Genomic DNA, 142,880 nt, shown 5'->3' with positions numbered 1-142,880 from the left:
TTTGATGGATCTACTGACTCCCTCAAGAAACATCTTAAAACATTCTTATTTGTTCAGGCTTTTCCCTGATTTTCTGGAACTCCTGTGTTTGTCTTATGCGTCTTGGCCTTTTAAAGCATGTATTTTAAATGTGTATTGTTTTCGATTTTTCAAGCGCTTTGTGACCCTGGTCAAGAAAGGCACTTTACAAGTAGCCTTTACTTACTATATATTTATTATAATATACTTGACATTCATTTATTATTGATTATAAGTTGTTTAAAACTGTTTTTTTGCTATTTTTAACTAACAATGGAGTCAAAGACAATTCTTGCTCATGTTTAGGTATCTTCAAACAGATTATACGTATGAATTATAAAATAAATGTGAATCATGTGAGTATCTGACTTAGTTAAGAAGGAAACTAAAATGCTTGCCAACAAAAGGTGAAGCATTATTTCTCTAAGAAAATGAAATAAAACCTGCACAATGGAAGCTGGATTTGTAAGAGTCGTTTCAATGGAGTAGGAGGTTTAACAATGTGCTGATAGAATTCATGAACATTTAATAGGATTAAGAGCATTGTTTTGTCAGCCTCTGTCAGGCCTCATCCTCCCTTTGGCACCACATATGCATTCCTCTTACTTAGTATTTGGTGGTCAAGTCATCAATATCTGGTAAAGTGCAAATTTAAAATCAACCTAAAAAAGTTGTCAACCTTTATTATGAGTCGTGATGTTCTGATGCAGCTTCATGAAGCAGTGTCTTTATTTTCAGAGTCCACTAGATGGCGTTCTTTCTACTATTTCCCTTTTTTTAACTGTTCTAATGAAACTTCACATCATTTTTAAAGTGATGGCGCCACCTACTGACCTCTAAACAACATGGCACTGCTTCATGAAGCTTCATCGATCCATCAGTAATTAATGGATAATTAGTAATTTATTATTATTGCAAATGTTTCAGCTTTTCAAATAAATGTTTTTATCAGATTTGAAGTCTATTATTATTGTGCGACTCTGTAACCACCAGTCAAATTGTCCTCCTTCAGCCTTAAAAAACTCTAAATATAAAACATTCCCTTCAAGGATGGTAGTGGATCCCACGGATAAGATGACTCCACGACAATATAATATTTAATAGACTTCTTCCATCTGCATGCTCTTTGGGGCCTCGACCCTGTTTTACATTCATGACCAGGCGCCTCCCGGCTCCGAGTCGCTCTCGCTTCTTTCATCAACTTTGCTTTCAGATGCAGCAGATGTGGCTCAAAGTGGCTGCAAAATGAACGTCACAAAGGCTTTAATCATCCCAGACAACAAACAATATCATGCCGGGACAGTTATATTAGGCAGTATAACAAGGAAAGCTATAAAATATTCAAGTAAAAGACTATGAATGTAACATTAGTGTAAGGCAGTCCAGGTTGTTCTTGCCTTAGAATGATTTTGATGAACATATCTTCTTTGACAAAATGTACATTTCTAATTGATTTAGCGAATCAGTTTTGAATTATTTAAACCCTGTGTTGTTTCTGTTTCAAATTTAGAGCCAATTGGGATCTTGTTCTTTTGGTCACTACCCAAAGTTAGTGATTAAGGATGAGAGTTATAAAAGAGCTAGGCACGTAAATGATGATGATCTCACTCTTCAATTCTCCCTCACTCGTGAGCAAGGCCTCAAGAAACCATTACATTCCCCACTTTTCTAACAGACGGACAAGGTAACAAATTTAGAGGAGCTGATTCTCAGTAAATCAGTTAATCCAGTTTACAGGGGTTTTTTTAAGTCTGTTCCTTATGCACATCTTTTAAATATGTCAATTTGCTTTTTTTCAGCTTCATTTAAAGTCGACTGGCACCTTGGAAATCCATAACCAAAATAAGGTTAACATTTAAATGAGACTACAAAAATTGAAGGGGCGGACATCTTTAAATCATCCGAGTCTGTCATATGGAAAATCAGGTTTCTAATCTCAAAAAGACATCCCTCTTCACTTATTTTAACTCATTCTATACAAACACAAAAAGTCTATTTGTCTATGACAAAAAGCAAAGAAACATTTTCTATAACAAATGAAATCATCAATTCACATGTATTAGTACTACGGTGAAGTGCTGATATGCTCTAATATAAATTAACAAAACATAATTAATTAATTTTAAAATTGGAAATCAGCATCTTATCTAATGCTAAGCATAGGAAATCAATCCTTCCCTTGAGTGAGCGCATTCTTCTTCTATTTGACAGCAAACAGATGTCATTTTGTCTCTGATCATTTGAAATTGATTTCTTCGCAGGGATGTTGTTACCGAATAAGAAGCGCTGGTCAATATTAGACGCTGATGCTTGGCCGAGCAGCAGGTCAGGGACCAAAAAATTGAGTGGGAGAAAAAAAATCCAACTGTTACTTAACGAGTTTTTTAAGTGTTCAAAGAGTAAATTGGAGATTTCACATGGATGTACATTCACTAAACACTAGACTTTCTGTTATATGAGTGCTTCTCCAGTTTGAGGTAGATGCAGATGGACAAAGCTGATTGGTGAAGAATGTGTTCGGCAATAATTCTCACTCTGTTTAACACTTGCGACTCACTGATGGGTCCAAATTGACTGTGTTGGGCCCATTAATCTTAATGTCCCGTGTCATTTCGGAGTGCGAAGAACTGCATTGATTAAGTTCCAACAATACTCTAGTTAGCACAGACGGATGGAAGGGCTGCCACTGAAAACTAATGGCATGTGTAGCAAAACAGTGGCGGTGATGACAGCCATCTTTAGTTCAAAATCAATGAAGTTTTATTTGTACATAGGTTTGATCACGTGATTCCAATCGCACCATATATCAGCTTTACTTTTGACTATATCAATGTTTAAAGGAAGATGTATTTAAAAACAAGATTACCTGCATTTACTTTAAACCAATTTGTGGCTATTTCTGAATCAACTGAAGCTCAAATGATCCTTCGAGTCTGCGAAATATTGCTCAATTTAGAACTACAACCTCAAGTCATAGTGATACCAGGGGTCTGTTTTACTGTTTAACAGATGGAACAAACAAACAAATATGCAGAACATTATGGTAAAACAGTCCATTTATAATTATTCTCGTCATTTTGAGTCTTTAAGTTAATTCATTTGGGAACAAGTAAAACATCAGTAAAGCAAAACTCCACTTAATGGAATAAGCGAAGCAGTTGTTTTCGGTGATCAGAATCAAAAAATCTTTATTGCCAGTGATGTCTGAACAGAAAATTTTATAAAAACAAAAACAGGAATTTATCGTTGTGAAGTGGAAAAAAGCAATCACCAAGGCTGCCGTTTGGGTTGATGGTAGAATATAGGGATCTCCAAAGGTGGTGAGATGGGAAATCAGTCGTCAAAGAAATTTTCATGAAAGACACAAACAAAGAAAATACTCAAACCTGAACTTAAACGTAAACCTGTAACTGTCCCAACGTTGTCAAATCAACAGTCAACGTTCCATTAATTTCTGTGAGTTTCTGGAGCAAGAGTTGGCGGTTATGCCGAAAAGCTGGACGACTTTTTAAAGTGGATACTCTCTCAGGTCAATGACATCTGCTTCCTTGATATCTGTAAAATGCCACATAATTGTTGGTGTTTTTATGTGTAGTTGTTGTAAAAGCCCATTCGTTGTATTTTTTATTAATTTTTTTTTTTTATCTCAGGAACTTAAAGTTTAAGTCAAAAGTAGAGCCACAAATCAACGACCACAAAATACTGCTTTTTAAAAACCAAACAAACCTTTAATACAACCTTAGAGGAATTCAGTGTTATAGTTATTGCTAAATCTGAGTATGATGTTGTCATTAACAACAAAAAGAACAAAATGTTCACCCTTATTCATTCCTAAAGTTGCCTTTGTGTGCACAACATATGTTTTTTTTCCTATTTTGTGTAAAAAATGGGTTAGCTCAAAGGACCAGCATAGCAAGGGAATTGATACATTTGTGTGAAAGGACATACTGACAGAGGGGAAATTCAAACGTGTCAAAGGTATACCACTGGAGTGATTGCATCTATTGACACAGGTATATCTTGGGAATTTGCAACATGAAAAGGGCAACTGTTCCTTCATTGGCTCATCTCAGGCAGCACATGAACAAGATGAAGGTAAAGGTCAAATAGAGAGCTCACAGTTCAAAGCACAGCACACATCAATGCACCGCAGCAGACTGTATGGACGTTTAAGATTTGTATTAATGTTAGGAAAACTCAGATATGAGTCAGATTTGTTTCTTTCTGTTGATATTTCTGTATAGTTCGTGCATATTTATTATGTAAAATACAGTGTATATATGATTGTTTTTACAGCAATTTTCAACTCTGAGTGCATGTCAGACGATCAAAGTCCTGAATATATCTCTAAGAGTGAAGGTTATTCATATATCGTGTTTCCTCCGATGTGGCTTTTCCTGTAACACATTTAAATAAAAAGCTAATCCTGTAAACAGGATGATAATATAGAAAGTAATAGGAATAGAAGCTAAGACTGAAACTATAAAAAAAAACTGAACAATGAAATACTAAATATACATTTATTTAAGTTAGAGTCAAGACAGTACATTAGGAAACGTTCAAATAAACAAAGAATTACATCATGTGACACTTTTGTGTTTGCCAAAACTAATGTCTATAACAAGTAGAGACACATTTGTTGTCTACAGTCTGGTGCAACAGTGGGACGCACACATGCAGCAGGAAAAAGTGCTTACGCTCCTCAACACATTGTGTTATCATTGCCTGAGGAGTCAACAGCAGACTTGTCTGCAATATAAAATATCAGGAACCTGACGGAATGTCATGCCTGCTGGTCAATGAAATTAGCTTTTGCCTTTTCTTTTTAACCACAGAAACAGGATTTAGAATCAAATTAATTCGACTTAATTAATGCCTTTAGCGTTTTCGACATTTTCTGTACGTCTGGAATCAAGCATGTCGTAGATATGCAGCAATTCTTTTCGGAAATTTGAAGATAACATACAGAGTTGTGTTCATTCCCAGATGAGTTAATGATGGTCTGGAATATTCACGGCGTGCAGATTAGTGCTCATCATGAGGCGGTCACATCCATTATAGGACACCAGGGCTGCAATCAGAAATCATTTAGCGTGACTATTAACCATCCCATTGACCTGTCCTTTCTGTTACAGAACAGTGGCCTGCATTAGCCTCCCTGCATCTGTAAACATTAACCTCTGCTGGTTTTATTACACATGCTAATCCAGTTAGCCCTCTGCCACCGACATCATTCCTGATTTACTTACTCTCCGTCTGTCTCCTTCTCTTCTGCATGCAGAACGGCGGTTTGGAACTCAGACAGTCATCATTTGATAGCCGCAGGGCTGAGCTTATCTGCTCTGGGGTCAACAGACAATATTTCTCTTCACTGTCTCCAATCTGTCCATCCATTTGTGCCGGTCGCTCTCAAACCCATCACTTACCCAAACCGATATATCAAAGTGAGGTTATCTTACCGGCGCTTCTCTTTTGGGGCCAAACTGTTACTTCTTAGTCATATTAAAAAAAGAGCAGGAGATTTTCATAGACAGACTGACGATGAAGAAGCTGAACTGGCACAGTGGAGATGTCCTTGTGTGGTTGACTGCACAATAGTGTCGGGAATTCTAAGCCAAGATGAGCGGCATGATAATGCTGGTGTCAATAAAACAATATATCATTGCAAAATATGACAATTTAGAGTGGAGTTTATCACAGACAGAGTTTAACTTAACCTGTGAGCGTATTCCTTTTTAAGACACAATTCCAGTAAATCAGGGAGGTGAAGGTGCCTTTTACATTATAATCCTAATCCTGTCTCTCAGAAACACATGTTGAAAATTGTCATACTGATTGTAACATGATTGTAAAACATCCATAGCTTTGCAAGCTAAAGTTCTACATAGCAAGGCACACTTTCCAGCCTAAATGTGATTAATGACAACAGACTTAAAAGTGCTCTGTCGCTAACATATTCATACCGAGGAACTGAAACCAAGTTTAAGTGGAAGTTGATGAAGCTTCATGAAGCAGTGTCTTTATTTTAAGAGTCCACTAGATGTCACTCTTTTCTGTATAATGTATTGCTTTAAAGGGCAACTAATGTGTTGATTTAAGTGTCTCTTAAAAAGATTTTGCACCTCTATTGTACTCATCAGTATGCTCCGGTTTGTACAAAACAGCTGGCTGAAGGAGGAGTGAAGCCATTATCAAGTCATAATGGACCTGCCCTTCTCTTAGCAGAGATTTCATTTTTCATTTTTATTGTCATGATGAGGGAATTACTGCATCTTGGAGATAAAGACATTAACGTTTGAAACATGTGAGTCAGGAGAGGTGGGTTTTCACATTAGATTTCATTGTCCTCGCTTGACGTTGGACCACGTACGGTGTCCATCAGAGGTGACGAGGTGGAGATAGTTGACAACTACTAGTACCTCGGTGTGTGGCTGGACAGTGAACTGGACTGGTCCTGCAACACAGACCATGTAAATAAGAAAGTTCAGAGTAGACTGTAGTGTCTGACGAGGCTCCAATCATTTAACATCTGCAGGAAACTCCTCTGCATGTTCTACCAGTCTGTGGTGGCCAGTGTCCTGTTCTTGCACTTTGTCATCCCTTGAACTTTGTTGTTGTTCTTGTTTTTATGAAACTTGCGGTACCGAAATGGAAACCCAATTTCCTGAAGAAGATCTCCAGAGGGATTAATAAAGTCAATCTATCTATCTTTCTATATTAGCTGCCCTTTAAACAGTTGTCCTCCTAAAACCTTACATCGTTAAAAATTGATGACACCACAAAATGAGCTCTTGAAAGTATGACACCGCTTCTTCAATGTTCACACCAAGAAATATGTCGAAAAATAATGGAGGTCTTGAAAATGTATATGTTGTGGCTTAAATAATTCACTCATATGCAAACAGCATTTCTATATACAGTAACAGGAAAAATATTATGCATACTCATCTGGATTATGTAACTATTTCAGTGGTTTTAATGTATTCAAAAAAAAATCTTTTTATTATAGAGTTGTTTTTTTAAAACATGGAATGACTAAAGTCATGACGATCAAAGCGATGAATGGACTGCCGGAAGAATATAGGGATGTAATGGATAGATGGAAAGATGGACATATGGACTGAAAGTAACAATAATTAAAAAAAAAAAAATCCAATTATAATGTTGTATTATGTATAATGTAAAGATGAATCCAGGAAAGATAAAACAAGCACCAATATAGAAAGCAAATAGTACCTTTGTCTATCAAGGACATCGCTTGTTTTTTATTCCCCAGGACCATAAAGACCACTAGACCATTAATCTCCTGCAAATCCCTTGCTAAAAATCTCTGTTGAAATCCACTTACAGATTTTTAAGTTATTTTATTATATCCTAAAGTTTACTTGGTGGAAGAAATTAACCCACCATGAAATGCAGCCACAAGTTTCCATAGAAAGATCAAAAGATGATGTGGAATCATCATCTTTTTTTTACTGAAATATCTGATCTGCTTTATTTAAAATAGAGCCAAGAAAAATAGTGTGAAAGTTGGGCGCCAAAACGGGAGAGTGGTTTACTCACTCTCTCGCTCATTTTGGCCTGACCCTATTTTCCACCCACTGTCTCTTTGCTGCGGAGGTTGAACTTCTCTGCCTTTGCTGAGTGGACTCTCACTCAGTGCGAGATAAAAATCGATGCTTTTCCGCAGACCTGTAATCATTAGCTTTGCTTCTGCTTTTCAGCCGGATGGAGCTGGAAGGACAAATCTTTCCGTCCATTTGTTTTTGTGCAATGGTTTGGCATGTTGATTGAACAGGACTGCTATAAACTCCATTAACAAGGACGCTGAAAAGCTACACTTACTCAGAGGGTGGTTTATAGACACAGAGGTTTTAGAGTCTTCCACTAGTTTACAAGGGTAATAACTACATTGACTATGATGGCTGCTGCTTATTTTTATGCCTGGATGTAAATAATTGAATAAATTAAAGGTGATATAAGATACTGCACCACTACGTGATTTAGTCAAAACTGGCACAAATCAAATTACACAATGAAGAGGACTTGAGAGACGATTTCCATCTGAAATCATACAAAATCCTTTGACTAAATGCAATGTAGTGGCAGGAAACACATGGTCCGCAGGCCTCACTCCCACACCATGCCGTTATTTTCAAAATTTGAATGCTCAAAACTAGCTAAACCTGGTGTTTACGCAGTTATAAAAGTGAATGATTTACAGAGCCTTATGTGTTAAAGAAAACTACTTTCAATCTTTTCGGTTTGTTTTTTGAAGCATTTATTGATTTGTCGACATAACAACTGGTGGCGGATGAATACCTCATTCCATCAGATAGCTTAGAAATTTTCAGTGCAATAAAGCTTTTTAGGTAGGTCAAATTAATAATTAATAAGACAGGAACATATTTTCCAGAATAAATAGCTCATACACAGTAGGTAAGTAAACATGACAATGTCACGCTGTAGAAATATTTAAATTTTAAATCTTTTTGTATCGGATATCATGCAGTGACGTTGAGCATCCTTTCTGCATCGATGTTTTGCTCAAACAGAACAATTTGAATTATTAGTTTATTGGTCTAAATTGAATGTTGTTATAACTTTTAAATTATAATAGACTGTGCAAATAAATCATGACAATATATGAGCCATACTAGTGTTTTATATATATTACATTTAATATTATTTTGAATGGCATATCTGAAAGAGAAGGGGGAAAAAAAACACTAATCTTAAAAGGAACCATAAAAAAGGGTGTGTAACTTGGGAGGTTTCTATAAACAAATGCACAAAAATTGAAAATGTTTGAATGAAAACAAAAAAAAGTAGTATTTAAAATGTGTTACAGAAAATATCTATTTTCCTATGGCGACGAAAAGTAGTGGATGATGGATGGATGTGAAAACATCTTTAAACAGAGAATACTTTATTATATATACAATTCCCAAAATGAAAAGTGACATAAGGACACAGCCCAAACATAGGGCCAAAGACATTAAGAATGATCTTCAGCTTGAAAAGAATGTTTGGAACAACCTACCAGCCAAGATCCTTCAAAGGTTCTAGTGTGTCTTAGAAATGTATGCTGTTTTCTGGAGAAAAAAAAAAGGCATGATTTAAGGTTGAAAATGTCTAAAAAAAATCCATATTCAACTGAATTCTCCATGTTAGATGTTGCTCAACTGTATCGTGGTCCATTCCTAGATGGTGAAACCCATCTATGACAATAACAATAAAAATCATTCTGATTCTTGTTGGTTCTTAAATAAAACACACAGGACTATTATCATTTAGACTTGTTTATATTGGAGTAAAATCTGTCAACTTTGTGAATGAAATATTGTTTTGTACTCTTAACTATGTCTTAAAGAAACTGATGTGATGGATAAACATATTTAAGAAAACCACCGGGAAGCACTGAAACAAACAAATATGGCCTCTAATCTACCTCTCTGTCGAGCTAAATAGTCTTTTAATGGCGTGACACGATGTTTTCCTCCTGTCGTACGAAACTCTGCTGCCTCTGTGTCGTGTTAAATTCAGTTCTCAGATTTTGTAAATGAACAGTTGCCACCTGTTATCAGGGTTTTTAAAGCTCTTGTGCCATTTTGTATCATCGCTGATGAAGCAGCGGTGCAGTTTTCTCCAGAGACAGCAGAATGTCATGTACAATACGAAGATGTGTATGTCATGACACTGTTAAACCAGCAGTTACATCGGCTGCTGTGTGCGAATCTGTAAGTCCTACAGTTGGTTGCCATGGAAGCAAAACGAGTCGGAGTCTAAAGGACAATCCAGATAAACGTTTGATACAGCGTTGAAAAGGAAAGAAAATCACATTGAGCCATCGGGCTATCTCGTTTTTATTGTACAGCTTCATTTCTTTGCGGTTTTGGTTTTCTAACAAACATGCTTATTGAGTAAATGAGCTGTTAAACTGTAGCAATAATGCACAAAAGCCACTATAGCATGTGGTTGAATGCATATCAAATTAATATATAAAAGGTACTATATAATAAATATTGCTGAGTCAAGCATTCTTACTAAAAGAATATAGGTGTTGTTTTTTGGATTTTGTTGCTTTGGGTCAAGTTGTTACAACAGCCTGGAACAAGCTGAGAATTTTATTTTATTCCCCATGTCCTAAAAATAAAGTGTGTATCACGGTGCAAAATGCATTAAAAAATTCAACTGTATATTTTGTAATAATCTAAATTTCCCTTCAGTTCTAATTTCAGTAGCAATGACTCTCAACCTTGTTGCCACGTGTTCATTATTACTTTCAATAAAGTGTTTTATGATAAGTAAAATTAGCCTGTGACTCTAAACATTTACTTTACATCCTGTTTACTTAAAAATGTATTTTAAAACAAGCCTGTAAAATCTGTCAGCATAAATTCCATTCATGACTATCTCAAATAATTCATACGAAAATGACTGGTACTTTTTATTAATATATACACAATTAATAAATAAAGTATTCGAAATATCAATAAAATTGATGTATATTTATTTTTATGATAGAAAATATTGGAAAAATACATAATTTCCCTGAATGTGTTTATCGGAGTTACAGAAATGTTTGCCAAGCCATTTTAGAAAATTGGTTTGAAAGCCTTTTGGATGATACATCTAATGGTTGGATTTGCTTTCCAGGAAAAAAAACTTCAAATTTTTGCGACCATGGCAAAGATAATTGACCTATTAACAGTTGAAACCGAATGAAGGGAATTTCATGATAATTATCTTCTGCTTCAGGGGAAACAAGAGGCTGATATTTTTGATACGCAAACATTTTGCTGTTTAGTTAAACCCATGTTGTGTTTAAGTTGTGTGTGAGTGTGAAACCCCATGCTCTAAATCAAACCTCATGTCAGATCTCTTCGGTCCTATGAAGCTTCTCTTTTTAAATTTAAAATCAGACAATTTCAAACAAATACACAGTAGGACGTGGACTTACAGGGGAGTAAAAAAAGGTGAAACAACTGATTAAAGAATTAAAGAAAAGAAGAAAATAATTTTCCACCTGCTTGCAGGGTCTCACTGATTCAGTTTGAGCTTTTTTAATTTGCAGTAACCGTGTACATCATGTGGGTGTTTATAATGAAAGATGAACTGAAAGAACTAAAAGAAAGAGTGGGTTGGCAGTCAAGAGAAGATGCTGTCAAATGTGTAACTCAAAGTTAATTAGGAGCCTTAAAAAACAAGGTTTTGAATTGATTTCTTCTAATTACAGAACAGAGACACACAATGATATAAAAGATGTCTCCAATGACATTATTTAGCCTTCTCGTCGTTTTCTCCATATCCTTCATCTGGAGTGAATGGCAGCGTTGAAGCAGGTGAACTGATAATACCAACTATGAATGGTAAATATAGGTAGTGTTGAAGAAAGAGCTGAGCCACAAACTTTGGTTAGTGACTGAAAGAATAAGATCCATGCTGATGGAAGTCTATATTTATAGAGAAGTAGAGCTAAGTAATTCAGACGCGCTTCAAAGTAAAACACCGTCAGATATAGAAATGCCAGACAAGTTGGCTCAGTGACCCTTTTCAGGATGTGTTCCATGTCCAACTGGGAGGAGTCATCGCAGTCCAAATATTTGCCCTCTGGGTAATCCTACCGCCACTTCAAGGGTCATTCCTTTTCTCAAAACGTCTGAAGTGAACACTGTAAAATACACCCCGGAGGACGGAAGGTTTGAGTTGTTCACTCCAGAGCTGTTTATCAACCATAATGCACTGCAGTGGTGAATAAAAAAACATATCCATGTAGTGGCAGTAATGGACCAACGTTGTCTGCTGTCTGTCCGTCATGAATATAAACAGATTTTTAAAAAATGAGGAAGCGTGTATCTGTGCTAATAATGCCAATTGGGCTACCTGTATATAGTTTTAAATATATATGTCATAATAGAAAAAAAAAACTTGAATTAAATATGATTCATATTTGAACCATGGAATATAGTGCTTCTCGAGCAACATGTTGCTGATCCATGATATTTTGGGCTCGGAGTGAACAAGAGTAGGTGCGTTTCTTTTATCTATTCCAACGCAGCCCATGTCTCCCTTTTTGCTTGTGAATGTCTCAGAGTTCTCCCAGAAGAGCTTTTACTGAAAAGAAGGAGTTCCTCTCAAATGCAGCTGAAAATGTTGGGTTTTTTTCTGCTTTCATGATTTCAGTTGCTTTTCACAAGCTTTTTTCTCAATTAGATTCGTCGGCACAAGCTCCTCAAGACCTCACCTTGGGCAAACGCTTCATTTCTGCCTAAAAGAATTTTTACAGAGACAAATTATGTGTCACATATTCAACGTGCAATTTTAATACAGCTTTTATTTAGCCCAAAAAATGTGTCTTGCTTGTATGATACGTTTTCATGGCCAATCATTCATGCTTCATTTAGTCGGGATTACTGAGAGAGTATCTCAAGTGAAGAGAACCGCGAGCTTAATGCTAATTGGAAACTTAGAAGGTCAATGGAAATAAAAACACTTGTGGCATTGTACAGTGTTGCACAAGCAGGGAAAGGTTAGCAGTTCATTTACAGAGAATCACGAAAACAGATTTACTTGAGAAAATATGGACACCAGAAATCCAAAGATCCTAATGCGTAATGCTTGAGATATTTAATATCCCCAAAATAATTTCCAATTAAATAAATATAAAACAAAGGAATTTGATTCACTGTTTTTTTAAGTTGTTCCTCATCATATTGTTAGGCGTCCATTCAGCTACATTGTCCAGAGAAGTTTCCAGGCTTGTCCCCAGAGAGGTTACTCTGCCTTATTCAGGCTGAGAATGAATGAATGAACGATTGGAGGTAGTTATTTTTATTCTTTCATCAACTAATCAATTCTCGCACACTTGGGATCCTCTCACAAAAGTCAAGAACCAAATAAGTGACAAAGGGTTACATTGATACTGTTATGTTTTCTCTTCATTTTGGTTTTATTTTGTTCCCTCACTTCCTGTTCTCTCCTTTCCCATTTTTCTGCGGTCAACTTACGGAACAAGGCTTGACCGTCAGCAATCAAGAAACCAACCACCTCAGTGTCCAGACTTGTCAGATCAACGATTATCCTGCGCTGGTTTGTAGTCGTCCTTCCTGTTCCCTTCTATGGATTACTCACTTTGGATTTCTTTTGTTTTTTTTCTCTTTGCCCCTGTGCCTAAGTGCTTTAGTTTATTGTTTGCTAGCGAGAGTTTTGACGACCATGATTTATTTTATGTGTCCAGGTTCCTTGTTGTTTCTTGTTTTATTCCCCGGTTCATTAGAAGCTTTGGTATTTAGACATTAAAGATCTGAGATCAGGGCTTCATTTACTAAGGGGTCGTACACACAAAAAAATGCACGGACCTACTTTTGCACGTCAAAGTCCATATGTATCATTAGGGAAAAGAGTGTGAAAAAAAGGTCGGAATTCCCGACACATTTGTAGGTCGCGTACGTCCTTATATACAGCTCAGATGCATGTCAGCCTCAATTACATTTTTCACAAACGTATAAATATGTTCTCATTCACCAAAAGGATGATCTGTATGTATTGTAAGACAACATCGATCGTTTTATACTGAATATTCTAATCCGCTATTTCACGCTATTCAGAAAAAATGTAAAGGAATTATGAGCTTGTTTTTATAAAACAACAAACAAAATCAAACAAACAAACAAAAACAAAAGTCTTCTCTACGAGAGTCATAGACGTTCTTGTGGAAAAACATCACGTCAGATTGGTCAAAGTGAAGCTGCAGAATGAAAGCAGCTAAAGTTTCCCTTATGTGATCACCTGATCGAAGCCATTTCTTGAAGAACACACTTGTATAAATACACCATCACATGATTTGTTAATTTGTAAACAAAATGCTTTTATTTTATATATGAAATAACAATTTGCGCATTCGTATGAAGCTCAGACGATCAGACCATCTTCTCATCATCATCACTACTCAGCGCTTTTAGTTACTGATTTAAATTTTTTTTCTTGTTAAACTCCATTTTAAGTTGTTAAAATAAGCCCCAGATCGTCTCTGTAAATAAAGTATTTGCATTAATAGCTGTATATGTAAAGTATAAACATTTACACTGGAGCTCGTCTGCACTAGTTGAAATTTAAGTATGTGATCCATGTCAGAAATGTTTAAATTAACAAATATAAACTGTTAATCAAGTTAAAATTCATGTTTTTATTGGTTTATTTGTTTTATAAGGAGGAGAGAAAAACCACGGATTCTGGGTTATTTAAATATGATTTAAATATGTAAATGAGGGTGTGGATAGGGACGAACAAGTCTGTGATTAATTCTACGTTGATTGGGATTTACAAATGAAACGTGCTTTTATTTGTGTGCACGCGCAGATTCATACATCTGAATATTTTTGTGCGTGCACCATTTTCTGGATTTGAGTGTTCGACGTTATTTAGCAGAAGTTCAACTTCCTTGTACCAGATTTTCTATGTTTAGTATTTATCTTATTGAATTGCTTGGATTTGTTATTTATTAAATTGTAGTTTATTCCTAATGTAAACGTAGTCCGCTGGTTAATCTCACTTGCACTTTCAAGATTCCAACTTGTACATATCGTTACTGGCAGAGTTTAACTCTCACTGAAAACTATTTTGGTCTTACCGGCAATGTGGACCACCATCAATCAACAGACGATGATAATATGTTTTTACTATTAAGAGATTAGCATCAACACTTTGTCTCTTTGGCTTTTCATTTGACTCATCTTGTAAAAAGCTTTGATGAGGTTGTTAAAAAAACAACTTGATTTTTACAATTGAAATGTGTATTTTAAATATTCGGTTGAATAATTCAGTTTATAAAGGAGACTGCGTGTGATATGAAATCTGGCTAATGGTCACAAATGGCTGCTAGACATGCCTGCTACTTACAATATTCATTTGCTAAGTTGGACATGTTTTATTATTGTTTTGTAGCCAAAATAAGTGAACACAAATAAAGGACTGTTTCAAATAAGCATCTTAACCGTTTCACTGAAATGTGAAATCCTATCTCCTGTAACATAAAGCGTCCTCAGATGCTTAACTTCATGTTCACTCCGCACACTATGTAAATGACTGCAGCGATCATCAGCCCTCCTCATGAGGCCGGCCAAGAGCAAGGCTGTCGGCTCGTGTGGTTGTTATGTCTTTGAATTCAAAATGCAGCTTTGTTTCTTCTATCTTTTCGAACCTGCAGAGCCAGTAGAGAAGATACAAGACCCAGAGACTATTGATTTTTACCAGACGTGAGAGGAGTTTATATAGAAGGCTTTTGAGTTTACTTTGTAAACAGAAAAAGAAAATTGTGGTCAAAACTACATCCTTAAAATAAGAAATGTTTGGACAGCCAAGCATCTCTGCACGTTTCAGTCATGACCTTCTTCTGGATTTTGATACAACGTAGCTCAAGTATATTTTATAAATTTGATTCTGCTCCAAAAAACGTAACATCTAGGAAGTATTTCTGGTTGCACCGATGGTGCTCAGTCTTATTTGACCCATTCTTTTTGTTGCTAGGTAACAATACTGTCTTCTGGTGAATTTATATAGTAACTTTGGGCAAAAGTAAGCAACTGAAGAGAAAAGGAAAAGAAAATTGTAAAAGTTCATTCAACAGAGATGCTCATTTGCATTCAGTATAATAAAATATTACTAAATGGTTTTAATTTCACGGCAAATAAACAACCATAAACTTATATTCAAACGTATATTACATTTTACTTGAAAGCTAGTGATACCATAGTGCCGTTTCAATTATATTAGGAAACACAGACTAGCATAAACCAGATATAAACCAGAAGAAACATTAGAAAAGACCAGTTATGACTTTAAAATGGCTCTTCTGGCAGATTAATTGGTAGTGATGGTCTGATGAAGCTTCATGAAGCAGCATCATGTTGTTAAGAGGTCAGTAGGTGGTGCCATCAGTTTAAAAAGGATGTGAAGTTTCATTAGAACAGTTGTTCAAAACAAAGGAAAATAGTGTAGAGACCACCATCTAGTAGGCTCTGAATATAATGACACTGCTTCATGAAGCTTCATCAATAAGAATTAGAACATTTATCAATGAATATATCAATGTTTTAGAAACATAATTGGTTTTACTTGACATTTGTGGATGTTTTGTTTTATTTTAAATCTGATTAGGAACATGAAATATACATTTTTCAGTCAAAATAAGGAGGATTTCTGTTTTGTTAGTGTTAGCTTTTTAAGAAAGAAAAAATTGATTTAGCCATTCATCGTAAAACATTACTGATAAATGTACAAGATACTAAGAGCAAGTACAAAATGTGAAAATGCACATCCTTTAGACAATATCATGGGACAACAAACACAAATGTGTATTACTGTTGTATACTGAACTCAAAAGTGTGAGGTTTGTTGGGGTTGCAGAGAGACTTGTACATCCAGAGTAAAATTAAACACTTTAATAATAAAAATTGAAACAAGAGCAGACGAGTCGCCGCAACAAAAGAAGAACACAAGACTCGTAAGGGAGTAGGTCTGACACACACAACAAAGTAACAATGAGAGTAGAGGAAAAAAACAATAGATCAGGAGCCTGTGCTCCTGGAACAGAGAGGCATGGGAAGAGAATACAGGTAGGTCTATTAAACAGATGCCTGCCAAGCAGGCTCATGGAAGTGACAGAACAGAAAAGTTAAAAATTGACTAATGGCAGGACAGCTTGGCAACAGTAGCTCAGGGAATTAAATATTAAGCACAAGAAAACACGAGGGAACAACAGAGAAAGAACTCAAGGAAGGAAGCCAATTCATCCGGTTTATCTAGCACGAAGCACTGGAACTTCAGGGTCTTTATCCAGGTGTCTTGGTTGGGTGATGGGTTCTATGAGTAAATGTAAATTTGTGTCATTATGAACGTTTACAGGGACAAACCAAGGAAGTACACAAACAAAATAAATACGAAATAATTACGAAACATGACCGACAAACAGATTTTAAATGAACTTTTAAAAAGATTCTGTTTGAACAAAAAGTCGGAATTTAAACACCATTTCTACACATAACTGTAATATTGTATCTGTAACACTAGCATACCTGTAATCCAGAATATTGGTCTTCATGTTTCAATTGAGATTCTGATTCATAGGTTCGCCTACAATGTGACCCTGGACCGTTCACCAGTCCATCACCAAGCACATAAAGACTTCAAACTCTGTATAAAAGTTTTTGTAACATTAACCGTCTGCTACTGAACCACTGTTTAAAGTTCATCTGTGGTCATGACGACCTTTGAAAATGATTCTCCTGAATACCGTGGACAAGAGATTAATTTCACTAGGTCTAAATTATGATCTTCTGATGAATCCAGACCAATTTTGTTTAGGCTATGATGACTATTCCTCCTTCACTTGCCAACCAGTCAAACAAGCCCTTATTGGGCAAATTTGGGAAAACTAATACTTGGGAATATAAAGAGAAGGGGAAAAAAATCACCCCCATACAACGTGTTGATAGTGAAATTAGTGTTTATCGCTTATGTTATCTAAATGTCAATGTGAATGATCTCCCTGGCTTCCAGAAATACACATTTGTTTTTGAGCCTTTGGTTTCACCTTGACCCTGAGATGACACAGGGGTTAAGATCCAAATTGTTATTTGAACCTGACTGTAAATAGTGTTTTGATGCTGTACAGGTTTATTTTTGTTTTATTGCTGGGTGTGTATGAGACTTAATTCGGCAGCCAACCCTTAAATAGACACTCATTGGATTGCGGCTTTATGGACTTAGTAAAGACAGACAACTGCTAACACACACAAGTCAATGTCAATCAACCAAGTGGAGTTCCATTTAAGCACAGGGAGAACATCAGCAGCACTAACCACCATTTATGCTATTTGGCCTGTAACGCTAAAAATCGTTTGACATCAAAACCTTCATCTCTATGAGTGGAAGTAAGAGTTTCCTTAACAACCGAGGAAATGAACATAAAACTATCAGGGACCTTAAAGTGGGTTTGATAAGATGGGGATTACTTAAAAGAGAGGCTGTTTTATCGTCACAGAGTTTGACCTCTAAATGCTCCTGACCGTCTGAAACAGAGCGAGAGATAAATCGCTTTGACGTATTGTCCAAATGTAACTTTGAAGCGCGCTGATTATCTATATCTATACTGAATCCATAGAAGCAAGGTGAGATGAGCGTACTTCTTCGGTGCTCTTATCTTGTCCATTCCACCTTCAGTACAATCCCCGGGCAAGGAGAATGTCCACTCTGCAGTTATGTGGGCAGATATGGCTGCAAAATTATTTTTATTGGCCCAGTAATGCGCTGGCATAATAAGTATAATCCACCCGCCTTGCCCAAGGGTCGACGTCTGGCAATATATCAGTGTCCCTCTGCTATATTGCTGATCTGTAATTGCTTTGCCGGTGGCTTAATTGTTGAGGTGTTCGTGGAGATCATTTGGAAATGATCCATCACTTAGAATTATAATAATGACTTTCCAATGGGCTGGTCTGATGCCGGCTCCCCTGGTCCCAACAGTGGGAGTTGAACCAGAATGCCGCTGATGAGCATGACGTTGATTTTAAGTCAGATTTGTTTGTGGGGGTTGTGAGTATTAGTCACCGCGGCGGTTTTAATCAAACCAGCACCATCTGCTTGATTTTCAACTTGTAACTGTAAAATTGTTTCTTTTTTTTTTTCCAAAAGTGACAACAACACAATTTGAAAGTTCTTTGTTAACAGAAGTAAGAGCTACAATTACATTTCCGCAGCGGCCGCGTTTCATATAATATAATGTTTAAAGAAGAAAAAATCAACATAAAGATCCTTAAAAATATTATTTTGATTGTCTTTAATATCACTCGAAAAAAAAAAAAAAAATTCTTTTTTTTTCCAAAATATAGATTTTTTAATTCTAAATAGTCTTAAAACAAAAACTATATAGCCATATTTAAAGACAAGTAATGACTAATAGAAAGAAAAAACTAAGTAGAAATTGTTGATTTTTGTCCTCATGAGGGCCACATAAACACATTTGAAGGGCCGCATTTGGCCTACCGGCAGCTCTTTGTCTCTGGGCTACACTGTTCATTTTATTAGTGATGGCCTGATGAAGCTTCATGAAGCAGTGTTATTATTTTCAGAGTCCACTAGATGGCGGTCTCTGCACTGGTTTCCTTTGTTTAAACAACTGTTCTAATGATAATTCCCATCGTTTATAAACTGATGCCGCCACCTACTGACCTCTAAACAACATGACACTATTTCATGAAGCTTCATCATCCCATCAGTACTTTTTATGTGTATATATATATATATATATATATATATATATATATATATATAATCAGATTGACATTACAATCAATTCTTCAAAAAATATATACAATATATATATATATGTCGGTCTCTATATATATATATATATATATATATATATATATATATATGTATCTGGTGTTTTCACACATAGTAAGTCTGGTTCTTAAGTTTTTAAAGTTTCTGCATCTCACTCCCAACTCACGTTACATCTGATTGCAGTGCAGTGTGGCACCATTTTTTTAAGAATTGATTGTAATGTCAATCAGAGGGAGTTGCACAGAGTTTGTGCCTTCTTTCTATCAGAAATTAAGTGCGGAAATCTATTTATATTAGGAAATAAGACAATTATTTATTTTTTTATTTTAATTTGTATTTATTTTACAAATTAAAACTTTAAGCAGTTATGTCCAATATAACGGTGAAACATAAACATTACTTCATAAAGGTTTTTGCTTCACTTGGTACATTACTGTGGATGAAAGAGAGCTGATTGGTTGATGAAGCTTCATGAAGCATTGTCCTTATATTCAGAGTCCACAAGATGTCATTGTCTACTTTATTGTAAATTGCTTTGAACAGCCATTGAATACCAATATAGCCTTTTTAACCTTATCAGCTGTACAAAATAGAAAACTGCTTCATGAACACATCAAGGTCCAGGGTCCCCAATTTTGTACAATTAAGTGAAATGATGACAAACCTTATCGCAATGTGAGTCAGCTATCATGGAATGTATCAATAAATTATACACGCCGCTACCAAATTTGGTGTGTGGTTGTACTGTCGAATCAATTCTGGAACCTCTGGAAGTTTTCAACAAATGTCAGTGGCTGAAAACTGACACTGTTAGTTTGAACAAACACTACACACAAAACTCATTTTAGAAATATATAGCTGTGGAAGAAAACTTGAATGACATATGTTGATGTACGTGATTGATAATCTATTATTATTTCAAAGTATTGACTCGTGGCAACAAACTGTAACACGCCTCAATTGTTTCAAAAGTCATGAATAAATGTTATGGCAATATTCTTTTGTCGATAAAATATTCCAACAATCTGTCAAATGCAGCCAAAAGGGCTCGGAACATATTTTAAACTTGTTACCTGCATCTTCAGCCCGGGTCACCCTAATGCACCACTTATCCGGGGACCACAAATATAGCTCTTTGTAATTTCCCAGTTTTAAATGTCACCATGTGGCTGAATATGCAGTAGATTTCCATTTACAGCAGCGTTTTGAAGGAATTGAAGGCACTTTGTGGGCAAAGGTTACAAGGTGTTATTTTGGAAAGGTGCCCATTATCATAATAAAGAGCACACAATTGCTGTAATCAACTAAGCCTGCTGTTGCCTCACCGCCTCCCCGGATGGAACGGGTAATTTGGGCGATTTGACTTGAACTCAACATGTCCTCCGAAGCCGATTGATGAGCCCGGAATGAAAAACTGCAGGGACTTCATAACATGACATTTAATGATGGATGGAATATCTAGGGGGGAATGCCATGAAAAGCTCGGAGGCACATGATAGTAGTGTCTGCTGTCATCGTGAAATATCGGTGGTTAGGCTGCAAATACGTCTCCCAAATCTTCTGTGTCACTCGGTTTACAATATGAAGCCTGCAGTTGAGTGGTGTCTGACTGCGTCTGTTTCATCGACTTCATTCATCCCGCGGAGAAAAACTGAGATAACAACTTTTGTGTAGCACGAGCAGGCTTTGTTTGGGATTCTGAGTATGGAATCATAACGTGTTCTTACCAATGCTATCTTTATTACTAGTAGAACTAACACAGATTCAAACATTTATAAATAATTATTGTCAGAATCAGAAACCTTTTATTGCCAGTGTTGTAAACACAAACACATACATTGTTGTGGTGGCTTTACCGAATATAAAAAGGAAATTATAAAATAGAATACAACGAGATTAATACAATAAAATAGAATACATTAAAATAAAAAAGGGACGGATAGAAGGAGTTCTTGGACAGTGATGTTCTGGTATCAGTCTCTGGTATCAATCTCAGTTTCCTGTTGCAGCAGAGTACCACACGGTGATGGAGCTCATGATAATGGACTCCACAATGGCAGTGTAAAGCTGTACCGGCATCGACTGTGGGAGGTGGAATTTCCTCAACTGAAGCAGGAAGTACATCTGCTTCTGGCCCTTCTTCATGATGAGTTCACTGATGTTCTTCTCCTACTTCAGATCTCTAGTGAAGATGGTGCCAAGCTGACAGTTAAACTCCACCATGTCAAGTGGAGTAGTTGACGATGAGAGGACTTTCAGAGAGTTCCAGACACCCGTCCAGGTCCTCGATCATCTCCACTGTCTTCTGAGCTGCAGGTTGTTCTCACTGCACCAGGTCACCAGTCGACCCACCTCTGATCCGTAGATGGACTCGTCTCTGTCTAATGAAGTCCGATTAGAGTGGTGTCGTCCATAAACTTGAGGAGTTTGACAGAGAGATGACTTGAGATGCAGCTGTTCATGTAGAGACAATTGGGAGATAGCAATTGGGAGAGAACACAGCCTTGAGGGGTTCCAGACCTGATGGTCCGAGAGTATGTGAGATATTTCCCCAGCTCGACTTGATTTGATGATCCATCTGTAATGTAATAAACTTAATGTTAAAGAACATGAACCACAATTGAGTATCTTCTTGCTGCTTGAATAAAAATAAACCAACTAAAAAAGACTTGTTCGAGATACTCATCTTCACTTAAATAGGAATAATTATAGATAATTTGAAATTCTCAAAAATAACAAACACAGGCAATTATTTTTGAAAGAAAAGTCAGCAGAGAATATTTTATGTGAGGCAGTCTCACTTTAATACTTCAGTTAAAAAACTTCTCAAACAAACCACTTTGGAAGTTTCAAATGGTTTGCATCCTCAAAGGATCAATTATATTAGATCATCTCACCAGACAAGTCAAACTGACTTTTTTATTTTTGTTAGACCTCATAAATGTGTGTGTGTGTGCATGTGTACGATCATATATTTACATAACTTTATGTCAAGACCATATTTCATAGAAACATCCTTGCCAGAAAAGAAAGAAAGAAGTGAAAAAATATCGTTAATGTTGGGGTTAATTTCTATGAGAAAAATCCATGAAAATAAAGTCATTTTATATTTAATGTGACTATTTCAGAACAAATACCTCATACTTTGTCTTGGTGTCCTTTTCTCATTTTCTTTTTTCTTTTTTCTCGTCTATTTGGAAGTATTTTATAACTTTTCAGTAGAATGGTTGAGTTGTATACCTCTGCGACGTTCTGGTCAAGCCTTCCGCTTCTTTGTTGGACACAACTGTCTCATTTCTCTCCCCAAAAAAACTGCAGCCATCACACTTGTGATTTATATCTCCGTGTGTGGTTTTCGCCGCTCTCCTCTCTCAGACGTTTCTGGCAGGCTGAAATTGCTTTATTATTCCCCCAGAGTCTGTCAAATCCCCCGCCAGCTACAAACTCATCACCCATCACTGGCTCTTTGTCTGAGAGGAAATAAAGTGTCGGGATTTCCTGGGTGACAGATTTGTGTAATCGTCAGTCGTCCAGACCAGGAGAACAACTCTGTGGACACAGGGGCAGAACAGAGGAGGATGGGAAGGGAAGAAAAGGGCGACGGACGCCGGACTATGGCGATCACTCGGCCTTTGAAAGAGAAAATTGAGTTTCTTTGAACAGCAGATTCTCAGGTAGTGATGCTCTAAGACCTTCCAGAAAGCCGGCCACAATCCAATATAACATTAGAGGGTGGATAAAAGGCCAGTCACCTTCACAGGAATGCTTCTCTCAGCTCTTTCCAATGAATTGGCTCGATTGTATGTTGCCTTAGATTCTCTGAACATTGTCGCCAAACTAATTGGAAAATTGATTACAAAGCCTGTTTCAATAGGTCATACTTTTTCCCAGTTTCTCTTGGATGTATTTTTACTCATAGCAACAATTGCTACTATTATAACTAATATGTTACTACACTTGTTTTTTATTGTTAGTTATTGTTAACTTCTGTTCCACATTTTGAAGTTGCTGTAAATTATAGTCACTCCTGATTCATGCACAACCAGATTCATTTATGCCCGAGTGATGTTAGCGTAATTTCACATCGCCATCCATGAACACGCCCTACTTTATGCACTTTGAATTAAAGTTAACATCACTGACTGACACTTTTATTAACTATGTCACATTTTACTCTTTATACCTCCTCTTTCCTGGCGTTTTTTCGCATTATTAATGTTGGAAGTCTTAACAAAATGTCTTCATCATGCATTTAGAAAAAAAACCTTTAATGACAATAAAGTGTTTTTGAATCTTAAATATTGATTCTACTTTTGCTCCTGTGTCAGATGCCATTGTTATTTGTGTAGCTGATGGCCATCTTGTATTTGTTTACCCTCTTGTTGTTGAGACTGAGCCTCAGAAACATGGGTGTTGTTTTGACAAAGACGTCTCTAGTACAACACTGCAGAAAACTGACCAAAAACGGTTTCTTACAACTAGGATATATTTCTAAACTCGATGCGGTTGTCTCTTCTCATTTGGACTATTGTAACAGTTTATGTCTGTGTCTGAAGAAGGAGCGCCTGGTCTGTTAAAGGCGCTGTACAAATAAAACGTACTTACTCAGAAGGGTGCATGTTATAGTGTTCTGCTGAAGTTGTTCTTTCAACAAGTTTCTCATAAATGTCTTGCATTATCCTTGATGTATTTACAATAAATATTCCTATTTATCTTAAGCCTGGATGCACATATTGAACCTATTGTGTCATTCAACAAAAAATATAGAAAATGTAGAACAAAATGAGTAACAGACATTACGAGACGCAGCTAAAGATAGATATTGTTGGATAGTTAGCAGCATGCCCTCCATTTAACCCTCTTGCATTACAAAACATTTCCACACATGATCTCTGTTAACCCTCAAATACATATTTTCATTGTTGAAGCAGCAATCTTATTTTTATTCCTTGGCTGTTAAAATAGAGATCTTACAACAAACCTAAAGAGCAACTATATCCATCTTTCCTCACAGCAGAGATACCATGTTGCCCACAGCTATGGAAAAATCCAAATGTGAAAGACCTCTGTTAAAGCATCACGCTTGGCTTGTAAGTGAATACACAATCCATCAAAAACAAACGTCAGTAAGAAAATCATAAGATTTGCATCAATTCCCTCCCAATGGCAATCATTATATTTAAGATATGAAATCAGCTTTGTGTATTTTAGAGAACCCATTTTCTCTGACGTCTCCTTCAGGGCCAGTGCAACCAACCTTACACTTTATATATAGAAACCACCGCTTCAATGTAAAACCTTGCAGCTTTGAAAGAGACAAAACACAAGAACACCCCCGGTGCTCAAAAGTGAAAAACAAGCTAAAAAAAAAAGCAAAATAACCCAAGGGATCAACACCTCCACATTGGAATATAAGACAAACTTGTCATATCACTGTGGAAGAAAAGGCAACATAAATGTTGTTTTACCCAGTTTTGATTAACTATACTGTATAACCAGTAGATGCTCGTCCAGAATGAACATGTTATAATATGTTCTTGGACCTTTTCACAATATTTCAAAGAATTGTCATTTAAATCCAGTCATTGGTTTTTGCATTATTTAAAACCAAAAAAAAGCATGAATAACAGGTTTTTTGTTACATGATTAGAACAATTTAAACATATCAGTAGTTACAGTGTAATAGAAGTGTAAGGAGGTGATGAAACTTCAGGTAAGCATGTGACCTGAATTCGCAGGCAGCTCAAGTAATGGATTCACAGGGAGATCGTATCGGAAATTGGAGCGTTATTAAGGTAGAAGTCATTGTTTGGCTCGTAGGCTAGAATCTTGTGTCAGGACTCATCAGATGGTTAAAGAATAAAGACTCAATACGCACCAGCTAAAACAATCTGGACATTGCAATTATCAATTAAAGGAAAGCTGTAAAATAAAGACCAAGACAGAAAAAATGTGTCCTCTGGAGCCCAGTTATTCGCTATTAAAGCATCTGCACTGAAACCTGCTTTTCTATTACACTTGGTATCTTTACCTCCACATATATTAAGTACTTCAGGTCAATCTATGATCCCATATAAAAAAACTTTATTCATTTTCCAGTGGTAAAATGTTTGTTGAGTAAATTCAAATCTACTACAGATATGTGCACCGCTGGTCGTGGTTACCATGACAACAGCAGGAACAAAGACGAGCGGAGGAAAGTTTGCTTATTCTGATAAAGATTGACGATATGGTGTATTTGCTACGGGGCAAAGGGATTTTGGGAACCCAACATAGAAAGAACACAACTAAAATGTCGGATGTGATGCGAGAAGCATCTGTTGAGTACAAAAGCGATCAAGGATTTTGATATTCAGCTCCAGTGCTGCTCTGTGATAGCTCATCTTTAATTCATGAATTACTGCTTCACATACACGAAAATAAAATGAAATCATTCAAAAAGACTCCATATATGTTTTGGACAAAATTGCTGTATGTTTACAACAGGATCTTTTAGAAATGCTGCAAAAAAAAGGAACAGTATTCTTCCGGTGGCGATAACTAAAGGAGCCCCTCAGGAGACTGTAGGTGGTTCTGACACAAACATTTCATAGCCTGTTTGTGTTCACACTGTTTCCTTGCGCCCGGCACATAACAACAACAACATGTTGTGTGGATCGTTTTCACAGAGGACGCAACAATTTCAGAGAAGCTGGCAACTTTACAGAGTTGAACCTTCACTTTCCTGAGGGTAAAAAGCCAAGATATTCATCATCCTCATCTCATCCGTGGGATTTTTAATAGTCACTCCAAAGAGGGAGTTGCGATAATATGCTCGACTCTTAAGTCGGATTTGTTCACAGTGGGAGTTGGTCTGTGCCAAGGTTGTGTCTTGTCACTGATCCGGTTCCTCGCTTTTGAGGATTTCAGAGAAGACTTGGGGTAATGTAGGGTGTTGGATTTGGTGGGATTAGAAGTCCATCAGTACTTAATGCAGATGAAGTCTTCCTGTTGGTTTGGACCTGGAGCTCTCACTGGAGAAGTTCCAGTGAAATGAGGTTCAGCCAAAGTTTTTGACAAGTAGCTAACGGAGATGTAGGAACAAGTGAATCGCTTCGCTGCAATTAAACTACAGTGAAAGTAATCACTTATTTTCAGCGATAAAGCTGCAATCAGATCAAATTTAAAATCCTGGGAAGATCTTCCTGGTTGTTGCAGCCGAGTGCCAGACAGACAACAAGAAAGTAAATTGACTCAGCTTAAGGCAGTTGTTAACCAGGATTACTGAGTACTATAAAAGAGTCTGAATATTTATTCTAAAGTATAATTAAGTAAACATTTCTGACAAGCAATACAAATAAATAAATCTGTCAGAAAAAGAAAACTATGGAAGCAGATTCCAAAAAAAATGTTTTTACAATTAAAATAAACACTTGACCAACAATATATATAAAAATAAAATGCAATAGAAAAAGGGAGAGGTTGTGTTCAAATTAAATTTAACAAAAAATGTATTAAGGTTTTTTTGTCAGAATGTCAAAAGTGGTGGATTAAGTGCTGGCATGGTTATTTTAAGTTTTAAAGTCAAGAAATGGTTCTCTTGACTTTAAAACTTTTCCCATTGATCTTCAGAGAATTGTTGTTTTTTTCCCAAAGAAACCTACTGAGCATCATTTCAAACTGAAGGCACAAGCACCAGACAACCATGATGAAAAACTCTGTGCCACATAATTGTCTTTTCACATTTACAACTGCAGTAAAGAAGGCCTTGTGCTGCGGGTGGGTTACACTCAGAGGTGGCGCAATTATATGTTCACACTCTTCTTAAAAGCAGCGTAAAGTTGTGATTCATGAATTTAATTAATCACTTAACAAATCAGCACTAAAGTTAGCAATCTGACCCACCCATCATTTACTGGTGATGGGCTGATGAAGCTTCATGAATCAGATGGCGGTCTCTGCACTATTTTCCTTTTTTTTTGAACAACTGTTTTAATGACGAATCACATTGTTTTTAAAGTAATGGCGCCACCTACTGAGCTCTAAACAACATGACACTGCTTCATGAAGCTTCATCAGCCCATCACTAGTTTGAATTAAATGTGAAAAATGATAATTGATTTTCTTTTAACATTTTTTAAATGAAAAGAGGAAGATATACTTATTACTTATAATATATAATTATAATTATACTTACAAGAGAAATCGTTAGTTAAATACACAAAAGTTCAAGATGGAAATAGTGTAAATAAAACTCATGACCTCATATGATTAACTATATATTTCCCATCTTGTCACTTCCAATTAAATATCTAAAACATTAAATAAATTAGTATCTTCAACTCAGATTCTTCGTACTTTGTTTTGTTTTTTAAATCACATCTACTGTCTCTAAACAAGACATCATGGAATGCCTCGCTACAGTCCTATAGAGCATCCCTTTATCTCTCACTGACACTTCTGTAACAGATCATTCTTGACCGTCTTTTCCACCAACTCCACCCTGCCTGCACTCTCCTCTTCACCTCCACATTTATGATTTAAAAGTTGTGCTTGTTTCAATGTAACAAAAATACTATGTATCCCAGGCTCAATTGTGAGTGTAGTTGAGCGTAGTTGAGTTGTCTAATTGTTAACCTTATCTCTCAGAAACATGTTAAAGTTACATTAATCAGTGAATTATGTATTTTTAAAGGAACATTTTCAAGCGATTCATCCTTGAATCAGTCCTAATCAATAGTGTGATGAGCTGCAGCAGGCTCATGTTCAGCACTTTGCTTTGATGATTCTATTTCCAACAGATGAATAAATACCATCCATCTGGAAACGTGTGAGCGAAAAAAAAGAACTTGTACAAGGTGGCACCATCTCACTCTGCCACACTAATAAGCTCCATTTCGGCTTTGATGTCAAAGTGTGTCACCTCCTGAGGAGACAAGCAGAAGGAGGGACTCTTTCTACTCTACTCCCTCGGCTTTTCCCTCAGACGGATATGATCAGTGTGTTGCCGAGATGGCACACGATGGTGGAACGCACACACTCAAGGTTCTGTACGTCAAAAAAATAACCATCACGCGAAGGAATCGCCATCAGTGCCCATGAACTGGCGCTGAAAAAAAAGAAATGGCAGCTCTGACTGTGGCTAATGTAGAAATATCCATAATTAATTTATTGCACATTCACCACTAGGAGGGAACAGCTTTCATGACAAATTGTCGAGCAGGAACAAAAGAACAATAGGGCCAGGCGATAAAAGTTCTGCAGAGAGAGAGAGAAGTCATCTTTTATTCCCTCACTGCACTTCTGTCATCTGACACTAACGTATCTGTCACTTTCATGATTCACCACCTCCTCGCTTCATTACCACACCTTTCAAGATTACTTTTAAATATAAATTACGAGCATTAACATTTATAAACACGGGGGCTTCATGATGGCGTGATAATGAGGTGTTAGAATTCCCAACGCAATGTATCCGCTTGCCTGAAGACATCTAATCCACAAAGAGCACTTTAACGAGAGACGGAATCAGACCACCTGACAAGTCGCAGTAATCGAAACTAAGATCCAGGCTTCCAACGTACGGCGGATCCCACACACAATAACTGTAATACTTAGTTAACAATAATTCAGTTAAAAAATGAAGTCCACTTTCTATGAATTTATAATTGGATTTTCGCTTTTGCATTCTCAGTATTTGAACTGTTTCAATATTATTTTTAGGTACTCACGAGTGGAAAACATTATTTTTAGAGTCTCCCTCTTATTTTATCCTTTGCTTTGAAAAGCTTGTCCATTAAAACCATTATCATTTGGAAAATAAATATTTAAACCTTTGAGAAGTAACCAGTAAGATTGAATTAAAACATTTTATCTTATTGTTTTAATCAGAAAGGTATGTTGAGTTAGTGTTTATAAAAAAAAAAATGGTAGCAGTCATGGGTTGATAAAGCTTTATGAAGCAGTGTCATAATATTGTATAATTTAAAAATAATGTGAAGTTTTAATAGTTACCGAGCCCAAGTGGTGAAATAAAGTATTTGTATCTTGAGATACTTGTATATCGTGATACACGTATCGTTTGAAATTCATGTCTTGAGATATTCCTATATTATGACATACACATCTCACATTATTTCAACTCGCCATTTCACGATACTAGAGCTTAAAAGGACCATTGATATGTTGTGTTCTAAATAAATGTTACTGTATATTTTAAGTTTTAGTCTTTCCTCATTGAAACGCGAATGTGCAGGATTTAGATTATTTCCTTTTGTCGAGGCTTCTATACAAGAGGGACGTTACAGATGAGCAGAATGGAGGTATTTGGATGTTTTAAAGCGTGTTTTGCCTGCAATCGCTACATTAAAATGAACAAACGTTTTTTCCTATAACCCTAAAAACTAAACAGATTACTCTAAAAATAATCACAACCCTTAGTCGACATGAGAGTGAGTAGAAAATGAGTGAAGTTTGAATTTTGGGTGAACTATCCTTTTAAAGACAAATTACAGTTACAGATTTAAGAGCTCATGGAAGGATGTTGTAAGTTTCAGTAACAATCATTTCTTCAGCGGGGAAAGACAGAATGGATAAAACAAAAGAACGGACTGGGTAAGTGGAGGTGAAGACACAATGGAAATAAAGTGCAGTTTGAATGCCGCTTGAACCGGGAAAAGCCATTAATCAGCAGGTCAATACTGTCTGACACACAGCGGAGTATTAAACTGATCATGACATCAGGATGGGGCCGTAGGACTTCCCTTCAGCTGTGCTTTATTCATCTGCAGAGGAGGCTTTTCATTAAGCACTGGACATAATAGATGATCCATTCATCCCCTCCTTCCCTTTATGTCTCCTGACTTTTCACTGACGAAAATTGCTCAACCTTTCAGTGGCGAGCGATCAGAATGAAACATTCATCTTGATTTTAAGCCACTTTGTGCCTCAGAAAGAAAATCAGTTATGTCTATTTATCAAGTCCAGGACCAAGTGAACCGGAGCCGCTGTAGAAGTTCCCTCAATCGTGAACTTGGGCCGAGGGGCAAACCTGATAGAAAGCTACCAACTCCAGGAGTGTTTTTTATACATTTCTCTTGTATCTCTGGATACACACCAGTTGGTATTGTGGGACTCACTACAGGGACAACCTTGCAGATACTCAGATTCAATATGTTCAGAGTCAAATCCGCAGATGTACTCTCTTACAGCGCTTGCATCTCCGGGTGGTTTGCCTCCGGACCCCGCAGTGCACTTGTAATGTAATGTTGTTTTCTGCAGCGAGGCATGAATCATTCCATTTGATTTTTGCTCCAGACGCAACATAACAGCCACATGAGAGCAAACCATTGACTGAAGAAAATATGAAAATAACCTGAATTTCACCTCGCAGCTGACTCGAGGGACAGTTTTTAGATATGATGTCAGGGCAGGCCAGGAGGCTGAAATCATACATTTGGACAGGCAATGTCACATCCGGAGTGGTGGATTGATAGAGGCGGAAAACACAACAAAATAGTTGTCAGTTGTGCTGACCCTCAGTCAAATTATTTGCTGGTTTAATAGAGTGACATTTCAGGCAATCCCAGCTGACACTGCTCCAAATGCCAGGACAAGGACGAGTCTGTTGTAGGTAGCACAAACACACAAACAAGTCTGGTTGTACTTTTTATGAACTAAAAAATCTAACTTCGCAGTATAGTGTCATTTCTAGCTAAAAAAAAAAAAGCAAAGGAAAGCAAGAAAAACATCATCATTACTTAGTTGGCGTTAACCTGCCTGGTATGGCCCGAAGGCGAGAGAGAATGTTTTGACTATGCTTAATATGTTTACTGTAATCTTTTCCTCTATTCATGAGATGTTAACCGACTGGGCCTACTAAATGGTTGTGTTTGTGATGGAACCTAGTAACTAGAAAAGCACTCTACCATAACAGACCTCTGCCAAGCAGCTTGTTTCCATTTTATCTTTTTTTTATACTCAACAGAATCTCCCTACATTTATTTTATCTAAAGGCCACAAATCACAAAAAAACAAATAAGCTTTCTAAAGATCAAGACCAGTACTGAGAACTACAACTACTACACTAATAGCGCTTATATTAAAAAAGTAAAATGAGCAAAAGAGGACAGCAGATGGCAGCAGTGATCCAGAACCATTATCATACAACAGAGAGGGGGCTCCCACAGCAGGACTGTGTGACAGATCCTTTGAAATATTGGTGGATACCGACCGTAGTTTGGAACGATATAAACATTGTTCCATTATTGGTGTTCCCCTAAAATCGAGTTTTTATTTACCCTACAGACAGACAAGCTCATGACAGCTTCATGCCATATTGTTGTATTGTAAGTAATGGGATAACAATTTTAATTGGTTTGTCAAAACCCATTGCTCTACAAGTGACCTGTCGTATCAAAATAGCTATCGAGCGAAAAGCAGCAATTATGTTGACAGAGAAACAGCAGATGGTAGCACCTGCTTCACACAAGTGTAGTATTCACACTAATCCATGAAGACTGTAACAACACTTGGACTCAACAGAGTCGAGATGCCAACATTGTTATTTCAGACATGGCAAAGCAGCAGCTCACAACCCCCTGTACGGAATAGATGGCAAAACTGCAAACTGTGGAGTCTGGCTTAAGAACCAAACCATGTGAATGTCTCCAGGAAAATTGTTCCTTGAGGAAGACGGTTTAAGAAACTTACAAACCCACATGTAGTTAAAATAACAGTAAGTCAACAAGACAAAAAGAGTAGACAGGTCCCCGAGCCCAGGTCCGGTCCCCGAGGAATTTGACAATACTAAAAGATTAAATATCTGTAATATAATTTTGATATATTTTTAAATAGTTTACCTGATTATTAGAGTTGGAAAGTAGTGATAGGCTGCTGAAGCTTTGTGAAACATTGTCATATTTGGCTTTTTACTAATGATATTTCATAGAATAGATGTTCAAAACAATAGATTAAGGCTCTTAAAACTGTAAAACTGCTTTATAAAGCTTCATCAACCCATTGTTTTTGGAAAGTTGTTTTAAAGTGGGGTTTTATTTTTCGTTTCATAAAATGGCAGCATTTTCTCCTGTGTGTCATTGCTGAAAGTATTTTTGAGCCAAAATATTCCTGCAAACTAGTAATAGCAGACCCAAACCCAAAACATTTGGAAAAATCAAGACATAAGTATCTAATTTCAGTGGAAACCCAGAGTGCAAAAATAACAGGGTAAGAGAACATTAAACAGGCAGCCATTACCTACTTTCTTTTTTCAATTTTCAAGGGGTTTTGAAGTATTCTTTTTCACCATTTTATGTAGCTTAATTATAAAATGTGGAACGTAAGTATTACAACGAATCATGAGTTATTTTAGGATTTTTTAATAAAATCTTAACTAAATTAAAAAATAAATGATAGCTTAAAAATTAAATGGTGTAATTAAGCTTTTGCTATCAAGTAATGTTTACTCAAATTGCAATCACCCCCCCCCCTCTCTTTCCACCGTGTTACCAAAAAAGCTTAAGTTGTTTTTGTAAATGTGTTTGTTTATTCACAGGATTACAGGAATAAAAGGTGTAAATCATCACATGGTAGCGTTTCACAACACACCGGGGAGTGTTTATTCAGGAGGCCTGCGACAAAAACCTGCAGCGTAACTGTTATGATCCTGTAAATCTGCACTTTAGGTTAAACATGGAGGACGGGAGTCTCTGATCACACACCGGAGAAGATGAGGCAGAAAGACACCGTGGATCACCTGAGGACTACCAGGAACTGAAGCCTAAAAAGTTGCTCTTGTCTCCATGACGATCGAGTGTTGAGCGGAGGTGGTGATGATGATAATGTAAGCAGAGTGGAAGGTGGAAAGTGATGGAATGTCATTCAATCCTGCGACTGTCTCTAATCCCATCAGTCAACAGCTAAACACAAAGTGACTATTCTGGGTCAAACAACATGTCGAAAAACATTAAACGGGCAGCCATTACCTCCGAGAACAGCTCCGACTCACAGCAAACATGGGAATTTGTTTCCTGGCAAGAGTCAGCACAGCTTTGGACTGTCAGCGAGAGTTACGATAATAAGACATCACAACTGAGACACTATAGAAACAAACGTTTTTCTTTCACTTTCTTGAAGAGTTACCCTCTATCCCCCGACCCAGATCTCGGCTCATTGTTCTCCTTTTACTTATCCTCACCTCTCAAGCTGAAATTAATAATGAACATTAGCTGTTTTCTTATTGTTTGTCTTTGAAGACGAAAAAAAGCTCCATCTGCCTGCACAGTCTGTGTCCTCCTCCTCCTCCTCGCTGGCAGTGTTTCACATTTCACAAGAAAATATTTACACGGCTCAATGCAAACATTGCAGAATGCCATGAAAGCAAACTTATCAACTTCACAATTTCACATCTTTTTACCTTTTTGATTCTGTGAATTCAATCTTAAACTGATATTTAAATGAAAGTAAAGTTTAAATTCGTGGGGGCGTTCTGAAGATCAATCTGGATTTAAGTAATGTTTTGACTGCTGGACCTTTAAACGCTGATGCTCACATCTTCAGCTCCAATCAGCAAACAATTGTCGTGTCTATAAAGTGGATACGCTCCTTTGGCAGAAGATCTGCTGTCTAAGTGCTTTCCTACTTTATATTAGAAAGCCATGGATTCCCAGAAACAATTTTCGTGTTTATTTACGAACTACATTTCTGTTTCAGTGTTTGACTTCTGGAGATGTATTAGGGAATTCTTGCCAGGGCTGTTCAGAGTTCTGCCTGAAAGGAGCGTTTATGTTAATCAACAGATGTGAAGAAATACAAATGAAGCTTCTAATATGAAGGAGCGAAAAAAAATAAAAATGGAACCCTCGCTGAATGTGCTAAACATCTTGAATCTGAATCAGTAAAATGACATAGTGATGCTATGGATTTGACACACATCTTCACTTGAACCTTGCCACTTTGAGGCAAAAGTAGATTGTATTTAATTAAAACAAATTATATTTCATCATGCATCATTTGGCGTGAATAAGAAGATTCATGAAGTATTGTCCTTATTTTCTCTCCTGAATAATCTCTAGCTTTGAGCAACTATTCTATTAAAAAAAACTCAAACTCAGGGCGTCACCTAATAAGCTTGAAAAACTAGCCCATCACTAGCAAAGAAGATTTGTTTTGCTGTTTTTGTTTTTTTTATGTAAAGCTGAAAGAGGGCAGAAAGAGCATCACATCGAACGTAAGACAACGCTGTAATTGCGCGTTGAGCAAGTAGTCAGGTCAGGTCAACGTGACCGGCAGCAGGACAAGGACGTCACCAACTAGCGCAGAGCGACTCAAATACATGCTATTTATAATAGAAAAGACAAGCTAGGGCACTTACAGGATAATTGCATTAGTTGTAATAGTCGTAATAGTCGGAGCACAGATCAACAAAATGGAATAACTAGCTTCCTCTTCCTGATTATAAAATATAAGTTTGTGCTTTCATTTTAAAACTATGATTAAAAAGTTCACCCGGACCATGTTAAGACTGCAAGATTAAAAAGAAATAGTTGAGAATTCTTAAGGTATAGGTACAGTTGACTTTATTATATTGTATAATGTGTTCAATACATGCCATTGCATGTATACAGTAGCTCTAAAAACAGTCATCTACACTATTCAAATCTCTCCAATTTGGGACTGATGTCATTTTATCTTTAGTATTATATTAAACTATGTCAGGGCTTTACATTAGAGAAGAGATCTGGAATGTTCTACGAGAGTATATTTAGTTTGTGTCATTTTGGCTCATTGCCTGGTTGAGAGTTTGACATCCAGGAAGAATGACACATCTCGTTCCATCATTGAAAAAAAAAATCTTGTTGATTTGTTTTCATAGCCCGTCTTGTTTAATCCCTGCCAAACTGGACATGCTAGCTTGTAGGGGGATTGTTTTTTGGACTGATTACCCCTTTTAAATCTGTTTTCCCTGGCTGAGATAGCAAAGCATGAAGCACAAAGATGATAGCAGATGATAGGAGAGGGAGCTTTTCCATGACCTTCCAGCCATTCAACTCATCCAACTTTGATGTGTAAAGCAGTGTGATAAATGGACGAGCGGCTGCGCTTTAATTTTGGTCTAAATTACAAATGAGGGATGCACAGTTTGAACAAAGGCTGGTTGGTACCCAGAGCTCCCCGTGTGACACAACACTGCCACTCACTGGCGTGTGAGTGTGTTCTCCTCTAACGTGGATCAAAAACAAACAACCAGACATGCTTGTGAACGTGGGGGAAAAAAATGACATTATTCAACTAAAACATTGAATTTTCCACCTGCACACTGTTGCTGAAATGCAAAACTGAAAATTTAATAAATACAAGTGGGAAAACTAACAAGAATGAATGTACTTGAAACATTTTAAATCAAAATCTACACATACTTAACTTAGACATAAGGCGTGTGTACATTGTGTAATCCGGAAGTACTAGTGTGAGAATATTGAGATCAGTCACATTAAAGTTGATTTCAACTTTTATTTATTAGATTTTCACTTAATATATTTCATCTTTTATCTTACACAGCAGAAAAATCTGCCTATGTATTTGTATTGTTCCATCGCATTCATTTAAATTTGTGTTTAAGGGTGGCTTTTGCTTGACCTCTTCATCTCTCATCACCTCTTTGACACAAGATCTTTTTAACATCTCCATCTGTCTCACGACAGCTTTAAATTTATATTTAAAAAATAATTTGTTTAACCATCTACCAAAATGTAGATCTCCCATGATGCATTTCACTTTCATTGAGTTCTGAATTGCTAAATCCAATAAGAGATTTTGCAAAAGAGGGTGATTCAGTGAAATTCTGGCAAAGACGATCTATGTGTTTGCTTCAAGTAGAAAAATCTACCAGACTGATGTAATTGCGAGTAAAAAAAACGCCGCATTATTCATGGTTCTTGTTTTTTATCAAAGTGGTGCAGCGTCTTTGCTTTCCTTAAAATCTATTACACATCTCATTATCCTGTTATTTAGCAGAGATAACAATCCTCTGCGGGCATGCTTTAAAACAGACACCAAACTGAAAACTTAGCTAAAACCACTTGGATCTCGTTTTGAATTTGTATTGCAAATATGTCTTTAAATAACTCTGCATGTGTTTTAGATTCCTTGTTTGCAGCTCAGTAAGTTTCTGGTTGCTGCAGAGCTGAAACTCATTGATCATTGTTGGAGCAACAATCCACACTGTGCTCAGAAAACCCTACACAGTCTCGCTTCAACTCTCCGGTACATCGCTGATGAAAACAGAATTTAACTTAACTACACTTATGTATCCAGAGAGAAGCTGTGCTGAGTGGGAGAAAGTGTTGGTCGTCCTTCATGTGAAATAAAGCGAGCCGCTGTTGAGGATATAATGTGGACTATAGATTAATCTCCATTCACCCACACACAACTGGCTCAATAGAAAGTGTTTAACGACGTCCCAAAGCCGGGCCCGAAACACAGAAGAATCAAGAAGACGAGACACAAGTGCTTAATTTACATCTCCGGCTAGGAATGACTAATGTGTCCTAAGAAATAATGAATCATAATAAACAGAATCTCTTAAGAACTTGTTTGCTTATTCATATCATGGCTCTTTAAAAAAAAAGTTTAGCTAAGAGTTCATCAGTGTTAAGGTGAATATGTCATTGTTTTTGCATGGTTAGCATCGTGGACACTAAACAGAAATGTTACATTTTCATTTGACTTAGTTTTATCACTAAAGCTGACCATGAAACCAGCTCGAAACCAATGAGTAGCTTTTGCCATTTAACCTAGACAGATGTCAATAATAGGATTGACAATTAGCCAGGATCTCAAAGTTAACTTAAAAAAAGTTTGCTTATTTACTTCCCTGTGATACAGCTTGTTTCCTTCTGCCTATTGTGTTTTCATATTCTCACATTATTAAAGCTATCCATGCAGAGGTACTATGGCAAGCTAGCATTTAGTTGACAACATCTGGCAGTAGACAAGATTTCTAATCAGTAATCTCGGCTTCTGGTAGTCACGCATGTAGCCACAATTGTCTTTCTATGACAAAAAAGCAACTAAAATGCACTGGATCATAAATATAACAGATGTTAAAAGGAAACCACAAGCCATGCAATCTTGTTAGTGTGTATGTCCAAGATTGCATGATGTGTAGCCAGATTCGGCGTGAGCTTTTCCTTCTGTAAGTTTTATCTTTAAAGGTACTTGGAGCTGCCTGAACACGAGAACGCTTCATTCAACATTGATTCAGGAAGCAACATAAAACCGTCTCAAAACCCTGAACTAACTGGACACAGGTGCGTGTCTTGACTGGATGCAGTGAGATTTGACAGGACACAATAGAATGTGGGTTATTAAACACAAAATTCAGAACAAGTACGAGGAAAGAGACGATAAAGTAACAGCGCCAAAACGGAAACTGAAAACACACACACAACAAAAAACAGGGAAGAAAATCAAGAAAAGACAACAAATTGAAAAAATCACAGACCTAAATAAAGAAATAACGAAAAGTAACATAGCTGTCAACAAAAGGGTATGCTACAAAAGCAAGTATCAAAATCACACTCACTAGAATATACTATTAGGACAAAAGAACACCAGGAAGACATACAAGAAACATTCAAAGAACAGGGGGGGGGGGACTTTACCAGCATAGAAGCAAGAAAGATCTGACACCACGGACTGGAACCAGAAGGCTGACGTAGCAATTGCAGAGGCGCTCATTGTCAGCTGTGTTTCATTAACTTGTTAACTGAAAGACAGAGAGAAGGGGCAAGGAAGAGAAAAATAACAATAGAAAAGCACATACAAAAAGATTACAACAGAAAACAACTATGTTGTTAACTCACAACACATCAGGGAAACACTTGCTAGTTTGTGTTTTTGCTATAATTCTAAAAGGTTTTTGCCATGAAAGCAGTTTCAATCTCAATGGAAATTCAAGGTGTTTCTTTGAGGCTTCATGAATTCAAATTCTACCAATCAAAGCCTTTATTGGGATGACTAATCGTTTTAAGCAAGATCCTCAAAGACTCATTCAGTTTCACGTGATTAAGAAGAGAAAGGTTATCACTGAGGGTTAAACATCTCACAAAGAACCTCAACACGCATGATTCTGGATCTTGTTTATTACCTGCTGCATACTTTCCTTTTTGACTGTTGTTAAGTGGAATTTAGATCCGGATAAATTTACAATAAACTGTCCCTTGGATGCAGGTCATTCTTGTATACCTAAGCTAGCAGGTTTAGCATTTCGCAAATATTCTCTTGACTTTACATAACAGTTGAATACGAATCAAATCATCACCAGAAATCATGATTTGTAAATAAGAATTTATACTTTGAATTTAATGATTATATAAATCATGAAACAAATCATGTAGAAACATGTATCTATTCATGGAAGCCTAAAGAAGCAATGTCATATTGTTAGAGCGCTCCAAGTGGCGACCTCAGTTTAAAATTTATCAATACAGTTTTAAATACTCAGTCCATCACTAGCTTACTGAATCTATACACTTACGTTAAAACATACATTACATTATTCACAACACTTCAGTTAAAGTTTTCTGTGAAATATATTTAAAAAAAACAAGAAAATAAAAGTCAAGCTGATTGTCTATTTTATTGTTTTTATATTATTATTGTCCATTTGTAATCAGATGATGAAGCTTTACAAAACTTTGTCATTATTTTCAGGGTCCACTAGATGTCTCTCTTTTGTGTTCATTCTATTGAAAACTTGTTCAACTAAGGGCGCCACCTACGGGGCTCTTACAGTTATGACGCTGCTTCATGAAGCTTCATCCGCCTTTCCCTGTGTAATAAATGGCATCTGGTAAAATGATTGAAATGAACCACCAACTTGACACATTTTCACACTGCATTTTCTAGAGCTCATATACAGGACTGGGCCTGAAAGGCGCCAGTTTGGAACAATGAGCCACATGGCATCAGGGGAGACGTTACTGAAGTCCACAAAGAAGATCCTTGCCGAGGTTTCTGCGTGAAGTTGTTGATGAATATAATGCATTGAGCTAAACTGGATCATTAAACGGTCTGTTTGCCCCGCAGCTGTCTGCGGGAGGTCCAGCATGTGCTCTGCAGGGCCTTTTCAGATGTTTCAACATCAGCCTTTTCAAAGGATGTCGATACTACAGTCGGCAGGAAGACCAGCCTGTAGTCATTTCATCTTTGTGTAGAGGATTTTTTTCAGAGACTGGATTAAAGCAGGAGAGAACGTCACACGGCTCCAGTGATAATTTCAAGATATTTTCAGCTATTGAGAATCAACAGAGACGACATGTCTACTGCCTGCTTGAATCATTCTTCCGCTTCGTCTGTGAGTCACTGTTTTGATTGCTATAGTCGGCTCAAAGTATTAAAGCGGCAAACATAGCATTCAGGTCTTATACGCCTTTCATTTTATATCGGTCACTCCGTCTGTATTCTATTGTTAAAGTAGTTGGTCTGCAGGGATCACAGGGATATTCAATGTTTATCTGCATATGAGCTGCTGATATATTTAAAGTGTCGCGGAATAAAAAGACAAATACATGTTAGATTGAACGTGTGGGAACAAAGAGGATATTGTAAGCTATTCATCTCGGATGTAACTGGAGAACGCAGGTTATCTCGTCAGTTCATTTGCGGCTTCTCCTCCCTGCCCTTATCTGTCAGTCACTTTCCCTGCGTCGGAACGCCATTCCTTTCTCTCATCACTTCCGACAAAGTGAGTGGCAAACCAAAGTAACCGCCGTTAGGATCTGCACAGGCGGCATATGCATTATAGATGCCCATTTCACAATTTGTCACCTCATGTCTTGATTCCCATGCATGGCATGCATTTGATCTTTCTCAAGCAGGAATAATAAGCAAAGCAAAGAGATCTGAGGCATTTTTCAGTGGGAGAGCAACACTAATGAACGTGTCTCTTTGTGCCGGGTGAGATGGTGTTGAGTTTGTGATGTTTTCCTGAACAAGGTGGGGGTGGCTGGATACTGTTTTTTTTATTTCCCAATTGAACTGAAGTGTGAATAAAAATATGAAGAAACGCTTCTGAGTAGCACCATGAGCCACTTTAGATGACATCCCAGGAGATGCGTGAAGTCTCCCAGAATGCATTCGGGCAACAAACTGATTTACATGAGTTCCTGCATCGTTATCAGCGTTGTTTTGTTTTCTCTATGTTGACAGAGAATTGCTAAGGCTTTTTCCACCTCAGGGAGAAGATTTGCTGACTTATGAGTGAGTTTATCATCTATGTATGTAAAAAGCTTTATCTCTTGATTAACTGCTCATTTATAGAGAAATACACTCTTATTTCTGATTCGCACGGGATAAGTATAACCTGTGGACCTCTGGCAATTTGTAATAATTGCGGATAATGTCTGGGTTTTAATCCTGTGCGAATGCGCCATGTCTGTGATTTGTAATGTAATAACTACCTTCTGTAATTCACCAAACACAGACGTGGGGTGATAATACTAATCCCGTGTGATTCCAAATGTCTGTGTTAGTAATTCTGAATGCCGCATATATGCCACTGTAACGGACTTCTAGGCCCTCGCCATTGTGTTAATATTTACTTCCGCTGTTTTATTTCTGAAGGGGTTGAAAAGAAGTACATAGAGTCTGTTGCGAGGGTGTTCCACATGACGAAAGTAAAGAAGACGTGCGCGCTGCACAGCTACAAACTAAGTTCCAGCCTCATTGTTTCCCACACGAATACACTCAGTTACACTAATGTAACAGACTGTGTCTTTTCTCTAAGAATAATGTTGGGGCAAATTTATTTGCATGGCAGTGCTGTCGCTGTTGAGCGTCTGCACAAGTTGGGAAACGAAAGAAAATAAACGGTTGTCCACTTTATCTTCTCTAAACGAAGAACGCTTGGTTACACTGACTTTCTCTTTCAGTAACTGCGCTCCTTTTTACACCTGTCTCTCTCTAGGTAATGTCAGTAAAAAAAAAATAGTAAAATAACGCAGAGGGGGCGGGGGGTAATTTACAAAACACTGAGGTCCCCAGGTAAGTTCCAAGTTCCTGTAATGAATAAGATGCGTTCTTCTGTGCAACACAACTGATGGTAAACCAAAAGTTAGACTATAAGACATGTTATTTCAAATCTGTTTGTTGAGCACAGTGGGAGTCTACTATCTAAATAGACTTGAAATATAAATAACGTTGAATTAAAGGTTGTGTCAAAACTTTTGGCCTGTACTGTAAATGTTTGCTCTGCTGGTTTTGTTCCTCCCAGGAAAAACAAATAAATAAATCAAATTGTGTTGGAATTTACCAGCTTGAGACCTTGGCTCCTACAATGGTTTGAGTAATGTTGTCACATTACATTTAAGATCTCAATTAAAGAGAAAGCGTCTTTGTGACATGCAACCATGAGCAGGCATAAACTATGATTTCTATATAATAATGTAAACTTTGAGTTCAAAAACAGATGGTTTATTACCAAGTAATGATTGAAAAAAGATTAAAGTTGTGTGTGATACGTCACAATAGACCATGTTATTGATGAAATAAATTGTAGATTTATAATTTGTGGTATATGAATACATGTTTTTAAATATAATTAACAGATTTTGACACTTTTGACAGCTGGATTGGACTTGACACTTGTGGAATAACCCTCCTGGGGAAAGGTAGAGTGAGAATACATGTGAATTAACCTATTTTAAATTAACTACCCGTAATGTTGCTTATGCTGGGATGTCTTTTTAGATGTTGGTGGTGGCATCATGCATTTTCAATCAGCCAATACTGTACATTAGAACGCTGGGAAGGTCGACACCAACCAAGATAACCTCTGTTATCCTCTTTCTGTGTTCATTGCGGTTTGGGTTACATAAATCCAGGTGGTCAGTGGTTAATTTGACTGTGAGAGAATGACCTTTTTAAAAAGAGATTCAACTAAAAAACATCCGTGCACCAACAATTGGACTCTGAATCTGCCACAGATAAGTCTGTGATTTGCAAAACAAAAAGGGTTGTTAGATCCGTTCTGTGTGGGTGTGTGACAGAGGGTACATGTACTGTTCGTGCAAATAATCCCACAGAGACATTTCTGTTGACAAGGCAAAGGTCGAGGGGTCATGTGAGGCTGATGGCCATCAGGTTACACACACACACACATTGAGTACTGGAACCTTTTGTAGAATATAATCAGTTTATGTTATAAATGAACAAATAGCACTTTCTTTACAACTGTTTTTACTTTATTAATAACGAAAATATATAGAGTAACTGTTGGCCTTTTTAATCTGGATAACTTTAAAGTGACGTAATTCTGAACGATGACATTTCTATCAATAATCGTCTCTGATGCATATTTTAAAAACTTTTTTTTTTTGTGTCTGTGTTTTAAGAGGAAGCCTTTGGTAACAAAGTGTGGATCACATCTGAGCAGATGTTAAACAGATGTCAGTATATGAATTAAGGATACAAGCGTCTCAGCAGGAAACAAGAGATTCAAACAACAGTGTGTGCAACAGTCTCCAGGAGTTGCAGAAGATCCCGCTGAATGTGTTGAAAATTACACATTGTCAACCAAGACTTTGGACTTTTTTGATCTGGATTGTGTCAGCGCTGACAGCAATCAATGCTGTTGACATAAGGTGAAAAGTATTTCAGCATCGAAAGAAAAAGGGTTGGATATGTGGAAAAAGACTTTGCTCAGGAGACCACATGAGTGTGTCTTTGCGTTCGGTTGAGTTATCCATGTTTTCATGAGGACATTATTGTGTGTGTGCCTGCATGTGTTGACATGTGTGTGCTTGTATGTGTGTGGAGAAAAATATACAGACATAACCTGAAAAACTGATGATGAAATAAATAAAACCATTTCCATGATACGAGAACAGTGTTGACTAGAAGTTTGTTATATCACTATTTTATGTTAAGTTACTCCGTTACTCTAAGTTATTTTTAAATAAATTAAAAAAAAACATCTTAATGCCCCCTAAAGCCTTACAATATCAGGAAGTAGAAGGTCTCAATGAACTCCAGGAAAACAAACATTCACCAGCAAACATATGACTAAAGTTGTCAATTTGCATTGGTTTATTTGACCTCACACCAGTGTTTTGTTTTTGTTTTTTAATTTGAAGGAATATTGTGGAGTTAAGACACAGTTCCCCGCAACTATCTCAACATTTGAGTCATCCACTAAGTGCACACTCGTCTTCATTTAACAGGACTATAATCGGATGGGATTTGTAATTCCTAATGAGTAAGATGATATCACACCAGACTTATCATTATTAAGTGGACCGGCACAAAAGATATGCACAAAGGCAATCGCAGTGTCTTTAATATATCTTTAATCTCTTTTAGTTTCTTTGGGGTTTTTTTTTTTTTCTGCAGCAAATCTAGTTCAGTCTCCTTCAGCTAAAGGTTTTCCTTTACATGATCAAATGATGTGTCGTGCTCATCAATAGTATGCTTATATACAGTCAGTGTGCTTGCGATCTCTTAATCTTTATTTCGCCATGGCCAATTTTGTGCCTGTACATTGTTTACAAACAGAAAAAAAAGCATGATTTATCTTCCTCTTAACCTTGTGACAAAACTTTCTTTCAGTGCTGCCATACTGTGGCCGAGAAAGTTCACCACAAATGCAAACAATATAACAAACAACATACAATACTATATAACATACTATTGCAAACACAAAAAAAGTCAATGAACAAAGTTGAAAATGCCACTTAAACCTGACACATAGATAAAATAATACAGAATAAATAAAAAATAAATACAAACTACTGTATGCAGTAATCGATTAAGGATTTACATGATCATTTTAACTTAATTAAAAAAAAAAAATGTGTTAGTTTAAGTGTGTCTTAAATAGATGTTGTACTCATCAGTATGTGTTTGTACAATATATTTATATTATCTTAGTATTACCTCTGAAAACGTTTTGTGTTTCCCGTAATTAAATCTTGTTTACCATAACCACACCCACTCTGCTGTGATTAGTCATGAATCGGGTCGTGATTACAGCTGGCTCGAGGAGTGAAGCCATTATTACGTCATAATGGACTTCGCTTTTGTAACCTCTCATTCGCCGAAATTTGAGACAGGGGAGAACTTTATAAAGTAGTCATTTCCAAACATCGTCATGATGAGGGACACACTGCATCTTGGACAGGAAGACTTCAACATTTGAAATATGTTAGTCAGTCAGAAGAGATTGTTTTTTTATATTAGTTGCCGTTTAACTAAATAATCCGTCACCCAGTCTATCGTAAATATGTCTCTCCGGACTCCACTTAGTTCCATTCCAGTTTTAATGTGTTTGCATTTGTCGTCGGTTTCTCAGCCACCAAACTATATCAGCTATATGAAGACACTGATCCAGTGCTGTGATGCAGTCTGAAGGCTGTGATTCTCACACGTGGGCGTGTCGTTTCGCAGTGAAGATGAAGGTTTAAATAATAGCTGTAGGATTCTTCATTATAACAGACAATATGAAGAAATAGCTTTAATTTCAAAATGTTGCTGTATCAAGTGTGCAGAAAAACATATCTGCGAGCTGCTGGTCTTGTCAGATGGTGAAGGGTTTAACGCTGCAGCAGATTTGGAGGTGTCAGCCTTACAGACGGGGTTCGGGATGCTATTTGACCATCTGATAAGCAGATCTGTTGAGTCGCGCCGACACCTGAAGGAGCTGTCTTCTCCCAAACCTCAGCAGACATACCTTGCAGATCACGGCTGGAAGTGAGTGTCAAAGAAGCTCATATTTCGCAAAGTGATCTCCGGAGGGGAGGCATGACGTGTGATTTTTTGATAGATGCCGAATTACAGAAGTGAGGGGAAGAAACAGCCATGGTAACAGAAGAACGAAACATCATTACAATGTCCTAACTTTAATAAAACATGTACTTTTAATGACATAAGATCTTTTTTATAGGGTTTAAGGATAAAACTAGACATGTACAAAGTGTTTAGATCGTAGACCTCTGCCAAGCTACTTTCAACTACATTGTCTTTTTACCTAACCAGATATATTGCCTTTTTTTTTATGTATATCATTTGAAGATTTTTTATATCACTGACTTCAAAGAGATAAGAGTTAGTAGTAGCATTCAGCAAATTAGACACAGTTAGAAACAAAGGCACTCAATATATTTATTTTACGAAAGTGACAAATCCTTCAAACTGCTCATAGATCCAGACAAATAACTGGAGCACATTAAAAATTAAATCATCGGTACTACGTCCCTTTATCAGAATATACTAGAGATTTTTACTCTGTTCTTCTGTAAATGAGTCGTTTAGCTAACAGTCATCCAACAGAATGAAATACAGATTAAAGTGATTGAAAAAAAAACACCTTAAAGTGATAGTTCATCTAAAATGGTAGGTTCAGCTAAAAACAGGCTCAAAATAAGACTTGTTTATCAAAACAATACCCCTGGTAAAAGGCTTCAGTACAAAAGAGACGTTTCAGTATGGAGGTATTTGTGAGTTTTTAAGTGTGTCTTTTTGGAGGAAGTCGAAGACAACTGAGCAACAGTCCTGCATTAAAATGAACATTTATTTTTGCCTATAACTCTGAAAAGGAACAGATTTTTTCTGAAAATAATCCCAATCCTAAATCGACAGGAGGGTGAGTATATCACTCACAAGCCGGTAAGTAGGTAATATATATTCGACTGCGGATTTAATGTTTTAAAAGCTTTGTTTGTTTGTTTGTTTTAACCAACTTTATTATGAGTAATGCATTACATTTGTGTGACACTTTATGACAGGCCTTAAATGCCTTGTTTAAATGGCTGGTCATGTTATAAAATAATGTTTAAACATTCTATGTGACGGTTTGAGGATGCTATGAATCTAATAAATCCTTATTTTCAGACTGGCACACTCACATCCATAATCTATTGATTTGAATTACCTTTGTAAAACTGACCAAAGACAGTTTCCTTCAACTGAGAAAAATCTCTGAACTTAGGAAAATGATGTCACAACATGATTGGGAGCTTGTAATCCATGTGTTTGTGTCTTCTCATTTAGATATTTGTAACATTTTACTTTCGTGTCTAAACAAGAACGTGTCTCGCCTGGAGTTGATACAAAACTCTGCAGCGAGAATTCTGACCCGTTCTAGTAGGAGAACTCACATTTCTCCAATCCTTAAAACTCTTCACTGGCTGCCAGTTTCTTTCAGTATCAATTTTAAAATTCTGGTTCTTACTTTCAGAGCCATTCATGGTCAGACCTTACTTATCAGTGATCTGATCCAGCCTTACACCCAAGCTCAGGCTCTTAGGTCTGTGGATCAGAATCTACTGATGATTCCGCGACTATTGAAACCTGAGATAGTTTTTAAACTGAGTAGGACCTACTGAACTCTGAAAATATGACACTGTTTCATGAAGCTTCATTAACCCATCACTACTCATAACCAATTCAGTAGAACTGTCATTCAACATTCATAGAAACACAACCCCTGTTTGCTCCAGCTAATAGCTGCGTCGCTGCCTACTCCTACTAGTAAAATCGCTACATATGTCAAGCTCATTCACCTTTTAGACCTTTTACATTTGCACTAGCACCTGAAAATAGATGCTTTTTTTTTGAGAATCTCAAAGACGAATCTCGCCACTGCATCATGTTTATTAAGGGTTCTTTTTGGATAAATGTTTGGCTAGGACTCATGAATATTTTTTGTCCAAAGATTAAAAAAAAACAGCTTGAACCAACAGGAAATCGATTTTCGAGAGAGGAAAAAAAGGCAAAATCACTGTGTTCGAGGCAACATGAGTACTGAAGTTGTTTCCATGCCACTATGCAAAAGACATAAAACACAAAGAAGCAGCCAAGAATATGTTTGATGAACCGTATCCTGTTTTACATTTTCATGTATTACTTTGTCCACACTGCTACACTCTTGTGCTGTCAAACTGCAAATATCCTGGAGTAAAATAGAATAGCAGGCTAGTAATTGCAGAATTGTTTTGGAAATGTTCAGAATTCTACTGGAATTGTTTGGCAATCTCTTTGAGCAGGCGTTAGCCTCCGGTCTATTTCACCTCTGCATGTTTATGAAAAGCACTGTTTCTTCTCTGTCCTCCAAAATGTTTAATTTTCATGATTAAAACGTCATATATGCAGTAAAAGAAAAAGCAAATATGCACATGTGCCTTTCACAACTTCAGTAGCTGACATCGAAAAAAGAAAAATCCTGGAGAAAGTGTGACGAATGCCTCAGAGACGTCGGAAAGGTTTGACAAGATTTAATATCGTAGATATCAGGATCATCTCAAAGCTCTCGCTCTATCAGCGCCACGCAGACCTCATAATGCCTAAAAACACATTCACATGAGAAACATCCCAGAAGAGCGGATCCATCATTCTGATCCGTCTGCCTGAAACAGATCAAAGCACACCTCCCACCCGCCTGGTTACATGCCTGTTTGCTTTTTAGAACGACAAAGAAATGACTTTTCTACATTATCTGAACATATAATTGGAAACATTGATGTTTTCTTGATATTTTTGTTCTGTGAATCCTTAAGTGGGTCATATAACCGAAATATGGCTTGAACAGTCCTTGAACAGTCTTTAAATGCATCTGAATTGGTTTTAAATCCTGAAAGAAAACCTGGAAGGGTCGAGAACTTTCATTAATTCAAGAATGGGCGGGGCTCTTTTTTTTCTTCTTTTTTTTATGGATAAGAGTCAGCTCCTCCAGAGGCAAGACCATGTTAAAAGGTGTCATGTACAGTCCAGGTTGGAGGATAGGCTCTTGGAGGTGGAGAAGTACAAGTATTTTGAGGTCTTGCTCATAAGTGAGATCAACAGGCAGATTGTTCCTCAATCATGAGGTCTCTTGTGGTAAAGAAAGAGCTGAGCCAAAAGGGAAAAATCTTTAATTATTGGTCCATTTATGTTACTTATTTCACGTTTGGTTAACAACTATGGGTAGTGACTGAGAGAACAAGATCAAGGGTGTCTAGACTCCGCTTTAGAGATAAGGCGCGTCATTTGTCAGTCCAATTACAACCAAATTACCCCTACAATCAGAGATGCCAGTTGGGTTGGCTTTGCCCCCTTTTTTATGTCTTGGAGGCTTCTTTTTGAAAGGTGTTCTAGGCATGTTTAACTGGGAGGAAGACCTCAGGGAAGACCCAGCAAACGTTGGAGAGACTGAGTCTCCAACTATGCAATGGTGCACCTCAGGGTTCTCACAGAAGAGATTTTTTTTGGAGAGAAGAATTTTTGACGGAGTCCAACTGCTTCCAGCGAAAAAATAAATGGAAGAAGATTGATGGATGTAGGTACAACAATAACAAACCTTTAGACCTGGACTTTTATCATTTAACCATGTCGTGAAATGTCCAGGTGGATTTAGCTTCTCTGATATGATTTGATGATAAACAGTTCCTGAACTTAAACTAAAATGACTTAATGAATGCTTAAAATAAAGAGTCACACGAAAAAATGCGGGTAAAAGACCCATTGTTGTTGTGTTAAAAAACACAATCAATATTTAATACCATGTGTGAATTGTGTAGCAAAACAAGAGAACAAGAGAAGGTATTTAATATTAGATGAGGCAGGTCAATAAATACGTCTTTTGTGGGGGGAAAGAAAAGTTTGAAAACAGGAAGAAAACTCCAGATTTTGGTTGTGGGGGCTTTATTTCAACAGTGTGCTAATGCAAATCCAAAAATTGTTTGAGGTAAATATCATCTATTAACAACCTTCTGTTGCGTCTCTACAGGATGCTCCTTCGGGGCAAGTGTGTTTACATGGCTTTGGGGTTGGCGATCTTGCCCATAAAGACGATGCTGCGAGTGGAGTGCTCAAGGATGAAGACCAGGAAAGGCCTGTCGAGTTTCATTGTTTGGGGCATGCTCATCGGCATGATCTCTAGGGTTGTCACGGCGGCCACTTCTGTTCCTGTTTCGTCAACACTCAGCACAGACTTGTGTGATGCCTGTAGGGAAAAAAAGGGATTAGAAACGAAAGACTATTTTTCTACCTCGTGGCTTCTCAAAAAACCCACCTTTGTTATTTTGAGCTTGACCTCCTCTGTAATGCCGGAGAAGTCAGCAGAGTTTGTAAAAGCGTCTGTTACTCCAAGATCTTTCAGGGTTTCTTCCAGCTTAATTTCTGAGGAGATGCTGAACTTGGGCATGTACAGATCCACAGAACTAAGAAAAAGAGAAAGGGTTGCAGTGAGATCGCACACGTGAAAGAGATGGTGTGAAATGACTTACTGCCTGAACAGGGATTCATGCCAGTGTCTGAGGTGGTCCTTGCAAATGAATCCCTCAACTTCAGCCATCTTGCCCTCGTCAGGCAGAACGATCATCATGGAGGTGTTGCCTTTGTAGGGCAGCATGATGACACTGGTGTGGTTGTCAACATCCTCGTAGAAGTCGAAGCGGCCGGTCTTCTTCATCATGTCCACTTCAACCTCGGAGTCCTTACCCACAAAGAACTTAGCCTTATGTGTCAGGTTTCCATCGAAGGGTCTCTCCCACTCTCCTGCAACGTCAGGCTTTGAACATCTAAACAAGCTTCCACTTTTCATGACATGTCTTACCGTTGAAGTAGACAAAGTTAATCAGCACCATCGCCATGTCGGGGTCCAACTCCTTCACCGCGTCCTTGATCTTGTTGTTGGTTTTCGTGGCGATGTAAGAGTTGATCTTGGCTACAGCGTCAGTCGCAAAGTTGACATTAAAGGTCTCACTAGCGTAGAACTTTTTGATGTCTTCATTGAACTTCTCCAGCAGGGTAACGCCTTCACGCAGAGCCAGAGCATTGCCAATGTCCAGCTTGTTCTGCTGGTTGTGGCCGAGCATGTGGAAAAGATGCTGGTATGCCTCGTTGATGGCGTTCTGCTCGAGGTCACCGTAGCCCAGAGTGGAAAACATCTGCTTGAGGGTTTCACCGCGAGCACCAGTTGACAGCATGGACAGAGCCGCGGAGATGCCCAGCGGTGAGTAGAAGATGTTCTTCCCAGGTAGCGTTTTGGCAATCAGGTTTTTGTAGAGGGCAAAGCCAAAATTGGCATTAGGTTGCGAGACCTTGTGGCAGCTCATGTGTCCGTCGGAGTGGTCATGGTTGTGGTCGTGGTCGTGGTGGTGGTGGTGGTGGTGCTCTGCGGAGGCCACAGCCAGCAGCAGCGCAGCACACACACAACTTACAAAGAAACCATGCATCTTCACGACCTGGGAGAGCAAAATGGTCAAAGTTATACAGAGGTGGCGTCAAATGAACATTTCAAGAGGACAGTCCAATGTTTACCGTTAACGTCTCCTCAGCCGCAGACCGATAAACCAGAGAGACCACTGTGCTTTATACTAAAGCTCAGGTGGTCAGCTGACGTGATGATCAATGATTGACCATGTCTTCTTCAGTCCAAATGCATATTATTAGGCCAGACTATCTCAGTCAGTGATGCAACACAAGTCACTCAGTGCAACATGTGTAAAGGTGCAGTGAAGCTTTGTTTGGAGTTGCTTACGTAACAATGTTGGCTCAGACAGATATGACATTAATCAAAGCTACTGTAATGATTTGTGCTATTGTTGACTAGGAAAAAATATATGTAATTCTTAAAACTAGAAATGGACTTTATCATTTACTTACGTAAACAAAAAAAGTAATAAGTGCAAAGAAAATATGACTTTAAGTAGTAGTTTCCCATTAAATGCATTTTGTGTTAACCTTTACTTTTATTTCTGTATCTGTTTGCTGTGTTTTAAGTCTACTTTGCCTTAGTTACCTATATTTTTCGTTTATTTTGCATTAAACCATTTTATCCATTACAACTTCACTGATTTTGTATTAGATTCTATTGACTTTAAGCAGAAATAAAGGGCAACAGTATTGGGTTCTATTGAAAGGATGGCGATCATAGGTTTTTCTATTTCAGTGCTTTTGGGTCATTATTTTGGTGTTAAAGATGACGAAACTCATACAGCGAAAGTGAGATTTACTTTTTTTTATCTGTAATTACCAATTCAACTTATAAACATTTAACATCACATTTTTACATTTCAGATTCAAATGATGCTTGCTTATCTTAACCCCTCAAGTGGTTTCTTTACCTACTTTTTTATTGGACTGACCACCCACTTTATCTAACTTTATCACTTTATTTACACCTACAATGAGCCACAATTGAATCTGTGAGAATGGTAAGCATTGGTCAAGCAACAAAGATAAAGTCATTTCTTATCAAATAACAATAATTTGTTCATACATACAGCTGCAAATATACGAGAAATAACGTTCAGCATCAACAGGCAGCACCTTTAAATGCAGAATGATTAAGGATTTGCAGCCACGTTCATCAACTCACTTGCCGTCAAGCTGAAAGATTCATTCAAGCAGGTCTCAGCTCTGGAGGGAGACACCACATTTCTCCACTAAGGTCAACATCTTCAGCGGGAGTCTTTTTTTTTTTTAGTTTGACAAATGACAGAAAGGGAAGATTCTTCACCTCTGGAAGCGTCCAAGTCTACTTGAGCCGTCTCATTTGTTTGTGTGGTTCACAAGTGGTTTCGGAATGATTCACTGGTGCTTGAGGGCTCCATTATATTTTGACATGAGCAGTCGTGCTTAATAACCTTGTTTATAAAAGCTTGTTCGCCTAAAGGGGGTCTGCAAGGTTTGTGTCCACATCTCAGTGTCTGTGTGAAACCGTAAGGGGATCGTTTGTGTAACAAATGGTCAATAACCTCAAGAAAAACAAATTATAAAAGGAGCTGTTTAAAAAAAGTAGAAGTTGACGTTTTTATTTGGGTGAAAGAAGACACATTTACCAATGTATTTTATTATATATTTATTTTATGATCGACTGTACTTACTGGTTACATGAAAATATTATATAATCTAAATTAACTTTTCTCCTGTAGAGACGTTTATCTAACTTATCTTTTTTTTGAGAAAACACATACAAAGATCCTTAATTTAAGCAAAAAAGTAACAATAATGCTTTATAATACAAATACATCGTTGTTCATGTTGTGGTTCAAAGAGAACTTAACTTCTAAACAAACTAGATAGCTTGTCTCTGTTAGCTTTGAAGTCCGGTCAACTAAAATGTCCCACTAGAAACACTAAAATAAAAGTTCCTGGTTAAATATATGTTTCGTTTTCTTTCTTACTTTGTAAATAATAATTTGAAATAATATATCTTGTTAAGTTCTGTAACTTTACTGATAATGTTTAAGAAAATTTAAAATAAATAATCTGTGTTACAGAAGCTTCAACAAAAATATAAATCCAACCTTTAGCCCGATCTGGAAAAGCGCTTTACAAATAAAAATTACTTACTTACTTATTTACTTCACTACTGGACAATAATAAAATATTTGATACGTTTCTTGTTGCGATAACTATGAGTATAAAATCACAGAAATATTTGGGAACACAAACAGGGCTTAAATATATACATCCATTAATATTCTATGTGTTTAATGGCTCACAAAAAAGACGGCAATAGACTCCAGGAACTCCTGGAAAAAAAATCTGAACTTAAAGACCCTCTATTACGTCCTCATAAGGCTCAATATCAATTCACCGTTGCTGAAAAGTAGTTTCCTGTTAAAAAATAAATGTTGCAAAGTGAAAAATCCCTGCTGCAATGCGGAAATTTAACATAATCTTAATGAGTGTTTCCTCCTCGTGTTTGTGCAAAACCCCTTGATGTTGAAGCAAAGCGATCCCGGATAAGTGCATGAGGCAATTTAGAAAGGTTGCAAGAGAGGGTGTGTGAAGAACAAAAGAGAAAATGCTTTTGTAATGGAGGTAAAATGGTTTGTGTTTTCTGCAGCAATAGCAGAGATTCAGTCACAGGGATGAATTACAGCAATTTAAATGCTATTCATTCTCATCATTTTGTGAAAATGGAGAAACGCACTGTAAATCACGCTGTAATGTCTGGAAAATTGCACATGAACAAAAATACAATAGTAGCATTCGCTCCGTCCCGGGGAAATTGCTGACAATGTTGTTTTGTCTTCAGAACGGTATGAAATACTGATTTGAAAACACAAACTAGAAATATTGAGAAAATAGATGCTGTATGGAACCATTTGTGAGAAGATGGGGGGAGAGGGAGGGTAGGGTTATAAAATGTATAATCCTAGAAAAGGAGGATAAAGCTCGCTAGTGACAATGAAAGGTTATGGATGATAAATGGTACTCTAGGAGAAAATCTTGTGTATTTCCTTCATCATAACGTAGTGGATAAACAATCAATATGTTAATCGATTAGTTTCATCGACGGTTGTAAATGGAGGAGGACAATTTTCTCATCTGGAGCCGACTTGGTTATTAGTCCTGCTGAGGAAATGTAGTTGGAAATGGAAGATAGGAACTAGATAAAAGCTCACAAAAATAATATTTGTTGCAGTACTAATAGAAGACAGGCGACTAAAATAAGAAGGTTACCAGATAAAAAAAGACTCATGACTGTCAAAGGTTCAATAGCAACAATTAATACCAAAAGAGCACTGAGACTACACATACCTCTGCCAAAAACCTCTATTTCACCCGTCATAAAACACACATACAATCAATAAAAAACAGTAGCTTGACGAATAAACCACCACGTTTTTATGTCATTGGAGTTTTCAGTAGTGATGGTCTGATGAAGCTTCATGAAACAGTGTCATGTGTTTTAGAGGTCAGTAGGTGGCGCCATCAGTTTAAAAATGATGTGATGTTTCATTAGAAAAATTGTTCAAAACAAAGGAAAATAGTGCAGGGACCGCCATCTAGTGGACTCTGAAAATAATGACACTGCTTCATGAAGCTTCACTAGACCATCACTAGTTTTCAGAGCTCTAACAATTGCACTGAAATTTGCCACGGCAGAACTTTCAAATACTTAAACACATAAGTCTTAGGAAGAGGTAAAAATCTAGAAAAAAGAACGTTGTCTTTTTCTGTCCTCCTGTAAACAGATCTGCTTCTGCATAACATCTGTGAAATTGATGTCGTCTATATGCGTGTTGTATAACTGTTGTTTGTTCTAAATATTGTTTGTATCGTTGGAGTTCAGAAGAAGATGTGGCACATGACGATGAACACACAAATAGGACAAGCATACTTGAACTACTCGTGAAACCAGCGTTTTTGATTGTGTCCACTCGAATATTCTTTTAAAAAAGTTTCCACTCATAGACAACGACAATAAAAACCCTTAGCGACACAGAGCCGATACATAAATCCTGTTTCTAGGTCCAAAGCATTCCAAGTCAGGCGCTTTTTTATAATCACCAAATATTGATTTTCTGTTTATTGAATGTGTATTGGGGTTAATTGTAAAACTACAAGACCTTATTTTTGAAAACATTTCACTGAGACGATTCTAGACCACATGATGATCTTCTGAAGGAGCAAGAATTGGATCAAGGTCCAAAGAGTGGTTCCATTGAGGAAGTTGTTGTTTGCTTCTGTGGTTTCCAAGATGGCGGACAGGTGATCCTGAGGTGGAGGTGATGGACTCAGGTAATGAGGGAGGAGTCGGTACATTAATGTTGGCAAGATTTTTACACATCGGGACATTTCTGAGAGATCATGAACTGAACCTTAGACACTGGTCTTCTACCGAAAAGACCTGCTCAGAAAATAGTCTGAACCGTGTTTAGAAACTTTGAGGTGACCCATCATTGGATACATTTGTAAACCACCACAGTCGTTCGTCACATTGATCCACGGACGCAGCAGGTCGATCCCACATGAGAGCGACCGAACTTCAGCTTCAGGGAAGTGTTGTTCTCGTGGTTCGATGCGGGGGTGGTGGTGAAAGTACATCGATCTGGGGGACCGAGCTCTTGACCCAGGGGTTTAGGTGCGAGCAAACAGTGGTGACTAATATTTTTTTTTAATGTTTCTATGAAACGGAACACATTAGGGCGATATGGGGGGCAGGAGAGTAAAACACACATTTCAAACTTATCTTGAAAATATAAATGGAACAACAGAGAGGGCAAAGAAACCATTCACATGATAACAAAACTTAGAGAAGTACAATTTTAACTTAAAGTCAAGAAAACTTGAGACAGAATTGGACTTCATTAATTATTGACTTCAATTTAATCTACCAACAAATTCATTTTCTCTTCCTAGCAGGAACTGTAAGAGTCACGGCAGCTACATGGGGACAGATGATGCTGCAACGCCACCGTGTGGTTGGAAGCTGACACTATATTTTTGACCTATAGCACAGACGTTGGAAAACATTTTAAGTAAGTTTGGCTTTACTCAGTCCAACACCACAAGATTTGGTAAAAGAGTTTCAAAAGGTTTTAATAAGAACAAAGAAATAATTTTTTTAGTCCTTTCCGTTTCATCTGTGCAGTATCTCGTGCGTTTAGTATATTTGACAAATTAAAACTTGAATCGATTTGATTTACATTTGTTTAAATTTAAGATCTTACGTTTCCCACAGCTTGAAGAAGGAAGCAAACTTGAAGTGATAATTTATTCAAAATTAAAACTTCAGTTATTCTCTACTCACTCTCATGTCGACTAAGGGTTGGGAATATTTTTAGATTAATCTGTTCCTTTTTAAAGTCATAGGCAAAAATGTATGTTCATTTTAATGTAACGACTGGAGCTCAGTTGTCTTGGTCTTTATCTTCCTCTAAAAGACACTTAAAAACATCCAAATACCTCCATTGTGAACATTATTTTCAAGTATGTGTATAGATGTACTGTATAAACTAATGTCCATCTGTGTTATAATTTTTTACTTACTTATTATTATTATTATTTGTTTGTTGCTGTTGATCATTTTAGGAGAAATTGTGGGCATGGATGTTTATATGTCTGATGTTTCTTTATCCTTGAAACTAAATTAAGATATTTTTTTGCAGTCTATATATTTTAACATCAATTGTAGCAGAAGTTTAAGAATAACAAGCGATACAAACAGGAAATACTATGGGTAAATATCGCACTTCCAGTGTAGACAGTTGACTGTATGAGCTCCAGATGGACATATATTTTTGCCTACAACTCTAAAAAGAAAAAACTGTTTTAAATTACTCTGAAAAATAATCCCAACTAACCTTTAAAGTAAACCTCAGACAGTATTTGTGAACAAAAATTGGATAGTTAATGAAACCGTAAAAGGGAAATTGAACGTGTGCTTTGTGTCAAAATAGGAATGTGTACAAACTCAAAATGTAAAGAAATGTCTTCCTGAGAATCAGCGCAGCCATGTTTGCACACCCTGAATGTATATTCTGTTACGCTACAAATACTAGGAAACCTGAATGAGGAAGTAACCATGTGTTCAATGTATGGTTTATTGTAGAAAAAGAAAAATTGTAAAAAAAAAATAAAAAAAAACATGGAGGAAACAGCAGCACAAAATAAAATATAAATCAAAACACACATAGTGGTAAAAAAAAACACCCATGGAAAACAAAGGTTGAACCAAATACAACAGGCAATACAAGCTGACAGAATATCCAGAAGAAACACGAGGAAGAGGATTCTACAAAAGTAAAAAAAAAAAAAAGGGGGAAATCAGTTGTGAAGGAAGCTTGTTGAAGAAAGCCAAGTGTTACAGTGAAATAAACCAGAATAAAAGCAGGATGTTGTACTCATAGTTTATATCTAAAACTATTACAAATGTTGTAAGAAGCCATAGCTCTCTTGACAAATTGATTTTTACATTTTAGTGTCTGTGACATGTGCAAAGCTGTGTCACTTTGTCTGGAAGAGCCACCTGAGAGTGTCACCAAACTGCTTTACAGTAGTGGGTCAGTGTTTTTATATAAGGTACTGAGATAGTTAGCAGCTAGATCAAGTTTAAAAAATGACTAAATAAGAGTCTTAATCTTCTTTTGTAAACAAATCTACATTGATGTTGGGCATTTTTAAGACAGAATTCATGCTAATTTTAATAACAGTTGGTTTATCATGAAGCTTCCAGTGCCATGATTTCCACAAGTGACGTGTTGATGAAGCCTCATGATGCAGCATCAGTTGTTGGAGCTGAATCACGATTCAGTGTTATAGTTTTGAAAAGCCACTAGATGGCACTCTCTGCATTATAACGTTTGGCTCTGATCAACAAACTCGATGAAACCAGTGCTGTGTCTCAAATCACATGCTTCTCTTAGTATACTAGAAGTTAGTATGCATCAGGATAGTGTACGTACTAACTAGTACGCAAATTCTCAACAGATAGTATGTCTCAATCAAACTCTGCCGCTACGCACTAACAGGAAATGACGCGACAGCTTCTACTTCTACTACTATTTAACGATGATTGCAACCAACCAAATAAAGAAAAAATATGAGAAACAAAATATTCGTGAGATATTTACGCTGGTATCAACACCAGAGACGTGTCATCCTCCTACTTTTGACTGAAAATGCACATGTAAGTATATGCATATATATGCATATATATATATATTTATATATATATATACTGTATATATATACAATATATATATATGACTTAACTTCCGTTTACAACGTCACTAAGATGTAGCCGTTTAGGGTAGATACTGTCCATCAAACCATACTCAGTTTTGTGGGCGTTTTAGTACGCCAATTTAGTGTGCATGGCGCACTAAATTTCGCGTACTAAGAATTGAGACGCACTTACCCACTAAAAATACTAACTTTGAGTACGCAAGTATGCGATTTGAGACACAGCACTGGCCTCATTGTTAAACTGAGAGTGCCATCTAGTGGGCTTTCAAAATGATGACACTGAATCATTATTCTGCTCCAGCAACTGGGCCTCATCGACCCATCATTAATTTTCAGTATTTAAATCTGCTGAAGTCAAGGCGGATGAATTATGATTGAAATAATCATTTAATTTCAAATAATGAGTTAAATTCTCTTCATAGATTCATACAGTTTTCTAAAGTCGACATGATGAATGTGAAGATGAATTGTTCCTATTCGTGTCGAAGTGTATGAAGTGTACACACGACCAGCTACTATCTGTGCATCAGCTGGGAGAACAGCATTATGTGAATCTTACTTGTGCTGCCAGCGAGAGCCAAACCGAATCATTAAATGTGGTCTTCTGGGAAATTTTGTGACACAGATAAAGAGGCGAGCTGAGCCCTAAGTGCCCATGTTTGGCTCATTAGAGGGAAAGCTTGCTAATAAGCGTGACTTAATGGGAAGGCAGCACTGTAGGGGAGCTCAGAGGTTCATTTGAGGCAGGATGAGGTAGCAGTAGAGCAGCAGACACAGGACCCCGAGCAGCTCCAGCTCTAATGGGGTTATGTCACAGGAGGCTGGGAGAGATTGAGCGACCAGTCCACCGTCGCCTCGGACGCTGCTGGAAAGTTTTAAAAAACACACAAGCGTTAGAAACAGAGATCAGGAGAGGATTAAGGCAGTGAAAATAACATTAGTTCTTAGTTACTCAAGTGTTCTGGGATTCAAGGCAAAATAGAAAATGACCTTTGAACTGTATAAATATATATGTATACAGTATATTATGTTTATCGCCTCTGCCAAAGAGGTTATGTTTCTGTCAGATATATTATATGTGTTTCTGTTCCTAAAGAACTCCACAGTTTCGGAATTGTGTACATGTAGCTATGTGTTGCATTTTTCTTTCTTCAGGATACTTACAGTCTGTACCTTCTAAAAAAAACAACGTGACAACGTAGTTGCCTTAAGGGTGCAAGGCAACACAGGCATCATGTCACTAGAGGTCAAGGTTCTAGTACCTTTATTTTGAATGCAATCTTCGTTATAGGAATTGCTTGATTGATCTGATTGTTTGCTTGGCTTGAACAAAATGAGCTCCTTGGCAGAGGTATGCGATATCTTAGTGCCTCTCGAGTTCTATTTATTAGTGATGGGCTGATGAAGCTTCGTGAAGCAGTGTCATGTTGTTTAGAGGTCAGTAGGTAGCGCCATCAGTTTAAAAATGATGTGATGTTTCATTAGAACAGTTAAAAAAATGACACTGCTTCATGAAGCTTCATCAGACCATAACTAATATTTATTATTGATTCATTTTTCTTTTTTTTATCCAGTTCAGAATGAAAGTTATCAGCCTTATACATCATATGTATGGGCAGAAGTTTCTATATATAGCAATGTTTTTTTTTCAGATGATCTTGTGGTTTAAGAGTATGTTAAGTGTTTCCTTGCTAAAAAAAAAGAGCAAATAGCAAATGCTCTACAATATAACGGCTGATCTGAGTTCATAAAGAGACCAAGAAAGGTTTCTTTGTGGTCAGCTTAGTCAACTGCAGGTGTTTTTTCAGGATAGCACCTGGAAGCCTATATAAAGGTGTTCTGGGCAAGTCTAACTGGGAGGAAGCCCAGAACACAATGAAGATGTTTCTTCTCTCATTTGTCCCAGGAAAATGTGGGTTTAACATCATCTTCAGAGCTTTACAGTATTTGTATGAATGATCATTTTAAAAAGGTAAAAATATTATTAAAGTGTTTGTGACTAAGTACCATTTTGGCTGAATTGATGCAGCATGATTAGTATTGTCTCTCATCCAGATCGTTTTTCTGCTGTAGATCATATTCGTCATAGTGCCATTCCTTTGTCCTTCAGATTTCTGCAGGTTCAATTCTCTTTCCCTCCACTTTGAACCTTCTTCCTCTGGAAACTGAACATCATCTATGCTGTCCTCACTATAGGCCCGTCTTTCTCTTCTGGTCGGTACCAACGGTATCTCCCTGCAAAACTCCTCAAACACACTCGTCTCTCCATCCAGAAGCATGTCCTCCACCGTCTCCTCCTCCACCCTCTGGACCCCTCTTTTCATCTGAGGCTGGAAATCATCTTTGCCCAGTTCCAGGATGTAGCTGTAGGCGTCTTCCTCATCAGAGTCCAGCACTGATAAGTTGTAGATTCCTTCTTCCGAGCTCAAAGAGAAGTAACTCTCCCTGGGTTTGCTGTGGTGCTGCCCCCCCGCGGCTTTCTCCATCCATGATCGGATCTCCGGGCTCACCACTCTGGCGTCCAGTGGACTGGGAGGCTGCGCGGCTCTCTTTCTGGTGATCGGTCCAGGGGTCAGGCCAGAGGTTGAGATGCCAATGCAGTTGGGAAGAGCTCCTGGAGATGTTCTAGACCAGCGACTCCAAAGGTCCTGCTCTCTGCTCACAGTGTGGACAGAAGGAGCTTCGGGCGGAATATCTACATCAGAATCAAGTGAGGACGTGTGGATCATATTTATGTTCTCGGGTGGAAGATGCTGAAAGACAAAGTTGTTCTTGGTTAATTTCTAGATCATGAAATGAAATAATAGGAACAAACGCTCACATTTATGTTCCACTCAGTTCAGTAATCTAATGATGGGTGATTTAGGTTTTTATAAGATGGTGACTTCATACACCTCAACAAATGCTTGGACAATGCAGGATTAATATTGATGAATCCTAATCTTTTTTAATCAAGTTTCACTGGGACTGGACAAAATGATTTAAGGAATAATTTAATATATTAGACATATGTGTTAATTAAGTGTTCATTTAAGTGTTCAACTTTTTTTATTTCTCCACTTTAATTTTACTGCAACTCCATTTAAAAAAGTTGTTTGGACTATTTTCAATATAAGCTTTAATCATGCATTACGAAACACCAGCCTTGAACTGTTTTCATTATTTGTTCCCAGCACAAGGAATTAAGACATACTTGGACGCAAGTTGGTTCATGATGCTGCAAGTGTGTGGAAGATTGTACATTGTTGTAATTGTTATTGTGTAACTGTGAAAAGAATAGTATCATTGTGAGTTAAGAATCTAGGTCGTTGGTAATGGTGGCCTTGTGAAGATTGGTAATATTTTTAGAGCTCAATAGCCCTCAGTTTAAAAATTATTTGAGATTTCGATCGAATAGATGTTCCAAGCAATAGATTATACAGGGGAAGAGTGACATCTATTGGACACTGAAAATAAAGCTTCATGAAGTGTCATCCACTCATCACTTAACGCTGATACAGCAACTTTAAATGCCACTGACCCTGTCTGAGTGTCGTCCCAGGAACATTGAGACGTAGGTGATGATGGACTGCTCATCCGGTGAGGAACGCAGCACATCTGATAAGAAAAGAGAAAACCGTTAGCAACTTCTTCATTGTAGTATTTTGTGTATTTTCACTTTCACAGAGGATTGGTTCATATCCCAGCTACTTAGGATGAGAGACAGGTGATACTCCAACCAGGCACAAATAGATGGTCAACAACTTTAACTGTCAAACTATAATTAACTCATTTCATTCCATCAGTCACTGCACTATTTTGCTTTGTTTTGAACAACTTTTCTAATGAGACATCACATCATTTTTAAACTGATGGCGCCACCTAATGGCCTCTGAACAACATGACACTGTTTAATGAAGCTTCATCGGATCAGCACTTTTAATTCTCGAAATATTAACATTTATTGATTCCCTGGAATCCCTGCATTAAAATCTGTCTTCTGCCACATGAATCCATCCATCCATCCCTCCATCCATCCATCCATCCCTCCATCCATCCATCCATCCATCCATCCCTCCCTCCCTCCCTCCCTCCATCCATCTATCTATGTCGGCCAGATCGAGTGCCTTCCTGCCAGGGGCAAGTTTAGCTGTTGTTTGTCATATCCTTTTAAAAGAGTTACTTTCAGAATAGAACATCAGGTTGAGGAAAGCACGAATCCATCAAGATTTAGTTGTCGAAAACTACATTTCTGACACATACAAGACCAATTATGGGACATAGTTAAATTTAAAGTCAAGATATTTCAATTCTCTATAGCAGCTTTGTTAAACTAGAGGTCCACGAGTTCCATAACGCACTTCAACAGTCGAACTTTTGTGCTGTTTAAGTCAAAGTTCAATTGGAATTTGCTGCAAATCAGTTTAGGAAAATTCAATCAAGGTTGATCCTGTTTCATTTTTTTTCTTGTCCTGGCATACACTTGTGTTTTAGCATGTGATCCAAATGTCCCAAAATGAAGCGGAATTTTTCCCATGATTGAGATTAAGCTCAGGAAGAATGTGGATTCAAACCGTCAGGCTCCAGTAAGGGAGGTATCTCCAGGCTCTGCTGGGCGATCGTGAACGCCTGCTGGATGTTTTCTCTGGGCTCCCTGGACAGACTCTCCTTCAGGTTGACCAAAGCCGGGTCCAGAGATTTAATCAGGGCCAGGAACGCCAGTCCGCTCCTCCAACTTTTCCCAAAGTCATGCACCTCCACTCCAAACCTGGGAATTGAACCGTGATGTCATTCACAGTGTTTGGCTACAGAGTGACTTGTTGCTGGCTCACGGTGATGTGCATTTTTGGGCCCATCGCAGGAGACTTTTGAGAGTTTTCCCCTGGTATTTGGGCTTCCTGGCCGCCTTCCTTCCTTTGCTTGGCAGCGTTTTACTTGAGTAGCCGCCAGTTTCGTCTGGCGGAGGTGAAATTTCACTGGATTGAACACTAGTCGATAAGGACGAAAGGCTGGAAGATAAACGCCTCTGGAGGCCCGCGGTCACCTCTTTCACCTGTATTACAATCCAACATCAGATTAGGGAATAGAAACAAACAATCTGTCTCAGCGTGAAGATCACTATGTGGAGATATCGGAGCGGATGACAGAAAATCCACCTGAAAATACAAGATGATGTTCCAGATGAGGGTCAAAATGACACACGGGAGGCCGTCAGCGATACCAGAGGCATCCACGCCGAGAAGCTTCACCTGAGAGACGACAGAAATGAAATGTTTTAATCACTTGTGGAAAATACATGTAAAAACATCAGCCGATCCCCGATAGAAACGATTCATACGAGAGATATGACCATCAAACTCATTGTGTTCTGTGAGGGATCCATAACTGGACTTTTGAGTGCATCTTGTTCACAACGTTTTGAAGAACAACTACACCAATTATAAGAGGTAAAAAAAAATCTTAGTGTTGTTGTTATTTGTCTCATTTTGCCACCAAATAAAGAGATAAGTAGAGATAGTTTGATGAAGCATCATGAAGATTCATGAAACCAATGATCTGTCTATTCCACAAGATCATTTAAAAGGGACGAGCCAAATTGGAATTAGTTCATTCTAGTCCAATTACAATATTAAATGACCCCTGTTTTATTTATAATAATATTATAAAATAGGAATTTGCTATGTGTAAAAATATGAGGGTATTCTTTCTACTAAGCTTTTTTAAGTTGCTTTGATTCCAGCTGTTTAAATGTGTTGTGTAAATCTGTTAAATTAAAATCCATACAACAACAAGTTAGTAAAAGTTATAAATTAACAATATCTGTACATATCATCTCTTTGTATGTTAAGTTCCTGTAGGGCCTGGCAGGAACCCCAAAATTCTGTGCAAAACCATTATGGCAAAAAGGTGGAGGGAATATTTGAAGTATTTCAGTTGGGAACAGATCTTTTCTAACGAACAACTGGATTTCTGTTGAATTATCACCTGAACATAGTCGGATCAGGGGCCAAGTAAAGAGTAAAACCATGAAACCATGAAGCTGATCATGTCAGAATCTACCTTTATACTAAATAACAATGACATGCTGTAGTTTGTAATTTATATTCATGATTAGCTAATATTTAAATTGTTAAACATAGGTAATTTGTGAGCATTCCCATTAAAATAAACTAAAATTCAATTTTTTGTCCTACTTTTATGTTTTGTCACCAGATCTTTCACAGCAACATAGTGTGACCCCTAAACTTAAACTTACATGTCTGTCATCAAGGAAAGCGAGTGCCTTGGAAATGTTGTTCAGCCTGAATATACGATGAGGAGACGACCTGAACCTGTAGAGCTGAGATAAGAAATAGCATATCACGGATGAGAATAAATGTAGGTGCAATTTGGATTTTATACCAGCCTGCATCCAGTCAGCTCCTCCAGCAGAGCCATGAGGATCCGCCCGTCCTGCATCTCTCGGATCAGGTCTTTCACTGTGATGGGAGGATCACGCTACAGAGGAGCGTGTCGGTGATTTCATCGAAAAGATAAGAGTGAATGTTGAACTGAATCTTACGTTCTGTAGAAACACGTTCATCCAGCGGGTGTAGGTTCTGATCTGCACTGCTCTCTTGTCATCTGATGATGATAATGATCAGAATCTGAAACTTTTATTGCCAGTGTTGTAAACACAACATGGGACTTTTTTTATTGTTGCGGTGTCAGTTCAGAATAATATAAATAAATAAGATAATACAAAATGTTAATAAGAAGGAATTATTGAACTGAAATAATGAAAACGAATTTGTAAACAATACAATATACAAAATGTCAACAATCAGGAAAACTTGAAAATATACATCAAATTTAACTGAAATATTATAATACAATGTATTGAGAGTTATAAGAATTTAATGGGTAAACAACTGGAAGAATACGTTCTTAATACTTGAAGCCAAAACTATGCACAATTAACTTGAAAAGAAGATACTAGTAAAGTAAAATGTGATTTAAAAAAGTGTAAATAAAATGATAAAATATGTAGAATTCAGTTGTAAAAAAAATGTGTGGTTGGTATTAATAATAAATAAAACGATTTGAAATTGTAACATGTATATATTTGAGCTTGTGATTTTCAAGAAAACATTTATTCTGAAAGATGACCTCCTCAAACAAAACACACTGAATGTACACACAAAAAAACAATCTAAACGGTTTCATATTGTTGATGCTTTTGTATTATTAATAATAATTATAATAATGAACATTTTTCTATTTTTTAAGTCAAAACAGACAAAAACAGCATTGAAATATACCATTGAGTATGAAGTTCAAAAAGGTCACATTGGTTTGTTATCATACAAAGTTTAGAACATAAAAAGCAGAGGTATTTCTAACAAAATGTTTTAAATGCATCAATAGAGTGACTTTCTTCTTTTGTGAAGATAGAAACGTGTGTGTGTGTGTGTGTGTGTGGTCTACTTGTACCTTGAGGCTGCTGCACATGATCCTGGCTGATTGCTTGTGAATCCCAGTCAGTCTGCTGCTGCATTTTGATCAGTCCACACATCTGCTCAGCAAACCATCTCTTGAACGAGGACGCTGTGCTGAGGTTCGATAAGTAAAGAAAAGTGAAGAAGTCGAGTCTTGCCCGAACACGCAGGAGCAACCTCCCCCAGAAATGCTGATCCAGTCAGTCACCACTCCCCCTCAGAGGCTCAGACCTTTTGCCATGAATCTTTAGCAGCATCATAAAATTCCTTTGATGGCGGCGGTCCATTAAAAGTTGGCGGGAGCCAAAATCACCATGTTGGGCTACGAAGACCTTCCTGAAGAGGCCAGTCGTAAAAAGCTGAGCGTTTAGCAGCTGGTTTCACTGACACACATACCTGAAACTACTGTACACGTGGTCAGCTTATGATGAAGCAGAGGTGGAAGAAAGTTAAATGCTGTTAGTTTAGTTAGTTTACAGTTAGAGTTAGAACCCCTAAAAATGTCCTTAATAGTTGCTCTTTTTAGCTATGACCTCAAATAGTATTTCAAGTAAAAAAAAAGAAGTGCTATATATATTATATATATATAGTGTGTGTATAAATAGCAAATTAAACAAACATTGAACACAATACTCAAATTGAAATGACACAAAAGAAATAACATTTAATTTTGCAAGTTCATTTTTTGCTAGTAGAAAAAAACCCAGCTTTTGTGTGGAAGTACATTTCTTTATGTATTATTGATTTAAAAAAAAGAAGAGTTGATTCATTAAAAAACGTGGTAGTCGTGGTTACCGTTTGATATTCTTTAGTTTTGACAAAACTGTTTTGTAGTATTCGTTCGCCCTTCAGGGCCACCGTAATAAACAGTGAGGTTTGGCCAGATTTAGACCTGACGCAATCTCACCAGCAGAGGGCAGCAGTTCACTAATTCTATGTAAAACTCACCTGTAAGTAATTTATATTTGTAGAGAGCTTTTCCAGACAAGGGTCACAAAGCGCTTAAACAATCAAAACAAAACTCAAATTATATACTTAAAAGATCAAGATGACACAGAGAACAACACAGGAGTTCCAGAAAATCAAGGAAAAGCCTGAACAAATAAAAATGTCTTAAGATGTTTCTTGAAGGAGTCCGACTCCATCAACCATCATTAAAATACAATTTTTAAAATAAAGTAATTGCTTTTCCTGATCCCATGCACACAACGTGGAAAAGTGCACAATACATGTTCTAAAACAATCACTGAATCTGTGGCTGAAAAAAAAAATACACCAGGAAGTTGTGATTTCTTAAATGCATTTATTACGTTTTAACTTGTGATTACATAGAAAACGTTTGTTCCAGCGAGCAGTGTCTGACCAGAAAACCTACTCTAGGTTCAGACAATATCCAGCTGACGACCTTCTACTCTACCCGCCTCAAGAAAGGTGGTGACTACGAGTCAAGAGCACCACCGCCGTGGAAGGCAGGATTCTGTCCAAAGAACATCGCACGTGGATCCCCTGATCCTCCGGAGGTCACGCCTTTTCATTCTTTGAGCTGCTGTGTGCCAACTTGTTGAGCCCATGAGCAACTGATAGTGCAAAGGGCATCACAACGATGGCAAAAAGTCACAAAGAGCTTAAACAATCAAAACAATATTCAATAAAGTATATACTTTAAAGGTCAAGATAACACTAATAACACAACAGGAGTTCCAGAGAATCAAGGAAAAGCCTGAACAAATAAAAACATCTTAAGATGTTTCTTGAAGGAGTCAGTAGATCATCAAACACAAAGAGAGAGGAAGATCGTTCCAAAGCTTAGGAGCAACAGTCTGGAAGGATTTCTCTCCTCTGGTCCTGAACCGTGTGCGAGGAACCATCACAAAATAAACAAACAAATAGCACAAAACAAACTTGGAGAAAACATTTTTTGAATGTTGTGTTTATTAAAAGATTAACAACACTTAAAATGATAGCTGAGGCTGACAGACTAAAAAATGTAATAAAAGCTGTTGACAGAGTTTGCGTTTCCTTTGGTCTCACAAACCAACACACGTGGTCATTGATAAGAGTGAACAAAACGTGGGGATGATTCTCATGGAAGCGCCTCCAGTCCTAACGTGTTCAATTGTCATTTACTCCCCATGATGAAGCTCGGAACCTCGGCGTCGTCATCGGCCTCCTTCTCCTCCTCTTTGTCGTCGTCTTTGTCCTCCTCGTCTTCACTACTATCGCTGTCCTTTTCTCCATCTTTACCTTTACTGTCCATCTTTGCCTTCTTCGCGTTGAGCTTCTTCATCTTCTGCTTCTCCCGCTTCTTCCTGCGCTTGGCCGTCCTCTCCTCCGCGTCCATCTTGTTCTGCTCCACTTTATCCAGATAATCGATGGCTTTCTTGTGTCTGTGGGACATCCTGTCCAGAAAGTCCTGCCGCTGGTACTCCCGGCGTCGGAGGTGCCGGTAGACGTGGAACTCTCCGCTGCCGGCGCCGGCGCTGGAGCCCATCACGTCGCGGACGAACTCCGGCGGCGCTCGCGGATTCCATTGCTTCGGTCGCTCGGGGATCGGAACCGGCTTGTCCGGGTTCCGCATCAACCGCTCCAACTTGAGTCGCTGTTCTTCAGCGGTGGTTTTCGCAATAATCAAAGGTTGTGGCTCTTTTCCGCCACTTTTTGAAGGCTTGTTGTTCTTTTGCGTTTGCTCCGCCATCTTTCCTCGCTTGGTCTACTACTACTACTTCCGGGGATATAACCCGGAAGTTATAGGCGTTCCGGGTCCGTATTAATATACGAAATATAAAATAAAAAAATAAACAAAAGGGGTCGAAATAAAAATATTAAGCTAGTTTATTTAATATATATATATATATGAATACAGGAAAATAAAATTGTATGCAACATGTAGGTTAGGTTAGGTAGAACTTTATTGTTAAATTGTTTTTTTTCCAAATTATCCACAGCAAATACAGAAATTTTTCATAAAACATAATCAAAATAAAATAAGAACAAAATATTCATATATTATATAAATATAATAACAACAATAATAAATAATAATAATAATAATAATAATACATATAATAAGAATAAAATATACATATATGAACATATACAAAGAAGTATTGCGAGTGGTGGTCGTAATTCCCCAAACGTACCTTATTAAATAATACATAGAGACCCCAACTGTCTTCGTAACATCAAATAAGGTACAATTACAACTGTTTCCGATAAGCACTTAACCTTAAAATTAAAAAAAAAAATTGTACTAGGCGATTAAATTTATTTTTTATATCCAAATACTATAATAATGTCTCATGGTTGTACTTTCATGATATGCTGGTTTAATTTGTAATTAAATACTTCTTTTTTTTGTAAATTCCTTGCGTAAGGGTTACGAGTGACGTGCCCAATAGCCAATCAGAAGTGAGTTTCTTGACGTCATCCATCCAATCAGGAGCGAGCCCCGCCCCTCCTGTGACGCCGGATGTTGGTGTTTGCTAACTGGTAACTACCTGCTGACGGTCAACCCGCTCGCACGCGCCTCCACAAGTTCCCCCAGGTTTTTGACTCTTAAAAACTGACCCAAAGACCATGAACACTCTGGTCAGGTTCACCGCTCACTGTGTGCGGTCCCGGGCGGTCCACTATCTACCGGGACCGGCTGAGGGACGCGTGTGGGCGACCTCGGCCCGCCGGTCGCTGTGCTCGGCGCTGGACCCCCAGAAAGACATCGGGCAGCTGGTGAAGAAGGACAAGGTGGTGGTCTTCATGAAGGGCACACCGGCTCAACCCAAGTGTGGCTTCAGTAACGCCGTGGTCCAGATCCTGCGCATGCACGGGGTGGACGGGTTCGCGGCGTACAACGTGCTGGAGGACGAGGGTCTCAGAGAAGGTAAGTGTGACCTTCATGTTCAGACTCGAGCTTCACTTGGTCTTCTTGACGCTGATCACGATAACACTTGTGGTGGTTTATCAGGGGGGTCCAGTTCTGGGTGTGTAACTGGAGACTCGAGCGACATGTCTCACACTTAGAGGAAGCATTAACTCAAGAAGTGTCTCACAGAAACCTATTGTGTGTTTGTGTGACGTGTGTGTGACTGTGTCTGTGTGAGACAGTGTGTGTGTCTGTGACAGTGTGTGTGTGTGTGTGTGAGACTGTGTCTGTGTGTGTGTGTGAGACTGTGTCTGTGTGTGTGTGTGTGTGTCTGTGACTGTGTCTGTGTGTGAGACTGTGTCTGTGTGTGAGACTGTGACTGTGTGACAGTGTGTCTGTGACTGAGTGTGTGTGTGTGTCTGAGACTGTGTCTGTGTGTATGTATGTGTGTGACTTGTGTGTCTGTGACTGTGTGACTGTGTCTGTGACTGTGTCTGAGACTGTGTCTGTGTGTATGTATGTGTGTGACTGTGACTGTGTGTGTGTCTGTGACTGTGTGTGTGTGTCTGTGACTGTGTCTGTGTGTATGTATGTGTGTGACTTGTGTGTGTGTGACTGTGAGTGTGTGACTGTGAGTGTGTGTGACTGTGACTGTGAGTGTGTGTGTCTGAGACTGTGTCTGTGTGTATGTATGTGTGTGACTTGTGTGTGTGTGACTGTGAGTGTGTGTGACTGTGACTGTGAGTGTGTGTGTGTCTGAGACTGTGTCTGTGTGTATGTATGTGGGGGCCTTTATGTGTGTGACTGTGTGTGCGTGTACGTGTGCGATGTGTGTGTGTTTTAATGTTTCCCTTTTCATCACCATCTTAAAGTGGTTGTCTTCTCATCTCTCTCAGGAGTCAAAGCGTTTTCAAACTGGCCGACGATCCCTCAAGTTTACTTCGAAGGGGAGTTTGTGGGCGGCTGTGACATCCTGCTGCAGATGCACCAGAACGGAGATCTGGTGGAGGAGCTGAAGAAGCTGGGCATCGATTCTTCGCTGCTGGACCCCCAGAAAGAGTCCAAGTAAACCGACACGGTGAGATGAAGAAGACACGGACGGCTGGACGGCTGAGGGAGTTAAACCTCCTCGTCCGCGGAGAAGGTTGGACTCATCAGAGTCGAGGCGACTGTTGTTTTAGGATGTTTCAAAGCCTCAGGTGTACATCGAACAGACTCATGTTCCACTAACCATTTAAAATACCAAACCAAAAGTTCATCTGCAAATTTGCTCCTTCATCACGTTTGCTTCCAAAAGCAGATTTGCACATGAGTGACCTTGAAATGACCTTTGTTTTCAGCAAGTAAAATATTGTCACACCTGAAGTTGTTTAAATGTAACCACTAATGAGTTCTTCTCCAACATGTGTGTCCTGATGTGTCCAATAATGTGTGTACGTCAAAAAGCCAGAGGTTCCCTGTCGTCCATATTCTCTTATATTCTCTTATATTCGAGTGTCGTCATGCAGTACACTGTAAATTATTGTACATTATGACATTTTAAGGATGACAACGATGTGCTAATATTAAATATTTTGTCACATGACTGAAGTTTTCTTTGTTCGTCTGGGATGTTGGCCGAGAAGAAGTTTGAAAATGAAAATTATATATAAACACACTTTTAAAGGTCTCAGACTAAGATCCTGTTAATGTCACATAGTAACTCAAATTGATTGACAGTTAACATTTTTAAAGTCATTTACCAAGATTTAGCGGCGGTCACGTGATTAACTGAAAATGTAGGTGATTGATTACAGTTAGTTATATTTCCCTAGACATCTAATGCCAGCATATTCAAAATATAAACTATACGTAAGCCGTTGAATCAACACATTTTAACCATAAAGTTCTTGAAACTTTAAATGTATTACATAAGTGCTATTTGATAATTATTACACAAACGTTGAAACTTTCAAGAGTTTGACAATTCTGTTACTGAATAAAATACCCTCTATGTATTATGTTCCAGTTTAACACTTGATTTTAAAAAGAAAGAAGGACTCAGAGTCATTTTTAACCAGTTATTTTAATAAAAAAATATACTTGCTTGATCAATTGGTTGAGCACGTAAAAAAGAAAGTGGGTCAGAGTTTCTGTAGGAAGCGCAGCACCAGGTCCCTCAGTGTGGTGCGCAGAGCCTCGTTGTTGTCGCACACGATGTGAGTCCCGTCCTCCTCCAGCTGGATCAGGGTGTCGTCGGCCTGAAGGTGAAGGATGTGTCCGTCCGCCGTCTCTTCCACCTTTACTTCGGTGATACCATGCTGCAGGAGGTGGAGGGAAGAGTGAGACCAGTTTAAGTTGCATTGAGATCACAGCAGAGATCCGACCTTCTGTAGAGTCGCGAGGAATCCATCCAGAGGTACGGCTCCGCTCAGCAGGGGTTTGGGCTTCTGCACCACAGGAGGCTCCTCCACGACCCTCTTCCTCTTCTTGCTTGGAGGAGCCGGTGGAGGCTTTGGCACAGACTGGCGAAGCAAAAACATGTATGAAAACGTGAATCAAACACGTTTTTCTTGTAGTGAAGAAAATATGTACACACACCTGAAGTGTGTGTTTGTTGTCTTTAGAGTGCAGGATGGCCGACACGGTCGCCACAGAGATGCCAGGTTTGACCTCAGAGGGCACCAGAGAGTTGGCCAGCTGGTAAAACATGTTTCACACTTGAGTGTTGATTCTGTAACATCTGTTCTCCGACTATATTTGACATCTTCAGCTCACCTCCGGAAGGATGTAGACCCTTTCGTAGCGCCGTCGGAAGGGCAGGTTGAGCACGGAGCAGCGGCGGTAGGGCATGGGGGGAGGCTGCAGCTCCAGCATCAGGTCAGAGCGATGCGCCTGTGTCAGCGGGGGCTGAGTGTAGTGCTCCGGACACACAACGTGAAGGGGCTGCAGGGCAGAAATAAAGCCCTTTTAAAGCTCAAACTTTTGATCAATTTGAACTTTTTTTAAATCATATTTTGATGTCATCATTTTTAGAGCTTAATGGGTGCCCCCCCTTAGTTTAAACATGTTGTGAAGAGTCACCATTATTAGATCTTGAACTGTTTATGGAACTCTGTGAGTTGTGTAACTGCAGCCCTAGTAATAACCTAAAACTGATGAAGAAATGATTAACTTGTTTTTGATTTTTGGAAAAAAAAATGATTAACTTGTTTTTGATTTTTGGAAAAAAAAACATTTTTGTTTATATAATTATTGTCATTTCCCCCTCTTTTTTTGTACAATTTTGAGCATCTGTGTTTCTTTCCCCACCGATAATAACACGAGAGTTGTGTAGTTCAATTGTATTCAGTTAACTTTTTTTTTCTTGATTTTCTGATTAATTTCTTTTTTAGTTCTTGAATCTTTTATAGTTATGTGTAAATATTTTCCAATTAGGGAGAAATACAGGTTTGAGAAGACATTCAATGTACAATAGTTATTTAATTAAAATTAAAATAATCACATTCATATAGAGAATCATGAAATGCAATTTTGTAAAATAAAATAATCAAATAATGTTGTCAATTATGTTTATAATATCATGGCATGAATACATTTATTAAAGGGTCTTTTTCATCATCATAATAAAGATTATTTTTCCTCTGACAACAGTCACACTATATACAATTCAATTGTCTATTAAATATATGAATAAGAAAATCAAAATACATTTTAAAAGGCTTTTACTACTAATACTAATGGAACAAAAATCTATACAGATGAAAGTCTCCAAATGAGCAGAGATGGAAATACCTGGACTTCCTTGAGCAGCTTTGAGACTTGGTGGAAGTTGAGCCGAGTGTCGATGGGACAGTAGACACACTTCATAGCCAGCGGCTGGTAGGGAGCCAACGCATCCAAATAGGAGAAGTCTGGTTCTGTTGGGTTGTTAGAACAAAAGTTGGGATTTTGAGAGAAAAAAAAAACTAAACTTGACTGTTGCGTACAGTTTGATGTTAGATAAGTGAAGTGCAGTAGGTGCACCTGTACCTACCAGTGAATATGATGGTGTTGAGGCTGGATTTGCCCCACAGCTCCATGAAGTGAACCACATCCCCAAAGCGCAGCGAAGGATGACCGGTGAAGACCACGCAGGGCTGACGGAAGTCGCTGCTGAAGTCTCCGTGGATGCTGGGATAGTGCTTGAGTTTGTTGGACTGGATCAACTGGACAATAAAAGAAAGAAAACAAGAATCATGATTTGTCCGACAGGAACAAAGAAGACGATGTAAAAACATTTTTGTTAAACAATGATAAACCTTAACGCCTGGGTTAAATCTAGGCTCCATGACAGGGGTCCTTCCATGAGAGTAAACTGTTAAGAATTACTAAGTCCATTTATAAGGATCCGTTTAGAAACATGGTTGCTAAATCATCAATATTTTAATGGTGGCTGGAAAAAAAAGAGGAACTTGCTACAACCTACATAACACAATGAACTTGTGTTATTTATTAAAGAGAGACTTAAATGTCAACTGAAATAAAGACATGTTTGACTAAGGTTCTGAAAATGTTCAAAAAATATATATACCAGATAATGTAAAGTTAATGTATGAATGCTCTCCACACAGGCATTTCAGTTTTTATTGTTAACTTTATTTATTTATATTTTCCCATTTGTCTAATTAGACATTGGATTCCATTTAATTTAAATAACTCTTCTATACTATTGCCATTTAGAATATATTAGTAAGTTGTAAAAAAAAAAAAATATATATATATATATATAAGAATAAAAAACAAGCCAAGACTGAAAACTGAGGAGAAATTGTTGAGCCCTTGTATTACGATTCTTTCAGCAGATGCCGCATAACAAAACAGAACAAAATCACTGAAAATTAAGTCTCATTTCTTACCTCTGCATGAGGGAACGGAGGTTCCGGAAGATACACCTTCGACTGCTTGTTGTGACAAAGCCTGAAACAAGAAAAATTGAAACCTGATCTAAAATTTAAAAAAAAACATTGCACATCATTCACTGAAACATTAGGCTCACCACTCGGCAAATATTTGTGAGAATTCCAGAGAGCTGTTGGCGACCGGGGAGATGAAGTAAAAGGGGGTGGTACCCAGGTTGGCACTCTCGATGAACTGGTACAGACACTCTAGCAGGTCGTAGATCACTCCTGAGGAGTAGCACGGCACCAGGACGTTGCCGCCGGCACGAATTGTCATTGCTGCAATTTTAAAAAAAAAACGGGAAATATCAAAGAAAAATGTGGACAAATAAATCTATTAACTAATAGGTAAATGTTCTGCCTTTGTCTAGACTAAAAGATTCAGTTGTTTGGCTTTTAAAACAATCAATGGACCAACCAGAATCTATCTACATACCCAGGTTACTGCAGAACTCTCCCACCATTCCATCAGGGTTGGCAGTGGGCATTTGAGTGAGGCCTGTCAGAATCAGAACGTCGCTGTTCTTCAGCGAACTCTGGTCCATCGGCTGAGAGACAGTGAGAATACACACTTTTGATTATTTAAAAATTGAACTTTTTGGGATAATAATGAATGATAACAAGTTTAAACAACATTGTTCAAGACAATGATACAGATAAATTAAATATCCGTCCATTTAAATAACTGTCAGAGCCTGTAAAGACTGTGGTACAAGTGTGTAACGGTATCTTTTTATATAGTCCACCAATGTCCAAAGACGATATTTCCTCATGAGAGCTAATGCTAACATACCTGAGGGTGAGTGGTGAGGAGCGAAGAGCCGGAAACATAGGCAACCTTTTCATGATGAGACTGAATGATCCAGTTGGAGGAACCCAACGAGTATCCTGAGCTTAAAGGGGAAACTTGCACAGCTCCAAACAACTCCTGAAGCACAGAAAAAATACATTACATTTCATATGCTGACAAAAAAAAATCTGTTAAATTGATACATTTTAAAGGTTTAGGAGGTCCTCACCACTTTTTGTGAGTAGCCCACTAGCTGGACTTTGCTTAGAGCAGAATTGACCTCCTGCATGCTGTAGCATCTCTTCCATGACCAGACCTCGACTGCATCTTTCAATGGTGCAGGAAGCATCCTAAAAATAGTTCAATTTTATTATAACAGCTATTAACAATGTGCTCAAACCGAAAACATCCTAATAATAAAATATAATTTAAGGTTATTTTGGCAAAGAAAACAGCAAAAATACGAATAAAATTGAGCCAGAAATGCATCCATTTCATTTTTTTTGGAATCACTGATGGCTTCTTAAATTATTCTTACTTTTGTATTTCCTTATTCTTCCAGCAGGTGGCAGACTGAGCTCTTGGAACTCTCTCCATGAAGTTCACCAGTTCCTCCATCAGCAACCTTAGAAAGTTAGGAGGGATTTTTTTCCATTAAAAAATACAACAAATGCTTGTCGTAATTTTAAATGTACTTTATTTTTTATATAAATCTTCGTACCTGCCTATCTGCAGCGTGGGCTCTGTGGCGTAAACTGTCCCGGTAAATCCGGAGTGCTCCGTGATGTAGGGCAGAGCCATCATGCAGTGGTAGTTGGAGATTAAAATGACGTCAATCGTTGACAGATCCAACAAGTCTCTCTGGGAAAATGAAAAGATGGATTTGTTCATTTAAGATATATACGAGGCCATCTCTTTAGACAATCATCGCCCTTTTAAGAAACACATTTTGTGCGGCGGTGAAGTTTACAACCTCTGGGAGACAAAATTCCGGCTGCGAGTCGACAAACACGCGGCCCGCGCATTCCTTCAGCTCCTGTAAAGACAGTGCAATACTTACTTTAGTTTTCAATCTCTTAAATAAGTATACTATAGTAATTACTACATATTGAAAAATCTACATTTTTTATACCTTTTCCAAGTTTATTGAACCATCTTTTGAAACCCATCCAGGCAGCTTTGAAAGTCTTGGGCTGAAAAGAAAAAGACAACAGAAGCGATATTATATTTATATTTTTATCTAACTGGCACAGCAAATGCAACCAATAACTTAATTGTTTCATTTTTTATTTCAAACATGAATCAACATTTATCAGATGTTTTTTCTGTCATCAAGATGACTTATGAGGCGTATGAAATACAACATGTATTTTTATGATATTTGTGATGATTTAAAACATAAATATGTTGTCAGACACTCACCAGTTGACAAGAGGAAGGGGCAAGAAGTTGAGGACTGACGTGGTGTCCAGACCACAGTCCAGCATGATAGTGGTGGACTTGAATTTGAGGACATTACAGGGCAGTGTAGGGTGACCGGACAGACAATACTGAAAGAGAAACACATTTTATATTCAACACAATGGTGTACAGTTACGATTTTTGAGTATAATCCGAGGTCAATTCAACAATAATCGTCTCATATCAATAGTGTAACCGTAGCGGCCGAACTATTAGGAATGAGGATAAATGATATATATGATGAAAAACGTTCTTTTTGCCTCTTTTATTTTAACAAATAAGCGACTACTTACCAGTTTCATTGTGAAAACAGTTCTTGCTACTAGAGTTGTAGCATCTCTTACTCCTACTTCGTTGTCATTCAATGTTCTATAGTAAGAGTAAATATCCACAGCGCCATCTCCTGGACTGGAGTAGTACAGACGCCATTCTGTTTAATAACAGTTTATCGATCAGTTATATATTTGGTGCTTCGATGTGAGTGTTTGTGATGTCGGACCGCTGAACGAGATTTAAATGGTGAAACGAGACGAAGATTGGGATCGTATTTTTGACTTTTGTCTGTGGCGGTGGAAGTGAAAAGGTGTTTTGTTTTGTTGTTGTGACAGCGAGCCCCACTTTTCCTGCGGAACTCGAACCGGTTCCGTGAAGTTACACAGAAGATCGAAGCAACAGTTCGAGCTAAAGTTTAGTTTAATAATCTTATATTGACGCTGACGTGTAGCAGAGACAGCGACAAGGTCAAAGTCTTGTATGCTGCTCAATGGACGGTCGCTACTCATAATAACCAGGAAGAAGTGAGTCAAGACCAGTTTGGAATCACTTCGGATAAATGAAGAAGTTAAATAACTGCCGTCCAGTGACTGTAGGACCATGTGATTTTATTTTTTGTCACGTTGCTGTTTGTGTTTGTGTGTCACAGATCGCTCACTGTCTTCACCATGGGGGGCTCCTGCAGTCATCTGGGGATCCCAGCACCCAAGGGACCCGATCCTGTGGGCTGCACTGACCTCATGACCGGTCACTCATCTCAGGTAAGGACAAAAAAATGAAGGTTAGACGTAGTTAATCCAGATGGCAAAGTTGTATGTTATGTAAATATTTGATCCATTTACAAAATGTTCAAATATTGATGTCAAAATGTATTTTAAGGGGCCCCCAAGTTGAAGTTTTATGAATTACATACCATATGTTTTTACTATAAATCAACACTTGTAGTCATGTTCAACACAAATAAGTCGATCATGTTCAGGACTTCCCATGTAGAATTGTCAACATGTTCAATTTCTTTCTTCTTCTTTTTTTTGCTTAGATTAGAAAATGTGATTCATGACTATCTTGTGACCCGTTGCCTATAATAGATAAATGTAGAGAGAAAAAAAAACTGTTCTGTTTAACAGTCATAAGGTGAAAGTTAAATTTAACTGTATATTTCCTCGCTGAGCGAGTGTAAGTAAGTAAGTATTTTTTATTTGTATAGCGCTTTTCCAGACCAGGGTCACAAAGCACTTAAACAATCAAAACAATATTCAATAAAGTATATACTTTAAAGGTCAAGATAAAACTGATAACACAACAGGAGTTCCAGAAAATCAAGGAAAAGCCTGAACAAATAAAAACGTCTTAAGATGTTCCTTAAAGGAGTCAGTATAATAAAGATTATTATCTCAGGTGAAATTTACAACCCTGTAGCTTTTTACATTCTTAAATCTAAATTCTTTAAATCTACAGTTCAAATGACTAACCTTTAATGTATCATATCAAATTAAGGGCATTTTTTTTATGATATGAAATCAGTAAATGTTTTGAAATACATTTATGCATCACGTCTAAATCGGATGTGTATCTTGTCTGTGAAGGGCATGTTAAATTGAATTAATCTGCTCCTAAAAGCGTTAAAATCTGTCTTACATAATGTGAATGTCTTGTTCTAGATGTTGTTTTTTTTAATGCTGTAAAAGGCAGAATATTGAAACTAAAATGTATTCATGAGCATGAACAACAGTTGTTTGCTTTTTAAAAAAAGAAGAACCAAAGAAAAGAGGAACTATCCACTCATTAAATTGTTTGGAACATACTCCTTAATCCACTTATTGGTAACAGTGTTCAAGGGGGGGCAGTCTGCCCTAGCTACCCAGGGTGAGAGGCAGGGGATACCAAGGATGAAGCCACATTTATAGACAACCACCGAGAGAGAGAATAGCCTTGAGTTCAGACTGCCCACACATTATGGATGCTGCTCCGTCTAATAGTTTCCTTAAGGTCAATTTGAACTTGTTGATGTTGGAGGAAGTAGAGGTGGAGGAAGTACTGTAGAGTATTAAAAATAGAAATATACTCACAATAAGCTACTCTGGTAAAACTGTCCTTGCGCTTATGCACATAAGCAAATGTTCAACATGAAAAAAAAATCATTATAGCTTAATATTAAGTTGTTGTTTTTGCACAACTGTGATCGATTTGAAAAACATATTGATTTTTTTTTCTTCTTGCCAACAGGGCTGCTTCTTCCGTCTCTACTATCCATGTCAAGAGACGGTCAAAGCAGATTGGCCGAGCTGGATCCCATACCGAGAGTATTTCAACGGACTAGCTGACTTCATGAAGCTCAACAGGACATTCAGTGTGCACTTGTTCAACTACCTGTTTGGTAACTTCCACACGGTCCAACTACTCAATAAAGGATGTTAAAATTACACCATAAGCACAATATTCTGCAGCCCTGAACAGTATTATACAAATTGTTTTACAAATGTTACCCGATTTGAAGCAAAAATGTAAACTTATAGTGTTTTTTTTCATTCAAGATTTTGTTTCAGGGTCCTTTAAGATCCCGGCCACGCTGGATGCTCCATTTAAAGCAAAAGAGAAACATCCCGTGGTTATATTCTCACACGGACTCGGAGCGTTTCGGTGAGATTGTGTTTTAAAAGGTGGTCAAGCTGAATGTTTTTTTTAATGTACTCTAAAATTCAACAGGACGTTGTACTCGACTATCTGTGTAGAGCTGGCGTCACAGGGCTTCATCGTGGCTTCAGTGGAACACAGGTATGAAGGTCAAAGGTCACTGGTGTGGGTTTACGTATTTCTTGTAGCTGAAGAGTAACAGAACATACATTATGGTATTACTGGTTCTCAACTTGTCTGGCTTTTGTGATCCACGGTTTCCTCGACCCAAATAAACTCTTTTAAATAAAAGAGACAATAAAATAAACAGTTTGAATCTGTGATGTAACATAATAAGTAACTAATTAAGAGGCTTGAGGAAATAAAAGCCTAAAGAAAAAATATTTGTGGTTATTAATCCTTGTGTTATCTCAAGGTCAAGGTTTGAAAATAAGCGTTTATTTTAGACCTTGTGTTGCTTCTGGGTCAAGATCAAACGTCTTCCCTGGCTTCCATTAATACATATGCAGGGTTGGAGGACGTTCACCTTGACCCAGAGACAACACAAGGGATAAAACAAGCATTTGTTTTCAGGCCTCTTGGTCACCTTGACCCCGAGATACCACATAACCTTTATATTGAGTATGGGTTGATGCTGCAATGATTGTGCCACCATGTTTGATTTAGGTCTAGAAATAAGGTTATTTAGAATAAAGTATAAATAATAATATGATCAGACCCACCTGTTGAGAACCAATGACCTAATCCAAATGTTTTAAAAATGTGCCTCATTGTTCGGGTCCAGGGACATGTCGGCTTCGGCGACCTACTTCTGTCGTGAGGCGACCGGGTCGGAGACGATGGAGCTCAAGTCAAACGTGGCGCTGGAGTGGATGTACTACAGAGCTCTGCAGCAGGGAGAGAAGGAGTTCACTCTCCGGAATCAGCAAGTAAGAATGTGAAGACCGTGGAAATTAATTGGATTGTGTTGTGAAGGATTACAAGCGTCCTTCTAATTGGGTTAATACTTGTGTTTTTTTATTCTCAGGTGAAGCAGAGAGCAGAAGAATGTATAGAGGCTTTGAACAAACTCACGGAGATCAACTCAGGAAAACAAGTGTCGAATGATCTCCAAACTCCGTTTGACTGGCGGTCATTAGAGGCAAGTTCTAATCCGAAGACAGGAAATGGGTCCTTGAAGGACAATGCGCGAAGTTTTACGACTTAAATTGAGCTAGCATCACGTGGTGTCTCTATGTAGTTGAAGGTGAACAGTGGGAAAGACAATTTGGGAATGTTTCAACAGGGAATACAGAGAAAGAAATGAGGGAGCTCCAGAGATTAAAAGAGAAAGGAAGGAAAAGAGGACAAGATAGGAGTGACAGATTGGGTACATGAAGAGTAGGGCAGCTTTATAATTTAAATGATTTCTTTAAATAAAACTGGGATATTAACACATCTGCTTATTTTTGCCAGAATTCCATGGATCTGTCTAAAGTAGCAGTGATGGGACATTCCTTTGGAGGAGCAACTGTGGTTCAAACTTTATCTGAAGATGATAAATTCAAGTAAGTTTTCCTTTTCCTTCCTTAAAAATCCATCAATTCCTTAACGCTCCTCGTCTGTTGGGACCAGATGCGGAGTGGCCCTGGATACTTGGATGGTACCAGTGGACGACGAAACTATTCCAAAAGTCAAGCAGCCCATTTTCTTCATCAATTCTGAGAAGTTCCAGTGGGCGTCAAACATCCGCCGCATTAGGAAACTGGACTCTGACGTGGTGGAGAGGAAAATGATCACTATTAAGTAAGAGGAAAGAGCAACAAATGATTGTGTGTGTTAAATTGACAAAAGTAGGCTAATGATTGTATGGAAAATTCTTTGGTTTGTCTTGACACTCTAGCTTGTCTTGCTAGGTTTTAAAAATGTATCTTTAGGTTTAAGATAAGACGCATCTAAACTATGTCCATCAGGTTTCAACAATCAAAATTAAGACAATAATTAAAAACTTTATTCCCATATTATATGGTATTTTTCCTACTCACTTCTTGGAAAATTTGGAATTAAAAACCATTGGCAACAATTCCTTAACATGTACCCTTTTATAAGTCATATAACACATCTCTATAACGGTAACAAGTACGATATTCACGTCAAAGCTTACAGTTCATTCTTGGGTGTCCCTGTGTCCCTTCAGAGGAACAGTCCACCAGAGCTTCCCAGACTTCACATTCATGACTGGAAACTTGATTGGGAAGTGGATGAAGTTAAAGGGAGAGATCGACCCACACATCGCCATGGACCTCAACAACAAAGCCACACTTGCCTTTCTTCAGCGCCATCTAGGTAAGGAACCCTTTACGTTACTGACTTGATCCTCATTGTTCAACTTCTTTGGCTCCGGCAGGATTGAGGAAGAACTTTAATCAGTGGGACCGCCTGATTGAAGGAGACAATGAAGACCTAATCCCTGGAACCAACGTTGTGATGCCTCAGGCTTCTCTCTGAAACACTTATTCCTGCCATTTTGTCAGATGAGAAGACTGGAAACATTTATACAATCATTTTTTATTTGTACCGACGTTCTGCTTTAATGATATAATTGTTTTTGATTTTTCTTTTTTCCTAAGACGAGCTCACTAAAGAATACTAACGCTAGATTGTAGAAGAAACACTAAAGGACTATTCTGTGTCGATAAAAATGTATAATAAATAAATAATAACACACTCTTTGATCACAAATAACTTGATATATTTATTTTAACAACAAAAATGTATCATGCAAACTCTTATTCAACAAACTTAAATCAAAATAGATCAAACAAAACCGTGGTCTACCAACTTGACCAGCAGAAATAAACTTCAAACAAATCATTGACCGTCTTCTTCTGACAAGTCTTTCTTTACTGCTCAATCTGAGCTTCTCCGTCGGCCATCAGAGGAAGATCAGACCGCTCCTGTAGCTCACAGTCTAGGAGAGTTAAAATGATCTTAGCCTGGAATGGATCAACTTTTAGAAGCTAATCACATGGTTATGACTCACCAACACCTTCATCAGCAAAATAAGAAGCTTCTTCAACAACACCATCGTTGACGTCCTGGAAATGTCAAACACGTAATCAGTAGTTTCACAAGGAAACAAGAAATGTGACGCTTTTTCAACAGTGCGAATGAAAGACAGCCGCTGAAAGAAGGCACCTCTTGCCGTTTCCCCATCTTGAGCTGTTGTGACACAGAGTCTGTGTGCGCCAAGGTCCCATCTCCAACACCGTGATCTGAAATCATCAGCACCAAAACATTTCTTCCAAGATATTTCCACGTTTGCCTTAAATTGAATGTGCAGCAGACCTTTGCCCGCGTCCGCCAGATTTATGGCATCGAAAAGATCCACCAACTCGCCGATCTGACGCACATCACAATGTTCATGAGAAATGTCATTTCAGTTCTTGCCGTGTCTGATGCTTTTATACATTTACCTTGTTTGCGTTTACGTCTACGTCACAGGAGCCTGTGAACACAATCCACAATTTCACATCGAAGATCTGCATTAAGTTAATATTCAGTGACAAGTGGACAGACCTGAACGTTCATCTTCTAGCTTGGAAGGTTGTTCTTCAGCTGCGGTCACATTCTTAAAAGTAATTATCGAAGAAGGAAGAAACGGGTCACAAGATGGTCACAAGAATTCGACAAGCTTCCCATGTCTGTACCTCGGTTGATGTGCAGGGTGTGTCAGAGTCAGTCTGTGTCTGACATGGATCATCTGAAATAAGCAATTATTTATAAAGCATCACTAAAAGCTTGTTTCCCAAATGATCATCAATAACTATTCTGTTAAAAAATGCATATCAGATAATTTTTTGTTGTTGTATAGAATGGCAGTGAATCTAGTACTGATTAAAACATAAACCAACGGTATGATAGAGCAGGGCTCTCCATGTTGGGGCCCAGTTCTAGTTTGAGGCATTTGTTACTTAATTATTTATTTTTACATCAGAAAGGTCTTGATCTTAAAGCGGTTTTATTTTAAATAAAGAACCGATTATTTCTGAAGTGATTGAAGCAGAATTATACAGTCAATTTGTATTTATCGTGCACTTCATTTGATTTATTGATCACCATCCCAGGCCTGTCTAAATACTCACTAAATGAAACGAGGCAGAAATAAGGACAATGACATGAACATATAGGCGTTGATCTACAAACCGAAATGTTCATCCTCGTGATGAAAAGAGATCAAATCTTCCATCACCAACTCCTCCTACAATGAGACCACCAGCAAAATGTCTTCAAATGAAAACCTACTTAGAAAACAGACATGGTACCTCATCTGAAGCAAAATCCTGTGGGACACCATCAGTTGGAATTCCTGTGGATTATGATTGACATTTTAATCAAGCATAAAACTTCTTTTTTTTCCATTTATTCTACAGTCACAGATGCCACGGTCACATGGCAAATCTCTTCCATCTTTGTCGTGAGAGCCACATCAATTAATTATATTAATTAATTAATTGATGTATTGCTGTGTCTAATTGGAAAAAAAAAACAATTTCCCGAAGGAGACCTCCTGAAGTATCAATAAAGTTCTACCTAATCTAATCAAAAGGAAATATCATTTCAAAATCCCCTGCACCTAACCTGTACAATAGATTAAAATATCTTAGACAAACCTGAATCATCAGCTTTGTTACAGATGAACACATCGTCTTCAGTAATCAAGTTACTCTGCAAAGAAACAGAAACGTTAAAGATTTCTAGATGAAGAGCTTCAATTAATCAATGATATGAACCGTATTCAAATCCTGAGGGATCTCCACCGACTGAAGGAGATCCTGAACACCAACATCTGTTGGAAACAAACAAAATCCAATGTTTTTTAATTTGACAATGGGATTTAAGAAATTGCTTCTGGATCGCCACAAAGACACACAAATTCTGCCTGAAAAAGAGGGTTGTAAAGAAGGTAGACTATACCTGGCAATCCTTACTGCTTGTATGATTTAGTTTGTTTTCTTTGCAATAACTGTACAATTTTACTACTACTTTATAATATATTGTATTGTTGTCTGGGTAACAATATGCTAACACACCTGAATGTTCATCATCTTCCTGGGACATATCCTTCATCACAGAGTCCTTCTGCAAAGACAAAGAGGTATTGTTCAGGAAAATAAAAAACATTTTTTGTATCTATATCTGCTTTAGTGTACCTCGTCAGAATCACAATTCTGTTCTACTTGGTCTGAATATTTCGCTCCATCCTGGAACTCTGTAGGTAACATGAAAGTACTTTAAGTAATTAACATAACTACAAGTTAGTGTGGTTGAGACACAAACCTGAACCTTCGTTCTGATGACAGACCACAAGCTCTTCGGTCGCAGAGTGGCCCTGCATCAAACATCATTAAAGATTATAAAAAAAACCTTGTTTTAAAAAATATTAAGATAAGTAGAATGTACCTTGTCAGACGAGACAGGTGTTTGGACTTCTTCTGGGGAGAGGTCCTCATCTTTAGACGAAAGCTCTACAGCAACAAAATCAGATTCTATCAGACTGAAGAGCAAGAATGATAATGGATCTAGAAAACCGAGTGAACCTGACAACTATTCAAGACCCTTTATCAAAGTTGATACCTACACATGTTTACTCCCTAAATAGAAAATAGATTATTAAATTACATTCCAGACTTCATATGTGCTCCCCTGATATTATGGAAATGTCCAACTCTTGGACTACATAAACATGCTTGTCACAGTTGATATATAAAAGATCATTAAGTTTAATTAAAAAATGATTGTTTAATAATGTTGCTTTAATTATGATGATATTTTCGGTGGTATATCTTAACTAACTAGTAGAGTAGAGTAGATTGCACATTACACCCACAGTAGAGCAACCTTTTGTGGTCAAATATTTTAGTGAGTTTAACCTGATTGTTCCTCCTTGTGACCTGTTAACGGTTCCTCTTCCCCAACCGAGTCATTCTGCAAAGACAACACCAGCAAATATTTTATAAAATATCACTGACGTTTAAAAAATAAATAAATAAATAAATAAAAGGTTTTGGAATGAAAACCTACCATGTCTGATAAGGAAACCAGTGGTATATTGTCCAGTAAGACATCAGCCTCAACTTGCAGCTCTGCTAAAACACATCCTCGACATTAAAGTGGCGCAACAATGAATTAAATAGATTTTAATCATGAATGTATACCATCGGAAAAAATAAAAAAATCAAGGTCAAAACATTAATTGCAACAGTTATTTACTAATACATCATTAATTCACTTGTATTTTCATCATTAAATGGGACAGAACTGTGGTGCTTTGAGTCAGTAAATGCAGGATTAGGGACATAAAAACTCCAAATTCTCAGTAGAAAATTATGTTTTTCTACCCGATTGTTTTTCTTTGTGTCGTTCCAGGTTCACATCTTCAATTATGGGCTCAGCAAGTATAGTCTACGAGCAAAGATGCCAAAAAAAAAGAATGACAATACAGCTCTTTTAATGTCAATATAGTTGTATAAACATCCAAACAGTACCTTGTCAATGACAGAATTATCAGGATTGTCCTCTTGGTGGAGGTCATCCTTTTCAACTTTCATCTCAGCACCATCACGTTCTATCAGAAACATCACATTTAATTATTAATCAACACTATTTACAGCAACTGTTTTGAATAACGAAACTGCAACTACATAAATGAATTTGAAAAGACATAGAAAGGACAAATGTAAGCTGAACAGGAAGAGCCTTTTGATAGGAAGCTGCATTACGAACAATTATTCCACATTACTGCAATTACCTTTAATTCAACCTAAAAAATAATAAAATAAACCTTCTTTGAAGTTCAGAAATACACAAAATGCTTCTCACCAGTAAGTGGCTCAAGGGGAAACACAGATGATGGCTCCAAAGACTCACTTTTTACCTAAGAGATGATAAAATCAGTCAGGTTTTTAACCATTTGGTTCAAGTTCATATTAAAAAGATAAAACCATGCATGTACCAGGTTGACTTCAAGAACATTTTGATCATCCCTGTCCAGTGGGTATGAAGTTGTGCTGGATACACTGCTCTCTCTGGGGATCTTAAGAAGGAAATACAGCAGGATTTATTTATTTAAAAGGACTCCTCATGACAGTTTTAGAGAAAAGTAACAAGAGACTTACCAGTTTTACTGTTATTTTGTCATTTTTGATATGCATCTCTTGGTAGTGAAAAAAACAAAAACATTAAAATCAATATAAATTAAAACTGAACACTATCTGGAAAATAATGGCGGCTTACCAGATGCAATCATGAAGTCAGAGATGTTGCTCATACTGGTTGACGTTTCTTCACATGGACTCTTTGTTGCACTTTCAGAATCGTCAAACATCATCCCAGTGGATGCAGCAGCTGTGTATTCGGTTGACTCATTTTCAATTTTTAAATCATTGAGTTCAACCGTATCCTCTTCAGGCCCTTCTCTCAATACTAGGGAGCCATATGGCAATTCTGCATTATTGATTTGACTTCCAGAAGGCAGAGTCTCCAAGACTTCCTCTCGCACAACTGTTAATAGTGGGGTTTCCATTATCATTCTGTTAGAATGAGGCTCCAGACGTTCAGAAGTTGGCACGACTTCATCTTCATTTGTGTCAAGTTGTAACAAGTCGTTTTCCATCTTTTCTTCAAAATGCTGAACTTCAAGGACTTTCATTTCTCGGCAATCTATGTGCTGTTTACTAGAGTTTTCACTTGATGTGCCAATGTGAACATCCTCATCATTCTGCTCCAGATCCATTTCCAGCGGTTCAGATTTCAAAGTTGCCAAAATCTCAGCGAAAGGCTCATCCACAATTGCTACAGCTGTATCTGCTTCAGAGTCACATAATTGAGCTTCAGGTGACACAATGTCCATTTGTGGGAACTCAGTTTGTGGTGTGCATGTCTTCCACCAGATTTTTAGTGAGTCATTCATAACGACGCCTTCACACTCAAGTATCACATAACACAACATTTGGCCATTTTCTTCAGCCGTTTTTGTGACCGTTAGCTGCAACTCTTTGTCATCTGTGAGTGAAAGCAACTCATCAATGACACCACTCTGCCAACTTCCAGTTTCAAAGCCTTTAAGGACGCACATGAATGCCTGGCATGGTATTTCTAGTAGATTTGGAGGAATTTTTCTCACATCTGCAACACTGACTTTAGACTTATTCCCATAGTCCACATAGAAAACCGAAAGCTCCACTCCATTTTTCTCAAGGACCTCTGCACGATACCACCGACTGTCCTCTTGATATAGAGCAATGCATGGAGAACCATTGGACAATGAGCTTATGTCAGAGTGTGCACAATCTGGTGATTCCACAACTTTAGAGACACTTGAAGTAATCGTGTCAAGGGCATTTGTGTTGGATAAATGACACCAAAAAGATTGGTCCTCGTTTGTATTTGTAATATAGACCACAAGATGACTTCCTTCTTGAACATCTGGCTGTAGGAAGCGTCGTGAAAGCATGTGAAGTTGTGATTCATCTGCATGACGGGCATCTGGTGAGACTACATGGCCATCAACTAGAGAACAAGTGGGTTCTTCAACATCCAAGAGATTGATATCTTCAAGAGAAACTTCCCAGATAGAACCTGACTTTTTAACAAACTTGCACCTGATCCCCTTTTCTCCAATACCATCAATGCTGTCTTTAAATGACGACAACACTTGTGCATCCTGCACGTTCTCTTTCCTCATCCCTGCAGCCTGGCTCAGCATGCAATGTGTGCTGTAGGTAGGTAGATCCAGCAAAGCTCTGGGCAGTCTGGCCAACTTACTCATTGTAACATTTGCAGTATTTCCAAAATCCACAAATTCTACCCGCACTGTATTGTTGGAATCAACGTCACGCACAACTGCTCTGTACCAAGAAGAATCCTCTTCAAATTCTGCTTGAACTAAATCACCTGGCTTCACTTGGGTGATGTCACATTTGGGGGAGGATTCATTCAGAGTGTCCACCAAGGACAAAATCTTTTGCTCCTCTTCAACAAATTGAAGATAAAAGCTAAGAGGACTATTGTAGTGTGAAACAAAAACAAAATCATTGTAACCTGGCATGATGCATTTTGATGCCAGATCTCCTATTTTGGGCTGCCTTTCAGTCTTGGAAAGGTGATTCAAATTGGGCTTTGTTTCAGATTGACCAACGGGTGAGCTGGACGTCTGCCATTTTTTATCCTCTGGCAGAGTGTTTTCTTTCAAGGAGATATGGGAACTTTCTGGCCGGGATCCATTTTGCAGACTGCTTAGTTTTCCATTACACCGTCTTTTGTGGGGAGGCGTGTACAGTTCCACCTTAGAGTTTCTGACCAGCTGGCCGTGCACCCAATTTGCAGACGCTTTTTGTCGTCTGTCGTTTAGGTGAATGTCTCTAGTTTGTATTCCGATCTTGAATAGTTTCTTTATCTTGGAGTTTATCAGCACAGCTTTGTGATACAGCTCAACTAGCAGTTTTCCATCAGGTTCTCTGGCTACTACTTTTGCTGTGAACTTGCAATCCGTAGCACTGGTTTCAAACCACTTGTTTGCCTCCTCAGGAATATCCATAGGGACGTCAGAAAGACGGCATAGAACTGCTTGTACTGGAACCATCGTGATATTCTTGGCTTCTTTGGGAACAGGAAGCAGGTCGGACTTTTCCATCCTTATTATGTCCGCATAATCCACAAAGTGGACAACCAAAGATGGGTTTGTTGCAGCGATCTGTCCCCTGTACCACTGTCCATCAACGTACTTTGCAAAGCAGATGGTGCCTATAGCAGCTGGTTGCCATGTAACTCTCAACTGATTACAAAGGGTGTTGACTTTCAACTTCAGATCCTCCATGACTTCAGTGTTTCTATCAAATTGGCAATAGAACTGACCTACACTCTTGATGCAGGTCACTGTGACATCCTCCTCTGTCCCGGTTTCAATGTTGTGCGTCGAATAGAAGTAGGTATCATGTTGAATGGATGGTTTAAGCTGTGCATCCTTAACCAAGTCACCCAAACTTGCTGAAAGACTTTCAAATGGGGTCTCCAGGTCCACAACATTTATAACACCACCCTCCTTTTGCTTGACGGCATAGATGGTACATTTTATTGGAATAAGATTTGATCCGGCACTTTCCACAAAACTGTGAAACCTTTCTTCTGCTTCTTCACTCCAGTTATCGACAACTGAGGAGGGGTCAACGGCATTTAAAAGGTTACATTGGAAAGCCTGCCTATTCAGTTCAAGGAAGTCTGGGCAGATTGCCCTCAAATCATAGATGGAGACCTCCTCCATTTGGCCATAGTCGACAAAAAGAACATCTACAGATGGCCCTTTATGTTTTTTGACGATGAGGGCTCTGTACCACGTACCACGGTCAGGGTGGCGAGCTACACAGGCCTTTTCTCGAACAGGTGCAAACTCACTACCAGTGTAGCAATCCTGCATGGTGTGCATGAGGGACTTTAAGTACTCTGTGTTCCCTAGTTGACACCAAAATTCATTTGGACTTTTGATGCATGTGACATTGACTTCCAGGGTGCTCCCAATGGGAAGCATTTCACTCTTAAAGGAAGCCGAACTCTGTTCACTTATGTCAACTTTGCCGTTTGCTTGAGGTGGAGAGGAAATCCAGCGATCACCAAATCTCTGACTTGACCCCTGCAGTGGAGCATCAGTAGCAGGTTGTATAGTGGTTGTTGCTTTGATTTGAGCGTCATCATTTTCAGCAAGTGCAGAGTTGCAGAGCAATTCGCCAATATCTTCTTTTCTGTGTGCCTGGGGATCCATAAGCTTTACAAGATACGTGTCGCCCCTTTTTGCCCTCACGTCCAATTTGAACACTTTACCAATGACTTGTTTGATGAAAACATCAACAGCATCGTGGCTCCACTTCAGCCGTTTAGGTCGGAGACCTGCCAATGAGCATTTCATTGCAAGCCACGGTAACTTTTTGAATTGATCAGGCAGAAGTTTGATATCACTTTTTGAGACCTCACTGCTGTTTCCATAATCCACAAAGAACACTTCAACTTTTGAGTCAAGGACTTTTACAATAGTTGCCCGAGAAAAGTCCCCAGTGTCCCCTTTTGCAGCACAGAAGAGTCCGACAAAGGGGCTTTTCACGACACCTTCATTCGTTGAATCACTGTATAAAATGTTGAGACTGTCCATTAACTGATCCAAGTCATTCGAGAAGCTCACAGTTTTGATCCAAAACTCTGATGGACTGGTTACGTGTTGTACAAGCGCCAAGTGGGTTGAGTTGACACGAAGTTCCTCGACTGGACAAGTTAGAGACTTGTTGCTTTTTCCAAATGCATCACCATTACTAATGGATAATCCCGGCTGTGATGGGCCCGTGTCTCGAGCATAGTCTCCATTTGCATTTTCATATTCCAGACACATGCTTCTCCTGGTGTTGAACAGGTTATTCAAGTTCTCATCTCCGTAGAGTGTAACATAATAAACACCCTCAGAGATGCTCTGGTATTCAAATTTTGCAATTAAGGTTTTGTGCAGAATAAGGTTCTTGAGATAGTCCAACTGGGAAGTTGTCCACCCCTCACCCTTGTCAATGATTCCATGGAGTGAGCAGATGTATGTCACAACAGGCATCCGGAAGAACTGTGGAGACAAGGGTCTGATGTTCTCAATTTGGACCAAAGACTTTGTTCCATAGTCAACATCAAGTACTTCCACGATGTTTTCCGTTGGAAAAACCTGTTGGAGAACTGAGCGGTGCCACTTGCAGTCACTTGTTTTGGCAGCACATGGGTATCCAATCATATCTGGATTCACAGTGCAATTTGCGCCTCTGCCTCCATAGAACTGAGCCATTTGGTCTGTAATGTTTTTCAACTCTTGAGAAAACACCTTTAGCTGGCAGAAAATCCTATCTGGGCTTCGCACTTCTGTTACTACCACAGTCTCCACAGTCGCTGCCACGATCTCTGGGTGCATGTACAACTCTTGCTTGTGCAGTCGCTCGTTTTCCAGATGTGAAATCTCTTGAGAAGAACTTTCCACCTCAGCGGGAGACCGCAATGCAATCAGAACAAATTGCTGGAACATGTTGGGCGACAGTTTCTTCGCAAAACCAATCTCATACATTTGTTTTGATATGCAAGGGATGTGAAGAAGCCATGTTCTGTGAGACAAGAAGACTTCCTGCACATGTGCTTCCACATGCTGTCCTTGGAGAGATTTTACAAATTCATGGGCAACAGGAGACCACTTGTCGTCAGGTGAGAGAGGCAAAACGTTTGCCAGGACACAGCATTCCACTTCTGGCGGCAGATTGAAAAAATCATTTCGGCCCCATGACAACACATGATTTGTTGTGCTATACGTTAACCCGTTGTCGATGAAGAAAATGTTGTACTTCCCGCCACTTCGTGAGACAATACGACATCTGTACCAAGTGCCGTCTATCTGTGCCAAGCACTGGTCCCCAGCATTTCCTTCACCCATGTAAAGATATTTTCCTGGAGACTGAATAGCTTTGTACAGGTTCTGGTAATCTTCCGCACGTTCATTATTAAATTTACCCCAAAACTCCACAAGTGATGATTGCGGATGCAAATGGACCCTTGTAATAAGGACTTTTATATCTGACCCTTTGACAGGAAGCTCGAAGTTGGTTGACATTTTGGAAGTGGGGTCCATTATCTTTGGCCGTCAGACATCAACATCACAGACAGCAGTGGTGGAGATCTGAAACACACATGATTAGATACAAGTCAGCACCACTGAACTTTGTTGATTTATTGTCAGTTGCAACCATAAAACACAAATAAAAGTAGAACTCAAGCTATACATTTTTGCTTTTTTACCCAAATATTAACAGTCAAGACATTATTTATTATTATTATTGTCTGCTTTTAACATACTAATTGGTTTAATATTTACCTTAATTGTTTAGTTTGGGAGACCTTTAGAAGATAATTTTGAATCCAATAAGACTTGAGTAATAAATCAAACGCATTTTAGGATAATACTAAAAGTAAATCATTTTACTAAAACCAACTGTGCTGTTACATTAGACGCCATTTAAAAAAAAGCACATTCCACAAGGTGATAAGGGTTTGTTGATATTAACAGGGTTCGAATTCCACAGTGGCAACCACGGCACTTGCCGTGACCGTCCTCCACACTTGCCGTGATGCCCTGAAAAATGTACCCATGTTTTCGGCAACAACTTGCCGTGACCGCCCTTGGCTTTTATTTTTTTAATAAATACTGGTAGCGTAATTGTTTCGTCGAATGAACATAGTAAAATGGTCACGACTTGATTGCTATTTAACATTTTCAACTGATCAATATCTAACGGTAAAAGGTAAACAACACGGCAGCAGCCATTTTGGAAGATTGTGACAAGGTTAACTAACGACAAAGAAAAACAGCCGAGCAGTTCCGAGTGATACACTCTTTACATCAGCGTCTCCAAGGAGGTGTCCGGTCAATTTTGGTCAGGCAACAAACTTTAAAAATGCTCAGCAAAGAAAGTGTAATAAAAAAAAAAGGAAGGACAAGAAATTACAGGCCGTTGGGGAGAAAATGTAGCAAAATACTGCTTTTTTAGGTACGTTTATTTCATTGTTTAAATGTAAAGTTTGTCCTCGAAACTCGCCATTTCCTTAGCCTGTCGATATTGTTCATGTGCGTGTTTATTTTGATTCGTGTTCTGTCATCGACTAAGTGTGTAACATCTGTGCATTTGTATACTTTTTGTAAACATTGAATACAAGCCGCTAATGAAAATGATAATATTTATAGAATGATAATTGCATTATTTTATCATTTTCCTCTACTATATATTATATATATATATATATATATATAAATAGACATTTGCTTTGGTGCCCCTACTTCGGAAGAAATGTTTGCCTTGTGTCCTTCCAACTTGCCTTGGTGTCCTAAAATGTATAATCTTCTTTAAGGAAACATTTGCCTTGAACTTAAAAAGTTTAAATTCGAAGCCTGTATTATTTGTAAAAAAAAAAAAAAAAAGTAATTAAAATCCGACGACCAGTAGAAAACAATACACACAACATACATTTTAACAAGATCACAAATAAACTATTACTTTTACCCAAACTGCTAAAGCTATTTTATACATTTATTTATATTCAGATACGTCATCGTACTTGCTTATTGTATATTTTCGTGACGCAAGTCTACTAATTAGCAAGAGGAAAGACACGTGTGCATGCATGGACATGCATGTAGTAAAGTTAAGAAGTTAGAACTTCTACAGACAATTCAAACAAAGATAAAAGTTGCGTTAATAAGTTTCAATTTGATGCCATTTTTGTAGTCCGTCTTAACACGTTGCGTCATACGGACGCGGACTGTACAATTCACATAGCGTGGCGTGTTTTTTTGTGTTTTTTTCGAAGTTATGAAAGCAGAATGAAATACAGAAATAAAACTCACAACTTTAAGACAAGTCTCCTGACTTACCGAGCAGTCCGAAACTGCGTTGCGCAGTCAGACGAGCATATCTTTTGCGCGGATTCTCCGGCAAATGGCGCTTGCAAAGAATCACCACTAGTTTAAAAAAAATGTTGGTCCTTTGTGGAGCTCGCTAACATGGATATTTGAATAAAGCTGCGCGTTTCTTAAATCGAAGTAAGAAGTGATACTTTTTCGGATATAGACTGTAAGAGAGTCGCAATTCTAGCTAACGCTAATTACCGATGCGTTCAATTGAGGACGATAAGTTTGACCCGCCCGTGACCCGGATGTAACCAGGTCACCCATGTGGCCCACCTGAACGTTGTTGTAAAAACGAATTATAATTATTATGAATATTATATGTTAAAACGTATACTATATATTATACTTCGGATGTGTCCTATAAATAATTTAAATGTTTTTATTTTATCGATGTTTTTATTTATCACGTAGGTGAGTGGCAAGCAGGGAGGCGGCTTTATCCACTTGTTTAATAATTGTAAATCATTTTTAATAATTATAAATAAATATAAATACAACGTATGGCAATGTTGCGTTGATAGGATTGCGAAACAATTAAAGAGAAATAGTCCTGTATTGTTCTCAGTGTTTTCTTGATCTTTTAAGTGTATATTTTATTGAGTATTGTTTTGGATTGTTTAGGCGCTTTGTGACCCTGATCTGGAAAAACGCTCTTTAAATATAAATTACTTACTTACTTACTTCTTTTTCTTTGGGCTGCTCAATAGAAAATATCCCTTTACCACGGAGGCAAAAACGAAATATGCCTAACGCAAAAGGGGTTTTATTTAAAGTCGGAAAATACATAGTATCGATATCTTGAACTTTTAAAACTAATACTAATATTATTGGAACTTCACAATACAATACTGGACATTGCGTTTCATATAACATATGACAATTTTTTTTTATAGTTTTTGGATATATATCACACTAATAATTTACAATGATCAATTTAGTCTGTTATTGTTGTTACTGTGATTTATTTTACAATTTATTTGTTCACACGTTACTCCACATCAGTGAGAGCGCATCAAGGTTTTCATCGCTAGGGGGCAGCACTACACATAATAACCTGCATGTTTGATTTTACCGGAAGTTCGTCACTATCCAGGAACCGCCGCCATCTTGAAATAAAACAACAGTCTTTGCGGAACTCCGCGTCCCTGTTCTTTCTGTTTTTGTGTCCAATAAAAAGTCTTTAATAATGGCGATGCAAGCGGCGAAACGCGCAAACGTGAGTTAATATTATATATTTATTTTGTTTTGTACATCAAATTGTGTCTTCGTGTTTTAGTGATCGGGAAAACGCGTGATTAGCACATATGCTAACTGTTGACAACAAGCATAACATGCGTACAAATGTACACGTTTAATTGTGCTTCAACACAGAATTATACCTAAACTATTTTTACGTGTCGTATCACTATTTGGTAATATCCTTCTTGAATTTCATCTTAATATATTCAATATGGCAATATTTATAGTGAACAAAAATTGGTTTCGATAACTAATTATACAGTCAGCTTTTCTTTGGAAGTATTGTTTACATTGAACTTTCTTAATTTCAGATCCGTTTGCCTCCTGAGGTGAACAGAATACTTTACATCAGAAATCTCCCCTACAAAATCACAGCAGAGGAAATGTATGATATATTTGGAAAGTATGGACCAATCCGACAAATCAGAACGTAAGTACCTACGCACAATGACATGTTTGTGTATATATATATATATATATATATATACATACATGCTTGATGTGGTTTACTACAACGTATAAGCCACCACTGATCAATTCTTGAGCGCTGATGGATTGATCATCATCGGAGGGTAATAATCAGCAGTCAATGAATTGGAGCACCCCCAATATGTTCTCTTGCTTATAATTAATACACATTGTTGCAAAGAGTAACACTTTTAAGCCCACATTCTTGATGCTATGAATAAATGGAAAATAAGGCTTCAGGTAACTTGTTTTACTGCTCAGATCATTCATATCCTTAAAAATAGTGTATGTAGTTCATTGTGTAACAGTAGTTATGGTGTATGAAGATTGATTTTTCAATGTTTTTCTTAACCATAATGTTATTATTATTTGTCTTTCAGTGGTAACACGCCGGAAACCAGAGGCACAGCATATGTTGTTTACGAAGACATTTTTGATGCCAAAAATGCCTGCGACCACCTGTCAGGCTTCAATGTCTGCAACCGATATCTCGTCGTCCTTTACTACAATGCAAACAGGGTATGTGGTCCAATATATAACAATGTTGGTCAAACAGGCCAGTGGCTTCATTACGATATTCATAGTTATTTGCTCTTCCACAATTTTGCAGATGTTGTGTCTGTATTGGATCAAAGGTTAATATTTATATTAGTATTTTCATGTTCAATCTTTTTTTTTTTTACAGGCTTTCCAGAAAATGGACACAAAAAAGAAGGAGGAACAGCTGAAGCTGCTGAAAGAGAAATACGGCATCAACACGGACCCACCAAAGTGACACTCACGCTTTTTTATTTCTTGTACATGTATTTTTGATTTTCTTTTCATTTGACCGAAAGCCTATGTGTTTTTAGTGACTTAAGAAAGAAATAATTGCTTTTTTTCAAAATAAAGATTAAATCAGCTCAAATGCTACAGTTTATCTGTTACATTCTTTTGTCAACCAAGAACGGGCCAGACTATTACATTTATCTTGCTTTAATGTGTTTAAATACAGTTTACCTTTAACGGCTTCATCATACTTAAACTGAAACCTTTTTTTTTTTTTTTTGTTCTTCGTAGAATCATTACAGAGGGACAAAAGAACACAAAAGCCCATAGAGTTCCTTTTATTAGATTAAATCACGACACAGGGAATAGTGCAGCCATGTTGTCAGGGACACGATACATGCTACAAAATAATTCTCGTACACGGTTGCCTTTGCTTACATTTGGTATCTTGATGCTTTATAGCAACAACACAATTGGAAATACGATGCTGCCAAAGATGTAGAGAATTTCAGATACCAGTGACTGAGTTGATTAGAACGTTTTTACTTTGGACACAGGCAAACTACTTTCTCTGTATTGCAGTTCTGATTCAAAGATGACCTTCGCTTCTCTACATGTACTCTTAGTGGTGTGAGAGGGGAGTAAAAAAGTACAAAAAGATTGACTGATAGGTAGGAGAGAGAATACGTGGAGATGTAGAGTTCCCAACTAAAGGCTTCACAGTAAGGGCTCTCGAAAGCAAACGAATGCTCCCCTTCGAACATGTTTTTCTACTTCCACTGAAAAAAACTAATGTTGCACAAGTTTCTGTGACACTCACCAAACCTCTAAACTGATATGCAACCTGGAAAAAAGTCAAAACAGTGGTTTTGATGGTTAGAAACAAGTGATGTTAATTCTAAAACAAATGTTCTTTTGTTACTTGCAAGGTTTTAGTTATACCGTTCCTTTCTGTTTCGATGCTACTGAATTAAAATGCACAGGTCTTGGCAATAAACATCACAGCTAAGCTACAAGGAAACATGCTTAGATAGTTAAAGCGGCCTCACTAAAGTCCCATCCCAAAAAAGGGACCTACTGTCGCGTTACTCTCTCTCCTAGTCAGTAAAAATCTTTTTTTTTCCCAGTGTCTGCTTAGATAAGGCTTTCTGTCGTCAGTCACAGGATGCAACATGAAGAGATTTATTTTAAGGCAGGATCTAAAGGCATGCAAATAAACTACATTTACATATTTTTTACCAACGGTACAAGCAAGGAAAAGTTAGACAAACCCCCGTCCATCTCTAAGTTTGTCCAAAGCTAATACTTGATAGACAGTGTCTTTATCAGAGGCAGATATATGAGTTTGGTTTAGTTGAATTCATGAAGCACAGATAGTTAGCATCAGTAAACAATAAATAGCGAAGCTGCAACTTTAACTGATGTGTGAAAAAGCCCAGGAAGAATGAAAATGGAAAATAATTTGCACACGTCACATTTTGGCAGTAAATCTTTAAATAACTTAAATATTTATTTCTCTTTATATATATATTAGTTGTGCGAGGTGTAGTGAGGTGCGTGTCTGCATGTGTGTGTTTGTGTCTTCCACCCTCCCCTTGTTGTATTTTGAGCGTTGATCTTGATTTTTTTTTTTTTAAATAGCAAATAACATTCTCATGCACACAAGTGTTTCAAACACAAGAAGCAGATCCATTGAAAGGTAGTCCAAGCCATTTTTTTCAGTGGAAATAGCTGCAAACTGAATGGAACATGGAATTCTTTCTGTGCAGTCCGTGGCGGCTGGTGGAGCGCTTTGCTTGCCCTGGGACTATTTCTGGAGGTCACACTGCAGGAGTAATACGATGGACGGGTCGCTCTTAGCCGCCTCTTTGAACTCCTCCAGGGAGATCTGGTCGTCGTTGTTCTTATCCATCTTGGAGAAGATCTTGTCCACCCGCTGCTCGGGCGTCAGGCCGTCCTCGTTCATTTTCATCATGATCACGGTGCCCACCATTTTATAGATGGCCTGCATAAAGGAGGAGCAGAGGACACTTGTTCACACCTCTTATAAACTTACTTGTGATCGTTAAATTGTTATTAGTGACGGTTTGATGAGGCCTAATGATGAAGCATCACTTGTTGGAGCTGAATTATGTGTCATCATTTTGAAGGGCCACTTTATGTCACTGTCAGTTTAAAACTGATGCCAGGTTTCATTGAGTTTGTAGATCAGAGCCAGATATTATAATGCAGAGAGTGCCATCTAGTGGCCTTTGATGAGCTCCAACATCAGATGCTGCATCAACTCATCAATAATTCTAATCAATCTTCTATTATCTGGTATTGTATTGTTACAGCTTTTCTTTTTCCCACAATGGGGAAAATTAAGTAGTCACTGCAGTTAAAAAATAGATTAAAGGTAGATCTATCTATATATTTATTATTTTAAAAAATCATTAATAGAAGAAACATTTCTATTTACCCCCTAAAACAAGATTGTTCTTTTTTTTTTGTAATCGTGCCTCACAAAACTTCTGGCATGCTAACAATGTGATTGTTCACCTCTGGACTACAGGATGCTTTGGTTGAATTAACCATGTTTGGCCACTTGATGGCAGCATATAAATAGTCTCAGAAGTTCGGTCCTTTCATAAATAAATTTATCCACCTATACTACCAAAACAATATTTCTTCTGCACTCCTATTAGCGCATTTTTACACATTTGATCATTTCCTGATCATTAAAGTTCACATTGACTAAGTAAAATGTAAAATGAGTTGTACAAATAGCTGCCACAGAATTTTACCTCGATGATCTCCAACATCTCCACACGTGTTATCTTGCCGTCTCCGTCCAGGTCGTACATGTTGAAGGCCCAGTTGAGCTTCTGCTCGAAGCTTCCCCTTGACGTGATGGACAGAGCACAGATGAACTCTCTGAAGTCGATGGTGCCGTCGCTGTTCTTGTCGAAGGTCCTGAAGGCGTGCTGGGCGAACTTGGACGCATCACCGTAAGGGAAGAACTAGACAGACAGAAGAGATAGGTTGTATAAGTCAGGTATAAGGTTGACCACCAATGTGGGTTTTACTGTATGGTTGATTTGTAATCTCATCTCATCTCTAGGTTTCATTAGTCTTCTTAACCAAGACCAATAAACCTATTTCATTTCAGAAAATCCCATTTAAAGTGATGGTTCACCCACGTCATTTTCTAATCACCCTCATGTCGACCAAGGGTTTGAATTATTTTCAGAGTAATCGGTTCTTTTTTAGAACGATAGGTAAAATGTATGTTCATTTTAATGAAGCAGCCAATGCTCAGTTGTCTCCATCTTCGACCATGAAGCATTTAAAAACATCCAAATACCTCCGTACTGCTTGTCTGTAACGTCCATCTTCTATTAAAACCCTAACATTAGACATTTTTCAGAAAAAACATCAATAAGTCTTTATTTTAAGATTCTTTGTAGAAGAAGTTTAAAGAATAACAAGCGATACAGACAGTAAGTAAATATTGCGACAGCTTTCAGAGCTCATACAGTCAACTGTCTTCACTGGAAGAACTCACGATATTTACCCAGAGTTCCTCCTGTCTGAATCACTTCACGTCATTTTAGACATGAATGAAGAAAACTGAGCTCCACCTGTCTCTAACTCTATAAAGGAACAGATTATAAAAAAAGGTCACAACCCTTAGTCGACATGACGGTGAGTAGAAAATGTCTGACGTTTGAATTTTAGGGGAACTATCCCTACAAACCAGTAACATCTGAGACACTGTCATTGAAAATCAGAAGAAAATCGGGCTTTCTTCAGAATGTTACTGGTCTCCGAAGCTAACCTGGAAAACAAATCAGGTCAGAGTCCATGTTCAAATCAACCACATGCTGGAGCTCAAACAAGATTACTCTAAATAATTACATTTTACTTTCCCATCTAAACCTGAAATGATGCAGAACAACTGGATTACATTCGACCTCAGTGCTGCGTCTGTTGAATAAGTCTACTGAACTCTCTCCGGTGTGGGGGATCAAGCTCTCATTTCAAGACAGCGGTACTTCCAAAATTGCGCACCAGGTCGGAGGTTAATGCAAAACCACAACATATGACCACCGAATCCCCACAGCTCAACTCGTCATTCCACAGCATCCCGTGAACCCTGTGGGCAGACGACACACAATTCATTATGTGTAACCTTCCACTCGACCTCACTGCTGAAGGCTCAGAGAGCCACTAGCCGGTCGCGCAGAGCTCTGACACGAGGCAGCACTGAACCTCATGCTGATGTCTAAAGATGCTGCTACTTTTGTCGATCGATGCATTGACAAGAGATGAGCTTTGTTCGATCCAAAACACACGTCTGAATATCTTACGCCGCAATCTTATATTGCTGTGGGTGTTTAAGAATGAGGCTGATAGTCTATACTAGGCTGCTTTCATATTTACATGCCCACAACGCTTCTTATCAACACAAGATTGTTGTCCAGCATTTATTTTTTATGAAAAGTTCAATATTATTTTAGCAATGAGACCAGTGGACAGCGGGTGGTAGTAGTGTTCCACAGGAGTGAGCGAGAGTCTCCTTCTGCACCACAGAGAGAGACAAATGTTTAAATGATTCAATTGATTGGGTTCGATAATTCGAATTAAACCAACCAAGAGGAAAGTAGACACCTGATCTTTCACATGTTTAAATTAAAATGTAAGGATACCTTTAAAAATGGTTTATATTTGTGATTTACAGTCATCTATAAGCTTTTATTTGTGTGTAAAGGTAAACTGTTTTGGAGGTTACACTCAGGAATCAGAATTACTTTACTTTTGGCAACTTCCGGCCAACGTCACATGCTATTGTAAATTACCGTGTCATATATGAACCTTCTTTCTCGAGGCAAATATTTGAGGATATCTCTATGGCTTTAGCCCTGGACCAAAAGGTGCTCATGCTGACCCTTTCCTTAGGTCACAGACAGATACATTTTTCTTATCAAATTTAACCTGTGGCACAGGGGACAAATCAAGCTCCAAATTTTGTCTCCAAACAAAATACAATTATGTTATAAAAGTGCTTAAACCTCATCATTCAACAGACGAGTTTGGTTAAAAAAAAGACAACCATTAATAAAAACAAACAATCAATGAAAAACAATATAGAAATGATTATTCAATTGTATTTTAAATACTTTAACATATGAAGAATTAAAAGAGTCTTGGTATTAAATCATGAAACAAATAAAAAATTAACACAACTTGTAGATACTATATGAGTGTCATTGTTTATTTCAAATAAGTTATACTCAAAAAAGAGTAAAATAAGGAAAAAGGAAATTATTATTATTTCTAGAAAAGTATGTTTAGAGTCGAAGTAGCAATGAGCTCTGTACAAAGTCTTCGCTCAGAAATGATTCATATTTTATTGTTTTGCTCAAAGGGCTGCATAAATGCAATTAGAGGGTTAAAAAGCCCAGAGGCCGCATTATGCCTAAGTCTGATTTAGGGGGAAACACCGCGGCAAGAAAGAGAGCTGCAGTAACACAGATTGGACTGCAGGGTATCTGGAAGATAGAGAAGGAGACAAACAGACAAGATGGAGGGTGACACAGCCTCTAACTAAACCTACTTTTAGAACCATGATAGAAATAGACTTAGAATCCACTCGCTCAGACTATTGTCTTTGCAGCTTTTTCTCTCCTTGATTCCGGCTCCTGTCTGTGTTTCTGGATGTGTGACACGACTGTAGTCCCTCATCAAAGAGCAGACAGACTGCCAGACCATCCTCATCACCCGGGCTTTAAATGTGCTTCAGCGTGTGTGTGTGTGTGTGTGTGTGTGTGTGTGTGTGTGTGTGTGTGTGTGTGTGTGTGTGTGTGTGTGTGTGTGTGTGTGTGTGTGTGTGTGTGTGTGTGTGTGTGTGTGTGTGTGTGTGTGTGTGTGTGTGTGTGTGTGTGTGTGTGTGTGTGTGTGTGTGTGTGTGTGTGTGTGTGTGGTGAGGTTTTTTTGTCGAGCACAGCGCAGCACACCACCTCCACACACAATCCCGAAACATGCTGTCGCTGAGCAGAACATGAAAGCCGCTATAATGGGCCTGCAAGCTGGCACCCTTGCTGATCTAACACAGGAAAAAGGGAGAGGGAGTGAGAAAGACGCAAGTCACACTTGAAATTTTACACTGGCAGCCAGATCATAGAGCGTTTGGCACTTCTGAACACCATCCATGTGTGTCTCAGAAGAGACACCTATTGGAATATGTGTGAAAAAATCACTTAAAAGAAAAAAATATACTGTATACATCTAGTGACGGAAATGGTCAAACCGCCTCATATCTGTTGGACACAAGCCGCCAGCTTGGATGATAAGTTGGATGGACATCTGGGAGCTTAAAAACTTCCAGCAGAAAGTGGCTGGGGTCTGGATTAAAACGAGACGGTGGGATTTTTATCTGAACCTTCAGGTCTTGAAATGTAACTGGATTAGTTGGAAGTAGGACACAATGGTTATTGAAAGTCTTAATAAAGAGTCAAACTGATCTCTGAGCTGCCAGAGTGTCTCCCTGCAAACCCCTTGAGATGATATAAAACAAACATTATCACACTGTCTTGTTTGGATTAGGTCAATAACATTGAATCTGCACAAACATTGCCAGTGACTGAAACAGTGGCTTGTTGATAAACGTTTTCTCTACTGTGTGTGTTACACCACTATTAATGATAAGGTGAGTAGCTCAGTCATTCAGGAGGGACTCAAAGAAGACCTGCTCCACATTTTTTAGGGGAACTCAAGACGGACCCAGAACACTCCTGTGAGAATATTTCTCCCAGTTGACCTAGGAACATCTGAGTATTCTCCGAGAAGAGCTGAATGAAATTTATAATAACAGGGAAGTCTGGACCTCTTTTCTTCATGACCCAGTCGCTGATATTTGGAAGAAGATGAATGGATTAGATGGATGGATATGGATGAATGACATAGAGCATTGAATTGGTGTATATTCTTCATCCAAAAGATTTAGTGTTGTTCACCTGCCTCTGATTTCTGATATGATCAATTGTGGTAGAACCACAAGTTGGTTTGTTTTCTGTCAACTACAATCTGCTCTGAAGATAATAAACACATGAAGAATACACACACGATACAGGGCCAGAAAGTGGGAAACCAAAAATCACACACATCAATGTTTCGTCCACCACGTGTCTCCAGTATCATCGAAGACGTCTCAGAGGGAAAACAAATCATTAATGCTTCTATGCACAATTTCTTCAACTGCTTCCCATCAAAGCAAATAATCTTTGAATAGCATCCTTGTGGTGAAAGATGTTAAATCTCATCTCATCATCAAATTACCAGCATACCCATTTTGGACTAAACTACATGAACCTCACTTGGGATGGAAATTTACAAATTTTCAAACTGATATTCCTTTTTTAGCTTGATGATTTTTGTCATTGTAAATCAACTTGTTTTCCCACGAAACACGGAATACAAAATAAATTAAAATTGTGGAGTTAATAAAAAGGGTGCCATCCAAAATAATGATACTGCTTAATGAAGCTTCATTAATCTGTGAGTAATTTTAAAAGTTAGGAAGGTGGCATATGCATATGAAATAAGTTTATTTTAAAATAGAAATACATTATCCTTTGTCGTGAAATGTTGCATCACACACGGAGAAATTGTCAAATGGCCTAAAAGCTCTTATTTGTGGCCAACCAGAGGATGCAAACTTACTAAAGGGAAGTGTAACAATAATGTAAAATCAGTCCTCTTTTGACAAAATCCCTGTTGTCAAATGAAAGAAATATATATATAAAAAGTAGAGCCTTTTATATTTTTTGCAGATTAAATAACTGTATTTAAAAACATATCATATTGGAGCTTTTTACTTTGTGTTATTTAACGTGTTCGTATTTCTTAACACCTCTACTTTTGTGTCATAAATCTGTATTTATCTTAATTCAAATTCTTACTTAATATTTTAATTAATAGAGTATAGCAGAATATCAATCGTATGGTTGTCCCTCGGGCGATTTCACATTTAAATTTCAAGCCCTGGTTCATGGATTCGCCATTTATGCTGTTTTTCTTCCAAGAAAACACGAAAATATTCAGTACGAATCTCTTCTTTGGCCACAGGAATGTGTCTTACATGAGGTGAAAGCAGTGATTAGTCACATTATACAAAGCTAACAGTTCCACTTGGCGCATGATCACTAAAAAATTAAATAAATAAAAGAATAAGGATATGTCATTGCACTCACTGACTCATTTATTCCTGCTGACTGCTGCTATGACAACAACGCAGTCTACTTGCCACGGTAAAAATGTGAAACCTTTCTTTGGACTTCGATTTTCCCATCTGCTTCAATACACAGACCAAACGAAGTGTGACACACACATTTTGCACATACCTTTGCGAGTCTCTGAGCTTATTAAATCCTGGGCTTCGTTCCTCTAAGCAACAGGAATCAATAACATTTTGTTTCATGTGTTAAATATATACAAGCAGACAGAGAAATCTTTTTTCAATTAAATAGGAAATGTTCTTGTGGACTTTTTTTTAGTAGTTTGTAGATTTATGGTGATATTTAAATACAATTAAACAATATAATTACAGAATTTGCTGAGTATTAAAATATATTTTAAAATAAATTCAATAAATTCAATCTTTTTATTTTCATTTGTAATGTATCTTCAAAGGGAAATCAATTGTACACCCCTACCCTAAAAAAATAGAGATTCCTTTCAGCACCATGGACAGCGATTATTCCCTGAACCTTAAATTAAGTTCATGCTTTTTAAATCTTAGTTTGTAGCTATAATCCACATTAATTGGATCCATTTTTAGGTTATAGCTAAAACAACTGTGATCACACACACGTTTATATTTTAATCACTCGCCCTCTGAACGGGGTCGTGTGTATCTTTGTGATGGCTCTTTAAATGGCCCTTCATCTTTGACTTGCTGGATATGGTTTGTGTCATTCATCAGTGCTACCGCAGGGCTGTTCAAATAAAGCCGCACATCTCATGCATTATTTTCACAACACTGACAAGTCTATTCAGAGACTCACACGTCCATGACCTTGGACTGACAGCAGATGCCTTCTCTTATACATGGTTGTTTCTTCACGGCGCTAATGCTCAGCCTCACTCACCATCTCAGACAATACATGCAGCATCCATTTACAGTAAGTGCACTGGCAGACTATATGTATCTATATGTGTGTATATTGTTGAGGACCACAGATGGAAAGTAGCATTGTGCTAAATCTGGTGCAGCCATCTTTTTAATGTAACTGCACATTGTCCTTTTAAAATAAACTGAAACTGAAGTCTGTATTTATTCTCATAACTCCACTGCCTTTCAGTTGGAATTACTGCAGCCATTTTTCCAAGACTTCAGTACATCCACGCAAACATGCGCCTCTGTTTTGCAAAATGCAATTTTAATTATCTTTTTGGAAGCCTGGTGGGAGTATGCTTAGATATCAGTGTCACATAAGCTAAACTGGCTCCGCTTGAGCTTTTCTAATTCGTTTTCTAATTAGTCAATTAAATATTTGGGCAGCCCTAGTTGACTGTGTAATAACACTGTATTGCCACAAGACGGCAATAGTTAACACTTCTAGCTTCTCCCTGATGACCAAGCTTGTTGCTCAAGATTTGAACGTTTCTGACAATAGATCAGAGTAGAAACCAAGATTAATCATTAGCTTTGCCTTTTGGGATAACTGTTCGACATGACGGAGGGATCTAGAGACCTGACTGGAGATGCTGCTCCAATCCCTACATCTCATTATCACCAACATTCCTTCACTCATGAACCAAATGAAGGAACTTCAGAAATAAAAGTTAAAATATCTTCACAGAGCTGTAAGGAAAAACAAGGCCTGAATTGCCATTTTGTAATAAATTTATTGGTTATGATTTTATGACCCGAACAAACAAATATCTGATAACATAAAAGGGACTGGTTCACCTTTGTTGTTGTTTTTTTTACAGAATCCATTAATATAATGTCCAAAAGTTCAAGATTAATTACACCTGATAAACCTGTCTCCTTCTATAAATACACAAAATAGTTATTCACCAACAACATGGAGACTGTTGACTTTGGCCTGATGTTTTATCGTGTCCGTGATTAAAAGCGTAGAAAGCGAAGCTGCATTCAGCAAGAAAAGAACCGGTTTAATTGAGGTTCAATATGTTGGGTCCATGTTGCTGTCAACAAGATGTGAGAGCATCACATCACGTGTGGAGAAGCAGCAGCAGTGCCTGACTGTGAAGAAAATCAAAGCGGCGGCAGAGGCTGGCGCCGCTGCCTCATAATCTCACTACATTTATACCTCTGTGGTGACCTCTGTTTATACTCAAGGTCTGAAGGCCAGGGGAAGACTTGATTGATCAGTCCTTCATTCAGTGAGGCGAAAGGCTTAAGAAGCAAGACGCATGTTGATAGAAATATTAACCCTGCTGTTTTTTCAGGCTGAAGAGGGAAGAAACATACGCTGGGCTACGAGAGAGAGCAATCGATGACACCATCAATGCTCGATGTCTGAAATCAATTTAACAAAAACAAGGTAATCATGGGAAGATAAAACAGTGGAAAAAAAATGGGGACAAGAGGTATAAAGAGTAATGGTATGCTGCTTATGTCAAGAAATACAATTGTGAATATTTTTTAAGCAATGATAACGATTCAAAGACAACGCATAACATGTGTTTTCTCTTCTCTGAGGACTCATTGTTATGTATTCAATATGTAATATGTGTTTTTTAAATCTTTTAAATTGTGCATAGACAGTCTGTTGATCCAGATGCATAAAACCTAGGCAGCAAATGTTTTGAACCAACTAAACAATGAAAAAAAAGAAGAGGTAAATTTATAATTTGTGGAAATTATTAAAGAAGGGCAAATTAAAAGGACCTCACCTTCTTAAAAATGTAAATGGAGATCTAAATCTACCAATAAAATAATCTGTTGTGGAGTACCTCTCATATTTGGAAAGTATACGAGGGGTGGCTCAGTACTGAGAAGGCATGTATGACGTTAAATGGCAAGATTAAGAGAGAAGCAGACCATGAAAGGAAAAGCCAGGCTCCTAACCTAATAACACCCCATGCTGGATGCGAGGGGATATGGACTGCTTTACTAACAAGGATGTATTAGTTCCAGATCTTGGACAAACAGAAGATGTCCTCACACGACCCAAAGTACACCAAAAAAATAAGAAAAAATACCTTTTGTGTAGAATGGTTACCCATAAAACCTCAGTTACGGTCTTGTTAAATGCTCCATTTCACCTTGAAACTGCTTAAAAAGACCTGAAGTGTCCAACAGGGAAGCTGTAATAAATAAAATACGGATCCACAGAAGGATTCCCTACTGCATAATTTATTTGATGCTGCAGGGTACAAAGTGGGAGTGTAAAAACACCTGACAGATCTAAAATACAATACAATTTATTATAACAGAAGCCACCATCTGCTCTTGCTCTGGTTGTCAGCTCTTGGTTTGTTTACCTGTGTCCTCAGTTGTAGCACTGTTTAGCACCAGACCTTTTTCACAGTTTTAAACCACTACAGTGCCTGAATTACTTTCCTCTGATAAAGTACCATCTGACAATTAGGTTTCTGATCTGATTTCACTGAAAGTAATGGAGATTTACTGATATAAAGCAGCTGTTTAATGGGTTTTAGTGTAATGTATAAGGTAGGAAACAGAGCAGAAACAATTTAACTGGTTGTAAAGGCGTCATTATTGAAATGGTTAGTAGAGAGACAAACACTGTTGGTATTGTACAGAGTCTAACATAGACTATTACCAAATTATATTTTAATGTTGTTGAAACTTTAACCTGATAAAGACATTATAAGGTGTCAAGGGAATTTTCTAAAGCATATCTTTTAACAACGCTGAGGCAGAATAACACTTCTGTGACAGGGGTAAACATGTTGAAAACTCTCCCTAGAATACAAATTTTAACTTAACCCTTGTTTTCGGGTCACCTTGTCTTGAGATAACACAAGGGATTATCTATTTAAGAATTCTCCAGAGAAGTATAAAAGAAAGGTAATGGATCTATACTGGAAATATACTGGTCACATGACACCCATAAATCATCACACATATGGTACAGATACTGTAGAATGCTCACATGATGTTAATAAATGTTTATAATACATAGAGAAAACATTATGTACTATTCATAATTATAAAAAAGACATAAAGGTAAGTATGAAGTAAATATTCTGTTCAGTGAAATAGAAAAGTATGAATGAAAGGCAGAGTTGTTCTTCTCTCCTTTTCAATCTTTATAAAAATATTGTCAGATCACCTGGAGATTCTTTGATTTCAGTTCTAAAATGCCTCTTTCAGTTTAAAATAGTGTGATTTATGTTTATAATACATTATTTTTGAAAACTAAAGAATTTACTGAAAGTGTGCACAGGGTTAAATTGAAACAAATGAACAAAAAAGATTTGTTTGGCAGCTCAAGCACAAAAATCGTTGCATCCTAACTATAGCAGACGGTGAGAAATTGCACTGCTACTGTCTGGGTCTGCCTCTTGTGAATGGGTGTGTCGGTGTGAGTCCACATGTGGAGACAATGATGAAGGATGGCACGAGTACGTCTGGACTAAAATAAAAGCTATTCTTGGAGCACAGCAGCGACTTGCTCTCAGAGGCTAATCAGGGAGAGAGAAAGTCAGCGAAGAGAAAGGTGAAGCAAAAGTAAAAGTAAAACACACAGAGAGCGACACAGATGAGTAGGAGGGTATTATGTATTCATGAGTGCGTACATACACCTACACTCTCAGCTGCTATCAGCATTTGCTACCGCAGAGAACACTCAGGTGTGAATCAATATCACTCCGAAAGAGTTGTTTTAAGGTGGCGGTTCAAATCTAATTTTGTTAAAATATATATGTTTTTTGTTTCTATTTGCCCAGTCGGAGACAGCCTTTGAAGGGCAGCTAATGTGAAAACCCAACTCTCGTGACTTATTCATGTTCTTAATGTTAAAGTCGTCCTCTTCAAAATGCAGTAGGTCATTCATCATGACGTTGCTCCGTTTTGAATTAATTACTTAATAAAGTTCTCTCCCGTCGGAAATCTTGCCAAACGAGACTACGGTTTAAATTATACATTCTGACATCACACTGGTGCAAATGTCCTCCCCTAGAAGCCCTAAAGCCAGTTAAGTACCTACATGTTAATCGTGAAACTAAATAAATATTTATGTAAACATGGTGAGAGTTACTTACTTTTGTAATGTGTACATTAAGCAACTAACCTTATTTTTATTATTCGTTTTTAATGTACAAAACGTGAGTTTTAGGGGTGAGTTTGAAATTTACGAGAGTCCTTGAATTCAACTTGTGTTTTGTGACCAATCAGAGCAGAGTGGGCGTGGTTGCTTGGACGAGAATTCTTCTCAGCCAAAATGGAGCATTTTAAGTGTGTGGGGCTTAAGCGTATTTTCTAATGTAAATATCTTTATTAAATGAGAGTTTTGTGCAAAAAGAAACATACTAATGAGTATAATAGAGGTCCTAGAACAATTTAAGAGACACTTAAATCGGCACATTAGGTCTTTCACTATAAAGTGAAAGACCCTCTTCTTCAGGGGTTTATCCGTCTGTAAATAATGTTACAAGCACGAAATGTCAAATGTTGGTGGTGTTCCATCTGGATTATAGAAAGTGATGAAGGATAAGATATTATATCGAATTGCTTTGCATTCCAGGAAAGAAAAAACACCAGAAAACAAAAACAGCCTATTAGGGTTAAAGTTAAGATTTTTGGGACTTTCGCCCATGCCAGATACGATGGAGTCCGGTTCCAATTTTTTCCTTTTTTTTTATTATTATTATTTTTTTCAATACATGATTGAAGTTGTATTCTGTTTTGGACAGTATTAAAATGATAGTTACACTTTCCAGTGTACAGTTAACAGTGAGCAGATCTTGCACCGGTGTTATTTATAGGTTAATAACGTGGTGTAAATACTCTTCTGGATTCTCCTCACATCCAATTAACAGCACTGTAGAGAGAACATTGGTGAGTGTGAAAATGTGTCATTGCTTCTTATTCCCCAGAGCACTGGGTTGAACCCATTCAGAGCAGCTGGTGAAGCATGACAAGATAACCCTACAATGCTTTGAAGGGAAAACCTCTTTCTACAGAGGTATCAGTTTTTTGTTCAGGATTTTCAGCTAGATTACACAGCAGTTTGGAATGAAAGTGTGCCAAAGGACCTGGAGTTTTCTACGTTTTAATCAGTGGACATGATTGTGTTAAAGGTGGGGTATGTGATAAACTATATATGTTATATATATTATTGCAGTATCTGCTCTAGGAAAACATATACAACTCTAGCTTTAAGCGCAGGTGAAGGAGAAAATACAACTTTAATCAAATATCTCAAGGGCTGTGTCTTTTTTTGAATTGCAATCATCTCTAATCTTTAGTTATTATAAATAAAAGGCTGATTTTCATTTGTTCTAGGCCCCGTCTAAAGGGCCTCGAAAACTACTCAACTGTTTCCTGAATTCCAAAAGTTTCCTGATTATAAAGAAATTAGAGAGGAATGGACAAGGCAAGGACAATATTCTCTATAAATATAAATTACTTACTTATTTACTTACAAGGCAAGTGCAACTGGAAGCTGACGAGGTGGTCTTTGTTGTGTAACAAACATTTCTACGCAGATTTTTTTGGAAGATGACACAAAGTAGAGAAAGGAACTCGCCTTGAAAGACGATCAAGATTTTGAGAACCCCTCTGGCTTCAGAAATCCATGTACTTGGCGTGAGTTCCGCGGAATAACCATCATATTGAGGTCAGAGAATATGTAAATAAGTCCTTCACTTCCTTTTATATCATATGTTCATATATCATGTTGTTGTCTGTGCTGAGAAAAGTGGTTCCACCTTAACCTCCGCTTATAATATCACCCTGAAGATTATTAAAACCCTTTTTGTTCAAGTGTTAGTTAAACATCTTAAAAACATGTTTGACTGTTAATTTAGTGGAGAAGAAGTTTATTTTGCCTGCTTATTTGCTGCATTCTGTGGTTGCTAATGATGGGACAAATTACAGCTCTATGCTCATTAATTCTGAGTTTTTGTGTTTTCATTTTTGTTGTCGGCATATATTGAAAAAAATCGTCACTTTATGTCAATTAGAATGGAGTAAATAACCAGTGTAAATAACAATACTTTACAAAACATCACTAAACTAATCCTGTTGAATTAAAACAGATCTAAATGTGTCAAGACTTTGTTTTAAGAAATCAATAATCCTAATTGATGATGCTAAGAAAACTATCTGAAGACAAAGTCTTACATCAGTCTGCCAGATTATCATATATACGTATATATAGGGTTTATATAAATCGAGCTGCAAACCTCTTCATGTTTCATCTCATCATTCTCACCTCATAGTTGAAAAAACGTCCAGAATCTCACTTATTTTTTGTGCGGTTTCGCCTATTTTTGCAATGGAAGTCAATGAAATGGTGATGGCGACTTCACCTGATGAAATCTTAGTAAATAAATCACACATAACCTCGCCCAATTTTCTGTCAGAATAGAGAGGGCAGCTGAAAAACACATAAAAAACACATAATAATCCATGTATCCAAAATAATCCAAAACTATTTTAAATATTATATTGAACCAATAAATGTTCTGAAAAGAAGGTTGAAATAATTGACTACATAGTCCAACCAGTTGTATAAGAGATGCTTTATCTCTCTTGAATGATATTTATGAGTCATTAATGTAAAGCAGTTTATATGCCAGACTCGTCTCACGCGATGCTTCCAGAGAGAAGCTGACAGACAAGTCGAAGTAGTGTCTATCTGCTCATTTCTTCCTTCTGAACGTGTCTGCCTGGGGATTCATAATAGAGTTTCACTCAGTCACTGCACTCACGCACACACAGAAAATAAAACACAAACATGCGACAGAGTGGAATCCATCCATATACATCCAGGTCACTGCCTTTGGGATTGTATCGGGGGGGGGCATGTCAGAGTAATGCTCTGTGACTTCATCAACCCTTTTCCCCATCTCTGCGACCACTGACAGATTCCTATCTTCACGCTATAGTCACATCACCTTTAAGCATGTTATCACATTTAAGGGAGTCGTTCGAGAGACACAGAACAAAACAAAATCAAAGAAAGTGTATGTGTTTGCATGTTCTGCTAAAGTATTCGCCAGCAACAACACATCAACTGGTACAAAAAAAGATAAAGCACAATTATGACATTTGTATTTTTATCCAAAGCTGAGTCAGTGTTTCAAGGTACCCTAGAGCAAGTGGTTAATCTTGTGCACAGTAGATGAAGCTCAAGTAGACAGGCCAACGGTTTTTAATAAATGGATGCACAACTGTTTAGAATGCACATTTTCCGAGTCAGCCCCAAGGAGGAAAATCAAGTGACAAAATCTATCACCCTAACATTTTGTGTTGTTATTCAGTTACAAATGGCTCCCAGTGCGACTTGCGTGTCAGGAATGAGATATTTCCCAAGATGTGGCATGCAAGTCAAGTGTGAATTGCCAAGGAAACCTCTTCTCTGTTTTTAAATCCCTTTTTCTCTTCGGGGAGCTGAATATCAGGAATTCCCTGGAGAAAAATAAGCGTTACTTATTTAAGGAGCTTTTCTGCTCTGATATGGATCAAGCTGAAGTGGGTTCTTCTGTATGCAATTGTTAATAACAAAAAGATTAATAGATTTGTACTGAAGACTGGCACCAGGTCTCACCAAGACAATATGATGATCCCCACACTGGGATTAAACTGGGGCATCAAACCTAAACTACGCTTGGTCAGCTATATTGCTCCTGATCCAGGTTGTCATGGCAACAATATTAACCAAGTCCTGTTGCCTCTGAATTAAGGACTTGGTGTCGCTATTGTTGTCCTCTGTGCAGAGATGAGAACATACAAGTAGAAACGATTGCCTTGTGCTACCTAGCAGCAGCTGGTGAGACATTCCCAGGGGTTTTCCACATGACATTAACATTCCAAAGACTTTCTAATGAGACGACGTAGTCGTTTGGAAACTTAAGATTTACTTCATATCTTGTGATATTCATATCTCATAATATTGGCATCTTGCGTTACTTCACTACACTCAAGCTTAACCGGAGCAAGAATATTCTCCAGTAATTTAGTCGCAAACAGTTTATTTTAGTGGTTAATTGTGTCTGGTTTACCAAGTCTTTTTTTCGAGTCATGTGGTTCATGTTTACAACTGTAGTTCATTAATTTAGCCATTCATTGTTTGTGTGAGTGTGTTCGCACTGGCATGGGGACAGCTCAGCAGTGCTCATGGTGTCAATATCTTACATAATTTCTTATCATTGTTTGATATAGATCGCTCTGCTCGACATCGCTGCTACTCAATAAGTCTTCAATCAACAGATGTTTGTCTCTGTCCACCTCAGTACAGCCACTTAATATCCCTGTTTAAATAAACAAGGTTTGAATGTACAAAAAGTGTGCAGGGGGCCACATAATACGCTCTCGCTCCATGATATTGGCCTTCTTGCTTAAATGTCTTAGTTACTTTTTGGGACGGTAATTATATACTAATATCTTTCGATATTCGTAATTCGGGAAACGTATATTACAAGATAAATTTAAATTTCATGTCATATGCAGGGTACCGTATAAGTATTTTTGTGGACCTTTGTTAACAAGCTGTCCAGGGAGTCCCTTACAAAATACAAAATTTAAACTGGCTACCCAAATGTAACGCTAAAAAATATCTTCCAATGTATATCAGTAAATATTCTTTGACACGTGAGATGTCGAGTGATGACTGGGGAATAGGTCAATTGAACAATCCAAATCCTGTAACCTTGTTTGCTTGGATTTACAGTCAGAATTAACAATTCCTTCGGGGAGGCTTTTTAATCTCATATTTGCTCACAGCCTTCTGACATTGTTTGCCTTTGCCAGACTCATCCTGGCCATTCCTGACCACAAGTAACGTTGTTTGTTGGTAAATCAATTATAAACCATCTAAGAGGAAACGGCTCAAAAGAAAAACAGCTAGAACCACCAGGTGTAATTTGGATGGAACATTATTTTTTAATTGTCATATCCGTGTAATCAGAAATTTAATTTGATTGACATAAAACAATTTTTTCTCGATGAACATGAAAAGATATAATTTAGAATTGTTTGGGGAGATTTTTGACGAATTCCCCATCCAACTCTCCAAACAAGTTTCCCTTTTAATTTCACTCTCATAAAACTTAACACAGAAAAGTAGTTAAAAGAGAAAACAACAAATTCATTAGTGAAAGAACATCACAGCACCGCTATATCTTAGTGTCCTGTGTAGTTTGTTAGTTTTCCCAATTAATCCGCAACATTTTCCCTTCCTTTCATCTCAGTTGGTGCCCTTCAAACCACACTCCATCCCAAGGAAATCCCCACACTCTTAAAGGTAAGGGCGACCCGGTGCAAGAAAGTGGGAACTAAGAGAAAGAACATCATGTTCACACCTGACCAAAACAGTGCATTAAGGTGACAGTGGCTACCTCTGGAGGTGCAGCTGTTGCGTTGATCATCAAGTGTTGATAAAAGCGAATCCCTGTTCGCCTCGTACACTTGCCACAAGTCAATTACACAAGTACACCATCATTACACCTACTTTCACCCCAGTGCAACATTTTAATTAGACCAATTGCAAATGTGTGTGAAGGGAGAAATCCTCCTGTGAGTCGAGCAACTGAAACAACATACTTACTGTTAAAGTGGAATATTATCTATCCCGTTAGACACTGACACAAACGCACTCTTTTGCTTCACTTACAATTCACGAAGTCACTGTTCATAGGAACAATTGGTTTTGTAATTGTGAGGTAATTGAAGCGTGGATTCTCAGCTTGTGATTATGAAGTGAAAGACAATAAAATGGAAAACTGAGGCCTCACAAATGTCCTGCTTCTCCCGCAGTGGAGCCTGCTACCAACGTGCCCTGAACGCCTCACCAACAAGGGGTAATGGAGGCATCCTAACTCTCCAGAGGGATAGCTATAAAGACTTTAGCAATAAAGTGTATCTATCTATCCATCCATCCATCCATCCATCCATCCATCCATCCATCCATCCATCCATCCATCCATCCATCCATCCATCCATCCATCCATCCATCCATCCATCCATCCATCCATCCATCCATCCATCCATCCATCCATCCATCCATCCATCCATCCATCCATCCATCCATCCATGTTGTTAATACATGGTTTCCAAGCAACAAAGTGAAGGGTGACAAAATCAATCATAAACTAGAAGAACAATTCAAATCATTATTTCCTGATACTGATGCTGTATAAAAACGCATGTCAAAAACTGTATTTAATTCCATATTCGCTGACTGTAGATGATGCAACAGCTCAACAGGCATTCAAAAGAAGTTGATTTGTGACCTGTGTGTTTGCGTACAAGCGTCTCTTGCGTAACAGCGATGGCCTCTGGCATTTCCTGCCACCATTGATCATTAAACATCGATGTTTTTGCTACACTAAATGCTTCCTCAACTGTAAAATGTGTGCAGCTATCGTCATGAAACAGTAGCCCGGAGAAGATATCCACAACTGGATTTATTTTTCTAGGACATGTTCGCTCAAATTAAATCAGTATGGGATGATCATTTTATTTATCTGTGTTTCTTGTATATTAGAGAAAATGGAAAAAAGTCTGAAATATGATTGGCATAAATAAACACTCAATGCTAAGCCATCGACATCCAAGAATACTAATAGATAAATGAATAAGCCTAATTTTTGGATTGTTCATTGCAAACCCATCAGGAAGTAAGGGAAAAATATCTGCCTGGCATTCCTCCTGGAAACATTAGATTTTAAGGAAAAATAAGATGCATGATTTAGACGTATAAAATGTGAATCATCTCTATTTACAAGGCCAATGAACTGTTGAATATGTTGGTTGGTTTTCTACATAGTAGACAAAATGGATCCTCGGATCACAAAGGATAATTGCAGAGTTAGTCTCCCTGGATGATGTCGTTCCAAAAGCATTAAAATTACAAACAGGTTAATGGTCCGTTTCCTTGCCTAAAACATGGGTTGTGGATCTCGGGGGTCTAGGGCTGAGTCGCCGGACAGGAGGTTGAAAGTTGCACTTAGTCATGAACTATCTCTCAATCATCTACGGACGGAAGACAAGCTTCATCTACGACCTACTCTTGTCACACATCAGAAAATAACTGCTAACATTGCATCCTTTCGCTTGAATTCATCTGGCCTCAATGAGAGCTGTGTAAAAATATAAAAAGTATATATAAACTCGTCAAATGTTTAAATGAATACTTGAAAATTACTTGCATGATTTACTTTACCATTTTTATTTAGTATTTTTAAATTGCATGAAATTAAGAATTGTAAATAATCGATTATGTTAACTATATTTGTAATTAATTGCATTTTACTTTACTTTAATTTCCCTTATAGTTATCGGTTTATGAGAAGAATCTTAACATTTAAATAGTATGTACCTTGTGTCCAGAAATGTAATTTTCTGTTTTTTGAAAGTATTGAATAATATTATGTTGTGGTTAGTGTTTTTTTCTGTTCCTCAAATGTTTGGTGTTTCCAATACATAATAATAATAATAATAACAAGAAGAAGAAGGTGTTAAAGTAACGGATCTTATTTTATTTTACTCTAATGTGGGGGGTTTTGTCTTTCATTTCATTCATAATATTTCATTTTTATATTCTGTACTGCCACCGCAACAAATTCTGTTGTTGTGTTTACAACACTTGCAATAGTGTTATAGTTTTCTGGTTCTGATAATATTTCAACCTGTTTCTTCACATCTTTAGTTATTTAAATAAGTAATAAAATAATGCATTTTTACTGTAAAACATACCTTTAATTAAATAAAAACAAAAGCAACCTCATGACACCATTAAAAATGTATAATTATGTAATGTTTATGTTGCCTATTTGAAGATGTAATCGCTCCCTCCTGCAAAATGGACTCAGTGATTATCAATATAAATATTCTTCTACTATTCATATTAATTGTGGTCTGTCTGAAATGTGTCTAATCAGCATGTGAAGTGTGCTACATTCATTCCAGCTTCCATCATTGTCCTCATTTTACTTCACGATAATCAATCTGTTACTCACAGCTAAATATCTGTTGCATTTGTTTTTTTTCAAAACCGTGCTCCATATGTGTGGCAGACACTCTCAGTGAGAGTCAGCAAGAGTGTGAATGTATGTCAAGTCAGGTGAGTGTTACCTTGACATAGAGCTGCTGGAACTCTTCCAGGTTGAGTCTCCCAGTGGGACAGTCCTTCAGGAAACCCTTGTACCACTGCTTCAGCTCGTGCTCATTAAACTCTGTGCTCCTCACCAGGTCCTCCATCACCTCAGGGGTCAGTTTGCTGTTTTGTTTCCCCATCTTTTTTCCTGCCAATGAAAATAATTCAAGATGCTTTAAATTATTGAGTAGATTATCTGGATCTATTTAAGGACTTGAATCTTTCCAGAGCAAAGATAACCTTATTCAAACTTTTGTGTGATTGAATTTGATCGCAAAATCACATACACTTTTTCACTTTTACATTAATTTTACTTTGAAAGCAGTTGTATATTAAAAGAACAATAATGTTGGACCTTGGACCTCAAGATACAGTCCGATTTATGTGGTATGATTAATTTAATTTAATGCTTTAGGTTGGTGTTTTATAAGATGAAGTAAGTAAGTAAGTAATTGTTATTTTTAAAGCGCCTTTCTAGACCAGGGTCACAAGGCGCTTTAACAATCAAAAACAATACACAGTAAAAATACATACTTTAAAAGATCAAGACACATAAGACAAACACAGTATTCCCAAAAAATCAGGGAAAAGCCTGCACAAATAAGAATGTCTTCAGATTTTTCTTGAAGGAGTCAGTAGATCATCAAACACAGAGGGAGAGGAAGATCGTTCCAAAGCTTAAGAAGCAACAGCCTGGAAGGATTTCTCTCCTCTGATCCGGAAGCATGTTCACGAACCTTCAATAGATTCTGATCGACAAACCTCAGAGCCCGAGCTGGGGTGTAAGGCTGGATCAGATCACTTATGTAAGGAGGAGCCTGACCATGAATAGATCTGAAAGTAAGAACCAGAATTTTAAATTTGATCCTGAGAGAAACTGGCAGCCAGTGAAGAGTTTTAAGGATCGGGGAAATGTGAGTTCTCCTACTAGAGCATGTCAGTCAATTCTCGCTGCAGAGTTTTGTATTAACTGCAGGCGAAACAGCTCCTTCTTGTTAGGACACAAAAATAAACTGTTACAAAAATCTAAACGAGAAGATACAAACGCATGGATTACAAGCTCCAGATCGTGTTGTGACATCATTTTCCTAAGTTTAGAGATTTTTCTCAATTGAAGGAAGCTGTTTCTGGTCAGTTATTGGTAGTACTGTCTATCCATTTATTCATCGTCTGTAAATTGGTCCCAGTTAAATAATGAAAGGCCGATGAACCCTCATGAGTCAAGAGCAGGGAAACCCCCTGCACTGCAGGTGAACCAGGAAAAGTTCCCAATAAACATTTACATACTCACCTTCCTACTGCTGTGTTTTCCAACCTTTTTAACAGTTTCCATCTTGCTTTTCAAAATCACCATCCCCTCTGAGAGTTTTTTTTAATTGAAAGGCTAATTCACTTTTGCTTTACAAATAAATTGTTCCAATATACTTGGTTTATTTTTTAATTGTTTAATTAAACAACTGGTTTAAATTGATTCTTCTGATTCCGCGGCATAGAAATGACTTTTATCTGCCATATATGCAGACATTTAGACAGAAGTTGCACTGGCGTGTGAAGAAAGCTCCAGCTGGAGACAGATGTTTCTCAGGAGCGACATGTGCAAGTTTAGATGATTCCCTTGGAAGTAAATTATGAATGTGTCACGGGAACAACATTTTTAACTGCCATTATTTGGCCACAATCTCTTTCAAAAAGAGTATCTTTCAGGTGCATAGTGAGAATATTTTGGATAGGGAGGAATGTCTTTAACAGTCGAGCATTTTAAAAATTGTAAATGTATCCACCCACTCATGTGTCACACCACTTTGCATTTAAGTGACTCAAGTGCAACGATGCTGACGTTTGCACTCTCGCCAAGCAAATTAACTACAAGGGGTGAAACATAATGTACGGAAGTGATAAGTGGAAAGCATCAGCACAACACTGCAACACATACAGTGTATTCGTTCACATAATGGCAAAGCAAAAAAATAAATAAATAACGTCTCCGTTACATTCTCACATAGCATAGCATAGCGATCACTCGAGTATCACAGATGATCCTCGGCGCTAAAAAACGCTCAAGGGTCAGTCTGCAGTTGCAATGCAGACATCCGACCTGAGTCATTGTCCTTTGTTAAAAAAAATAAAAAATCCCTAAGGATGTCTAGTGATGATGGTGAAATAATGCCTGCCCTGCATGAGCCGGTTAGAAAATATCTTAACGTCTTGAATAATTTTTTTGGTGGGAAAACTAGAAGCTGTGCCCCAAAGCCAGACACTGGGTTATTACACAACTACCCCCCCTCTCCTCCCCCCTACCACCACCACCACCATTTGCCAACAGGGGATGACCTTGAGTGTGGGTGTGTATCGGTGTGTTTTCTATGTGCTTGTATCTCAAAGGGGTGTGTGTGTGTGTGCATCCGCAATAAATAGCTGGAAATGATGATGGTGAGGAAGATACATCAAGCCCTTACTACACACACACTCACGCAAAGAGAAGCATTACACATCCTGTCAGTCAACACTCGTTTTTTGAAAGAATAAGTTTTTTTAAAAACGAAATAGTCAGAATATTAAAGAGTTCATCACAACCGTGGTGAGATGGAGTGACATTAAAAAAAAATGTACCTGAAGAGAGTGAGGTGTCAGTGAGAGAAGACTGGGTTCCGAGCCTTGAAGACTTCCACAAAATCCGTTGCAAAATCGCGTGGTTCTGCCGGTGAATAGTAAGGAGCCCCGGGGGAGGAGGTTGTTGTGTTTTTTTTTAATTTGGTGATGATCGACTGGGAGAGAGAGAAGATGCGAGCGGGTCCGGAGGATGATGCTGCTGCTGAGAGATCTGGATGTGATGGTCCGGGAGGAGGAGACTGACGCTGGGGGAGAGAGAGAGGGAGAGAGAGAGAGTGAGTGAGAGAGAGCTGCGCTGTTGCTGCTCACCCGCTCTCTTGTTGTGGAGCGAAAAAGGTTATTATTATTTGTTTTTATCTTCCTTTTAAATTCAAAATAGCAGCACAGACGCCACGACACAGCCGCCAGGGCAAGTATCTCTCTGTCTGTCGCAAACACCTTTAGAAGTCATCACTTCCGCCGACGAAGAAGAAGAAGGTTTTGGCGCCAGCGTCATATTAAATTAGCTGTTAGCTTGTCAAGTGTAGGATTACTTGCTAAAAAATACTTCTTCCACCGGGTGTAAGTATAAGCGGCGTGTAAACATGAGGAAAATGTATATATATGATGTAATAATTTATAGCTGCTAAATGGTTAATTGTGTTACTATTAGTCTAATGTAATTGATAATTAGCTTTAATAGCTAGTTGTTTTGGCTAACTCGTCTACTCCGAGGGGGCAAGGAAGATAAAATCTTGATAACTGCTAATAATAACAACAAATATCCGATCGATTTATGGTTGGGATCATTTCCAGAGTATTATGTTCCTTTTTACAGTTGTAGGGACACATCTAAGTCTATTTTAATGTAGTGACTGAAGCTTGGTTGTCATCGCCTTTTTCTTCATCTAAAATGACACGCTTAAAAACATCCAAATACCTCCATGGTGCTGGTCTGTAATGTCCATCTTGTATTGAATGACAATGGGAATTGTTTTTAATATTTTATTGTTTGTAGCAGAAGTTCCCAGTCTCTCAGCTCCTGCCAGAAGTCCATCTCCTTATTAAAGGACTTTGTCAGTAAAAGTGCACAAGATTTAGGCCTAGCATCTTCTGCTAAAAAAAACCTTAAAATATATAATTGTTTATGTTAAGTTTCAAACTATTTCTTAAGTTAAGGCTTCAATACAAAATGGACATTACAGACAGAGTATTGAGGTAATTGAATTTGAAAAAAGGGTTTCTCCCAACTCATAGTCAACATGAGAGTAGAAAATAAATTAAATTCGAATTTTGGTTGAAATAAGCCATTGACAGAAATAACGAAAATTAAGCAATTAAGTGCTGAAATAGACACAAAAAATATACCCACACTATTAGAGACAACGGAAAGTATCACATATCTGTAAAAACATAAGGTTGTACCTTAAAAAATGTCAATTTTTTTATCCATCTATGAAAGTTAACTTTAAATTTGTTTCAACATTTCTATATGGAAATTAAGTCACTATGTGTATACAGGGTCAAGGAAACAGTAAAAGTATAACAAGTGACAATCAACTTTGCAATCATTTAAACCATTGTTATTGATTTTGCTGGCCTTAAATCAGAAAAGCATCTTTTAAAATAATGCAATTGAATGTTTGCAGATTTATTTGCGCCGTTATTCTTGATGGACATTTTGTGAGTTGTGCTGTTTCTATTTTAGGAATAAACAGACAAGGAAAATGGATGCAGTCACATGTGGCGATCTGAGTCTTCAAGCTAAGAGAGAAAACTCTTTACTGGCTGCTTTTATGCAGCCAAGGGCAGAACTCACACTGTCTGTTGCATTTCAAAAAACCTTTACTTCAACATTGCCTGAAAACAATACTCTCCTGTCGTGCAGAGGTGAATGTGAAGAAAACAGAAAACATTACAACCGACCAGAAGATACTGAACTTAATGCATTGACTGAACAAAATATGACTTTACCGACAGGTGCAGAAATACTGTCACCTGATGTCAGCCTTGGTACTGCAGATATAGACTCTGAGAAATCTTCATTTAATGACAACCATAAGTCCAATTTGAACACAGAGGATAGTGCGGATATGACTTCAGCCGTTTCTCACAAATCAGGGATCCCCCCAACTGACAGTCTTGCTGATTGTGAGGATCCAGGAAAAGAACTTGAAGACAACACCTCCGGGGGCTGTAGAGCTTTCACTACACATAGCAACAGTGAGACACTGATGAAAAGTGACATCATCAGCTTGATTTCAGTGAACACAAAGGATGGATACATGTCAGATTGTTTTTGTAAAGATGAACCAAGAGATGCAGGCTACATCCCTTATAGTCGAGCACCTAAAGGCAAGGAAAAGACTGACATGAAGCACGAGTGCAGCAATTCAGATAAAACCGGCGGAAACGGGAAGAAAGAGGTGACAAGTCATATCGCTGCATGTGATAATGGTGACTCTAATCTATCCTGCGAAGAGGATTCCTGTGGGAATGCTGCCATAGGTGAAAGAGGAAAAATTGAATTGCAAAATTGTGAAAATGTCCCTGTCCGTAATGGTGGAACAGAAAGCCTAGTTAATGAGAATGGCACGAAGAAGAATACAATCTCTGCCTCCTTAAAATGCACCAAGGGATCAGTTGATTGCGAGGATGTGGATCGTGACAGAAATTCTGCGATTTTTAATGACGTATGTGAGAAAAGCATAAACCGCGCTGCTGGCAAGATGACAACTAAGCCTCAGAGTGAAAAGGGTGATCGCACATCAGTAATTCTGATGGCTGCAAGGATGAGTCAAGAGGCAGCTGAAGGAGATAATGAGCCAAGACCTTTCAGTGTGATTGACCCTGCAATCTGGAGAAATTGTGACAGGGTTGAGGAAAAAAGATGCCACAGCACAGGTGTAGTATTATCTCAATCATTAAAAGCCTGTGAGGTAAAAAGGCCTCTTCCAGTGTTTTCCGATATTGGCCTAAATCTTGAGCAGACTGAATGCTTTTTGGACCGAAGCAGAAAAGAGAGCAAAGAGGAAAACAAGGATTTTTCCCAGTTAGCCTCCGAAACAACTTTGTATTCTGGCACAGTCAACAAGATACATGATGTGAATGGTGATGAAGGCAGCTGTCATCCAACATCTTTTCCCAGCAGGCACAGACCTGAAAATCTAGACCTGAAGTCTAGAGATGACAGACATACATGTCTGTCTTCTTTGGGAAATCAGTTAGAGGAGCAAAACCATTCATGCCTCTCATTTGTTGATTCTGAGCACCAGAAGACGCAGGAGTTTCAGCCAAGAATCCCAGTAATGGATGTCACACATGAGACAAGAGAGAGACAAGAATTGGCTAAATTAGGAAAAGATCTGAAGTTTGAGAGTGTTGGCTTTGCTGAAGACACTTATCTTGATCAAAGTGAGGAAAAGTTGGAAGTAGTGGAAATATCAAGTGTTGACGTCTTCGACGATATGATAGTGGACATTTCAGAGAACTGTGGAGAAACACTGTTGCCACATGAACAAAGAGCATATTTGTACTGGTATGATCACTCATACAGTGCTAACAATATTGCAAATGTAGAAGGAAAAGCTGAGATGGAAAACTGTGAACTGATAAAAACTCCTTACACTGAATTCATGACAAATGAGAAAAATAATGGCTTACTTGAATACAAAAGTAGAGCTGAAGATAATGGAGAAAGCAAAATGAACCATTTTTATCTAACAAGTGAAACACTTGTGCCACGTCCACATGGTCTGAGCCCAAGATGCCAGTCACGAAATGTAGTCACCAACTCATCAGCTCTGAACAGCGTAGCTCCAGCACCGTCTGTCCTAACTCATCCCACTCAGCTGCAGAGAGAGTTTGATATTTTCGAAAAGATCTGTCTCTCACCAGATGATGACGATAATGATCAGGACCTGGGCGGCCGCTGTGGACTTACCAGCTTGCAGGGGCAGCTGTTGAAAACACCCCAGAAAAAACTTCACCAAACCATGCCAGGGGAAGAAGGAATTGGACACATGTTTATTACACAGAATGAGGCGGAAAATAAAGACAAAGTCGAGAACTCTCAGTGTAATTTCGAAAAGAAGAAGGAATCTGTGAGCAATGATTTGAATGTCAATGGACTTCCGTCAGATCTCATGAATCTGGATCCAAAGCTGACTATTCAGGAGTTAAACACTGACAAATCTTTTTCCAGAAAAAGTGACCATACTCAGTCAGACTCTGAGTTTGAGATGAAAAGTCAATTTGAAATGGTCTTAAAGGAGCTGAAAATGTACTTTGAAATCAGCAGGGATGATTTGGAATATAGCTATGGTGCCATATCACATGTAGAAAGTCATGCTAAATCAGATGGCCGGTCAAGCAACAAAAAACACCACAGTAGCCCAGAGGACTTGGATCTTGAAGATTCATTGGCAGGTAACAAAACGAACTTGTAAACTTTGTCTGTCGTCACGCCATTAACATACGAAAACAAGAGACTTGGAGTGAGCAGTCCACCTCCAAGTTGCCTGTTTTCATCTGTATTTCGCTACATTTATTTATCTATTTGATGCTTTTTTAGCAGTTGAAATATCAACATCATTATTAATTCAAATAAAAGGGGTTGAGTTTAACCACAGGTAGCAGCACATAGTAAACAATAGCACAGTAGCTCTAATCTCAACAGATGGTAATTGAGAACACTATTTATTTGTACCATACATAAGAGTCCCTGAAAGATTACATTAATTTATTTTTGAATACATTTTTTTGACATATAAATGCAGGCAAACACAAATGTTTCTTTGCAGATTATTTTTAAAAATGATGGTTTAAAATACAGACGCTGTGCATCTATATTCAACTTAAGCCAAGGTCACCTAAAATGTCAAAGTTAATAAGTAGCATTTGACTTGAATTAGGTATGAGGTATTAATTAATTTTAGTTTTGTTTGTGTCATTTGAGAGTTTTTGTGGGTTTATTTTTTTTCAGTTATTGAACATAGTTTTTTTTAAGCAGCAAGCCTGTCCAAATAATCATTGTTGTGGCAGAGTGCAGCCAGAAAACATTTGGAGGTGTTTCAGCAGTTTCTACTCTTGGTGGCAACCACTGTGGGGAACAGGAGGTTCCCTGTGGCAGCTTTTTATGCATGGAAGAATCTATGAATACCCGGGAGGAACAAAGAGGTGCACATCAGCATTACTTTTATTTCATAATACCAACAACACAAACACAAAAGTATTTTCCTGTTCACAGGCACAAAGTAAATACCATTTAGTTTATTGATTTTCCTCTATGATGACAGCTCTATAACCTTGCCTGCTGCTGTTAAATGATACCCTTCTGTGAATACGAAAACAATGTTTGAACATAAACAAGCTTAAGTGAATTCAAACCTATACATGAATAAATATCTTTATGTTTTTCAGAACTCCAGAGTCCAGAACTGAAGAGGAAATGGTGTCCATCATTTGATTGCAGCCCTGTCATGGAACAACGTTTTCACCGTAATTCACACAAAAAGATTTATGTAACAATTCACATGTAAAATACTGATTGTTTTTTTCAAAGTAGTAACAGCTGATAATAACAAACGTCTGGGCCCACTCAGAACTTGTATGAGGCCAATCCGAGTGGGACTCTCCAAGAAGGCAAAACCGAAACGACTTCACCGGCATCATCCATCAATTGAAGTTTGAGTGAGGTGCTTATATCTGTTTCCTTCATTCTGTTATTGTTCTGCTGAATCTAATTGTTACTTTGGAAGACTATTGTAGAAGTATTTAAAAAAAGTAGATTTTATAATCCTGTCCTTCTAACTTATTCACTATTTATTGATACTGAGCAGCTCATATTTAAATGTCATCGTGTTATCCTGTAGCTGTATTTATACAATACTCAACTTGTTCCTTTATGTGTAGGTGTGTTCAAACAGCCTCGAGAAACAATTCTGTGTTCTGTTGGGATCATTAAAAGAGATCTTGTGCATACAAACACGTCCTGGAGAAAATCTGTGGGAGTGTAGTAGAGTTGCTTCTCCGGTCATTTGATCATATTTACATATTTCCATTATTAATGTTATTCTTTTTTTACCAAACTGTATAATTTTTCTTACTATACTAAACAATAGACAGGGAAACAGCATTAACACAGTGGAATTGTATTTGTACCTTTGAAAGAGTTTACAGATAATGAATAAGATAAGATGGATAGCATTAATAAGTAAAAATGGTTACAATGACAAATCTAACGGTGTAGTACTTTATGTGTAAATTTTACGTGCATGAGCTGTAAACAAAAATCTGGTTATAAGTCAAAATCAGTGATGGGCAAAACAAAGAATTCTAGACATGGGCAAACGGACAAATAGCACCAAGGAGGCAAAGATATTCGATTTATGGTGTAGGTTGGGTATAAATTGTCTATCACCGAACTTACCTACCTCATGTCCCTGTGAAGATATGAATATAAATACTTCACTCGATAAGCCAGATATTAAAGTAGCTATAACTTTTAAGCATAATGTTGGTTTTGATGTATGCAGCGTCTCAGCTGGCAGTCAGGCAAGAGGGAATCAAAAAACGAAATGATTCTCGTGATATGGCCGCGGAAAAATAAATGGATTCAGACTCTACACATTCAATCAGGCTTTTCAATCAACCAGTGCTTGTCATGGATGAGGAAGCTGCATTTGTTCAGTTTCCTGTTGATGATGACTTTGTCTGCCAGTTATGCCTGTCGGGTGTTTATCTGTTTTGTTGGTTGATGAAATGCAGGGTTCCATCTTCAGCCAGACATATCTGTGCCATGCACTTATTTTAAAGTGAACAAGTTTGTTGTTTTATTACTTGAGCTCAATTCACCCATACACATTGGAATTCCTAAAATGGGATTTTTTAACTTAAATATAAGCAAGCTTTTCACACATATAAAAGATCCTGCATATTTTAACTCTCTATTAAAGCTTATTTAAAAGGTTTTTTAAAGGTCAAAAAATAAAGCGTTAAATCTCAGCTAGAATGTACTTCCTTTTCCTCTACGAAATTAATGTTCCTTCTGTAATTGATTCTTAATCCTGGACTAAAGTGTGGGTGTTAAAATGGTCATATTCACTAAATTAAAGAAGACAGGTACCTTGAGTGTAAAAAACACCCACTTCATTTCTTTAGTTTTTATATCTGAGGTTGTCACTAAGAAGAAAGATTGTTACACAGCGGGATAATTAGTGGCATCGACAGGCGTTTAATGCTGAATACTGAGACCAATTATTTCACAGCACTGAATTGATTCTATCACAATAAGTGCTTTACACGGAAAACCAATGCTAACATTTGTCAGCAAAATGCTACCAGAATCTTTTTTTTGGTTGTGCTGCAGATTCACGAAAAGCTTTAGTTGTTTCTTGCTGAGGGAATAACAGTCACTAGGGGGTCTAAGGTGTCTGCGTGTCAATGTTGATGCTATTTCAAGAACAAAATGTGGAGCCTGTTAATGTCAATTAATATCAAAGTTAGTTGATGCTAACACACTTCAGCATCTCTGCAGGGCAGTCAGGAAAAATACTACTATCTTATTAGATAATATGATGATTTGATCTGCAACAATTATCCAATAAGCATTTATATCTATTATAGAATTGATGTATTAAATAAGCTGGTCTTTAGAAAGAGGTAGATATAAAGGGGGATCATGTAAAAGTGAACATTATTGTCATTGAAATACAGAATACACCCTTGTTTTATTCCATAAGCTTTGATGGTTAGCAGATAGTAACTACTTTCAAATTATGTTCAGAACCACTTTAGAGTAAGACACAATATTTTTATTGTGTATGGCTTCATGTTTATCTTAAAATTAACATTAATTGATAGTTAATATTAAAAATGTACACATTTAGGCTAATGGTCAAACTGTTTTCTTTTATGAATTGCTTATTTGATTAACAATTTACTAAATGACAATTGTTTAAGACATTTTCTGTGAGCATAGTTATTTAAAGGCTCTTTTTTTTGTCGCGACGAGAGATTGGACTGTCAGATGACATTGAATTTCACATTTCATTACGACTCGAGTTATGGTTTTTAACTTTTATGAAGTCATATTCCTCTACCTGACTTCTAGGTGGATGAAGTTTAATTATTTAAAATCCCCTCAGCCTGAGGGAGTGTAAAAATACTCATGTCATAAGTCAGGAAACGAATGTTTTTTGAAAAAGGATTCTTGTTCAAGATGAGTGTTGACGAGCAGACACAGTCAAAGGAGGGAAAGAAACTTGATGAATTAATGACCCTTTCTTCATGTTTATGCTTTAAAAACACCTGTGGAAAGCATCTGCCTTCAAAATACACCTTTGTCTACAGTTGTCATATTTGGCATTAATTACCAAGTTTCTAATTCCTATGCTGAGATAGTGTTTGAACACAATGTCATTTATGCCACAAGGAAAATAAGATTTCTCATTGTACCTCTTTAAAAATCTGCTGTATACATGAACTCTGATAAGACATTAAGTGACATTCAGTTAATCTCAGCTACGATTACTAGTCATCAGAGATTTGTGTGTTTAAAACTCACGAAAGCGTGAAGTAGAACCGTTCAATTCAGGTTTTTTCAAGTATCATTTTTATTCCATTTTTTATTCAGTATATTTAAATTTAGTCTATAGCAAATGTTTTGTTTTTTTGTCAAATGCTTGATTAAGGCTGTTTATGGTACATCTAATCAATCTTTACTCTCAACAATTATGTATAAGCAGATCTAATTCATTTTTTATACAGGGTTTAGGGAAATAATTTGCTAAACATAATGGTCATTTCAGTAAGGATGAAATCCTGACGAGAAATCTAAGGAATCTAGGTCATCGACGAACAGACAACAGGTGACCACATAGGAATCGCCCGAAGTGACAAAATCTCATATATCCGTAATAGCACTTCATAACACACAAGCTGTGTTTCCAATTTAATCCACCCACATGTTTAACACTGATCTTTTATATTCCATCGTTAGCATTAATGCTAGGACCTTCAGCTGCTATAAGCATTTTTCTAATAGCACATTTTTGAGACAAATAAATAGACAGAAGAAAAAGACCATACAGATCAATAAAAGTATAAAGAATAGACTCGATCTGAAGCTCCGTTTTATCGCTTGAGTCAGTATTACTTTATGAGTTGCATTCCAGGCAAAAGAGTTGAGGAAGGTACAAAGAGTGGACTTGCTGGTGTGACCAGTCGGTGAAATTTGTTTCAGTGTATTGATCAGCCGGTCTAATTTTCACCCCTCAACCCCCTCGTCTCCCAGCAGTCACCGCATGACGCTGATTCTCATTGATCCTCGGGGTGGTGTTTAACAACAGTCATGACAAGAGACCCAGTAGTTGCCACAGCTGCTGGTGCCGCTGTGTTTTATGCATCTGATAACGCCCACGAGTGACGGATGCCGCAGCACTCTGTTTAAATCATCAGGTAGCAGAGGCGGCTGAAATATGGAGGGAGTTGAAATGACATGTTGGTGCTGAAGAGAATAGAAGCAACGTGTTGGTCTGACAACACTTGATCAGAGCTGAGCTTCTTCTAGTGAAACAGGTGCTTGCTCTGCTCTTTACTTTATATAAACACGTTTATTTTGGCTCTATTTTTAATATAAGAAAACAGCCTGGTTGTGAAAAGCCCTCGTCTGCTTGTTGCAATTTAATTTCAAAAGGCTACGAGGTTCAAATCCTGTGTTCATGATATTCAACAGCATTGTGTGGTTTTCTACTTTCTTTAAAAACGTTTTTATTCTTGTTTATATTTCAATAAAGTTTGTACAAAATAAAACCTTTTGTTTTTTTCTTTTCCTTTTTCACAATTAATTGAAATATTCACAGCTTTTTTGTCTTAATTAATCTTCCAGCCTCTAGATGGAAGCAATCCTTACATTAATGAGAGCCCACTGACGACTGAGGACTAGAGGATACAGTTGGCTTCAGCAGCTATTACAGCTGATGTTTGGACATTTTTGGTTTCAAAACAAATGAGGGGTCCACAAGTAATATGATTAAACAACAATAGATACACTATCAAAAGATACATCATTTGGCCAAATTGTAGACCATGTTCAGAAGTTTAGGTCAAGGCAGACCACCTACGATGGAGTATTTCAGACCTGGACCAGAAATTCTTTAGTAGCCATTAAGGATATGGTTCGACAACACCCGTGATTTATGTGGGATTTGTGTAAGAAAACGTCCTCTTCCTGCAACGCTATTTAATGTATCGTTAAAATAAAAAATAATAATAATAATCCAAGATTGGATGTGCTTGTGTGTGGATGTAGATTTGTCTCTACATCCTTCACATCTGCCTGGCTCTCTGGGTAAATACAATTAGTTCCACATGCAGCCTGCCTGCGACGACTGATGCTGACATAACTATGTTAAGGAGAGCCCCTTAAACATGACATAAAGCCTCTTATAGATAACAGGAAATTACATTCTCTCTGACGCCTTATACTGAAATCCAGGCAATAACATGTAGCCAACAAATGTATTATTATGTATTTATTTTTGTATTTCGCATGTTATGATTGTCTTGAATTTTTAAAACTACTGTCGCCCAATCGGTCTAGGTAATTAAGGAATGTGTGAAAGAATATATGAAGTAGTAGAATAAAAAGTAGTTGTTGTAGGCATTGTAGACATTTTTTTTCATTCTTTTCGTTCAGACTCCTGATGGTTAAATGGTCCGTTCCTCTGGGAAAAAGTGTCAATAATCTCATCTATGGTCCTCTTCCTCCATCAACGGCGCACACATCTCTGTCGGGGTTAGCTAATTTACTGCAGCGATAAAAAGACTATCTGCACATCTGTCTATATCATGTGGAGGAAGGCTGCACCATTTCCCGAATAAAATTGATGTCCATGTCAGTGCATGGGTTAATAAACAGCTTTGAATCCTTCATGGAATGTAAATGTCAGAGTAAAAATAATGTTAGTGAGGAGATTTATCGGATGTACAAAATGATGCGTTCATTAGAGATTTTATCCACATACTGGACAAAAGTGGAATCTCACAGATCAAGATATTAAGCTGGACGTTAGCAACTTATTTTTGCCAGAGTCACGAGGACGTCCCAAACTTAATTCGGTAACTGCTCTGCTTTTTTCCCACACCCGAGAAGAGGTCATTGAGTAAACGTATGCTGCAATGCAGCAAAACATGATGATCCATTAGCTGTTCCAGATCGTGAGAAAAGGGCCACTCCCTAGCCTCTATATCTCCAAGAAAAAAAACGAATTCTGAAAATGTTGGTACAAATACAGTTTTTATTAATGCTTAATCACTTTTCGTTCACAAGATTTTCTGCAGTGAGAGTTTTTTTTATATTTATTTATTTATTCTTTACCTGAAACGTTCATCTGAGATAAATTCAACAATTATGTTGAAATAGAGTACTTAAAATGTATTCATTTGAAGGATTTCGACCATGTTCATTAGGGAATAATTAAAAAAAAAATATATATATTAGAAAACAGCTTGTGTTATCTTAAGATCAAGATGACCAGAAGGCCTGAAAACAAATGTATCGTTCACCTCGACCCTGAAATAAAACAAGGATAAACCTGTGGTAAGTAAATACATTCACAACAGGGCCACATTATACCCTAACTAAGTCCTAAGAGGTCATTGTTCAAAGAGTGTCTTAACACAAAACTAAGAAGCATTCTTCTACTGAACTCCCATACGTAAGTACAGCCTGTGATTTGATTTCTAATGTCAATGCAGAATTTCACACCCAGAAGAAAGAATGTAAAATATTTACAGACTTGGATACAGTCTTAAGGACACTATTTTGATCTGTCCTGGTGAAGATCGCTGAACCTGATTCCTCCCTCTCAATGTACCTTCCTATCCTCGACCGTGCTCGTCAAAATAATACAATTTTTTTTTTTTTACAATGATTGGATGGTCAAGTAGTTTTTTTGGTAAATGATAGATGATGAAATAAAAATATTTCACTTGCACAAAATTGTCAGACATGTAATTTTTCACTCATTTTCTACTCACGCTCATGTCATCAAAGAGTTTAGATTATTTTCATAATTAATTTTCATTAGAAATCTTTTCCTTTTGAGAGTTATAGGTAAAAATGTATGTTTATTTTTATGTAGAGACTGGAGCTCAGTTTTCATCCAAAATGACAAACTTAAAAACATCCAATTACCTCCATGGTGCTCAACTATCTTGTTGTGACACGTCTTCAAGAGGAATTGTTTGAAAAAGAGTAAAACAAGTCTATATTTTATGATCGTTTGTAACAGAAGCTAAAAGGCTAAACATGCTTCACAGACAGGAAACATTCTGGGTAAAGATGGTGAGATCTTCCAGTCTACTGTATACACTGGGAGCTTGTGTGTCTTTTTTGATCCAGATAAAGACAACTGAGATCCAGTCGCTACTTTAAAATGGACTTACATTTTTGTCTATGACTCCAAAATGGAATCGAATACTTAAATAATCCAAACCCTTAGTCAACATGAGGGTGAAAGGGTAGAAAATGAGTGAATATTTTGGGTGAACTATCACTTTAATTAAAAAATATTCATAACAGTTTGAAATACAAATGCAAAGCCAGAACAGAAGGCACATATTCAACCCCAAAAAACCCCCAACACAGTTTGACTCTCTGATTCACCGAGCCCCTCCAGGTCTAACATGGCCTCACACTAACCTTTTCAATACAGCATGATGCATCGCATCAGCGGAGCAGGTTTGTTTACCTCCTTCTCACTGTTGCTCGCGGTTGTATGTCAAATCCAACCGCCTCAGTTATTTTATTTAGCATTGCAGGAATTCTTTAAGAAGGTTCTTTTAGAAGATTTGTTTTATTATTTATTCATTGCAGTTAGATGACATGTGTCACTGCAACTCTGATCTCAAATTCCAACGTCAAAATGCTGCTTCCCCGATCATCACCAATTCAAAACCCATCCTTCAACAACTTTTCTGTTAAAACTCAATTTTTTAAATTAGTCTTTCACTGTTTTTATCAATCTCTGTGCCCTGTTTTTGGTTCCCATTAATAGAATGTATTACATTAGTCATTGATATTGTTATTATTAATAAATATTCATGTAGCTACATAAGAATTCTTTGAATGTCTTGTTGGGTTTCAACTGTACTATAATTACAAACTCAATATAAATACCAAGGACTATGTCCGACACTGTGCAAAAATAATTTAAGAAGGTTTTATTCAGTTAACCTAAAACTAAAAATTACATTAAAAAAAATGTTTAAAGCTTCAAGAGACTTGTTTTCATAATTTGGCTGTGGTAAATATGGCTGCAATTTCTGAGAACCCATCTCCTCATAATCCTCCTAAAGCATAAAGCATATTTTATTATCTTATTTGAATATTTTAAAGAAGCAGAATCAACAGGGTCACTCCCGGGTCCATGATCAAAACCCATTATATTTTAAGAAAGTATGTTGATTCTTGGAGTCATATGATACAATAACGATCAATACAATCATTGGTTTCCCTTAATATCTCTCACAAAATATGGTAGCAACCCTGGACTTTACTCATCCTAATCTGTACCCACGTCAGGTCCAGAAACCATCAATTTTAATCACAGAAAAGGTCCCGTTCATTGACATGTCAGTGAATCAACCTACATTACGTAATGGAAAGCACACCATGTGTCTGCACATGATAATGGATTATCTGAACCACCTGCTCGTAGTGATCAGATCAGTGGAAAGTTATTTTATTGTGACAAAGCGGAGGTCGGTGGAGGCCACATTTTAAAAAATCCCCACCGGAAAAGAAGTAAATCTCATGTCCATCCGTGAGCAAAAACTGGCATTAATTTGCTCAACACTGGAGCCATCCCCATGGTAACAGGACATGTGCATCCCACCATCCCTCATGTATACCTCCTCCATGCGCTCCTTCGGCCATCACTCCCATTAGAAGCATCGTAGCTGCTTCACTCTGCTGGTCATCGCTCATGTATCTTCGGAAAAGTGACACGATCTCTTTGTAAAACATCGCCATTTACAAACCTCACATTTGTTTGGTGTCATTCACTTGTCTCTCTCTCTCTTACAGTAGCAACAAGTTCTACTGTAACCACAGGCCATTCATAGAAGCTAATTTTCCCACCGCGTACTTCGATTATCATGGTGCGGTTTGTAGATATTTTGCCACGCAACAATGTACTCATTAAATTGGCTTGTGAAGCGAGAAAAGCAACAAGGGAGGTTTCTTTAATTTGACAGGATGTGGTCTGCAGACGCTGTGCCGGCTAATGTGGGCTCAGAGTAATGATTATTATTTTCACATTTTTCCCAGGTGACAAGTTTCACTGAGGCGGGCAATCTGTGGAGCTGTGTGGTTGTCAAGCATGTAACAACTGTGTTGTCAAGACCAACAAACGCATCAAGTTTTTTTTCTCAAAGTTATCACTCGCTGTGTATTGTTTTTATATATTTGTTAGTATATAAGTAAAAATTATTCGTGCAATGTAGTATCATATTAAAGGGCAACCTCTATTGTGCTCATCAGTATGTGTTTGTTTGTACAAAACTCTCTTTTAAAAAATATATTTACATTAGAAAATGTTCTTAAGCCCCGCCCTCTGAAAATACTTTATTTTTCTGGAGCTAAAATTATGTTTACAATAACCACGCCCACTCTGTCCAGACATCAAGGTTTGTCATGCAGTGTCATCAATCCCAGAAGTATCCATCTTCAAGGGACACGTTGTATAAACAAAGCGGGCGTGATTTCAGCTGGCTGGAGGAGGATCTAAGCCCATTGATACGTCATAATGGATTCTGCTCTTGTAACCTCTCGTTCGCCGAGATTTCAGATGGGGGATAACTTTACAAAGTAAGAAGTTCAAAACATGGACATGATGAGGGACTTACTGCATCTTGGAGAGGAAGACTTCATTATTTGAAACATGTGAGTATGTCAGGAAAGTTGGTTGCCCTTTAAGTTTTATGATACAGTGTCTAATTTTCAATGGCAAGATGGCACTCTCTGCTCAAAAACTTTGGCTTCTGAACCACTAACTTGATGAAACCTAAAGTCATTTATAGCCTGAAAGTGCCACCTACTGAGCTCTGTAAAAGATTAAAATGTATTGATAATAAATGAGGTTCCACGGTGCCTGTTGCTCTGGCAGCAGCTGCAGCTCGTCATGCAATCACCACATCGGCAGCAGAGCTTAAAGCCACCTCTCCTGCAGCAGCAGCAGGCGCCAGATTATAATCGTCACTCCCTGGTATGTATGTTCTATGTTCTCTTTCTCTCTTTCTTGTTCTTAGTATTTTTGTCCTCCTTTTGCCAGCCTACTTTTTGTCGTTTTATCCAACTTGTGTGTTTTTTTGCTAAACACCGCTCTCTTTGTTTTGTCTCCTTGTTTTGTCTCCTTGAGTTTTTGTTCTCCGCCGGACTTGTGTTGCGCTTTAAGTTTCCTTTGGACTCTGATATGGACACTTGACTTTGTTTATGTTTTTTTCGGAACTATCGTGATTAAACCCGTTTGATTCTTTCCATTTTTGACAGTTGTTTGGTTGTTTCCATCTGTACTTGGGTCCAGCTGTAGTCCAAACCTCCGGCATCACTGTATTAAATGCATGGTCTTTATCACATCTTTAGGCTTAAGTACTGCAGTGGTGTAAACAGTTACATAAATGTTTGGTCATTGCTCATTTTGAGTCCTGCAAGCAGTGACCTGTGACCTCTGAAGTCCGGCGGATGAGATCGCTCTGCTGCGATGACTGAACGCGTCCTGAGGCACGACCGTAGTTTGTGTGCGAAACAGAATCTCACTGCGGCAAACAGAGCGCTTATAGATCGTGAGCATCAAATGAAGCCACAAGCGAGTCCAATTGATTCCTGGTTGAATGAAGGGGTTGAGCTAATATGCACACGCAGCCACAGCGGAGAGAGCGGTTTGTTAAATCGTATTTACTCAGGGCTGCCAAGTTTCAGAACATGACAAGGGTGAGCTTTGAGTGTCGTGACATGCTCAGTGAACAAAATTGGCCCTTTTCAATGTTGATTTATAGGATTATAGACTGATGTCATAATATCCATGCAATATACTGCAGCATCGTAAAATAAATATAATGATTTCATTATTATATTCTCTAAGATTCTAGATTTAATTTCAGTTATATTTCTTTGGGACAGTAGTCAACATCCTCATTGATTATAAGATCGATTTAAAGCACGATACATCCGTCATCTTTGACAATGCAATATGGGCAACATGGCTTAACTATGTTTTAATGGTCAGTTTCTCTTAAAGTTCACATTCAAATGTTTTTCTATTGTCTGGGACAGTAGTCCTTACCCTAGAACAGTGATTCCCGACCTTTGAGCCACGGCCACCTGGTGGGCTGCGAAGGTATTGTAAGTGGGCCGCAAAATAATTGTATAAAAATACACATCAACTTGTTAAGTTTAAAAGGATATTAAACATTTTCAAATATTCTTTTCATTCTACTGTTTTTCCTTGGAGTATTATACATGTGATAAGGAAATTAGAACGCTTGGTTAGGAGGTGGGCCGCAAGGTTTTTGAGACCTAAAAGTGGGCCCTTTAGTAAATTAAATGAATGAATAGCAAACTTGCATTTTAAACAGTATAAGATAAGACAGCTTTATTTATCCCACATTACTCTGATACACTGCTCCCAAAATGACAATCCTCCTGAAATCAAAACGATAGATAACTGGACTGCATTATATCAACAATGTCTGGTAAAATGTTGTCAAGCTGCGACAACGAGACAACATGTTATGTAAAGACAGAGTTTCTTCTTAATGGTTACCTTACCTTACCTCTTGCATGGTCGATTATTGTGACAAAAATATACAGTATTGAATGGGTGCATTTAATTGTGAGAAATGTCAAGTGTGGAGTGAGAATGGGTCAAATTGCGTGACTGACACACTCGAGGTGTGACACTGTATTAGCGTGTGATGCCTTTTCTTAGAGGCACCAACCACTCGATTATTGAATCCCCTTGTCTTTCCTGTTTTTCTCTCATTTGACAAGCACTTTACCTGACCAGAGGGAGAATGACTGAGTCAGATTAGCATGTTAGCATGTGCTGTCGGTGCAGGCATGAAGCCCGCCGGTCCCGGCGAAATGGCAATGACGTTACGATGCTTTAGCATGTGAATGCAAAGTTATAGGAGGATCCGCACGAAGAGCGAGGCACCCTGCAGGTCGATATTTCAGCTCGCTCTTGTATCAAAAGGTCAACGATGGGAGCTGTAGTCGTGCATGTAGCCTTGAGTGTCTGCCCACGCTCAGGGCTGGATTCAGTCCGTGTGTGACTTCTTAGTATTGAGCTACAATAAGCTTACATTCTGTGTTGAGTATGAATGCTATCGTGCAGTTCCAGTTACTCGTGTCTCCTCTTACGATGGTTAAAAACTGTCCATAGGTGTGTGAGTGTGTGAAGCCGTCGTCGTTTCTCCATCGCCTTCTGTCGTTTTTCGCGTGAGATTGAATCACTTTTTCTCGAGCCAAATCCCTCTCTTCTATCACCGGGTCACTTCCAGGTGGAGTGTTTCTGATCTCCAATCTGCCAGCCTCAATCCCGTCAACCCATCTGGGAGTGTCACCTTGGATCTGTTCAGCTCCATCTCTGTCCACACATTGGCCCCGATGAGCGCCACCACTTGGTAGAAGTCAGTGGAACAATTGAGAAAGCACAGGGAGGACCAAACGCTCAGTATGAATCATCTCTGACACATCTGAATGAGCTGTTTCTTCAAACAATTTAATTACTAAATCCATACGAGGAAAAACCCCAAATGAAGGCATGACTCAGTCAGACGAGGAATGATCATACAAAAAAAACAAAACAGAAGGGATGGGTTTTTTTCAAATCACCCAGAGCGGTTGCCATGGATCCCACACCCATCTGTGAGAAGCTGCCGCTCGTCCTGGCTGACAGTTAATTTATTCCTGCCGCTGTTGGGGAAGACAGTCAAAACCACAAACCATTTACAAATTACACAGCAGCTCATTTTATAATCCGTCTCTGTTTTTTCAGGCGGTGGTTGACATCGGTTTGTTCCAGGAGATGATGAAAAACCATCAAAAATGTCAATGTGAATGTAAAAAATGTATTTAGGAAAAGCAAGTTGAGGTTTCTTTAATTGTTGTGACCTTTGCCCTGTACATAATGTCCGTTTAAAAAAATGTACCCTCACAATCATTAATATTAATGCACAGTAGGGTTGAGATGTTTTTCTCTTGCATAATTCCAACATGACATACCTTGAACTAAACAGCATCTGTGTGGGAGGAAGAGAAAGAAAAAACCTCATTATGATGAAAGATGTTTCATTTTATTTTTCTCTTGAAAGTTCCGTTTATCCTCATGCATCTTCCTTTATGTTGCTGAAGTAGAACTGGAGTGCCAGACATTCTCATGTATTGGTACTCCAGAATACTAAAACCTTAATCTTTTCTGGTATTTCCACGAAAGAAATGAATGTGAAGTTTTTTTTTATCGTCTTACTCTGCTTTAGTGGATCTTAGGTCTGTGGATCAGAATCTACTGATGGTTCCTGAACACGGTTCAGGACCAGAGGAGAGAAATCCTTCCAGACTGTTGCTCCTAAGCTTTGGAATGATCTTCCTCTCTTTTTGTGTTTGATGATCTACTTACTCCTTCAAGAAACATCTTAAGACATTCTTATTTGTGTAGGCTTTTTCCTAATCTTCTGCAACTCCTGTGTTTGTCTCATGTGTCTTGACCTTTTTTAAAGCATGTATTTTACTGTTTATTGTTGTTGATTGTAAAAGCGTTTTGTGACCCTTGTCTAGAAAAGGCACTTTACAAATAACATTTACTTTACTTACTTTATTTTACCTGGGGTTGGGTCGCACAGGACCCTGATGCATTTCACACACCAACGCAAAGATGTAGTAGTGTATATTTGCTCGAATCTGCCGATAAGATACTTATCACGAGACTGGGAAAACGATACCAGATATTGCGTTACTGTAAGAACAAGGATATATTTGTAGTATTGCCCAAGTACACGTCTCTGTTGCAGAATTTCAAGACTGCATAACTTGTGACAGTCTTAACTCCTTTTAAATTGTTTTGAAACCAAAATATTTTCAAACAAGAATTAAACTGTATCATCTTGTCCTCAGTTATCACCAGGATTTCAAATAAATGAACAAATGCAGTGGAAATGTTCATGTTAATTGTAAACAAAAGAAATCAAATGACAATTAAAGTATTAGAGTATATAAAATATGATTTGAAGACCAACTTTTTTTCTACAAAACAAATCGATACAGTGCTATCGAATATCATGGAAAAATGTATTAACACCCCTACTCTCTGCCTCTTCCCAATGACCTTGCTTAATTTCATCAATGTCATTTGTGCGCACGATCTTGTTCTTTCGTTCATTACTTACTGCTCGAGAACATAAATTAGCGCAGCTGTCCTTTTGGTGTACTTTCATAGCACTAAAACATAACAGTGAATGTGTGAAGGTAAATGATCTGTATATGCAAGTGTGAGTGATGCTTTCCGTGTCTGTATGGACCTCTTACTTCTTCTGGTTGTCTCTGTCTTATGCCCCTAGTAGCTGGGATGAACTGTAGCCTCAGGTGTTCCCACTAGAAATTAAGCTTATGTAAGATAATAATGTTTACTTATATATTAGATACTGTTGTACATCAGTGGTGGTTGAAATGTTGCAGCAATGTCCACTTCTTTGGACATTTAATTCACCAGTTGTTTCATCAATTATACAAATGAAAAAGTCTCTCATAGAGCAGAGAAGGACTATAAGAAGGGCAACAGCCGATGCTTGAACTGTTAGGGGAGGAATTATACTTGTCTGTAGTGTGAATAATGAAATAATACACTGTAATAAATAATTGGGACGACTTAACATTAAATAAAGAAGTTTAAATGAGGATAACATTAGCTATAGACAAACGAGAATCAAGGATTTGTTGAGTCGTGTCTGGATGCAAGGAGATAAATCGCTCGCAGAAAGAGACACACACAATAAGCACACACAATGAGCGCACAAAGTAGTGTATAGATTTTCCAGCAGAGACATGAGACAGCCCTGAGCACATTATGAGTCAGCTGATGTGCTGAAGATATGTGAAAACAGCAGCACAAAGCTTGTTATGAAACTGTTTTTTGCGACTGTTTCGTTTGACCTAACAAGGTGAAGTATCATCGGAACAATATTGTACGTCTGGCTGAAGGTGCGACAACTTTCAATTCAACTTATAACCTTGATATGGAAACACTCTCACTGATAACCAGTATAAGATTTCCTTTCATTTTAATGTTTCATGAGCAGATTCTAAATACATGGTGATGAAAAACATATTTTATATATATTAATCATATATTAAAAGAAAAGAAAAGGCAGGTCTTAATGTAAAAAATAATTTGCGGACATAATCAAAAAGGATCAGACGCATTGTGAATTTTATAATGTACCTTTGCATGTCATTGTACATTTAGATCCACACTTTCTAGTCATTATTCATCGAGCAGAGTTCCACACGTCTAGTCTCACGTAGATTTGATATTGATAACATAATAATTCCAATTTAATTTGTTTCATTATTAAATATTTGACATTTATTCTATTGTAAAGGTTGTTGTTTTTTAAGTCAACATCATGGACGTCATGGTCTAGCTATTATAAGTAACATCACAGACAGAAGATGAAGTCAAAGGAGTCAAGTTCTTAAGCATTTATTGAAGATTCAAGAGCAGCTGTACTCGCCAGTACATATCAGTACATATACATGGATTTTCTGTGACTGTCGATCTTCGGAATTGGTTGTAACAAAAATTAGAAGAGAATTAAAGATAAACAATATATACAAAAATATATATTTTTAAAATGGTGCGGAAGGAAATAAAGAAAATAAACCCAGTGCAAAAAAACAACTGTCAAACAGTGCAGTAAATGGAGTATAAATGGGATGGTGGGACTATCTGTCCATGAGCGAGATGGCGCAGGGGAATTAAAGCCTGCATAACTTGTGACAGTCTTCCAATTTTTTGAAACCAAACCAAAATATTTTCATACATGGATTAAACTGTATCCTCTTGTCCTCAGTTATCACCAGGATTTCAAATAAATGAACAACCACTGTGAGAGTTGTCATGTTAATTGTAAATAAAAAATCTAATAAATATTAAAGTGTATAAAATATGATTTGAAGCCCAAACAAAATAGTTTAGTTTTTTTCCAAAACAAATCGATGCAGTGCTATTGAATATCATGGGAAATAAAGGAATAAAGTGTTCTTGTGGTGGGTACTTCTTGTCCACAGGGAGCTGTAGCCTATTCAAAACTAAATTGTTCCTGCTGTCTTTGCAAATGGAGAATAGTCATTCTGAGGCGATGACCCTGTAACAATGTTAAAATATAAATAACTCCAGACCAATTGTAAAATAATAAAAGGGAAATATGAAAAAAATTATGGATAATTATTAAATTATTTGTCCATTATGTTTCAAGAGGAGCAGATTTTTTTCCGCTTCAGGGTGGTAAAGAGTATTTAATCTTATATTTAATCTATATTTAAAAAAAAAGATATTACATGTGAATTGGGAAAATTGTTGGTATTCCTGTCTGAGGTGGGACATTTCTTTCGAAGATCATGCTTGTCTTATATAATCGAAATGTCCTAAAAAATCATCAATGAGTTTTTAAATGCAAAGTAGAACTGGCAGAAAGACCCAGCCGAGATTATTTTCAGCCTCCGGAAGTGTTATCTTCTCAAACTTCTATAATAAGAGACATTTTGGTCAAAACTTTTATTCCATCTGAAGACCTGAGAAGTGTCATCTTTTATTCCAAAACCTTGAAGGAAAAAAAGAACCTCACTAGAAGCATTCACAATAAATCCAGTGCGTCCTCCAGCGCATCGTGACATGAGCGGTCTGAGCACAAAGACTGACGTCCCTTTCAACTTTCTCTAATCTCATTTGACGTAAGTGAGCTCCGGCTCTGGTGAAGGATAACCATTTTCACATTAAGCATCACTTCTCCTGGCGTGTGTTCAGAGTGAAATCAGATCAGATGTAAGTTCCCGGGAAAAATTAATCTTGATAAAATGTGAGCAGCGATAGAGGCATTAGTGATGTAGATCAAGGCAGAGACACCTCTCGGGGGCACTAAATTAAAAGTGCACTAATGATAATCAATGGAGGAGAAGACTTTCAATTAATCATTCAGCTCCTCTGGCACTTGGCCTCGTGTTTCCATCTTCGGTTTAGGGCTTCTAACTTGTCTGCAGTGCTTGTATATTTCCTCTGATTTACACACTCACCTGGGAGTGTGATGACCCTTGTATCACCACTGATGAAAATACAGTGAACATTCTACCTATTATTTAACATTTATATTCCATTCGAAAGGCATCGACTTTTTTATATTGTATTTAAAAGGCTACAAATTAAATATATATATATATTGGCATTATTGGAATTAGAAGATACAACTAAATGATTTAATTTAAATCAAATTCAAGCTTTGAATATTCAAATTATTGAATTCAATTATTCAATAAAAACGAATTCAATCTTTAAATAGTCAAATGATTGATTTCAATTATTCAATCAAAACAAATTCAACCCTTAAATATTCAAATTATTGAATTCAATTATCCAATAAAAACTAATTCAAGCTTTAAATAATTCAATTATTGAATTCAATTATTCAATAAAAACAAATTCAAGCTTTAAATATTTAAATTATTGAATTCAAGTATTCAATAAAAACAA

At 37.7% G+C, this 142,880-nt stretch overlaps 10 protein-coding genes and 1 non-coding gene across 19 annotated transcripts; 4 read left to right on the top strand and 7 right to left on the bottom strand.

The window, feature by feature from the left end:
- Window positions 1–49,000: 49,000 nt before the first annotated feature.
- On the bottom strand, window positions 49,001–50,582 carry LOC148067510 (alpha-1-antitrypsin homolog). Its single transcript, XM_087806063.1, has 4 exons — window positions 49,931–50,582; window positions 49,602–49,872; window positions 49,388–49,535; window positions 49,001–49,318 (listed from the first exon to the last, which is right to left on the bottom strand). Exons 1-4 carry the CDS (start codon window positions 50,550–50,552, stop codon window positions 49,127–49,129), a joined length of 1,233 nt encoding a protein of 410 aa, XP_087662189.1. The 5' UTR covers window positions 50,553–50,582; the 3' UTR covers window positions 49,001–49,126.
- A 5,780-nt stretch (window positions 50,583–56,362) lies between these two features.
- Window positions 56,363–65,379, bottom strand: clmnb (calmin b). 3 transcript variants are annotated; one of them, XM_087806355.1, is made up of 10 exons: window positions 65,257–65,379; window positions 64,346–64,407; window positions 64,186–64,281; window positions 64,040–64,123; window positions 62,940–63,032; window positions 62,616–62,836; window positions 62,358–62,551; window positions 61,325–61,401; window positions 59,812–60,557; window positions 56,363–58,669 (listed from the first exon to the last, which is right to left on the bottom strand). In XM_087806355.1, the coding sequence occupies exons 1-10, from the start codon at window positions 65,336–65,338 to the stop codon at window positions 58,531–58,533; spliced, it is 1,794 nt and encodes a 597-aa protein (XP_087662481.1). In that variant the 5' UTR covers window positions 65,339–65,379; the 3' UTR covers window positions 56,363–58,530. The 3 variants fall into 3 exon arrangements, with proteins under 3 accessions (XP_087662481.1, XP_087662482.1, XP_087662483.1); XM_087806356.1 differs by having other exon boundaries at window positions 56,363–58,666; XM_087806357.1 differs by lacking the exon at window positions 64,346–64,407 and having other exon boundaries at window positions 65,257–65,325.
- Window positions 65,380–66,598: 1,219 nt separating this feature from the next.
- Window positions 66,599–66,874, bottom strand: LOC148067508 (small Cajal body-specific RNA 13). Its single transcript, XR_015713252.1, has one exon.
- Window positions 66,875–67,114: 240 nt separating this feature from the next.
- prkrip1 (PRKR interacting protein 1) lies at window positions 67,115–67,971 on the bottom strand. Its single transcript, XM_087805793.1, has one exon. The coding sequence runs from the start codon at window positions 67,954–67,956 to the stop codon at window positions 67,381–67,383; it is 576 nt and encodes a 191-aa protein (XP_087661919.1). The 5' UTR covers window positions 67,957–67,971; the 3' UTR covers window positions 67,115–67,380.
- A 747-nt stretch (window positions 67,972–68,718) lies between these two features.
- glrx5 (glutaredoxin 5 homolog (S. cerevisiae)) lies at window positions 68,719–70,705 on the top strand. The gene is made up of 2 exons (XM_087805709.1): window positions 68,719–69,138; window positions 70,017–70,705. Exons 1-2 carry the CDS (start codon window positions 68,838–68,840, stop codon window positions 70,187–70,189), a joined length of 474 nt encoding a protein of 157 aa, XP_087661835.1. The 5' UTR covers window positions 68,719–68,837; the 3' UTR covers window positions 70,190–70,705.
- A 461-nt stretch (window positions 70,706–71,166) lies between these two features.
- ints9 (integrator complex subunit 9) lies at window positions 71,167–76,655 on the bottom strand. The gene is made up of 17 exons (XM_087806258.1): window positions 76,584–76,655; window positions 76,252–76,379; window positions 75,962–76,022; window positions 75,803–75,865; window positions 75,551–75,690; window positions 75,368–75,454; window positions 75,059–75,179; window positions 74,833–74,967; window positions 74,476–74,587; window positions 74,138–74,318; window positions 73,998–74,058; window positions 73,136–73,307; window positions 72,895–73,019; window positions 71,878–72,045; window positions 71,701–71,799; window positions 71,487–71,624; window positions 71,167–71,420 (listed from the first exon to the last, which is right to left on the bottom strand). The coding sequence occupies exons 1-17, from the start codon at window positions 76,590–76,592 to the stop codon at window positions 71,244–71,246; spliced, it is 1,977 nt and encodes a 658-aa protein (XP_087662384.1). The 5' UTR covers window positions 76,593–76,655; the 3' UTR covers window positions 71,167–71,243.
- Window positions 76,656–76,709: 54 nt separating this feature from the next.
- On the top strand, window positions 76,710–81,921 carry pla2g7 (phospholipase A2, group VII (platelet-activating factor acetylhydrolase, plasma)). Of its 4 annotated transcripts, XM_087805824.1 has the most exons (12): window positions 76,710–76,809; window positions 76,899–77,087; window positions 77,213–77,324; window positions 78,790–78,940; window positions 79,098–79,203; window positions 79,270–79,338; window positions 79,982–80,126; window positions 80,225–80,338; window positions 80,653–80,744; window positions 80,812–80,982; window positions 81,374–81,522; window positions 81,584–81,921. In XM_087805824.1, exons 2-12 carry the CDS (start codon window positions 77,044–77,046, stop codon window positions 81,682–81,684), a joined length of 1,254 nt encoding a protein of 417 aa, XP_087661950.1. In that variant the 5' UTR covers window positions 76,710–76,809; window positions 76,899–77,043; the 3' UTR covers window positions 81,685–81,921. The 4 variants fall into 4 exon arrangements, with proteins under 4 accessions (XP_087661950.1, XP_087661951.1, XP_087661949.1 ...); XM_087805825.1 differs by having other exon boundaries at window positions 76,716–77,087; window positions 79,110–79,203; XM_087805823.1 differs by having other exon boundaries at window positions 76,716–77,087.
- Window positions 81,922–82,011: 90 nt separating this feature from the next.
- tdrd6a (tudor domain containing 6a) lies at window positions 82,012–93,882 on the bottom strand. Of its 2 annotated transcripts, none has more exons than XM_087805821.1 (24): window positions 93,668–93,882; window positions 86,473–91,918; window positions 86,355–86,392; window positions 86,192–86,272; window positions 86,059–86,113; window positions 85,725–85,804; window positions 85,578–85,641; window positions 85,261–85,325; window positions 85,110–85,164; window positions 84,640–84,704; window positions 84,517–84,568; window positions 84,390–84,448; window positions 84,270–84,318; window positions 83,970–84,025; window positions 83,850–83,904; window positions 83,502–83,545; window positions 83,383–83,437; window positions 82,887–82,939; window positions 82,756–82,807; window positions 82,653–82,684; window positions 82,525–82,579; window positions 82,375–82,451; window positions 82,220–82,274; window positions 82,012–82,147 (listed from the first exon to the last, which is right to left on the bottom strand). In XM_087805821.1, the coding sequence occupies exons 2-24, from the start codon at window positions 91,868–91,870 to the stop codon at window positions 82,080–82,082; spliced, it is 6,663 nt and encodes a 2,220-aa protein (XP_087661947.1). In that variant the 5' UTR covers window positions 91,871–91,918; window positions 93,668–93,882; the 3' UTR covers window positions 82,012–82,079. The 2 variants fall into 2 exon arrangements, with proteins under 2 accessions (XP_087661947.1, XP_087661948.1); XM_087805822.1 differs by having other exon boundaries at window positions 85,261–85,322.
- A 907-nt stretch (window positions 93,883–94,789) lies between these two features.
- Window positions 94,790–96,317, top strand: sf3b6 (splicing factor 3b, subunit 6). The gene is made up of 4 exons (XM_087805646.1): window positions 94,790–94,919; window positions 95,254–95,372; window positions 95,791–95,929; window positions 96,096–96,317. The coding sequence occupies exons 1-4, from the start codon at window positions 94,890–94,892 to the stop codon at window positions 96,183–96,185; spliced, it is 378 nt and encodes a 125-aa protein (XP_087661772.1). The 5' UTR covers window positions 94,790–94,889; the 3' UTR covers window positions 96,186–96,317.
- Window positions 96,318–96,500: 183 nt separating this feature from the next.
- On the bottom strand, window positions 96,501–120,267 carry vsnl1a (visinin-like 1a). The gene is made up of 4 exons (XM_087805645.1): window positions 120,094–120,267; window positions 117,462–117,631; window positions 98,965–99,180; window positions 96,501–98,183 (listed from the first exon to the last, which is right to left on the bottom strand). Exons 2-4 carry the CDS (start codon window positions 117,621–117,623, stop codon window positions 97,986–97,988), a joined length of 576 nt encoding a protein of 191 aa, XP_087661771.1. The 5' UTR covers window positions 117,624–117,631; window positions 120,094–120,267; the 3' UTR covers window positions 96,501–97,985.
- A 1,629-nt stretch (window positions 120,268–121,896) lies between these two features.
- On the top strand, window positions 121,897–125,919 carry LOC148067500 (uncharacterized). 3 transcript variants are annotated; one of them, XM_087805642.1, is made up of 4 exons: window positions 121,897–124,500; window positions 125,116–125,250; window positions 125,494–125,571; window positions 125,639–125,919. In XM_087805642.1, exons 1-4 carry the CDS (start codon window positions 122,037–122,039, stop codon window positions 125,761–125,763), a joined length of 2,802 nt encoding a protein of 933 aa, XP_087661768.1. In that variant the 5' UTR covers window positions 121,897–122,036; the 3' UTR covers window positions 125,764–125,919. The 3 variants fall into 3 exon arrangements, with proteins under 3 accessions (XP_087661768.1, XP_087661767.1, XP_087661769.1); XM_087805641.1 differs by having other exon boundaries at window positions 125,636–125,919; XM_087805643.1 differs by lacking the exon at window positions 125,116–125,250 and having other exon boundaries at window positions 125,636–125,919.
- Window positions 125,920–142,880: the final 16,961 nt, after the last annotated feature.

Source organism: Callionymus lyra, chromosome 13, assembly GCF_982586985.1.
Source record: "Callionymus lyra chromosome 13, fCalLyr1.hap1.1, whole genome shotgun sequence".
Classification (NCBI taxonomy): domain Eukaryota; kingdom Metazoa; phylum Chordata; class Actinopteri; order Syngnathiformes; family Callionymidae; genus Callionymus; species Callionymus lyra.
Note: the sequence above shows the minus strand (reverse complement) of the source record. Positions and strands in the feature narration are given on the sequence as shown.

Excerpts from the sequence above, each read along its gene's own strand:
- LOC148067510 (XM_087806063.1), bottom strand. The coding sequence starts at position 50,552 with ATGCATGGTTTCTTTGTAAGTTGTGTGTGTGCTGCGCTGCTGCTGGCT. Across the intron at positions 49,873-49,930 it reads TAACTTTGTCTACTTCAACG|GAGAGTGGGAGAGACCCTTC; the intron begins GTAAGACATGTC and ends CTGACGTTGCAG. Across the intron at positions 49,319-49,387 it reads TCAAGCTCAAAATAACAAAG|GCATCACACAAGTCTGTGCT; the intron begins GTGGGTTTTTTG and ends TTTTCCCTACAG.
- clmnb (XM_087806355.1), bottom strand. The coding sequence starts at position 65,338 with ATGTGTGGACTGATCAAAATGCAGCAGCAGACTGACTGGGATTCACAA. Across the intron at positions 63,033-64,039 it reads CTTTCCTTGATGACAGACAT|GTGAAGCTTCTCGGCGTGGA; the intron begins GTAAGTTTAAGT and ends GTCGTCTCTCAG. Across the intron at positions 60,558-61,324 it reads TGGGACGACACTCAGACAGG|CATCTTCCACCCGAGAACAT; the intron begins GTCAGTGGCATT and ends TTTGTCTTTCAG.
- prkrip1 (XM_087805793.1), bottom strand. The coding sequence starts at position 67,956 with ATGGCGGAGCAAACGCAAAAGAACAACAAGCCTTCAAAAAGTGGCGGA.
- glrx5 (XM_087805709.1), top strand. The coding sequence starts at position 68,838 with ATGAACACTCTGGTCAGGTTCACCGCTCACTGTGTGCGGTCCCGGGCG. Across the intron at positions 69,139-70,016 it reads GGACGAGGGTCTCAGAGAAG|GAGTCAAAGCGTTTTCAAAC; the intron begins GTAAGTGTGACC and ends CATCTCTCTCAG.
- ints9 (XM_087806258.1), bottom strand. Across the intron at positions 73,020-73,135 it reads CAACACCATCATATTCACTG|AACCAGACTTCTCCTATTTG; the intron begins GTAGGTACAGGT and ends ACAACCCAACAG. Across the intron at positions 72,046-72,894 it reads AGCTGCTCAAGGAAGTCCAG|CCCCTTCACGTTGTGTGTCC; the intron begins GTATTTCCATCT and ends TCTGCCCTGCAG.
- pla2g7 (XM_087805824.1), top strand. The coding sequence starts at position 77,044 with ATGCTGCTCAATGGACGGTCGCTACTCATAATAACCAGGAAGAA. Across the intron at positions 80,339-80,652 it reads TTGACTGGCGGTCATTAGAG|AATTCCATGGATCTGTCTAA; the intron begins GCAAGTTCTAAT and ends TATTTTTGCCAG. Across the intron at positions 81,523-81,583 it reads CTTTCTTCAGCGCCATCTAG|GATTGAGGAAGAACTTTAAT; the intron begins GTAAGGAACCCT and ends TGGCTCCGGCAG.
- tdrd6a (XM_087805821.1), bottom strand. The coding sequence starts at position 91,870 with ATGGACCCCACTTCCAAAATGTCAACCAACTTCGAGCTTCCTGTCAAA. Across the intron at positions 85,805-86,058 it reads TCCCCTTGAGCCACTTACTG|AACGTGATGGTGCTGAGATG; the intron begins GTGAGAAGCATT and ends TGTTTCTGATAG. Across the intron at positions 84,569-84,639 it reads CACCTGTCTCGTCTGACAAG|GGCCACTCTGCGACCGAAGA; the intron begins GTACATTCTACT and ends TGTTTGATGCAG.
- sf3b6 (XM_087805646.1), top strand. The coding sequence starts at position 94,890 with ATGGCGATGCAAGCGGCGAAACGCGCAAAC. Across the intron at positions 95,373-95,790 it reads CCAATCCGACAAATCAGAAC|TGGTAACACGCCGGAAACCA; the intron begins GTAAGTACCTAC and ends TTTGTCTTTCAG. Across the intron at positions 95,930-96,095 it reads TTTACTACAATGCAAACAGG|GCTTTCCAGAAAATGGACAC; the intron begins GTATGTGGTCCA and ends TTTTTTTTACAG.
- vsnl1a (XM_087805645.1), bottom strand. The coding sequence starts at position 117,623 with ATGGGGAAACAAAACAGCAAACTGACCCCTGAGGTGATGGAGGACCTG. Across the intron at positions 99,181-117,461 it reads TCCAGCAGCTCTATGTCAAG|TTCTTCCCTTACGGTGATGC; the intron begins GTAACACTCACC and ends CTGTCTGTCTAG. Across the intron at positions 98,184-98,964 it reads AGATGTTGGAGATCATCGAG|GCCATCTATAAAATGGTGGG; the intron begins GTAAAATTCTGT and ends TCCTTTATGCAG.
- LOC148067500 (XM_087805641.1), top strand. The coding sequence starts at position 122,037 with ATGACTTTACCGACAGGTGCAGAAATACTGTCACCTGATGTCAGCCTT. Across the intron at positions 124,501-125,115 it reads TCTTGAAGATTCATTGGCAG|AGTGCAGCCAGAAAACATTT; the intron begins GTAACAAAACGA and ends TTGTTGTGGCAG. Across the intron at positions 125,251-125,493 it reads TACCCGGGAGGAACAAAGAG|AACTCCAGAGTCCAGAACTG; the intron begins GTGCACATCAGC and ends TATGTTTTTCAG.